General features: G+C 39.1%; 3 protein-coding genes and 1 long non-coding RNA gene across 6 annotated transcripts; all 4 read left to right on the top strand.

Annotated features, from left to right (window-relative positions):
* Positions 1-20734: 20734 nt before the first annotated feature.
* LOC139953940 (cysteine and glycine-rich protein 1-like) lies at positions 20735-28461 on the top strand. The gene is made up of 6 exons (XM_071953549.1): positions 20735-20828; positions 21544-21677; positions 22955-23102; positions 24495-24639; positions 25431-25524; positions 26556-28461. The coding sequence occupies exons 2-6, from the start codon at positions 21566-21568 to the stop codon at positions 26630-26632; spliced, it is 576 nt and encodes a 191-aa protein (XP_071809650.1). The 5' UTR covers positions 20735-20828; positions 21544-21565; the 3' UTR covers positions 26633-28461.
* Positions 28462-28499: 38 nt separating this feature from the next.
* On the top strand, positions 28500-31519 carry LOC139953972 (uncharacterized). The gene is made up of 2 exons (XR_011788031.1): positions 28500-30266; positions 30399-31519. It is a non-coding gene; the product is annotated as an uncharacterized lncRNA (long non-coding RNA).
* A 916-nt stretch (positions 31520-32435) lies between these two features.
* LOC139953498 (palmitoyltransferase ZDHHC17-like) lies at positions 32436-52204 on the top strand. The gene is made up of 13 exons (XM_071952923.1): positions 32436-32562; positions 33582-33862; positions 34792-35079; positions 36207-36369; positions 38267-38374; positions 39360-39499; positions 40996-41098; positions 42640-42762; positions 43388-43544; positions 44047-44130; positions 45024-45181; positions 46075-46193; positions 46362-52204. Exons 2-13 carry the CDS (start codon positions 33585-33587, stop codon positions 46525-46527), a joined length of 1887 nt encoding a protein of 628 aa, XP_071809024.1. The 5' UTR covers positions 32436-32562; positions 33582-33584; the 3' UTR covers positions 46528-52204.
* A 15435-nt stretch (positions 52205-67639) lies between these two features.
* On the top strand, positions 67640-115895 carry LOC139954018 (uncharacterized). 3 transcript variants are annotated; one of them, XM_071953651.1, is made up of 6 exons: positions 67640-67746; positions 76194-76542; positions 111822-111926; positions 112661-112756; positions 113441-113647; positions 114410-115895. In XM_071953651.1, exons 3-5 carry the CDS (start codon positions 111850-111852, stop codon positions 113613-113615), a joined length of 348 nt encoding a protein of 115 aa, XP_071809752.1. In that variant the 5' UTR covers positions 67640-67746; positions 76194-76542; positions 111822-111849; the 3' UTR covers positions 113616-113647; positions 114410-115895. The 3 variants fall into 3 exon arrangements, with proteins under 3 accessions (XP_071809752.1, XP_071809751.1, XP_071809753.1); XM_071953650.1 differs by having other exon boundaries at positions 67640-67771; XM_071953652.1 differs by having other exon boundaries at positions 67657-67771; positions 112664-112756.
* The last annotated feature ends 1645 nt before the right edge of the window (positions 115896-117540 follow it).

The following is a 117540-nucleotide window of genomic DNA, read 5'->3' as shown; positions in this document are numbered from 1 at the left end:
GCGCGCTAGCGGCGCCTTGGAACCAAGACTAGAAGCAAGCAGACTCTGCACGATGGTCTAACAAAGTGTTTCTTCCTCCATTACTAACGCATTACCCAATTTGAACCAGGAAAGTCGGCACAAAGACAACTCGACAGTCCGGTTAAATTATTGTTGTCACCAGACTTGAGACTTTTCACTTTTGTAATTAGTATCGTCTGTTTAATTAGACGCCATGCCATTTTTGTTCATTACAAGATTGTAGGTGACGAGTATTATTATACATTTCATTGGGCCGAGTTTACAACAGTGGTAGACTTGACTCAATCCTTAGATCGTGGTTATTCTTCTGCATCCCAGCCACGAAAAACGCCCCACAATTTGCTATCACTTTGATCGTAGGCAAAATGACGAAGGTTGATCACAAGAGGGCGCTGTTTGTAGCGGCGAGCAGCCGCGCACACCACACGCACTGCTGTCACCGCTGTTCCGCCAGCGCACCCCATACATAACACAGTCATTAATACGTGTACAGCGTATGTACACACACATCTCTTATGTATGTATGTACATTACATGTACATTACATGTACCATCTGTATGGTACACGTACGGTATCAAGAGTACTTTTTGTTGTTTGAGCAACGTGTGCGAGGTTGGTAGAAAGACACGACCGTACTCACGACTTCGCTATACTGTTCTCACTGTACAATGCACTGTACATACAATGTACTGTATACATGTACATTGTTCGTGTATATGCACAGCGTGCAGACTGCCGAATCGTGCCGCGCCGGGCCGGGGCACACTACGCCAACAGCCTTGAGTCAAGGCTAGGGGTCGACTAAAAAGCCGAGATATATAACAGAACAGAGGTATGAAGCAAAACCACGAACTACAACCATGCACGTTCTATGGTAACTGCCGCTGGTTCCCTGTGTCTCATTTGGTTTATGAACAATGTATGTGCTGTTGGAACCAGTGCTTGCTTAATCTCTTGTCAATGTCGTTTCCTCTTCATCAGTCAAGATGAGTATCATGAATATTTGTTACCTATACTAACTTATTCCGACGACCCGTGGCGTTTTCTCTTCAAGGCGGCTGCGGACGTAAAGACCAGAGGGGGGGGGGGGGAGAGAGACGATTGCTAAAAACATCACCAAGATAATGGATTGGCATCAGTTTAGTTTCACTCAGTCAATGGGAAACTACACAACCATACACAAGTCAATGGGAAACTACACAACCGTACACAAGTTAATGGGAAACTACACAACCGTACACAAGTCAATGGGAAACTACACAACCATACACAAGTCAGTAGGACACTTTACAACCATACACAAGTCAATGGGAAACTACACAACCATACACAACTCAATGGGAAACTACACAACCGTACAAAACTCAATGGGAAACTACACAACCATACACAAGTCAATGGGAAACTACATAACCATACACAACTCAATGGGAAATTACACAACCATACACAAGTCAATGGGAAACTACACAACCATACACAAGTCAATGGGAAACTACACAACCATACACAAGTCAATGAGAAACTACACAACCATACGCAAGTCAATGGGAAACTACACAACCATACACAACCATACACAACCATACACAAGTCAATGGGAAACTACACAACCATACACAAGTCAATGGGAAACTACACAATCATACACAAGTCAATGGGACACTTCACAACCATAGACAAGTCAATGGGAAACTACACAACCATACACAAGTCAATAGGAAACTACACGACCTTACACAATGCAATGGGAAACTACACAACCATACACAAGTCAATGGGAAACTACACAACCATACACAAGTCAATGGGAAACTACACAACCATACACAAGTCAAAGGGACACTTCACAACCATACACAAGTCAATGGGAAACTACACAACCATACACAAGTCAATGGGAAACTACACAACCATACACAATGCAATGGGAAACTACACAACCATACACAAGTCAATGGGAAACTACACAACAAAACACAAGTCAATGGGAAACTACACAACCATACACAAGTCAATGGGACACTTCACAACCATACACATGTCAATGGGAAACTACACAATCATACACAAGTCAATAGGAAACTACACAACCATACACAATGCAATGGGAAACTACACAACCATACGCAAGTCAATGGGAACCTACACAACCATACACAAGTCAATGGGAAACTAAACAACCATACACAAGTCAATGGGAAACTACACAACCATACACAAGTCAATGGGACACTTCACAACCATACACATGTCAATGGGAAACTACACAACCATACACAAGTCAAAAGGAAACTACACAACCATACACAATGCAATGGGAAACTACACAGCCATACACAAGTCAATGGGAAACTACACAACCATACACAAGTCAATGGGAAACTACACAACCATACACAAGTCAACGGGAAACTACACAACCATACACAAGTCGATGGGAAACTACACAACCACACAAGTCTATGGGACACTTCACAACCATACACAAGTCAATGGGAAACTACACAACCATACACAAGTCAATGGGAAACTACACAACCATACACAAGTCAATGGGACACTTCACAACCATACACATGTCAATGGGAAACTATACAACCTTACACAACTCAATGGGAAACTACACAACCATACCCAATGCAATGGGAAACTACACAACCATACACAAGTCAATGGGAAACTACACAACCATACACAAGTCAATGGGAAACTAAACAACCATACAGAAGTCAATGGGAAACTACACAACCATACACAAGTCAATGGGACACTTCACAACCATACACATGTCAATGGGAAACTACACAACCATACACAAGTCAATAGAAAACTACACAACCATACACAATGCAATGGGAAACTACACAATCATACACAAGTCAATGGGAAACTACACAACCATACACAAGTCAATGGGAAACTACACAACCATACACAAGTCAACGGGAAATTACACAACCATACCCAAGTCAATGGGAAACTACACAACCACACAACCACACAAGTCTATGTCGTTTCCTCTTCATCAGTCAAGATGAGTATCATGAATATTTGTTACTTATACTAACTTATTCCGACGACCCGTGGCATTTTCTCTTCAAGGCGGCTGCGGACGTAAAGAGCAGAGGGGGGGGGGGGGGAAAGAGAGACGATTGCTAATAACATCACCAAGATAATGGATTGGCATCAGTTTAGTTTCAATCAGTCAATGGGAAACTACACAACCATACACAAGTCAATGGGAAACTACACAACCGTACACAAGTCAATGGGAAACTACACAACCATACACAAGTCAATGGGAAACTACACAACCATACACAAGTCAATGGGACACTTCACAACCATACACATGTCAATGGGACACTACACAACCATACACAAGTCATTGGGAAACTACACAACCATACACAAGTCAATGGGAAACTACACAACCATACACAAGTCAACGGGAAACTACACAACCATACACAAGTCAACGGGAAACTACACAACCTCACAAGTCTTTGGGACACTTCACAACCATACACAAGTCAATGGGAAACTACACAACCATACACAAGTCAGTGGGAAACTACACAACCATACACAAGTCAAAGGGAAACTACACAACCATACACAAGTCAATGGGAAACTACACAACCATACACAAGTCAATGGGACACTTCACAACCATACACAAGTCAATGGGAAACTACACAACCATACACAAGTCAATAGGAAACTACACAACCATACACAATGCAATGGGAAACTACACAACCATACACTTGTCAATGGGAAACTACACAACCATACACAAGTCAATGGGAAACTACACAACCATACACAAGTCAAAGGGAAACTACACAACCATACACAAGTCAATGGGAAACTACACAACCATACACAAGTCAATGGGACACTTCACAACCATACACAAGTCATTGGGAAACTACACAACCATACACAAGTCAATGGGAAACTACACAACCATACACAAGTCAATGGGAAACTATACACAGCCATACACACGTCAACGGGAAACTACACAACCATACACAATGCAATGGGAAACTACACAACCATACACAAGTCAATGGGAAACTAAACAACCATACACAAGTCAATGGGAAACTACACAACCATACACAAGTCAGTGGGACACTTCACAACCATACACAATGCAATGGGAAACTACACAACCATACACAAGTCAATAGAAAACTACACAACCATACACAAGTCAATGGGAAACTACACAACCATACACAAGTCAACGGGAAACTACACAACCATACACAAGTCAATGGGAAACTACACAACCACACAAGTCTATGGGACACTTCACAACCATACACAAGTCAATGGGAAAATACACAACCATACACAAGTCATAAGGAAACTACACAACCATACACAATGCAATGGGAAACTACACAACCATACACAAGTCAATGGGAAACTACACAACCATACACAAGTCAACGGGAAACTACACAACCATACACAAGTCAATGGGAAACTAAACAACCATACACAAGTCAATGGGGCAACTCACAACCATACACATGTCAATGGGAAACTACACAACCATACACAAGTCAATAGGAAACTACACAACCATACACAAGTCAATGGGAAACTACACAACCATACACAAGTCAATGGGAAACTACACAACCACACAAGTCTATGGGACACTTCACAACCATACACAAGTCAATGGGAAACTACACAACCATACACAAGTCAATGGGAAACTACACAACCGTACACAAGTCAATAGGACACTTCACAACCATACACATGTCAATGGGAATCTACACAACCATACACAAGTCAATAGGAAACTACACAACCATACACAATGCAAGGGGAAGCTACACAACCATACACAAGTCAATGAGAAACTACACAACCATACACAAGTCAATGGGAAACTAAACAACCATACACAAGTCAATGGGAAACTACACAACCATACACAAGTCAATGGGAAACTAAACAACCATACAGAAGTCAATGGGAAACTACACAACCATACACAAGTCAATGGGACACTTCACAACCATACACATGTCAATGGGAAACTACACAACCATACACAAGTCAATAGAAAACTACACAACCATACAAAATGCAATGGGAAACTACACAACCATACACAAGTCAATGGGAAACTACACAACCATACACATGTCAATGGGAAACTACACAACCATACACAAGTCAACGGGAAACTACACAACCATACCCAAGTCAAAGGGAAACTACACAACCACACAACCACACAAGTCTATGTCGTTTTCTCTTCATCAGTCAAGATGAGTATCATGAATATTTGTTACTTATACTAACTTATTCCGACGACCCGTGGCGTTTTCTCTTCAAGGCGGCTGCGGACGCAAAGAGCAGAGGGGGGGGAGAGAGAGACGATTGCTAATAACATCACCAAGATAATGGATTGGCATCAGTTTAGTTTCACTCAGTCAATGGGAAACTACACAACCATACACAAGTCAATGGGAAACTACACAACCATACACAACTCAATGGGAAACTACACAACCGTACAAAACTCAATGGGAAACTACACAACCATACACAAGTCATTGGGACACTTCACAACCATACACATGTCAATGGGAAACTACACAACCATACACAAGTCAATGGGAAACTACACAACCATACACAAGTCAATGGGAAACTACACAACCATACACAAGTCAATGGGAAACTACACAACCATACACAAGTCAATGGGACACTTCACAACCATACACAAGTCAATGGGAAACTACACAACCATACACAAGTCAATGGGAAACTACACAACCATACACAAGTCAATGGGACACTTCACAATCATACACAAGTCAATGGGAAACTACACAACCATACACAAGTCAATGGGAAACTACACAACCATACACAAGTCAATTGGAAACTACACAACCATACACAAGTCAATAGGACACTTCACAACCATACACATGTCAATAGGAAACTACACAACCATACACAAGTCAATAGGAAACTACACAACCATACACAATGCAATGGGAAACTACACAACCATACACTTGTCAATGGGAAACTACACAACCATACACAAGTCAATGGGAAACTACACAACCATACACAAGTCAATGAGAAACTACACAACCATACGCAAGTCAATGGGAAACTACACAACCATACACAACCATACACAACCATACACAAGTCAATGGGAAACTACACAACCATACACAAGTCAATGGGAAACTACACAACCATACACAAGTCAATGGGAAACTACACAACCATACACAAGTCAATGGGACACTTCACAACCATACACAAGTCATTGGGAAACTACACAACCATACACAAGTCAATGGGAAACTACACAACCATACACAAGTCAATAGGAAACTATACACAGCCATACACACGTCAACGGGAAACTACACAACCATACACAATGCAATGGGAAACTACACAACCATACACAAGTCAATGGGAAACTAAACAACCATACACAAGTCAATGGGAAACTACACAACCATACACAAGTCAGTGGGACACTTCACAACCATACACAATGCAATGGGAAACTACACAACCATACACAAGTCAATAGAAAACTACACAACCATACACATTGCAATGGGAAACTACACAACCATACACAAGTCAATGGGAAACTACACAACCATACACAAGTCAATGGGAAACTACACAACCATACACAAGTCAACGGGAAACTACACAACCATACACAAGTCAATGGGAAACTACACAACCACACAAGTCTATGGGACACTTCACAACCATACACAAGTCAATGGGAAAATACACAACCATACACAAGTCAATAGGAAACTACACAACCATACACAATGCAATGGGAAACTACACAACCATACACAAGTCAATGGGAAACTACACAACCATACACAAGTCAACGGGAAACTACACAACCATACACAAGTCAATGGGAAACTAAACAACCATACACAAGTCAATGGGGCAACTCACAACCATACACATGTCAATGGGAAACTACACAACCATACACAAGTCAATAGGAAACTACACAACCATACACAAGTCAATGGGAAACTACACAACCATACACAAGTCAATGGGAAACTACACAACCACACAAGTCTATGGGACACTTCACAACCATACACAAGTCAATGGGAAACTACACAACCATACACAAGTCAATGGGAAACTACACAACCGTACACAAGTCAATAGGACACTTCACAACCATACACATGTCAATGGGAAACTACACAACCATACACAAGTCAACGGGAAACTACACAACCATACACAAGTCAATGGGAAACTACACAACCACACAAGTCTATGGGACACTTCACAACCATACACAAGTCAATGGGAAAATACACAACCATACACAAGTCAATAGGAAACTACACAACCATACACAATGCAATGGGAAACTACACAACCATACACAAGTCAATGGGAAACTACACAACCATACACAAGTCAACGGGAAGCTACACAACCATACACAAGTCAATGGGAAACTACACAACCATACACAAGTCAATGGGAAACTAAACAACCATACACAAGTCAATGGGAAACTACACAACCATACACAAGTCAATGGGAAACTAAACAACCATACAGAAGTCAATGGGAAACTACACAACCATACACAAGTCAATGGGACACTTCACAACCATACACATGTCAATGGGAAACTACACAACCATACACAAGTCAATAGAAAACTACACAACCATACACAATGCAATGGGAAACTACACAACCATACACAAGTCAATGGGAAACTACACAACCATACACAAGTCAATGGAAACTACACAACCATACACAAGTCAACGGGAAACTACACAACCATACCCAAGTCAATGGGAAACTACACAACCACACAACCACACAAGTCTATGTCGTTTTCTCTTCATCAGTCAAGATGAGTATCATGAATATTTGTTACTTATACTAACTTATTCCGACGACCCGTGGCGTTTTCTCTTCAAGGCGGCTGCGGACGCAAAGAGCAGAGGGGGGGGGGAGAGAGAGACGATTGCTAATAACATCACCAAGATAATGGATTGGCATCAGTTTAGTTTCACTCAGTCAATGGGAAACTACACAACCATACACAAGTCAATGGGAAACTACACAACCATACACAAGTCAATGGGAAACTAAACAACCATACACAAGTCAATGGGAAACTACACAACCATACACAAGTCATTGGGACACTTCACAACCATACACATGTCAATGGGAAACTACACAACCATACACAAGTCAATGGGAAACTACACAACCATACACAAGTCAATGGGAAACTACACAACCATACACAAGTCAATGGGAAACTACACAACCATACACAAGTCAATGGGAAACTACACAACCATACACAAGTCAATGGGAAACTACACAACCATACACAAGTCAATGGGAAACTACACAACCATACACAAGTCTACGGGAAACTACACAACCATACCCAAGTCAAAGGGAAACTACACAACCACACAACCACACAAGTCTATGTCGTTTTCTCTTCATCAGTCAAGATGAGTATCATGAATATTTGTTACTTATACTAACTTATTCCGACGACCCGTGGCGTTTTCTCTTCAAGGCGGCTGCGGACGCAAAGAGCAGAGGGGGGAGAGAGAGACGATTGCTAATAACATCACCAAGATAATGGATTGGCATCAGTTTAGTTTCACTCAGTCAATGGGAAACTACACAACCATACACAAGTCAATGGGAAACTACACAACCATACACAACTCAATGGGAAACTACACAACCGTACAAAACTCAATGGGAAACTACACAACCATACACAAGTCATTGGGACACTTCACAACCATACACATGTCAATGGGAAACTACACAACCATACACAAGTCAATGGGAAACTACACAACCATACACAAGTCAAGGGGGAACTACACAACCATACACAAGTCAATGGGAAACTACACAACCATACACAAGTCAATGGGAAACTACACAACCATACACAAGTCAATGGGACACTTCACAACCATACTCAAGTCAATGGGAAACTACACAACCATACACAAGTCAATGGGAAACTACACAACCATACACAAGTCAATGGGACACTTCACAACCATACACAAGTCAATGGGAAACTACACAACCATACACAAGTCAATGGGAAACTACACAACCATACACAAGTCAATTGGAAACTACACAACCATACACAAGTCAATAGGACACTTCACAACCATACACATGTCAATAGGAAACTACACAACCATACACAAGTCAATAGGAAACTACACAACCATACACAATGCAATGGGAAACTACACAACCATACACTTGTCAATGGGAAACTACACAACCATACACAAGTCAATGGGAAACTACACAACCATACACAAGTCAAAGGGAAACTACACAACCATACACAAGTCAATGGGAAACTACACAACCATACACAAGTCAATGGGACACTTCACAACCATACACAAGTCATTGGGAAACTACACAACCATACACAAGTCAATGGGAAACTACACAACCATACACAAGTCAATAGGAAACTATACACAGCCATACACACGTCAACGGGAAACTACACAACCATACACAATGCAATGGGAAACTACACAACCATACACAAGTCAATGGGAAACTAAACAACTATACACAAGTCAATGGGAAACTACACAACCATACACAAGTCAGTGGGACACTTCACAACCATACACAATGCAATGGGAAACTACACAACCATACACAAGTCAATAGAAAACTACACAACCATACACATTGCAATGGGAAACTACACAACCATACACAAGTCAATGGGAAACTACACAACCATACACAAGTCAATGGGAAACTACACAACCATACACAAGTCAACGGGAAACTACACAACCATACACAAGTCAATGGGAAACTACACAACCACACAAGTCTATGGGACACTTCACAACCATACACAAGTCAATGGGAAAATACACAACCATACACAAGTCAATAGGAAACTACACAACCATACACAATGCAATGGGAAACTACACAACCATACACAAGTCAATGGGAAACTACACAACCATACACAAGTCAACGGGAAACTACACAACCATACACAAGTCAATGGGAAACTAAACAACCATACACAAGTCAATGGGGCAACTCACAACCATACACATGTCAATGGGAAACTAAACAACCATACACAAGTCAATGGGAAACTACACAACCATACACAAGTCAGTGGGACACTTCACAACCATACACAATGCAATGGGAAACTACACAACCATACACAAGTCAATAGAAAACTACACAACCATACACATTGCAATGGGAAACTACACAACCATACACAAGTCAATGGGAAACTACACAACCATACACAAGTCAATGGGAAACTACACAACCATACACAAGTCAACGGGAAACTACACAACCATACACAAGTCAATGGGAAACTACACAACCACACAAGTCTATGGGACACTTCACAACCATACACAAGTCAATGGGAAAATACACAACCATACACAAGTCAATAGGAAACTACACAACCATACACAATGCAATGGGAAACTACACAACCATACACAAGTCAATGGGAAACTACACAACCATACACAAGTCAACGGGAAACTACACAACCATACACAAGTCAATGGGAAACTAAACAACCATACACAAGTCAATGGGGCAACTCACAACCATACACATGTCAATGGGAAACTACACAACCATACACAAGTCAATAGGAAACTACACAACCATACACAAGTCAATGGGAAACTACACAACCATACACAAGTCAATGGGAAACTACACAACCACACAAGTCTATGGGACACTTCACAACCATACACAAGTCAATGGGAAACTACACAACCATACACAAGTCAATGGGAAACTACACAACCGTACACAAGTCAATAGGACACTTCACAACCATACACATGTCAATGGGAAACTACACAACCATACACAAGTCAACGGGAAACTACACAACCATACACAAGTCAATGGGAAACTACACAACCACACAAGTCTATGGGACACTTCACAACCATACACAAGTCAATGGGAAAATACACAACCATACACAAGTCAATAGGAAACTACACAACCATACACAATGCAATGGGAAACTACACAACCATACACAAGTCAATGGGAAACTACACAACCATACACAAGTCAACGGGAAGCTACACAACCATACACAAGTCAATGGGAAACTACACAACCATACACAAGTCAATGGGAAACTAAACAACCATACACAAGTCAATGGGAAACTACACAACCATACACAAGTCAATGGGAAACTAAACAACCATACAGAAGTCAATGGGAAACTACACAACCATACACAAGTCAATGGGACACTTCACAACCATACACATGTCAATGGGAAACTACACAACCATACACAAGTCAATAGAAAACTACACAACCATACACAATGCAATGGGAAACTACACAACCATACACAAGTCAATGGGAAACTACACAACCATACACAAGTCAATGGAAACTACACAACCATACACAAGTCAACGGGAAACTACACAACCATACCCAAGTCAATGGGAAACTACACAACCACACAACCACACAAGTCTATGTCGTTTTCTCTTCATCAGTCAAGATGAGTATCATGAATATTTGTTACTTATACTAACTTATTCCGACGACCCGTGGCGTTTTCTCTTCAAGGCGGCTGCGGACGCAAAGAGCAGAGGGGGGGGGGGGGGAGAGAGAGACGATTGCTAATAACATCACCAAGATAATGGATTGGCATCAGTTTAGTTTCACTCAGTCAATGGGAAACTACACAACCATACACAAGTCAATGGGAAACTACACAACCATACACAAGTCAATGGGAAACTAAACAACCATACACAAGTCAATGGGAAACTACACAACCATACACAAGTCATTGGGACACTTCACAACCATACACATGTCAATGGGAAACTACACAACCATACACAAGTCAATGGGAAACTACACAACCATACACAAGTCAATGGGAAACTACACAACCATACACAAGTCAATGGGAAACTACACAACCATACACAAGTCAATGGGAAACTACACAACCATACACAAGTCAATGGGAAACTACACAACCATACACAAGTCAATGGGAAACTACACAACCATACACAAGTCTACGGGAAACTACACAACCATACCCAAGTCAAAGGGAAACTACACAACCACACAACCACACAAGTCTATGTCGTTTTCTCTTCATCAGTCAAGATGAGTATCATGAATATTTGTTACTTATACTAACTTATTCCGACGACCCGTGGCGTTTTCTCTTCAAGGCGGCTGCGGACGCAAAGAGCAGAGGGGGGAGAGAGAGACGATTGCTAATAACATCACCAAGATAATGGATTGGCATCAGTTTAGTTTCACTCAGTCAATGGGAAACTACACAACCATACACAAGTCAATGGGAAACTACACAACCATACACAACTCAATGGGAAACTACACAACCGTACAAAACTCAATGGGAAACTACACAACCATACACAAGTCATTGGGACACTTCACAACCATACACATGTCAATGGGAAACTACACAACCATACACAAGTCAATGGGAAACTACACAACCATACACAAGTCAAGGGGGAACTACACAACCATACACAAGTCAATGGGAAACTACACAACCATACACAAGTCAATGGGAAACTACACAACCATACACAAGTCAATGGGACACTTCACAACCATACTCAAGTCAATGGGAAACTACACAACCATACACAAGTCAATGGGAAACTACACAACCATACACAAGTCAATGGGACACTTCACAACCATACACAAGTCAATGGGAAACTACACAACCATACACAAGTCAATGGGAAACTACACAACCATACACAAGTCAATTGGAAACTACACAACCATACACAAGTCAATAGGACACTTCACAACCATACACATGTCAATAGGAAACTACACAACCATACACAAGTCAATAGGAAACTACACAACCATACACAATGCAATGGGAAACTACACAACCATACACTTGTCAATGGGAAACTACACAACCATACACAAGTCAATGGGAAACTACACAACCATACACAAGTCAAAGGGAAACTACACAACCATACACAAGTCAATGGGAAACTACACAACCATACACAAGTCAATGGGACACTTCACAACCATACACAAGTCATTGGGAAACTACACAACCATACACAAGTCAATGGGAAACTACACAACCATACACAAGTCAATAGGAAACTATACACAGCCATACACACGTCAACGGGAAACTACACAACCATACACAATGCAATGGGAAACTACACAACCATACACAAGTCAATGGGAAACTAAACAACTATACACAAGTCAATGGGAAACTACACAACCATACACAAGTCAGTGGGACACTTCACAACCATACACAATGCAATGGGAAACTACACAACCATACACAAGTCAATAGAAAACTACACAACCATACACATTGCAATGGGAAACTACACAACCATACACAAGTCAATGGGAAACTACACAACCATACACAAGTCAATGGGAAACTACACAACCATACACAAGTCAACGGGAAACTACACAACCATACACAAGTCAATGGGAAACTACACAACCACACAAGTCTATGGGACACTTCACAACCATACACAAGTCAATGGGAAAATACACAACCATACACAAGTCAATAGGAAACTACACAACCATACACAATGCAATGGGAAACTACACAACCATACACAAGTCAATGGGAAACTACACAACCATACACAAGTCAACGGGAAACTACACAACCATACACAAGTCAATGGGAAACTAAACAACCATACACAAGTCAATGGGGCAACTCACAACCATACACATGTCAATGGGAAACTACACAACCATACACAAGTCAATAGGAAACTACACAACCATACACAAGTCAATGGGAAACTACACAACCATACACAAGTCAATGGGAAACTACACAACCACACAAGTCTATGGGACACTTCACAACCATACACAAGTCAATGGGAAACTACACAACCATACACAAGTCAATGGGAAACTACACAACCGTACACAAGTCAATAGGACACTTCACAACCATACACATGTCAATGGGAAACTACACAACCATACACAAGTCAATAGGAAACTACACAACCATACACAATGCAAGGGGAAGCTACACAACCATACACAAGTCAATGGGAAACTACACAACCATACACAAGTCAATGGGAAACTAAACAACCATACACAAGTCAATGGGAAACTACACAACCATACACAAGTCAATGGGAAACTAAACAACCATACAGAAGTCAATGGGAAACTACACAACCATACACAAGTCAATGGGACACTTCACAACCATACACATGTCAATGGGAAACTACACAACCATACACAAGTCAATAGAAAACTACACAACCATACACAATGCAATGGGAAACTACACAACCATACACAAGTCAATGGGAAACTACACAACCATACACAAGTCAATGGGAAACTACACAACCATACACAAGTCAACGGGAAACTACACAACCATACCCAAGTCAATGGGAAACTACACAACCACACAACCACACAAGTCTATGTCGTTTTCTCTTCATCAGTCAAGATGAGTATCATGAATATTTGTTACTTATACTAACTTATTCCGACGACCCTAGGCGTTTTCTCTTCAAGGCGGCTGCGGACGCAAAGAGCAGAGGGGGGGGGGGGGGGAGAGAGAGACGATTGCTAATAACATCACCAAGATAATGGATTGGCATCAGTTTAGTTTCACTCAGTCAATGGGAAACTACACAACCATACACAAGTCAATGGGAAACTACACAACCATACACAAGTCAATGGGAAACTAAACAACCATACACAAGTCAATGGGAAACTACACAACCATACACAAGTCATTGGGACACTTCACAACCATACACATGTCAATGGGAAACTACACAACCATACACAAGTCAATGGGAAACTACACAACCATACACAAGTCAATGGGAAACTACACAACCATACACAAGTCAATGGGAAACTACACAACCATACACAAGTCAATGGGAAACTACACAACCATACACAAGTCAATGGGACACTTCACAACCATACACAAGTCAATGGGAAACTACACAACCATACACAAGTCAATGGAAAACTACACAACCATACACAAGTCAATGGGAAACTAAACAACCATACACAAATCAATGGGAAACTACACAACCATACACAAGTCAATGGGACACTTCACAACCATACACATGTCAATAGGAAACTACACAACCATACACAAGTCAATAGGAAACTACACAACCATACACAATGCAATGGGAAACTACACAACCATCACAAGTCAATGGGAAACTACACAACCATACACAAGTCAATGGGAAACTACACAACTATACACAAGTCAATGGGAAACTATGGTGAATGGGAAGGCCAAGTTGCAGAGCAGATGATTTCATCCTTCCAACGCATCAAAGTTCAGCTTTCATTAATGGCTCAAGACAATTTTGTGTGGTATTATCGTTTCTATTTGTGGAAAAAGGGAACAGTTATAGAAGCTTGGTTGTTTTTAAAGCAGTTTCTGTAGTATCATTTACATGAACCTTTATATATTAAAATAATGTGCAATTTCTTCTAGATTATACAAGTTGGACATGGACAATGTTTTACTGCTATGTATTGTAAAAACGAATTGTACAAATGCATACAAAAATGTCATTTTCTTCTCATGTTTAGATTAAAGTTCCATACTTTTATGATGTATGTATGTACTTTGAATTGTTGAAATAACCTTTGGTGGAAAAATGCGTCTAGGGAGATTGGTACCACTTTCACTTTTTTTAAACTTCTTTTAACAAATAAAACAACTCGTCATCAAAGATATGTCAGCAATATAGTATGGTTTTATAATCCTCGTTATAATCAAATTTCAACATTACAGAAATAATAGTTAAAATGGCTGCAACCACAACTTTGAAGAGGGATTGTTTCTTTGCATCATTTTAACCTTTTGTACAAAGTATTTCCAACTGCAAATTAACAATGTTTTTTATAAACAACAATGGAATAATACGGTATTTGCCTATCATTAAAGAAATAAAGATTGTGCGAATAGACGCACCAAATGCAATAATAGCTTCCTCTGATATATTTTCAACTTTGTGTGTGAATCTTCATTTCATTCACATTCTAGAGTTAAGTTTTTGAGGCAAAAGTTATTGTCAACGGTGGAGGGAGGGAGACAGTTTGTTACATCAAAGTTTTTAATGAAATTTTTCGATGCAAATTGTCAACCAATGGATCTCCATGTTCAGTGTACTTTTGTTTGTTTTATACAGCACTCATTAAGTTGACTGATATTTGGAAGGGCAAAGGAACTCCGCATAATGTAACATGGAGGCAGGAAATATTGTATTTTCCTTCATCCATGGTTGTGATAAAAATCTTGATCAAAATTATTGAAGAACATGTTGCTGCGTTTATGCGCATGTATATGTTTGTGTTTATTATTAGATTTTGGTTCCTTTTTCATTGGAAAATGCAACTTCTGTTATGACAAACATGAGAGGAAAGCCTGAAATCATTCGAACCGTAAAAGGCCTGTAACTTTAACGCTTTCCTGCATTTGAAGACAACTTGATATTCAAAGATTCAAAATATTTATTGTCATGGTAACAGCATGAAATTTGTTTTCCCTGTGTTGGGCCTATAAGGAGAATCTAATACAAGTAGAGGCATAAAAACAATAGACAACAAGAATATATTTATAAAATTAAAGTAATAGAAAGGGGGATAATACAGATCATAAAATACACAATAATAAAAAAAATTAAAAAATGCACCACGTTATCTCGACCAACTATTGTTACAAAGGTTAATATTGCGCTAGGTAGAAAACGAGTTCTTAAAACTGTTGGTCTTGAGACATAGTTGTCGGACCCTGCCTGAGTGGTTCTGAAAAAAATGATGGTTAAAACTTATTTAACTGAGTCATAATGTAATCTTCCATGATTTCTTGCATGCTCTTATAGTGTCTGCTCCAATAATCCTGCTGGCCTTTTCGGTGATGCGCTGGAATTTCTTACAATTTGCCTGGGAGAGTGAATTATACCAACAAATACAACAGAAACTTAAGATAGATTGAAGATATTCAACATACACGATACATTCCTTACTGTCGAGATTATTATGGATCGGTAAGAATGTCAATGTCACGGTAAATAGTTGCGTGGTTTCAATGAAATTGCTTCATTGACAACTTTTCAAAAGTTTCCACTAGTCACAAACTTTCAAACCAATATTGATATAAACTCAATTTATTTATGGATTTAAGTTAGCCAGTAAAGTAAAGTTTAATTCATGCCGTGTCATTTTTAATTTGTATACATTTACCTAAGACGACTCTTCTAACTGAAAAGCGCATCGAGTTGAAAATGCTTTTAAAACATTATCCAGTGTGGTGATTTAAAAGTTGAGTTGATTTATATTATTAAAAACAGGTAAGCCCTATCTTCCTTTCATCTATTACACCGAAGCCCTGCTTAAAGTCGCAATTGAGTTATTGCTTGACATGACAACACTTTGCTAGAGGTTAAACACTGTACAAACGGTTTTTAATTATCAGGAAAGAAAGAAACTGTAATTCAACGTAACAATAATTACTACCAAAGCCTACATCTTATAAATATTCAAGTAAAAGTCACAACAATGACTTACATTTCATTTGAACTATAGCCCCCCTAATACACCTATCATGACTTGTTATCTATCATAGCAGTTTTTCGTAAATGAGATATACCGGTTCGTAATAATTATTACGATTAATGCTTACTCGGTAGTGATATTCCTGGTAATTATGTTAACTTTGTGTTCCCGTATTCTCCTGTCTTTTCAAAGCCCCTACGTAATTAATTGTCAGTGCTAAAAAGTATTGGTATATTTTGAAATTGCTCACGCCCGAACACTAAAACAAATTATTTAGATCTAAAAAAAAACACAATTAGAAGGGCGTGGCCGGAACGGACCAAATATTAATAAATGACTTTGTGTCTCGGTTTCTGTTCACAGTATTTGGGCTTATTATTGTTGCTTTCTTCTGAAAAGAAAAAGGTTTTTAAAAAGGGGGAATTTATATAATTGTCCATGCTTGTTCATGTTCTGTTTTAGCTCAATTTTCTTTGATGTAATATATTTTTACAATAGCCAAGAGGTGACGAGAGACGAATAAGCCCCATTAGTTGTCAGGGTGCCACTTTAGGCCAAAAGTCATGCGCAAATCAGGGTTATCATTCCATGCCCTCAAATTCTGTTTAATAATAATAATTGTTTTGGGGTCATGCAATTAATTGTGTCGCTAGGGGCCTATAACAATTTATCACAACCTGGGTGCTATGTGCTTCAGCGTTTGAGGAGACGTGATAAAATGTAGGCTTTGAGGTTGGTCCTATTTGGCTTGGGAAGTGAAAAAGTGATCATACTTGCAGCGGTTTAGGAAAAAACACATTATTTGTCTGTGTTTTTTTTCCGGGGTATGGCCTAATAAGCAAAAATTCCGAAAAGCTGACTTGCCAAAAATTGAGAAGAAATCAGATGTTTTATTAGTTGTACGAAAATATATTTGATTGGTTTTCAAGAGGTTCAGATACTTAAAATAGTTTTTAAAATAACTTTTGAATATTAATTAGCACAATCATTGGTTGTGCTATGAATCTATGAGCACCTTATTAGAGCTTTTTGGCGCCCTCCCGCGTTAACAAACTGAGATGCAAAACACTGGGTTGAACTTCTGCCTAAATGCATATTCATGAATATGCAAATCACACTGTTTATTTGGGAAATAGTGCGAACACAGGGTAAGAAAACCTCCATTCATGATCCAACCATTAAAAGGTGTCAGTAGACAGTTTACCCAAAGCAGTTACGTTACAAAATATGACGGGGTTGAACTTTAGATGGTTTAATACAGAAAATAGTATTGGCTCAAAAATAAACACAACATTACGACTGCAAGAGACTAATCACAACTTGCGCATGTGTATTTTAATCACAACCATTCGCGGTTTAGCTTCATACGTCGTGTTGGTTATAATATTATGCCTCTCCCACAATATTTGCTATCACTTTGATCATAGGCAAAATGACGAAGGTTGATCACAAGAGGGCGCTGTTTGTAGCGGCGAGCAGCTGCGCACACCACACGCTGCTGTCACTGCTGTTCCGCCAGCGCACCCCCATACATAACACAGTGCATTAATACGTGTACAGCGTATGTACACACACATACCTAATGTAAGCATTATGTACATTACATGTACATTACATGTACCATCTGTATGGTACACGTACGATATCATGAGTACTTTTTGTTGTTTGAGCAACGTGTGCGAGGTTGGTAGAAAGACACGACCGTACTCACGACTTCGCTATACTATTCTCACTGTACAATGTACTGTACATACAATGTACTGTATACATGTACATTGTTCGTGTATATGCACAGCGTGCAGACTGCCGAATCGTGCCGCGCCGGGCCGGGGCACACTACGCCAACAGCCTTGAGTCAAGTCTAGGGGTCGACTAAAAAGCCACCATCAAAGTAGCCTTGCTCAAGGCAGTCGAATTATTCACTCCGAAAAAAGACCGCCGCTGTATAAAAACCCACCCGTATTCACTGTGCGTAAAACCCACCCGTATTCACTGTGCGTAACATCGCACGACACGATGCCCCCGTACACTATCCGCATGCGGAGGCCGTCAGGCCGACAGCCTTGTAGGATCTGTGTTGAAGCCACTGACCTCATTACTATAATAAGCGAAGAGTTCTCACGGTCAGCTCATTACCATAATGCCCGCGAAAGACGAGACATGTTTACCTCACACACCACCACCACGGACGCATGATAGGGTCCAAAGGTCGTGATAAGTGAAGTGCGTGATTGGACGTCAAAATGAATAATTCATTTGCCTCACATCCCGTGTTGTCTGATAGGTCTGACGAACGATGTAAATATTCATGAGCTGCATACTAGCATATCCTAGAGCCCCCCCCCCCCCCAATTTCGTCCACTATTGGAATTTTTTCAATACAACACATTAAAACGGGAAGATACAGACCCGACAAGGCTGTCGGCCTGACGGCCTCCGCATGCGGTTAGTGGTGTACGAGTGCGATGGCTTGTGTGAACAGTATTCGTGCGATGTGACAGTGTGTATACGGGTGGGTCATTCGGTGTGATCGCACACACCATGCACAGGGTATACGGCGGGTGGGTTTACAGCTGCGTCTTTTCGGAGCGAATAATGCGACTGCCTTGAGCAAGGCTACCATCAAAGACACTACACAGTATTATTCGCGACTTGTCTGACTTGTCGTGAATAAATTCACGACGTCGCACAAATATTCACGACGTCGCACAAATATTCACGACGTCGCACAAATATTCACGACGTCGCACAAATATTCACGACGTCGCACAAGTATTCGCGACTTGTCGTGACAAAAATTCACGACGTCGCCAAAATATTCGCGACTTGTCGTGAATAAATTGACGACGTCGCAAAAACAATATTCACGACGTCGCAAAAAATATTCACGACTGGCGGTGTCCCTTCAGGGCCACCATAGTATGATAATACAGCTCTGGAACTGGCGCCGTTATAACGGGAAAGGAGGCTCGATAATTGTACACAAAACCTGAACTACAACCAGTTAACTGTCTAGGTAAGTTTAACCAACCATTAGTCTTTGGTTTTAGAGGTACATGTATGAATTCCTACATAATGGTCATGAGATTAGTTCAATGGTTGACATTGAGTTGACAAAGAATGAAAGATCGGCTTTGGTTTTTCTTGTACGCCAGCCCCACCCACTATTTGGCCATGGTGGCTGGTCTTTACTCCTACTAGAACTATTTCGGTTTCGTCCGGCTATCGTATCGAGACGATACGGAACCTTTATACCCTGGACTCCGTCGCGTTGCCTGCAACGGAGGAGTCCAACCTGGGCTAAGTACTTTCCAGAGTTCTGTAAAAAAAAATAAAAAAATAAAAATAAAAAAAAACCACAGACACAGTGACAGAGACTGCCAGGAAGTAGCTAGAATCCCAGATAGAGGCAGTTTGAATCATATGCTTTAGCAGCAGAGGTACTGCAAAATGATTTAAATATAAAAAATTACCTTTTGGTTTTTACCCATACACCGATGTTCCCACTCTGGGAACAAAAATCACAGGGAAATCACTCAGTGGGATTCAAATCCCCTTTTTTTTCACAGAATTCAGGGCAAGTATGTACATGTTATGTAGGCCTATATAGCCCTATATATACAGTGTCTTCTTGGGTAATATTCTTTGATCAGCTTTGCAAATGTACCATCTGTTAAGATTTAATAAATGTTGATGATAATTGTTGTTACTTAATATTATAAACTATGCAGGAATCTCTAAAAGTTCATCATCATGTCCAAGTTCGGAGGAGCCCCAAAGTGCGGGGCCTGTGGCAAGTCCGTCTACTTCGCTGAGGAAGTTGTAGCAGCTGGAAGTAAATGGCATAAAGCCTGTTTCAAATGCTGTAAGGTTTAACTCTTTTATCTTCAATTACGCGCTAATCCACCAATCAGATTGGCAGAATGGAGTGGTGATAAAAACCTTTATAACACCCCTTGCAAGTATTCTGCCTGCTCATTGGTTTAGAGGGCGTCACATGACATGTCTTAGTTTTGCCAGACGACGGCCGTGTGATAGAGCGCCGGTTTGCCATGCGCTAGTCCGACAGACTAGCACATGGCGTGCAATACCCAGACGTCCTGTGCGTGTACGAGGATTATAAATTAATAGTCTGTAACCACTGCGAATTGCACGACACTACATGCAACACAGTAAGTAAAAGTGTATGCAATCTGTATTCGCGTCGTCCGTGGATTGTAGCATTCAGGTCTGTACCTTAATAATAACATTACAGTATTTAGAAATGTTTGGGGTGTAATAAAACAAATATTGACTGCTTTTACTCGTGCAATGGTTAAAAACTATGACTCCCTCGGTGATCCCCGTAGCATTCTATTTTCCCTCTCGCCGAGGGAAAATAGAATGCTACGGGGATCACCGAGGGAGTCATAGTTTTTAACCATAGCACTCGAAGCAGTCAATATTTGTATAATATTGCACGGCTAATATCACTACCGTGCGTCTTGTGTGTTCTATGTCACGCGCCAAGTTTGCTTGAAGATAAATACGTTATCAAACCGCACTCGTGGAAATACGGAAAATATAGCACGTCTGCGTCCCATATCCAACTCGGTCTTCGGCCTCATTGGATATGGGACGCAGAGGCGCTATATTTTTCTGTATATCACTCGCGCTTGTGTGATAACTTATACACAATCAATTGAGGCCGATGACACTAGTACCTATAATTAAGTTATCACACAAGCTCTATTCAAGTGTGATAACAAATCTATCTTCTAGTCTCACTTGCAACGCGCAAAATTTAAAATTTCAGACCGTTATTTCACGCCCTCAAAGTTTAGAATGTAATTTTTGCGCTGTCCATATACGGAGCGTGACAAAATGACATTTCACATTGATACGCACTGTGTAATAAAAACAGAGGAAGAAGGATATAACACAGAGGTCGTAGCATGTTTTTATCCCCCTAGTAGTTCGAGCTTCTGATTGGTGGATTTGCGCATACTGGAAGATAAAATATTACAATATACATGTAATAACTTTTAAAGCACCGGTATCCGTCGCAAGCAGCGCTCATAGCTACTCTACAAAAGAACAACTATTAAGCAATGTAAGAAGCAAAACAAAATACAATTGTGTATCTTCCTCTGTTTTTTCCAGCGGATTGCAGCAAACCGTTGGATTCCACGACAGTCAAGGACCATGATGGCAAACTCTACTGTGCGTCTTGCCATGGTAAGCAGTTTGGACCGAAGGGATATGGCTACGGTGGAGGAGCGGGTGTGTTGAGCACTGGAGGCGCGATCGGGTATGCAATTTTACAATTTTTTTTACAGTTTTGTATTTTTTACCAACGGATCCCGCCACTGCCCGGCCTGGAAGAGGCCAAGAGGCCGACCTCGCAGCACCTGGGTGGGCCAACTCACTGGAAGCGGACTTCAAGTCCTGGGCTGGGCAGCTGTGGCAACCAGCAGCAGAACGCATTGGTTGGGCATCTCTACGCCCCCCATGATGGACCAAGAGGATGATGATGATGATGATGACCAACGAAAAAAATAGGCCTAGAAAGATAATATAATAAATCAAAGTTTTATTTATAGCCATTAACTTATAGACGATGTGACCTCTGACGTCACACGAAAACCATAACACGATTCGCGCGCATACCGCCGGGCAAAGCCTTTGTGTTTTGGCAGCCAGCTAGAAAGTGTACACAATCTTACTATGACTACGCAACTCAGTGCCCGGCGAAACTTGACGTATACAGTGTTTTGTCAACAGAGGGCCGTTTGAATGTAAACATACGTCACACCGTCTATACTCTGCATTTTGACAGGTACACAGTGATGTATTATTCCTAAACAGTGATGTATTATTCCTAAACTATTCCTCATTAGGCCCCCAAAACACACAAGAAAAACTGTCCAACGTCCCTGACGACTTCCTTTTAAGTAGCTGTCTTCTTTTTTGCTTTAAAAAACAAACAAAAAAGATACTTTTTAAGGATCTCAGACGAAACATTTAATGAAAAAATAAAGCCCCTGGGGAGGCAGTACTCTTTAAAAATGTGTCCAGTTGTTATTTTGTATAAAAAAAAGGGAAGAAAAGGCCCTCCTCCTTCCTTTCTTAAAGGCAGTACAATAACAAATCAAATTTTTGGCCAATTGACACTTTTGGTAAGCAGTATTGTCCAAGTCCCACACTTCGTGTATCACAACTTATATATAAAATAACAATCCTGTAGAAATTTAGGCTCAATCGGAGATAGGAGTCGGTAGAAAATAATGGGAAAACCCACTCCTGTTTTTGCTGTTCGCCGTGACATGTGTTTATAACAAATCCGTATTTCTCGCTAACGAGAATTTATATTTATACAATATTCAACTCGTACACCAAGACCAACGGACTTGTCTTGTCAAAAGTTTACTGGCCCCAAACTTAAACTAGCGGCCCTAAGGCCTGGTCACAAATGCCTCGATAACGAAAACAAGAAGGAAAATGTTATCAATACACGCCCTCAATTGGTTGAATAAGCGTGGTTGTATCCTGTGCGGAGCAATTCAACCAATAGAATGCCTTCTCTTTGCGTCGTTATTGGTAGCGTTCTCGTTATCGCTGCAGCGGGACCGGGCCTTTAGGCCTGCAGTCCAGTATTTTATAAGAGTCCTGACTATTGGTCACTACACCTTGCTTATTCCAGGAGTAAGCCAGCCAGTGAGAGCTCTTACGTCCCGGCTGGTCATCGGGCGGTTGTCGCAGGGGCTTCAAAATATGGCAGTGCGGACAAGTGCCCACGATGCTCAAAAGCCGTTTACGCTGCTGAGAAAATGATTGGTGCAGGACTGGTAAGTGCAAAATACAAACAAACCAAAATTGGTGATGCACCTCGGGCCAGCCCCAAGTGACCCATTCCACAAGCAGGGGACTTGGGGCTGACTCGGGTGACCCCCTGGAGTGACGTCAAAGCTATTTGAATGTACCGGGGGCAGACCGTTGTGGCGGTTTCAGTCTTACGCCGTGTTCAGTTTTCCGGGTGACTTAGTCGGACATATCATCACATTGTTCGAACGGTTTTAGCTTTCCGGCGTGTTCAGTTTTCCGGGTGACCTGTCAGATACTGCTGGGAGTACCCTGGCGAGTACTGTAGTTCTCTCAGCAGTGACCCCAAATTGTTTATATTTCGATTCTTTTCTGTGTAGTCACATAATATCTTGCCCCACTCTTTACATGTATTCATGGGTACAACTTTAGGCAGGTCACACTCTGCATGCATATAAAACAACTCCACGCGTTTGCCGCTAGTTGTACTCGACTCGTGGACGCCGCCATGACAGCTACCGGAGGGTAACGGACGACTCAATTTGGCACTAAAAATGGACTACTTTCGTTTGCTGTGCGCAGGCATCGCATGACGTGATGCTACAATATTTGGTCATTCGGAAAACTGAACACAGCGGAAAGTTGAAACCGCCACACCGGGGTCGACCCAGTCGACGTTACACAATCATATTTATACATAGTTTTTCAGCTATTGTTTTTAAAGGTCCACTCAAAGGCCTGTGGTGCGCCATTTGCAACAGCTAACATTGTTTGATGCTGAAACTTTATTCTGTGATTGTTGATTTGTTTCCTTTAGACATGGCACAAAACTTGCTTCAACTGCAAAACTTGCAACAAGAAGCTGGACTCTACCACCGTTAGTGATAAAGATGGCGAATTGTTCTGTAAATGTGAGTAGGTTATAGCAGTTTTTTGTTTATTTATTTATTTAGTTATTTATTTATGACCAACAGTGGATAATCGCCACTAACGAGTATCATCAAGTAAGACAAAAAAAAAAAAAAAACAGAAAGCACTAAAAACATTCTATAAAATAAATATATAAGTTCTTAGCAGTTAACAGCTGAATGGCTTCTGACCTCTCAAGCCCCATCCTCCCCCCCCCCCAACTAAAATGAAAAAAAAAACAGTTGGTTGAGCCCCGTGTGGCAGGAGACTTTGCCCCATGGATAGGTCTGGCTACCAAGCAGTTAACGCTTGTATGGCTTCTGACACACACCCCCAAACAAGGATACTGCCAGAATAGGGAGACTCCGAGACTGCCAACATAATATGTAGGGCTAGACTGCTTAGTTGGTTGAGTCTTGTGGTGTGGCAGGAGATTTTGCCCCATGGAGATCCCTGGATAGCCAGCAATTCATGGCTGTATGGTTTCTGATACTGCTATACAAGGATATTGCCAAAATAGGGAGACTGCCAACACAGGGCTAGACAGCTAAGTTGGAAGAGTGCCGGCACGTTAAAGGCAGTGGACACTATTGGTAATTACTCAAAATAATTATTATTATAAAAGCTTTTTTGGTGACAAGTAATGGGGAGAAGTTGATGGTATAAAACATTGTGCGAAACGGCTCCCTCTGAAGTGCCATAGTTTTCGAGAAAGAAGTAATTTTTCACGAATTTGATTTCGAGACCTCAGATTTAGAACTTGAGGTCTCGAAATCAACCATCTAAAAGCACACAGCTTTGTGTGACAAGGGTGTTTTTTTCTTTCATTATTATCTCGCAAGTTCGATGACAGATTGAGCTAAAATTTTCTCAGGTTAGTTATTTTATGCATATGTTGAGATACACCAACTGTGAAGGCTAGTCTTTGACAATTACCAATAGTGTCCACTGCCTTTAATGTGGAGGTCGTTGGTTCAAATCCCGCTCTAGTAGTTTTGTCTTCTATAATCAAGTTTATTATTATTTGTTACAGCTTGCTACGGGAAGAACTTTGGCCCTAAGGGTTATGGATTTGGGGGCGGAGCTGGCGCCCTCGTCAACACTAAGTAATAGAGACATCAGTTGCGTCTAGTCTCACTGTGTCAGTACACCAAAGTTGTGCCTCATCAGGAGCCTACATTATGCTCAGCAGGGTTTGCCCTTAACTTTCTTAGCGACTGGGTAGCAGGACCAGCCGTCGATTTCACCAAACTTAGGATTAATCTTTGGACTAAGGACAAGTTAAGTTCCGTATCCGAAGACGTTAGGACGCATTGATCCCATCCTAAGTTAGGACGGGTTACTCGTCCTAACTCGAGATTGGAGTAATTCAAGCATTTTGTGAAATCGGCTGCTGAGCCGAACTTCATGACTCTGCTTACCATGGAATTATGCGCTTACGATCACCTTACTCTGCTTGCATGGCAAGCGCCGAGTTTCTATAGCTGTGTAAGCGCAGAGTGCCTAGTAACCTTGAGTACGCACGCGCTCAAGCCAAAATTCCCCGCTAACTCGTGAAACACACTTGATGTAAGCACAGAATTCCCTGCTTCCACAGGCGCAGATTCTATGCTTATGGTAAGCAGAGCCATGAATTGGGGCCGAGTTAGTTTGTCATATTACGAGTCCATCAGCCTTTTCACTTGTCTGAAATTCAAGAAGTAGGAATACTTTTCAATACTGAAATAACCTACCTGACCACTGGCAGAGAATTTTTACATTTCCTCGGGTTTTTTAGGTAGCATTTGACGAGAGAACATTGCTCAGCTGCCTGTAAAGGCATGAAGGGCAAAAACAATTTGGGATTCTCAGAAACTTACAAAAGTGCACTTAAAGGAACACGTTGCTTTGGATCGGTCGAGTTGGTCTTTGAAAAGTGTTTGTAATCGTTTGTTATAAAACGCATTGGTTACAAATTTGCCTCAAATATGCGTGGTTTTCTTTTACTTACACGCGAATTTACACTTATGGGAGTAAAATTTTTGACTCTCATAAATGGCCGGCCTTGTAAGTCGACGAGGTAAAAGGGAAACCGTGCAATTTGGAGGCATGTTTGTGTAGATCATTGTATTCTACTTTTAAAACATCTTTCTACCCATTTTATAACAAATGGATACAAACGCTTTTTAAAGACCAACTCGACCGATCCAAGGCAACGTGTTCCATTAAGTTGACCCCATTCATCTGTTATTATCTGTTGTTTAAAAGATTCACATTTTGGGAGCCAGTTTACGTAATTTACGTAAAGATCAATCTCTGTACTTCTTGTGAAAGTGGTTTTTGCAAAAAAACAAAATCATTTTTATATTTTATGGTGTATCAAAGGGTTCTATAGCACATTCTGAGATTCAATTTTATTTTTTTTTGGTATGATGGTTTTATAGATCAGCCTGTATAGTATGAAAAAAAGTATCCGATTGTGTTCAGTATCTGTGTCTTGCAATTTGTTAACTCTATTTTACTGATTGAAGAAATGTAGTCAACGTATGAGTACATTTACAACCTTGCATCTCCCTGATGCTGTACACGATCTACCTGATTGACAAGTTGCAAATGTTGGCAGCTCTGTTACAATATTGTCCTGATCCTTCCCTTAAAAAATGAAAAATGAATGTTACATTCACGTATGCGTACAGACCCTATTGGTTGGCATATATGCCATAGAGTTGTGCACTTAGCAGTTGGCAAATGCCATAGAGTTGTGCACTTGGTAGATGCGCAAACGCGTCTGCGTCAAGCAGCCACTAGCCATGTACAAAACAGCGAAATGTTTCCTTGTTTTTGCCAACCAAAATGTTAAAGGAACTCGTTGCCTTGGATCGGACGAGTTGGTCAAAACAAAAGCATTTGTAACCGTTTTTTATAAAATGCATATGGTTGGAAAGATGTTTTAAAAGTAGAATACAATGATCCACACAAGTTTGCCTCGAAATTGCATGGTTTTCCTTCTACTGTGCGAACTAACATGGTCGGCCATTTATGGGAGTCAAAATTTTGACCCCCATAAATGGCCGACGTGTTAGTCGACGAGGTAAAAGGAAAACCACGCAATTTCGAGGCATGTTTGTGTGGATCATTGTATTCTACTTTTACAACATCTTTCTACCCATATGCATTTTATAAAAAACGGTTACAAATGCTTTTCAAAGACCAACTCGACCGATCCAAGGCAACGTGTTCCTTTAAGTGCGCATGCACTATGTGCAATTTACATACTTCATGGGAAGGGTCTATTCCACTGGACTTCATCATTTAACTAGTCTTTCATTTATATTTTCTCATTCCACTGTTGTTCTAAACATTCCCTACAGAAACTAAACTGTTAACTGGCGGGGGTAAGTGTGGTAAGTGTTTACCCTTGCAATTCCAGAGCAGTGTGGGTACCCGCTGCATAAAAACATATGATTCGAACTGCCTAGGCTAGCTACCGGGCAATCTCGGTAGTCTAGTTGGTAGATGTCTCCCGAACATCCAATAAATCTCCTCCGCGATAGTAGATTAAAGAAAGACAGTTCTCCCAGAACGAACTCTACCTGGCAAGTAGATACACACATGATGTTACCGCAAACCAGTTTATGTTTATATGTTTCATCTATTAAAGGGCAATTACATTTCCATTCCAGAAAAGTAGTTTTTCTTCTTTCTTCCTTGGAATTTCAGGTAGTAAACAGTGTAACACCTTTTGTCAGTATTTCTGAAAGAATATTTTCATACATAGATTAATATTAGATTAAAGGCAGGGTATACTTTTGGTAATGTTCAAGGCCAGTATTTTTACTTGGTGTGTCGCAACACGGTGCAAAAAATAACAATCCAGTGAAAATTTGGGCTTATATAAATGGTCATCAAAGTTGCAATAAAATACAGGGGGAAAAACACCTCTGTGTATAGAGTTGCATGCTTTCAGATGCCTGAGACAAGCCTTTCTCATATTCAATTTTTTTGGTGGAAAAATTTCCCTTTTCTCTAAAACGACATTACCTTTAAAGAGAGTTACTTTCTCCCAATGGTTTATAATAGCACCAGCTCTCTTGTGCTCTTTACCAAGTAAGTTTTAATGGTCAGTAATTACCAAAAGTAAACCCTCCCTTTAAACATTTATTCCTATTTTCATATTTTGTACAAATAACCTCTTAGCAACTGAACTTATAGGAAAACTTTATAAACTTGTGGGTGCAACTGTGTACAGAACTTTCTCTGTGGAGGTGTTGGCTCGACGAAAAGCTGTTAAGCACAACAAAAGCTAGCAGCAAACATACAATACATTATAATGTAAATTAAAAACGGGATTACCAACCAATTTCCATTTGTTGCATAGCACTTGTCACTGGTATTCAGCTGTTGTTTGCCTGTCCTGAAAATCACATGAAAATTTGGTTGGTAGTCCTGTTTTAATCAAGAAAGAAATGTCATGCTAAGCAAATGTTTGTGCTTAACAGCTTTATGAAATTGGGCCTTGTGGTGTGACCAAAGCAAACTATATTTTTACCAATCATGCTTATTGGAATTAACTTTGTCTTCCAAATCAAAAATATATTTTGGATAACTTTATAGAAGTCAAACAGTTAGATATAAAAAAAAAAACTGTTTTATTTGTTTAGTTGTTAAAATTAGGTAGTACCAAAGACTTATATTCATGTATGAAGAGTCTAGTTTAAAGGATTTGATTGCATTATAGAAGATTAATGTAAAGGAAAAGTATAAGGCCGTGTCCGAAAGGGCGACTTTGGCTACAGCTACGGCTACATCGCGCGTGTCTGCCTATTCTTCAACACTGGTAGACGCGCTGATCTAGACGTAGCTGTAGCCGAAGTCGTCGTTTCGGACACGGCCTAAGTTTGGTGTTTGGGAACCGTTTCAACTGAACAAAGTGTCAACATCTTTTTTTCTTTTTTTTTTTTTTTTTTTTTTCTACGGTGACAGCTTATTTTCAAATTTTCAATTTACTTTTTTTGTTATAGGGTAACTGATAGTAGCCACTACGCAGTCTATTTTTACTATTTGTAATTTGTTGAGTTATATTATAAGATTCCCAAGTAGTTAAACTCCTTTTCGGGTTTTATTTACAAATTGATTGAGAATTAATTCCAGCGCAGTTTTTCATTGTTTTTCTTTTTTGTAGCCGCTTTTGCTTGTGATAACATATTTATTTAGAGGGTTAATTAAAGGAATTGTTCATGCTATATTAATATAATTATTAATGTAACGGTCCGCACGCGTGTTGCAACTGCGGAGTGAAGGCAAACGTTAAAGGGTCTATGTAACTTTTGTGGGACAAAAAACACAATGTCCACAGATTTACACTAAACTTACACAGTTTGAAGATAATGATAGTAGAAAGCTTCCCTGAAAATATTATGTGCTGAGGTGCTGTAGTTTTTGGGAAATGAGTAAAACAATGTCCTGGAAATAATTTTCGTCTCATGAGATGAAAATTATTTTGATCATTTACAAACGTATTTTCATGACATTGGTTTACTCATTTCTCAAAAGCTACAGCACCTTAGTAAGTAAAATTTGAAGGGAAGCTTTCCACTATCATTATTTTCAAACCCTGTAAGTTTAATGTAAATATATGGACATTTTGAAAAGGTAGCCAAATCCTTTAATATAATTATTATTATTATTATTATTATTATTATTATTATTATTATTATTATTATTATTATTGTTATTATTATTTTGCTTTGCCCATTATAAAAGAAATATTTTAGGATTCTTGTGAAACCATAGCTCGACAAACTCAAATCATAATATAAAGATATGCTTATTCAAGAGAGAATCAATTATACCTTCCAATGACATTACGCCTATGCATATTAATATTAATGCTATATTTTTATTTTTTGGTATCAAATTTATAACTCATATATCGATTTTTAATTTCTGTGGTATAATTTTATGAATATTAGTTTGAAGATTCTGATCTGTAGAATTAAAATTTAAGTTGCTAACTGATGATTAATTTTGTTCTAATCTTGGTTTTCTATTGAAAGAGTCAGTGTTTTCAGTATAGAGTAACACTGATATTTAAATACAATGTTGCAAAGTGCTTACTATCAAATTCGGCTATCACTATTAAAAAAAGTGCATAGCCTAAATTTTAACAGGCCGCAATGACACAAAACACCACAAAACAAGCACCAAATATCCATCCATTTCCCCTGGATTATTGTTGTTATTGTGCCAATTGTCTGTGGTGTTCTTAAAGGGTATACCTTTTGTTGTAGGAAAAAAAGAAACTATTTGTCCAAGATGGTTTAGAGACAGTGGACACTATTGGTAATTACTTAAAATAATTATCATCATAAAACCTTTCTGGATTACAAGTATGGGGAGAGGTTGGTAATATAAAACATTGTGAGAAAGCTCCCTCTTAAGTGTATAGTGACGTAGTTTTCGATACAGAAGTAATTTTCCACCTATTTGATTGCTAGACCTCAAGTTTAGAATTTGAGGTCTCGAAATCAAGCATCAGAAAGCACACAACTTCGTGTGACAAGGGTGTTTTTTCTTTCATTATTCTCGGAACTTCGACGACCAATTGAGCAAATTTTTACAAGTTTGCTATTTTTATTCGTGAAGCTTCACGAATAAAAAGACTAGTCTTTGACAATTACCAATAGTGTCCACTTCAGATAATGATTGTAGAAAACCTCCCCTATATTTATACTTCCTGGGATGCTTTAGTTTTTGAGAAATTTGTCAAACAAGTCACACAAATCATTTTCGTTTTGGTAGGACCACGGAGCAATATTGCTCCATGGTAGGACACCGTATTTTCGAAGAGCGGCGCACCCCTTTAACTTTTTATTCAAGGGGTGGGGGGGGGGGGGCACATGATGTAATCCCATCATGCATTGCGCTAGTCAATCCTAAAACAAACATGGCCGCTTCCAGTACTGAATCTAAATTCTGAACTTGCACCGAACAACTTTGCCGCTGAATTACTAGAATAACTCCAGGTGTGAAGACCTGTATACTGCTCCATAATAAAATAGGTAAGAATGGATATTATGTTTTGTGAATAAGGATTTAAAGTTCGCTGTTCCGACGCAATTTTCAGTGCTTTATTTCGTCTTTATTACTGGTGGACGTGCTCATTCATTGGGGTTGGGTTGGTCGCCGCGCGCTCCGATCGTCGGCTCGCGCAAGCAAAGGCACCGGTTTTTGTGCGGCTGGTTATAATTTTGTTGGGGAAAATTTTGGACTAATTTTACCCCCTCGCCACCAATTTTTCGAGGTATTTTTGTTATTTTATTTTACACCCGGTAAAAAAAAATGTTTTCATATTTTTTTAAGAAATGTTAATTTAAAAATTATTTATGATTTTATGAAAACAATGTTTGTAGAAAATAGGGGACCGGTTTAAAAAAGGGATACCTTTCTGTATGGCTCCACCACTTTTCACTAATTTTTACAAAAAGGTAAATTATGTACTTACTAACTTAGTTATTTCATATGTTTTGTATTATTATCAAATGAAAAAGTGTTGGCGCCATACAGAAACTTTTCCTAAATAGGCCTACATGTTTTTGTATGTAAAACAAAAAGAGTAATATTTTGTAACAAATCCGAACTAAAACCTAAAACTCACTGAAATATTTTGAAAGAAAAAGAAAGGATAACTTTCCGTATGGCGCCACCACTTTTTCACTCATTTTTACAAAAAGGGATATATCAATCAGGTAAATTAGATACTAAATTATTTTATTTCGAATGAAAAAGTGGTGGCGCCATACGGAAACTTTTCCAAAAGAAAATTGCAATTTCTCCCACTGGTCCTGACTCTCCCTTTCTCTCCTCCATCCTGTCACCTCTGAAATCCACTATCCAGTCTATCTACTTCTACCTAGAACTAGAAACTAAGGCTCCCCCACCGTGAACCTGCTGCACTTTAAATATGGGTCCACTCTAGCGAAGTAATATTTTGGGCCTCCTTTTATTATTATTATTAAACAACATTGATCTTTTTTTGATCCTGATTTAAAAAAAAATCTAATTACAAACTTTATTTCAGAGAATGGAAGACTTCAAACCCTACCCTACCCAGGCTAAGGCTGACGATTTACTCCCGGCACAGCTCATGGTGTCCGACCACTCAACGGACTCCCCTACACAGCAGCAAGTCAGGTCCAAACCAGACCAGTCAACGTTTGATGTCATTAAAGCCGTCCAGTATGGTGCCCTCGACAGAGTCAAAGAGCTGGTGGAAAACGGGTTGGATGTACAGGAACCAGACAAGGAGAATGTAACGTTACTCCACTGGGCTTCTATCAACAACAGATTGGATATTGCAAAGTGAGAAAGATCAAAAGAAAAATGTCAAATTAATTTTTTGTGATGTAATCATTTCCTAATAATAGTTAATGGCCTGACGTTCCAACCTTTGTGTAGTCATCCATTTAGCCTTAGAGAAAGACTCTGGTAGTTTTGAAACGTCAGGTCGCTAACTATTTTTCCAAAAACCAACCAGGCCTACATGTAACACTTCACAGAGGCAACTAAGGCGATTGTCTCCATACACCCTGGTCATTTGCCTTGGTGCCTTTGAAATGCCCCAGTAGAAACTTTTACAATTTTCCATAGGGTTCCCTTAACCTTGGTTTCCTTGCCCTGTTAAAAAGAAGTGTAAAGGCCAGTAGGCCGCTAACTTTTTTTAGCCAAAATATTCAATCCGAGCACAATCCCAATATCTCTTCCTAATCAACAATCTGTCAATATGTTGAAAACACTGCTCAAAACTCACCTGTTCTGTTAAAGCCATTGGACACTTTCGGTACAGAAAAAAAAAAAAGTTCACAGATTTACAAATAATTTACAGGGTTTACGGAAGGTAATGGTGAAAGACTTCTCTTGAAATATTATTCCATGAAATGCTTTACTTTTTGACCAAACGTTAAAACAATATCAATTCTCGATAGCGAGAATTACGGATTTATTTTAAACACATGTCTGCGACATGACACGGCGAAACGTGCGGAAACAAGAGTGGGTTTTCCTGTTATTTTCTCCTGACTCCAGTGGCCGATTGAGCCTAAATTTTCACAGGTTTGTTATTTGTTATATCAGTTGTGATACACGAAGTGTGGGACTTGGACAATACTGTTTACTGAAAGTATATAATGGCTTAAACGTATCTCTGTCAAGTGCATTTGAACATGGAAAATGCGCTATATAAGTACATTATTATTATTATTAATCATCCCCTTGCCCTTTTGTCTGTGCAGGTATCTGATAAATCAAGGTGCAATAATCGACCAACTCGGGGGTGACCTCAACTCGACGCCCCTTCACTGGGGGGCACGGCAAGGCCACCTACCCATGGTGGTCCTGTTGATGCAATACGGGGCTGACCCATCGCTACGGGACGGTGAGGGGGTCAGCGCCATTCACCTGGCGTGCCAGTATGGACACACGGCCATCGTTGCGTACCTCATCGCTAAGGGACAAGATCCAAACATGCTGGACGGCAACGGGATGTCTCCCCTCATGTGGGCATGCTACAGGACCTTTTCGTAAGTAGATCCAAGGTTTTTTTTTATTTGTATAAAAAACAAAAACAAATTATGAGAAGATAGATGGAAATTTGCGTCGGAGATAGATGGAAATTTGCATCGAAGATAAAGGTTGTTAATTTTGGTTTTACCCCTACATGTATTACACCAATAACTGTATACCGATACTCTGTACTTCCTGGGCTTTGTAAAAACAAAATCATAAATCAGAGTCGAACCCACGACCTTCGCAATGGACCCTTCATATGAAACATGCTAACTACATTCACGCATGCGCACAGACCCTGTTGGTTGGCAAACGCCATAGAGTCTGAGAGTTGAGCACTAAGCAGACGCGCAGTCGCGTCTGCGTCACGCACCCATTAGCTGTGTACAAAACAGCGCGATGTTCTCTCATTTTGCCAACCAAAACGTTAGTGCGCACGCGCTACGTGCAATTTACATATTTCATAGGAAGGGTCTATTCCAGAGCACTGTCGTACCAGCTAGGTCACGGAGATTGCCTGGTAGCTAGAGGCAGTTCGAATCCTATGTTTTAGCAGATGGTACCACAACGAGACACATGTAAAAATTATGAGAAATAGCCTAACAAGGCCTGATGGCCACTTCAAGTTGAGGGCTACACTTAATTGAACAAAACAAATTTATGAGTGTGGCCCCCTGAGGTTTGTTAATCATAATAGTAATAATAATAATTGTGGCTTCTTATAATTAAAAGCACACAATGTATGTTTGTCACACAGTGACGCTCCTGGCTCTGTAACATACAATATTTCCTGCAAGATGTTGGACTATGTTTGAATTATGAGACCTAGTTCTGATAGCACCATGTAATGCTTTACAAGATGCTGTGGCGCAATTTGCTGCCGATCCGAGCAGGAATACCGGGGCGAACCCCTTCTCTTTTCGATAAGTGCACTTGGTTCTTTTACATGCGTTACTTAACACATGGGACCAATGGCTTAACGTTCCATCCAAAGGACGAAGCAATGGTTAAGTGTCTTGCTTAAGGACACTAGTGTCAAGGCTGGGGATTCGAACCCACACTCTGCTGATCAGAAACACCTAACGTTGTACATACCCTGTTGCATGTAGTTTTAAGATTTTATTTAATGGTATAATTTCAGTGTGGATCCAACCCGTCTACTGCTGACCCTGGGTGCCAGTCCCAACCTACAGGACAAACACTACCAGAATACTGCCCTCCACTGGGCAACAGCTGTGGGTAATACCGCAGCAGTCACTACGCTACTCCAGCAAGGCGCAGATAGCTTCATTGAGAATAGCCGGGTAAGTGAGTTCGCTCGGCCCCAGCGGCCAGTCTATCCAGGACCGCTGGGATGGGCTAATCGCTTGAATAGATTCTTGTTCAGGAAGTACGTCATGCGTACAGTGCATAGAAATAATGGTACGGTGTGAGTGTTATGCATGATGGGACTGTGCATTATTAAAACGATGAGCGTGCATGATGCGTTTGCCCATCCCAGCGCCTTTGGTTAAAGCAAGGCGCTGGGTACCAGCGAAGGTAAGTGAGTTGATAACCCAACGTTGGAAGTGTCGTTGCCGAACGGTAAAGAGCTCCGTATTCAAACTCTTATTCTGTGGGTTCTACACAGTCGGCCATTTTATGGAGTTAAAATTTTGACTTTCCCATATGACATGTATGACCAGTGCAGTATCTTGCCTGCCAGAAAACACAAGGAATGTACATGTACCAGGTCACACTTATTGTAAACAAAGTTCACATTTGTGGCAGTGTCATGGCCGAGCGGTTAAGAGCACCGGATTCAAGCACTGGTGTTTGCTCAGCAGGGTGTGGGTTCGGATCCCGGTCGTGACACTTGCTTCATAAAATTGGGGAGGTAGTGCAAAAAGCTCTACCGGCTAGGCTTCGAATTGATGATACCCAAGCCTACATTCGTATGGACTGTGAAAGGGGTAACCCTGTTTCAGCCCTAGGAGTAGGTGGCAATGGCTTCTGGAAAAAATAATTGTAGCCCACACCTTGACGTGGCCTTCAGGCCTTGTGTGTCAGGCGACTTGCATTAAAAAAAAAATAAATAAATGTTCTATGTACATCATTAGGTGTTCGGCCACCAGCCGAACAACTATTGTTATTGTTCTGTTTTTTTTTTTTTTTTTTTTTTTTTTTTTTCTGCGTGTTCTTCTCCTCGAACGTTCTCGCGCGATTTTCGCAAAAACTAAAGCTTGTATGAACCTGAAACTTGCCATATATATTGATCTTAATGAGTAGACGAAACAGCAACATTTTTGGAATGATGACGTCATTGATGACGTCATTACGTTCAAAAAAACGCTAAAAATTGGAGAGTTCATATCTTGAGAACTACAAATGCCACACACAAGATATTTGGTGCATATAAAAGGTCTTGTAATTAGCTACAAAAGTCGTGCACATAGTGACCTCATGTGACTTTTACTTCCGGTTGAAACCGGAAGTTCAAAATTTCAAAAGTTCATATCTCAAGAACTATATATCATATTTGCAAAATTTGAATATCAGTTTGAAGATCAGTTATCCTGCTCAAACTTTTGCACAAACATAATGCCAGTTGAATTTTGCCTTCTGGTCGTAAAAGCGCGCGTTTGTGTTGACCTCCATTCATTACGCGTAGAAAATAGCTAGTATGGCCATTTATGTATGTGAATGCTACTATTGTATTGTGGGTGTGTGGGTGTGTGTGCGTGTAGTTCATGTAGGCCTACATTGTATCCATGCTCTACGACAAAACAGCACTGCGTGGCTGTGGGCATTACGGGTTGTGTATACACATGCAGACTCCGTTGAAGGCGCGCGTAATTCAAATTCCACTACGCTGGGATTCGCCTCATCTTTCTTCGTGCGATTTTGAACAAAATGTTAAACTACTATGAACTTGAAACTTATCATAAACATGAACCTTCATGAGTAGATGAACCCGCAACTTTTTTGGAATGATGACGTCATTGATGACGTCATTACGTTAAATAAACGGTAAATAATTGAAAAATTCATATCTTGAGAACCACAAACGCTACGTACAAGATTCTTTCACTACATGAAACCTCTTGTAATGTTCTACAAATGTTGTACACAACGTGACCTCATTTGACCATTCACCCGAACACCCTGAGTTTGTACACAAACTCTCAATTTCTAGTTGTTTTTATTATTGTTATCTCCCAGCATGAGACCCCATTGGATGTTGCCATGTCACGACGTAATGGCTACATAGCAATACGCATCAAAGAGAACAGAGGTGAAGCGTCAACCGGCAACAAGAAAGGCAGCAAGGTAAACAAGTGCAGTCATTTTAAAGGCAGTGTACACTATTGGTAGTTACTCAAAATAATTATTAGCATAAAACCTCACTTGGTAATGAGTAATGGGGAGCTGTTGATGGTATAACACATTGTGAGAAACGGTGAGGAAGAAGTGATTTTCCACGAATTTGATTTCAAAAATTAGATTTTTAGGTCTCAAAATCAAGCATCTGAAAGCAGACAACTTTGTGTGACAAGGTTGTTTTTTCCTCCATTATTATCTCGCAACTTCAAAACTTTAACGACCAAAATGTTTCTGTAGTTTTTGAGAAATTAGTTAAACAATGTCACCAATATTTGTTTTAACATGTACGACTTATTTAAGCAATTTTCCTGAAAACATTACTCTGCGATGTTCACCTTTTTTTCAAAAACTTGACAACTAATGAAGCTGAAACTTCCACTGGTTAATTATGATATTACATACAGATTCATTCACAGTGAGTAAGTATTAGTGTCATGGCCTTTAAACTACAACTGAACGTGCGAGCGATTAGCTTCCCGAGTCGACCCCGACCTGCCCCTGGTACATTCAAATAGCTTTGACGTCAATCCAGGGGCTCACCTGGGTCAGCCCCCAATGCCCTGCTTGTGGAGTGGGTCACTTGAGGCTGGCCCGAGGTGCATGACGTCATCACGACAGGATGAGTGATCGTTCAATTAGCTCTTTCACCCAATTGAACACCGGAGGGTCGACACAGGGTAGCCTTGATCAAGGCGCTACAGCCAGTCGCGACCTGCAAAATCCCAGGTCCCCATCACTGAATTCGGCCAGTGCACCCCATACATAACATACACACTGCGTGCAGTTTTTGATGCTGAATCGTGCCGCGCACCGAGCCGGGGCACACTACGCCAACAGCCTTGAGTCAAGGCTAGACACAGGGAAGCTAATCGAACGCACCCTGAAATTGACGTTTATATTTTCTAATCATGTACTTTGTCTTGACCCGCAGGTTTTCCGTCAGTATGTGATGTGGTGTTTCCCAGGGACCCTGATGATCTTAGCTGGTCTGATTCCAGACCTCAGCATCCCTTACTCTTACAAGTTTGGTCTGGCTCTCGTGGCCATGGGATTGGTTTATGTTTTACTAAGGTAAGAACTCGTCTGGTAACCAACTGTTTGAAGTGCCATGGCTGAGCGTTTAAGAGTGGCATATTCAAACTCTGGCGTTTCTGATCAGCAGACTGTGGGTTTGAATCCCAGTAGTGACTCTTGTGTCCTTAAAGACACTGGACACTACTGGTACTTGTCAAAGACCAGTCTTCTCACTTGGTGTATCTCAACATATGCACAAAATAACAGACCTGACATGTGAAAATCTAAGCTCAATTGGTCAAGATCACAACATTTTTTGCTGGTGGCCGGACTGGAGCATTTGCCGTAGGTACAATTTTAGGTGTTATAAGTTTATCTTAAAGACAGTGGACTGATTGGTAATTGTCAAAGACCAGTCGTCTCACTTGGTGTACAAATGTATCTCAACATATGCACAAAATAACAAATCTGTGAAAATTTGAAGTTGCGAGATAATAATGGAAGAAAAAACACACCTGTCACACAGAGTTGCGTGCTTTCAGATGCTTGATTTTGAGACCTCAAAATCTAATTTTTGTAATCAAATTCCTGGAAAATCACTTCTTTCTCAAAAAACTATGTTACTTCAGAGGGAGCCGTTTCTCACAATGTGTTATACCGGGTACGTTCGCTTAGCTTCCCTTGGTTGACCCCCAATCTTCCCCCGGTGCTTTGTGTGCTTTCAGATGACTGTCAGGGAGCATCCTATACGTGTTCATTAGATAGTTCAGTTACTAGAGTCCCTACATTTTAATATGGTGGTTGTTGGTGCAAATCCTGCTGTAGTCAATGTTTCTTTTTCCAACCCCAAATCAAAACAAATTTTCACTAGAAATTTATGAGTTGGTAGAAGGCTTACTCAGCATTGGGTACCACAAATTAAGGCTGTGTTTGAACTAAGAACTCTAAATTTTTCGCTGGATCGCACGTCCGAGGTCAGTGATTTTACGTCATTGAAAGTCATTTCTCATGTTAACCATTGCTTCGTCCTTCGGTTGGGACGTAAAGCTGTTGGTCCCATGTGTTGTGTAACGCATGTAAAAGAACCCAGTACACTTATCGAAAAGAGAAGGGGTTCGCCCCGGTGTTCCTGGCTGTTGCTGCTGTATGCGCCATAGCACCTTGTAAACCCTTATAAGGTGCTAAATAATTGGGTCTTAGAATTCATCACTGTAAAAAACCTATCTTTCTGGAAGTTTGTATGAACCCAGCGCCTTGAGTACCTTGTATGGTACATGTAGTCGCGTGCGCTATAGTTGATGTGACCTATGTTTACATTTAAACCGCCCTCTGTTGAAAAAACACTGTATACGTCATGTTTCGCCGGGCAAAAACACCCGTAGTCATGGTAAGATTGCATACACTTTCTAGCTGGCTGCCAAAACACAAAGGTTTTGCCTGGCGGTATGCGCGCGAATCATGTTATGGTTTTCGTGTGACGTCAGAGGTCACATCGTCTATAAGACTTTGATATTATTATTAATATTAATGAAATTTTTTTTCCCTGTCTGCAGGTTTTTTGTTGATAATCGTGCAACTAAAGTTTTTCCCATAGCCACTGCTGTATCTACTAAAGTCATCCTTAACTTTACTTTCTTCGCCTATTTCTGGCCTTATATCCTTTGAAAATTTTTGTTTAAAATAGTTTATAATGTATAAGAATAGCTTATTTTTTATGTTATTAGATTCTCCGATTTTGTCTGAAAAATCTTCTTTTTTCTGGCAAAAAGGAATACTTTTAACCCGTTTGAGACCATTTATTTATGTGTAAATATCCGTGTAAAAACGCAGAGACATTGTTAATATGGTTCATTTCTTTAAAGGCATTGGACACTATTGGTAATTGTCAAAGATCAGTCTTCTCACTTCAGTGTATCTCAACATATGCATAAAATAACAAATCTGTGAAAATCTGAGCTCAATCGGTTGTCGAAGTTGCGAGAAAATTATGAAAGAAAAAACACCCTTGGTTGGACGAATTTGTGCACTTTCAGATAGGAATAAAAGACTTCTAGCTAGAAGTCTTTTATTATTTTAGTGATAAATTACCTCTTTTTCAAAAATTATGTTACTTCAGAGGGAGTCATTTCCCACAATTTTTGATACTATCAACAGCTCTCCAATGCTCGTTAACCAAGTCAGTTTTTAAGTTAATATTTGTTTTGAGTAATTACCAAACGTGTACCTTCCCTTTAATCAATTCAGCTAGACCACAATGCGCCTCAATTCAAGCCTAATAATAATAATAATAACAAGTTCTTATATAGCGCATTTCACAATAAACTGTATCAATGCGCTTTACATTAGTCTCCTGGTCATTGGGCCAATAAACATCCCTTTAATCTTTCTCAGCTCCCATTAGGGAGTATACAGCCCCGAGCTACCGTGGCGCTCCGAAAGCTTTTCATTCACAATATCAACCTCTACCCTCGCAGGTACCCATTTATACCCCTGGGTGAAGAGAAGCAATTATAGTAAAGTATCTTGCTCAAGGACACAAGTGTCACGACCGGGATTCGAACCCACACTCGGGTGAATTAGCACCAGAACTTGAATTCGCTGCTCTTAACCACTCGGCCATGACACTCAAGCCTAAGGAGGGGGTACTGAGTATTTGCGCTAAGGTCTATGTAGGCTAGCCCCTACACTTGATAAAATTGTTCATATTTTTTTTTTCCAATGACTAAATCATTCTTGCTAACACACATCGGTTTATTGGTTAAAACCAAAATTAATATTCTTTTTTTTTCCCCAAAATTAATACTCTTTTTTTCCTGATGAAAATTTAACATCTCTTATGTTGTTGCGGTACCCGCTGCCAAAACATTCGAACTGCCTCTAGCTGCCGGGCTATCTCGGTATCCTAGTTGGTAAGACACTGCTCTAGAATTGCAAAGGTCGTGGGTTCGAATCCCACCTGAGTAACTTGCCTGTGATATTTGTTCACAGGACTCTGGGGGAAAGTGCTGAGTATACAGTGCTAGCCGACATCGGTGTATGGGTAAATAAACAAAAATAATATTAATAGTAATAAATAGTAAACTCATGACTGGACAAGTCCGGCGGTTTTGTGTTTGTGTGCAAACAAATTACTTGCCGCCCGGTTATTATTATTAAAAAATCATTCTTGCTTGAAGCTTCCTTGACTTTTCTCACATCTCAGTGATTTATGGTTAAAGATCGGGTTTGTACTAAGTTCGTTTTCCATGTGTTGGTCCTTCTGGAAATGTTGGCGGTTCAACCCAGGAGTGGTCAAGAACTCGCAGGAAGACCAGAAGAGGGTAAGAATTAAATTTACATTTGAATGTTTTTATTTGTTTATAATATATTTTTTCAGCTACTGATTTTTCAGGCGGATATTTTTATTTTTCAGTTATGCAAGATTATATTTGTTGGGGGTCTTGTCAAAAGTAATCCAGGACAGGGTGGAATAAAAAATTCTCTGGCGCCAATTTTCTTTTTGTGATTTCGTATTTACTCCCTGAAATGGACATAATTTGTTGATGTACTTAAAAGCACTGGACACGTTTGGAAACTGTCAAAGACCAGTATTCTCACTTGGTGTATTAAAAAAATGTATAAAATAACAAACCTCTGTAAGTTTGAGCTCAATTGGTCGACGAATTTGCGAGAGAATATTGTGATTAGCTCTTGTCATGGGCTCACCCGACGAATGAGCACTTCAGGGTCGACACAGGGAAGCTAGTCGAACGCACCCAATTTTTACACACCTAGTAAGTGAAAAGGAAGTATTCTTTCAGAGTAATGGTGACCACACTCAGAATTTCATCAGTGAAGCTAGCTGTCCTGTAATTGGGGGGAGGGGGACACCAGATATTAACAGGTACATGTAGCTGATTAAAAGTGCATTCATAGTTTTTATTGAGTCTTGGAAACTCTTTGCAGACAATAATCGAGTTGGCAGAGACTACCGGACTCAACATCAGCCAGTTCTGCACGACCTGCCTGATTAAGCGACCAATCAGGTCTAAGCATTGCTCATCATGTGACAAGTGTATCGCGCGCTTTGACCACCATTGTCCATGGGTAGACAACTGTATTGGTAAGTGATGTTTCTCATTTTTCTTTCATCTTCAGTCAACTCAAAATCTCTGCAAAAGAGGAGAGAAGATGCCTTTGAACAATGTTCTTTGAATAACTCAAGTTCCCTATACCTGTTTGGTAACTTAAAGACACTTAAGTGGACACTATCGGTAATTGTCAAAGACCAGTCTTCTCACTTGCTGTATCTCGACATATGCATAAAATAACAAACCTGTGAAAATTTGAGCTAAAATCAGTCGTCGAAGTTGCGAGATAATAATGAAAGAAAAAACACCCTGGTAACGCGAAGTTGTGTGAGATCAGATGCTTGATTTCGAGACCTCAAATTCTAAACTTGAGATCTCGAAATCAAATTGGTGGAAAATTACTTCTTTCTCGACATTGGACAGTATTTTCTTCGCAATGATTTTAAGAGGGTTACGAGTGTAATCGCCTGAAGTCGCCTACGGTAAGGAAAGGATTCATTTAATTAGTTCTTTATATATCTTTGTTATGGTTAGGTTCTCTGAATCATCGCTACTTCATCATGTACCTGGGATTTCTGCCCCTGGCCGCGGTGTTCTACCTTGTCGGCAACGCAATGTGTAAGTGAAATCAACTTGAGTTGGGGTGAACCAAAGACAAATATTGACTAGAGCAGGATTTGAACCGGTGACCTCCACAGTTAACCAGCCACTGCTCTACCAACTGGGTTATTTAGCCATTTGATGGCGGTCTCCCAATTTGTTGAAAACTTTGTTCGGGGTGCCAGTCAGAGGACCTTTTGACTGTTAACTGTGGCCAGAGATCACACCCAAGCTTACATAACTGATCTTAAACTTAATGACCCCTGTTTTTGGCCCTCCTTTTTGCATGAAGATGAACATCTAAATGTACACCTAAAAACATTGATTCATAAATATCTCGGACAGTTTTTTTTATTCATATTGGTGGAGAGTGCGTCACGTGAGGGTGTTTAAACAGTTGATAATGACCAGCTGGAGCTCTGTTTATAACAGGTTGTTTTCGGATACTACGTGCTAGTCTTGGGGCAAGACGTTTCTTGTTGCGGGCGATGCGGGCGCTGTCGGTGAGTTGGCCGCGCTGTGTGTGAAAGTAAAACGAGAACGTCTTGCACCAAGACTATACGCACACCAATGGATCCGGAAACTGTCAACTCATTCATAACAATGCAACACATGGACCTACAGAGCTCAAGCACATCGGAAACAAATAAGTTTTACATAGTTTTTTACTGTATTACGCCTTTTAACCGAAAAGGCATTTATGAATGGGAATAAAAGAGTAGTGACTCGTTTTCAAACTCGCAGGGTCGTTGCCGTGGGATAAAGGCCCTTTCCTCGGCTCGGGCCTTTATTACACGGCAACGACCCTGCCGGTTTTAAAAAGCTGTTTAAGAACTCGTCAATACCCTTTTATTCCCTTATTTAAAAAATGATGTACACTACAGGATGACACTTTTTTTTTTTTTCACTAGATTGGCTCGAGTCCTGCAACACCTCCTTTGAAGAGAATGGGGTCTGGATATTCATCGGTGAGGTCATGTCTTGTTCCCCATGGACATTCATCATGAGTCTACAGGTTGCTGTCTACATGGTTTGGGTCGCCATGCTGTTTGTTTGTCAGTTTTACCAGGTACAGTAATACAATAATAAAACACAAACTACTTTAAAGGAACGTTACAGAATTGGTAAGAAAACAAAATCCTGAAGATCACAGATTTGCATCAAACTTACACGATCTAATGATGGTGAAAGTGGAAAACATCCCTTGAATTATTTCTGCCTGAAACATGTGAAATGTCATATTTGATGAGAAATAAATAATTCAACAGGTTTGTCAGTTTATGTATATGGTGGGGTTACATAAAGTGCTTACACTGCCAGTAACGTGTTTCAATAGCAAAACCAATTCTGTAATGTTCCTTTAATGACCCTTGCAGAGTCTTTCTCGAAGGCCTTCAAGAAAGACTCTGCTAGGGTTGAAACTTCTGGCCATTAACAAGACTTTGCATTCATTTATACCAAAGTTCTTTTGGTTGCTTGATTTGTTTGCAACAGCTTGTTATATTCCCTCATTAATAATGAGACTGAGTATAGCGCTTTATAACACCCATCGGTCATATCTTAAGGCAGAGTCACACTGCAGCGATAAGTAAAACGATAAAGATCACAAACGATAAAGATTACACATTATATTGGTTGAATTGCTCCACGCAGAATATACCCACGCTCGTTCTTAACTATACTTGCTTCTCTCCACCCAGGGGTATATGGGTACCTGTGAGGGCAGAGATGGTTCTTGTGATTGGTTTAGCCGAGTTGCGCATATATTGCACCCAGGCTGTACGTATACTCCAAAGGGAGCTGAGGTGGTTTAAGGAATGATTTAAGGCCTAGTGACCAGGGGTAATAATGTCAGAAGGGCTTTGAGACACCCCTCGGGCGTGAAAAGCGCTATATAAAAAACGGTTATTATTATTATTATGATTTTGCTCTAAGACAACATTTTCTTGTTCTGTGATTCAGGTGATTTACCTTGGTGTTACGACCAATGAGCGAATGAACCATGCAAAGTACCAGCATTTCAGAGATCCTAAGAGACCTAAAGGTCCATTTAGGGATGAAAACCTTTTTAATCCCTTTCAGTAAGTATCAATCCTTAATCCATAATTCCTAAAGTCATATCCAACTTGTCAATGCTCCAGTCTGTTTATCAAAAATGTTGTGATTTTGGCAATAAGCAATTGTATGCAGAAATTTTGTTCTCAAAACAAACTTTTAGATTTGTTTACCTTCATTTGCTTTGTTTACAGTCGGGGTGTTTTGCGCAACTTCGTTGATTTCTTTGAGTGTACCTGCATGGGTCTTTGTCGACCAATGAAAGTAGACTGGGGCGTCCAGTTCTCAACCGATCTCAGCCAATCGGGTGCCACCAACTTTGTCAGCACCAACAACAGAGAGAATTACCAGTTTGTCTGATAGGTCAAAGGTCAGGGTTTACTTCCTTATTAAGAAATGACTTGGGTCCATTACGGGAAAAGCTCCATTAAAGAATTTCCGAGTTTGCCCACAAAACTCGGAAAGTGAGTGAGTGTTTTTAAACGTAATAGATGAGCAGTTAATTATCCTGGGGCAGTCAGCAGCCCTCTTAGCTTGTTCATTATCCAGTTAAGTCCAAATGTTCGGAAAAGGAATTACTTGGAGATAACAGGTGTGAGTTGTCAGATGGAGAGGATGTTTCAGTAATGGTCAAGAAGGATCTCAGTCACCCAAAGAGAGAGAGTGTTACATTGAAGTTCTTGGGTCATGACTCAATGTAATTAAGTCCACTGTTTGAAAAAAGAATTACATAAAGATAACAGGTGTGAGTTGCTGGATGAAAAGGATGTGTCTTATTAGCCTCTTTCTTTAATGGAGCTTTCCCGTATGCAAAGGAATGTACATTATTTTCTTTCTCTTTTTTTATTGATGCGATCTTTCATGTAAATCCAAAAGTCTTCGTAAAAATTGTAAGCAAGCAACTATATTAGATGAATCAAGTGAGTAATTTTACTTTGTATTCAAATTTATTGTTCACTTGGCATCTGCACAATGTACAAAATTTTTTTTAATTTTTTTTAATGGACTACATTTTGTGCACGTTGACCTTTGACACAGGACGCTGAAAATATGTGATGTCATGACTCATGAATATTTTTGGAGGGATGTTACCTCGCACTGTAAGGCTGGACAGCCACGTGAGGGCTACATTTAATGAACCAATCCATTAAGCGCGTCCCCATTGCGTATTGACCAATCACAACCCATTGCACAACCAAAAGTCAGACACTATAAAGTCTGTTGCGTGTGCGTATGCTCGGCGTGCGCGGCAGAGTTGTGCAGAACTACATAGTAGAGGCTCCTGTGTTCTTGCCCACACAGGCCCCGTGGGCGGAGCCTAATGGATCGGTCTATTGATTTGGGCTTCATCAATCGTCACCAGGGGACAATTGCAGAAAATATTTAACCCTTGGAGCGGCCGAGGGGCGCAAGCGGAATGACCAGCTTCACTACAAAACGGATCAATTCCACTGATTGTTGTTTTGAATTACCCTTGAAGGTAATGGACACCTTTGGTAATTGTCAAAGACCAGTCTTCTCACTTGGTGCATCAGAACTTATGCACAAAAAATGCAAACCTGTGAAAATATGAACTTTCAATTGGTCGTCGAAGTTACGAGATAATAATGGAAGAAAAAACACTATTGTCACACACAGTTGTGAGCTTTCACATGCTTAATTCGGGACCTCAAAATCTAATTCTGAGGTCTCTAAATCGAACTCAAATATTTTAGTGGGGAATATTTCATTCTCGAAAACTACGTTACTTCAGAAGGGAGCCGTTTCTCTTGATGTTTTATACCATCGACAGCTCTCCATTGCTCACTACCAAGTAAGTTTGTATGCTAATAATTATTTTGAGTAATTACCAATAGTGTCCACTACCTTTTAACCAGCTCTACGAAATTGGGCCCTAGTTATAAAATAAGATGTTGATTGTTGACCTTTTTTCGCCCACCCCCTTAACGGCTGTCCGAAAGTCGATGTGTCTAAAGTATATTTTGGATGAGATATTTATGACGGTGTAAATAGTAGCAGCTGCATTATAGAGATATGTTTATTACTATTATTGCTTCTCAATAGTCAATGTTATGTTTTTGTGGTATATTTGTGCCGTTCATCATTCATTGTTCTACCATCTGTCGACTCTCCATGTAGAGCAAAGGTCTGATTGGAAATTGGAACCCAAGTAGCTCGGCTTTTGAAGTGTAGCAGACTCTATCTGATCATCTTGCTTGTTCTTCTACAGATTTGTACAAGTCTTGGGATTATATTCGAACTTTGGGCCCTTTGAAGTGTGCCAGTTCCACACTGGACACTATTGGTAATTGTCAAAGACCAGTCTTCTCTCTTGGTGTATCTCAACATATGCATAACATAACAAGCCTGTGACTATTTGAGCTCAATTGGTCGTCGAAATTGAGAAATAATGAAAAAAAAAAAAAAAAAAAACTTGTCACATGAAGTTGTGTGCTTTAAAGACAGTTGACACTATTGGTAATTGTCGAAGACTAGTCGTCACAGGTGGTGTATCTCAACATATGCATAACGTAACAAACCTGTGAACATTTTAGCTCAATTGGTCGTCGAAGTTGAGAAATAATAATTAAAAAAAATGAAAAAAAACTTGTCACATGAAGTTGTGTGCTTTAAGACGCTTGATTTCGAGACTTCAAATTCTAATTCTGAGGTCTCAAAATCTAATTCGTGGAAAATTACTTCTTTCTCGAAATGAACTACGTTACTTCAGAGGGAGCGGTTTCTTGCAATGTTTGATACTATATATGGCCTAGACTACCAGTCAAACTACCATGTCACATGTACCATTTGTGGATGGTATCCTGCTAATATTTGCTTGGAAGAGAATAGTTATCCAATAAGTTTTGCTTTTAAAACGCAGCTCTATGAAATTTAGCCCTGGTGTTAAATGCCGTGGTATTCGTTTCATGTACATGTCCAGTGCAAAATTTGTCAACATCCAAAACAGCCGATGACAGTATTCTGAGAAAATGGGTCTGCTGTTTGAAATTGCTGTTATACTAAAACTTAACAGCAATTATTTTTTATTTTTTTGTTGTTGATTTATAACTATCAAAACCGAATACGTATTTCTGGTGATACATTTATTATGTAATGTTGATTGATATAACACAGACATATTTAATTAACTTTTAATTTAACTTTGATAATCAATGTGTATTTAATTTTCAAGCGATAAATTATAGTTGAAATACAAATCAAGCATTAGAATCAAGCTTAATATTTAAATGTTGCTGACTGCTATAGCATTGCATAGCAGTTGAAATATACAATCCATTATTTGTCGCTATTTTTGATTAGAAATAATCATGAGAAAAATTTATCTTCTTTGTTAATCTGGAGTAGCAGATTTTTGTTGATGTACAGTTTGACACTCAGAATTATGATTTTGGTTTGATTTAGTAAATTAGATTGGTTGATTCGGCAGATTGGGGTTTGAATGATTGTTGGTGATGTTGTTTAAGACACTGGACACCTTTGGTAGTTGTCAAAGACCAGTCTGCTCACTTGATGTATCTCAACATATGCAATAAAATAACAAACCTGTGAAAATTTGAGCTCAATTGGTCGTCGAAGTTGAGAGATAGTAATGGAAGAAAAGACACCCTTGGCGAACAAGTTGTGTGCTTTCAGATCCTTGATTTCGAGACCTCAAGCGTGAGGTAATATTTAACTGAGGAGTTACTTCTTTCTCAAAAACTACTTCAGAGAGAGCCGTTTCTCACAATGTTTTATACTGTCAATAGCTCTCCATTGCTCGTTACCAAATAAGGTTTTATGCGAACAATTATTTTGAGTTATTACCAAAAGTGGACAGTGCCTTTAAACAGTAATTGTGTATTAGTCATCATACGAAATGGACGGGTACGAATGTAAAAACAACACTTTTTCTCATTTATGAAATATTAAAGGCAGTGGACACTATTGGTAATTGTCAAAGACTAGCCTTCACAGTTGGTGTATCTCAACATTAGCAAAAAATAACAAACCTGTGAAAATTTGAGCTCAATCGGTCATCGAACTTGCGAGATAATAATGAAAGAAAAAACACCCTTGTCCCACGAAGTTGTGTGCGTTTAGATGGTTGATTTCGAGACCTCAAGTTCTAAATCTGAGGTCTCGAAATCAAATTCGTGGAATATTACGTCTTTCTCTAAAACTATGGCACTTCAGAGGGAGCCGTTTCTCACAATGTTTTATACCATCAACCTCTCCCCGTTACTTGTCACCAAGTAAGGTTTATGCCAATAATTATTTTGAGTGATTACCAATAGTGTCCACTGCCTTTAATGATTATCATGAGAGAAAATTGATTTCTTTGTTAATAATAGCTTAGCTGATTTGTGTTGATGTATAGTCGAATACTCAGAATTATGAATTTAGTTAATAAGATTAGTTGATTCAGCAAGTTGAGGTTTGAATGATTGTGAAAGTTGTGTGATCTTTGAAGCATTGCATGGTTTAGAGTGAAAATATCACTCTCTAGTCCGAGTGGTGTCAGTTTCGCTCTTATGAGAGTGAAAGTTAATGTGTGTCACTCTTTTTGAGTGAAGATGGAACGAACTTCACTGTAAATCGAGTTGAAAGTACCCGTCTTCCACTAAAAAGAGTTGTCCGCCATATGACTCTTTGCAAGAGTGGTATGGCGGACAAAACGAGTGTTTTTTACTCTTATTAAAGGCAATGGACAGTATTGGTAATTGTCACAGACCAGTCTTCTCACTCGGTGTATCTCAACATATACATACAAAAAGAGATGCTTGATTTCGAGACCTCAAATTCTAAATCTTAGGTCTCGAAATCGAATTCGTGGGAAATTACTTCTTTCTCGTAAACTACGTTACTTCAGAGGGAGCCGTTTCTCACAATGTTTTATACCATCAACCTCTCCCCGTTACTTGTCACCAAGTAAGGTTTATGCCAATAATTATTTTGAGTAATTACCAATAGTGTCCACTGCCTTTAATGATTATCATGAGAGAAAATTGATTTCTTTGTTAATAATAGCTTAGCTGATTTGTGTTGATGTATAGTCGAATACTCAGAATTATGAATTTAGTTAATAAGATTAGTTGATTCAGCAAGTTGAGGTTTGAATGATTGTGAAAGTTGTGTGATCTTTGAAGCATTGCATGGTTTAGAGTGAAAATATCACTCTCTAGTCCGAGTGGTGTCAGTTTCGCTCTTATGAGAGTGAAAGTTAATGTGTGTCACTCTTTTTGAGTGAAGATGGAACGAACTTCACTGTAAATCGAGTTGAAAGTACCCGTCTTCCACTAAAAAGAGTTGTCCGCCATATGACTCTTTGCAAGAGTGGTATGGCGGACAAAACGAGTGTTTTTTACTCTTATTAAAGGCAATGGACAGTATTGGTAATTGTCACAGACCAGTCTTCTCACTCGGTGTATCTCAACATATACATACAAAAAGAGATGCTTGATTTCGAGACCTCAAATTCTAAATCTTAGGTCTCGAAATCGAATTCGTGGGAAATTACTTCTTTCTCGTAAACTACGTTACTTCAGAGGGAGCCGTTTCTCACAATGTTTTATACTATCAACCTCTCCCCATTACTTGTTACCAAGTAAGGTTTTATGCTAACAATTATTTTGAGTAATTACCACTAGTGTCCACTGCCTCTATGGTCAGGGATAATATTGTAGGGGCGTCGGAATATAGGGGTGTTGAAATAATATGTCAGGACTTCTTACGGAGCAGAACTTACACTCACTTCAAGGAGTAATTCGTGTGTACAAATCAACTCAATTGTATTGTGTTATGTTTTCGAAATAATATTATAAAATGATGAATCACGAATAATTAAAACCATGGAATATATCTTATAATTTTCATTTTGATTTTTCAATTTTTACATTACAATGTCAGTTGCTTTTTACGATTATATTTGTATAACAGCATTTCTTTCTTATATCTTTTTGTGTTGAATATTATTGTTTACCTGTGTTTACTTTGTTTATAAGCCTTTATATAAAGCACATTGATGTTGTAAACAGTCGTCAGCATGTATAAATAAAAGAAGTGTGTTAAATTAAGTTTGTCATTGAAATGTATTTTCGTTTATTAATGTCACTGAACAGCATTATAACAACGATTTGTTGATCAATATTTTTTGTCCGGAACTTAAATGAACGTTACAGAATTGGTAAGAAACAAAAATCGTGAAGATCACAGATTTACATAAAACTGACACGGTCTAATGATGATGATAGTTGAAAACATTCCTTGAAATATTTCTGTCTGAAATGTCATATTTGATGAGAAATAAATAATCTAACCTCGCGTTTGGAGTTTATCGCTCAGTGACCGTTTTATTCATTTTTATTTTTGGATCGATGCAATGCAAAATTTTTTATCACTATTCTCTCGTCACCCAGATGGCCGATCGATCTCAAACTACTACAGGTTTGTCAGTTTATGTATATGGTGGATTACATAAAGTGCTTACACTGCCAGCAACTGTTTTGTTCAGCAAAAACCAATTCTGTTATGTACCTTGTATTTTTGTTAACATCGTCCACATACAACCTGTGCAAGGGGGTAAGCTTATTCGTCAAATCAATATAATATACATCTGAGGTGGTTTACTATTTTTTTCTTTCTAAGGCAGCCTCTAAAAAGGACAAGAACAGAAACGCTAAACATTTGTTTTTTATTCGGCCTTAGCGAAAGTTCCTCAGCATGGTACCATAATAGAGAAACAAAAATCAATTAACTTTAAGGCAGTGGACATTTTTGGTAATAACTCAAAATAATTATTACCATAAAACCTTTCTTGGTGACGTAACGGGGAGAGGTTGATGGTATAAACCATTGTGAGAAACGGCTCCCTCTGAAGTGACATAGTTTTCGAGAAAGAAGTAATTTTCCACGAATTTGATTTCGAGACCTCGCATTTAGAATTTGAGGTCTCGAAATCAACTATCTATAAACGCTTACAACTTCGTGTAACGAGGGTGTTTTTTCTTTCATTATTATCTCGCATCTTCGACGACCAATTGAGCTCAAATTTTCACAGGTTTGTTATTTTATGCATATGTTGAGATACACCAACCGTAAAGGCTAGTCTTTGACAATACCCAATAGTGTCCACTGCCTTTAACCTTGTATGTTTGTCAACATCGTCCACATACAACCTGTGCAAGGGGGTAAGCTTATTCGTCAACTTAATATAATATATATCTGAGGTGGTTTACTATTTTTTTCTAAGGCAGCCTCTGAAAAGGACAAGAACAGAAACGCTAAACATTTTAGCGAAAGTTCCTCAGCATGGTGGCATAACAGAACAAAACAATCAATTAACTTATATCAAACGGCGTAGTTGAATACACTCCCATCCTGTCAGCAAGTTCCTGTCAGCGAAGGGTGTTGAAGCCTATAGCCTTTTAGAGCATGTTTAGATAAAGCAGTTTTTTTCTTGTTTAGCCAATACTGTTTGAAAGTTTGACTGTTGAGTGGGTTCGCCATCATTACTTGTGACAACTGTTTATATCATCGATCCGGTCGCGTCATTATTCAGTCATACATTCCCGCTAAAAACGTTTTTGAAGAGGGTTTCTTTTTGGTGGATCGATGAAACGGCGTGGTCGAGCAGAAAGGGAACTACCGGGTACTGGGTAAAGCGAGAGAGACGGAACAAAATTAGGGTGTTCAGAAGAAGACAAATCAAGAATAATTGATTTCGATAACGTGCAAGCGAACACACGTAGCCTGTCCCGTTTCCAGCAGGGGCCAGTTTCATAGAGCTGCTTTAAGCAAAGAAATTGCTTAAGCACGGAAATAGCTCGCTTGTTTTACACATGTTACTGGCAAAAATGTCATGCCATATACATTGCTTGTGGCTGGTATTTAGCTGTTGTTTACTTAGCATAACACTTGAGTGGAGTCTTGGCCGGTAATCTGATTTTACTAAGCAAGGTTTTTTTTTTGCTGAAGCGAACTTTTTTGCTAAAGCAGCTCTATGAAATCGGGCCCAAGTTATGAACAGGAAATTTCACAATTTTCTTCGTTGACTCTGAATTTGAGTGCACTTTTGCGAGAAAGTGGATTTTTAACATAAGACTGGCGATTTTGCAGTCTTGAATGCCTAATATTAAACGTAATTGAATGCGATATATTACATCGAAAGAGAAACTCTAGTTTGATTAATTCTAAAAAAATTACGTGAATTTGGAAGCGTGTTGTGAAATTTGATGTTTTTTTTTTGTGTGTTTTTTTTTTCTTTTTTTTTTTTTTTTTTTTTTTTGGGGGGGGGGGGGGGCGGGAAAACCTATTGTAAGCTTGCGGTACAACCGTGTAATAAATGTCTTTTGATGGAGTGTTGGCTCTGGAAAGAGCCAGATTGGTATCGACGTTTCGAACAGTCCACTCTGCTCATTTTCAGGAGAAAGCTTTCTGCTGAAGACGAGCTTTAAACATCAATTTATCAATTTATAACTAGTAAGTGTCTCAAGCCAAAGGGTCCACCATGATTGTTCACGCACGCGCATGCTCTCATCGCAACCCGTAAAACATGGCCATCGTGGTGTTAGCACGTTGCTGAGATAGAAATAAAGTTATCACTCCGTCTAGCGACCCTCAAACCAACCCCCTTATGCCTCCCCCCTTATCCTTCAGCCGTGGAAAAAGGAGCATTTCCTGGCCTCTTAGTCTCAACTTACTGCCCCTGTAATTAGAGCTTTTTGTCTGTGTAAGAGACACTGTGCTAATTACGGAGGAGGCATTATGTGCATGCGCACGTAGAGCTCTCATGTTTCTCTCCAGCACTAGCGCAGTCGACGGCAGACGATCCAAGAATTTTGGGCGGGAATAAATGCGACTGTAGTGGTCGGCTGATAGCAGAAGAAAAAAAAAATGAGCATTTATTAAACCTCTTGTCCGGAAGTCTGCAGTTTTTACTGAACCTTTTCAACCATATGTTTATTCTCTGTGATCCTTTCTGTAATTTGTGTTTAATTAGTAAGGGATATTTTGTGGCATTGGTTTTGTTTTTCTTATTCGTCATTTTTAAAATGAGCAAAACCCCTTGTCTGGGAGTCCGCAGTTTTTACTCAACTTTTTTAACCATATTATGTTAATTTTTTTTTGTGACCCATACAGTCTATTGGTTTAATTAGTAGGGATATTATAATAGTTGTATTGGTTTTGTTTTTTAGTCATCATTATTAAAATAACAATAATATGTTTTTATAATATTTCTCGTTGTATACTATTTCAGAAAAAAAAATCCAAAATCTACATGGCAGTTAGATATACACATTGTGTTGCAAGCCAAAGTGTGCATGGTAATTAAACTAATTGTGACACAAAACACTCTTTGAATCAACCAACAACGCGCATACTATTTTCTGCAACACCTTCTCGACGTCATCAATGACGTCACATCATCCATTTTAGATTTGTGTTTACATATAAAAGTGCAGTTAACCATTGTTCGTCTCCACGCAGTCGAAACAAAAATTGTAATTAAGCATAAATTGCCTCCGCATTGAGTCATATATTTTGTAGTAAAATTATTGCCGCTGTTGAACGATTGATGTTACAGACTCCGAGCTGTTGAACAGTTGTACAAATCTAGCCCATTGGAACGTAATGAAAACGTGTTGAACTATTGTGAAGACTGTGTACACAAAAAGCTGTGCTACTGTGCAAGGGTTTTTCTGAAAAATAATGTTCTTGTGATTTCCTTTTGAAAAGGTCAGTGCTCCTCCTAAATCGAAATGTGTCGGTCTCGAAACAGCAACCTTTGAAATTATCAATATTATTTCCCTGTACCCGTTTGGCAATTTTTGTTGCTTGGCAGCTCTATGAAATTGGGCCCATAGGTTGATTTCACAGTGTTAGGACGGGTCCTAACTTAGGACTAGCTAGGATTAGTCCTATATATAGGAGATATACAACACGTGTGGCTAGTTCAAGTAAGGACTAGTAACTCGTCCTAACTCGAGACAAGACTATACTCTTAACTCTTTGTGAAATCCACCCCTGGACAGGGCTGGGATGCTTGGAGGGAGTTTCGTTTCTCGAACTTACACGGGATGGCAGACACCCTAATGGACTTAAGAGAGACTGACACCAATATAGGCCTTCCTACCATAAGACCATGTTAACCATGTTTACAATAAGTGTTAACTTGTACATTTTTGGGGTATTCTGGCAGGCAAGATGATACACTGGGAACTTTCCTATGGGAAAGTTGACATATTTTTGTGTCGTAATTTCCACATAAATACATAAGTTGTATACTAGGTTGGACAAGTTTGGAGAAGTACGCCCTTGCATCATATCAAAAGTTGATACGAATTAGACAGTGCAATCTCCATACAATAATGTTTTCTTCCATTGGGCTGTGTACAAATCGTGCCTGCAGGAAGTCCAGGCCCTGTGGTTCTTTTGCAAACATGTGATGTCACAGGTCACATCGTCTATACCAATAAATTGAAATAAACTTCGTCCTAATTTATCCCCAGGTTTTCCATATAATAATAGTAATTTTGGGTTTACTAACAGCCCTGACTGCAGTCACATTACGTAGAGACACACACACAACGCGTAACTTTATCCAACATTGAAGTAAAGTAGCTATACAAGTGTGCTATTAACGATGTTCAACTGAACCATTTTGCCGGCAGTCCACCTGCGGCCTTTTGTTGCGACATCAGTTTTCAAGTAGTTAAAGAATATCTTGTGACAAGTCGGGTAAAGTTCTTCCTGTAATATTATTCATTGCAATAATATAGACCGATGGAGATGCATATAATAAGGTACCGGACACTATTGGTAGTTACTCAAAATGTTAGCAAACAAACTTACTCGATAACGAGATGGGGAGCTGTTAATATTTAACCACAATGTGAGAAACGGCTCCCTCTATTTACTTTTCTTACTGGTTTTAAACATAATTGGTGATAATACAAAAAATAAAAAATAAACTTTCCTACCAATATTAAAGGAACACGTTGCCTTGGATCGGACGAGCATGGTCTATAAAAAGCGTTTGTAACCCCTTTTTATAAAACGCTTATTGTTGGTAAGATGTTTTAAAAGTAGAATACAATGATCCACACAAGTTTGCCTCGAAATTGCGTGGTTTTCCTTTTACTGTGCGAACTAACACGGTCGGCCATTTATGGATGGCCGACCGTGTTAGTCGACGAGGTAAAAGGAAAACCACGAAATTTCGAGGCATGTTTGTGTGGATCATTGTATTCTACTTTTATAACATCTTTCTATATACCCATATGCGTTTTATGACAAATGGTTTCAAACGCTTTTCATAGACCAACTCGTCCGATCCAAGGCAACGTGTTGCTTCAACAATCTTGATTATTATTGCTATTTAAATGTGTATTTTTTTGTTACGTTTCCGCATTTTCGCTTGGAAATTTGACCGCAAACAAGCTACTTTTTTCCGAGTTTAGTATTCATTTAATTTATTCTGGTAAAGCGAAAACAATCGTTGTTCTAGCCACACACCCAAATGGAGAGAAGACAAGGAAGGAAGTTTCAGTTTTAGATGTGGGAGAAAAACACCAAAAGATTATTCCATTGAAAACCCACGCAGTGATTAATATATATGGATTGAAAACTCAATCCACATAATGCCCCAGGCGTATAGTTTCAACTGGCGGTACGGTCCTAAAGATGGAAGGCGAGGAAAGATACCACACCACGCAAACACAACCACTCACCGCCGACTCTAGAACATTCTTAAAGGCAGTGGACACTATTGGTAATTACTCAAAATAATTATTGGCATAAAACCTTACTTGGTGACGAGTAATGGGGAGAGGTTGATGGTATAAAACATTGTGAGAAACGGCTCCCTCTGAAGTAATGTATAGTTTTCGAGAAAGACGTAATTTTCCACGAATTTGATTTCGAGACCTTAGGTTTAGAACTTGAGGTCTCGAAATCAACCACCTAAACGCACACAACTGCGTGTGACAAACGTGTTTTTTCTTTCATTATTATCTCGCAAGTTCGATGACCGATTGAGCTCAAATTTTCACAGGTTTGTTATTTTATGCATATGTTGAGATCAGCCAAATGTGAAGACTAGTTTTTGACAATTACCAATAGTGTCCACTGCCTGTAAGTTTGCATACATTAAAGGCAGTGGACACTTTGGTAATTACACAAAATAAGTATAGGTTTTCTCGGCCATTTTCGGAAAATGAGCGGCCAATTTAACCAGCAGAATATTCTATTTCGCGCGAAATCGAACGCTACTCAAAAGGGTAATTCGATTTCGTTTCATGATTATAGTCAAATGAAATGTTGCGTCATTTGATTTAACAAAATAATCATTAAATTTAAAGTCACCTGGAAGTGGTATTTTTTCAAAACAAAGCTTTTGTCACTAATATATGTGTTTTGATGGGTGGAATGTAAATAAACAGTTAACTAAGGTTTTAAAAAATCAGTTCTTATGTTATTTACAAATTTAAGAGTAGACCCCGACCCGAGAGGGCGCTGTTCGTGACGTCAATCGAGGCAGACTTTGCCTGTAATGCGTAGAGTAAACACAATTGCAAAGTACATGTACGGACCAAGTCGTGAGTTTGTAAGTTTTTTTTCCCGGCAATGCCGACCAGGTGTATTGCTGCTGAATGCATGCAGAAAAACACTTTTTGAAATGTACCAACTCACGACTTGGACGTACATGTACTTTGCACGTGTGTTTACTATACGCATTGCAGGCAAAGTCTGCCTCGATTGACGTCACAAAAGGAGTAGGCGGAGTCAGCCCCCAAACAACTTTACATATTTTTTAAACATATAAATCGTGACAAACAATTACTTAAAAAATTGTTTTATTGTTCGTAAGCATATACTCTTATGTTTGAAAATAAAAAAATATATATTTCCAGGTGACTTTAACAATTCATCAAAGCAGCATTCAAATTCGCAGACGCTTCTTGAGGCGTATCTTTTTTGTGACACACACGCGTGTGTGTCACGAAAAAAAGAATTACGCTAAGTTGAACAGAGTGCTAAAGGAATTTGACTCGACTCAAAACGAAATTGAATGGCCGAATTCTGAATTTGAAACGCAGTAACAACTGGAGAGGCAAAACAACTTTAATTCGAACGCATGAAAATGAAAGTGACTGCTCATTCTGCCGAATTTGACCGAGAAAACCTATATTAGCAAAAAACTTTTTGGTAACTATAGCACTGGTCTTTGACCGTTACCAAACATGTCCGGGGGTGGATTTCACAAAGAGTTGGGACTAGTCTTATCTCGAGTTAGGACCAGTTACTGGTCCTAACTTAGGACTACCCATGCAATTTGTATAATCTCCTAGGACTAGTCTCTAAGTTAGGACTAGTACTAACTCTTTGTGAATTCGACCCCTGGTCCTTTAACGAACAGGAAAATACATAAATAAAAATAAATAAAAAACCTCTACCTCTGCAAGCACTCTTGAATTGGTCTTCTGGAAATTAATATCAGCCTGGTTGGCAAAATAGTGTTTTGATGAGAACTAATGCCCCATTGACCGACCAAACCACGGCAGGGCAAAGACCGGAGCAGTCAAGTCGGATGAATGATGCGACCACGACACTGTATAATCATGATGTTATCTCTACTATAGATGGGGTTGTTTTTGAGGGGTACGTTCGTCTGCGATCGGTCGTAGAGTCGAGATGGGCGCGATAGCACTTGGTCCGGGAGTTTGAGTCACTAAAAAAATACTCAATCAAGTTGGATTTCGTGACTTTGTTCTTGATTCTTGTTCTGAATCACTCATTCGTGGCTAAGGAATATCCATTATGCGATAAAAAAGGGTGACCATATTATTTAATCATTTCTATGTTTAATAAAAATGTATTTTCTTCTTGATAATCGATTTTTGTTGTTGGTGCGTACATTCCAAAAAATCCCGGTCATAACTAACCCTTAGTCCGGGTCACAGATTATAGATCATCTGACCAATTTCTGGGTCAAACCTACCAGAAAAAAAATAAAAAAAAATATTTAAAGGCAGTGGACACTATAAGTAATTTTTATCATAAAACCTTTCTTGATTACGAGTAATGGGGAGAGGTTGATACTATAAAACATTGTGAGAAACAGCTCTCTCTGAAGTGACGTAGTTTTCGAACAAGAAGTAATTTTCCACGAAATTGTTTTCGAGACCTTTAGTTTAGAACTTGAGGTCTCAAAATCAAGCATCTGAAAGCACACAACTTCGTGTGACAAGGGTATTTTTTTCTTTCAACTCCGACAACCAATCGAGCTCAATCTTTCACAGGTTTGTTATTTTATGCATATGTTGATATACACAAAGTGAGAAGACTGGATTTCGACAATTACCAATAGTGTCCACTGTCTTTAACTCTGATTATGTGTAAGTTTGATCAATTTCTTGGTCATTTGGGTACATATTCCGCGTCAAATTGTAGTTGAAATAGGTCCGGTCCAAATTTGACCCAGTGCTTTGCTTATAGGACATGATATGCCAAGACCGGAATGCGAACCCACGCTCCTTTGACAGCTTGAGTCTGGTGCTCTTTAAATGCAGTGGACACTCAGGTATTTACTCAAAATAAATGTTAGGATAAAAACTTACTTGGTAACAAGCAATGGGGAGCTATTGATAGTATAAAACATTGTGAGAAACGGCTCCCTCTGAAGCATGCAGTTTTCGAGAAGGAAGTAATTTTGATTAAATTTGAATTCGAGACCTCGGAATTTGATTTTGAGGTCCCAAAAATCAAGGATCTGAAAGCACACAACTTCGTGTGACAAGGGTGTCTTTTCTTTCATTATTATCTCGCAACTTCGACCACCGATTGAGCTCAAATTTTCACAGTTTTTTTTATTATATGCATATGTTGAGATTAACCCAGTGAGATGACTGGTCGTTGACAATTACTAACAGTGTTCAGTGTCTCAACTGCATGCCTACCCATGACACGTCATTTAAACATAACACGCAATAAGCAGGCAAGCGATAAGTGTACTGATTGAACCTGGGACCAGGGAAACGGGTCGACCTAACCAACCATTTTAGTTTGAGCACAACCCCGCCCAAAGTACCATGATACGCCATGCCATACTTTGTTTTCACTAATTTGTCTGCGATCCGAGGTGAGCCATCAAGTGAAGTTTTTCATCATGGAAGGTGGATCACTCAAACTTATTAACAGTCGCTCTCAAAAGGTGAAACCCTGCTTCCAACGTCTCTCGCAAAGCGTTTATCGCAAGCAATGATTGAATGAGTCGCTTCAGTGTGTATTTTTGTTCACCAGCATTTTATGAGATGGACATGCCCTTTCAAAAACCTATACTCTTCAAATCAAAAAAAAAAATTCTGAAACAGAAATAATATGATAATTTGGGTAAGTGGCCTTGTATTTCAGCCATATGGAAAACATACACATATATTGTGACTATCGGTTACATACAGCTCCACCGAATTCATATGTATTTTTATCAGTTACATACATTTCTCACAATCGTACCGCCCCAGTTTCCGATTTTGTCGATCTTGTTTTTCTCCGGTTACATATCTCATTTTTGTCATTCTGATTGCTCGTGGTTTTATGAGAATTGATGACGTCATTGTTTTTATTTGGAACGGCTCTATCATCAGCGCATGGAAAAGGTGACGCAATCGGCTGAAGATCTCGCGTGGTTATCGGAGACAACGTGGGTTTTTGGGTGAAAATCTCGTGCGGAAAAACACAAAAATCATTACCTTCTACCGGGGTGCTTTGCACGGTTTACGAGACAATCAATGTTTGAGCGGGATTTGGACCGTGTCGCAGGCGGGCAGAGAGGCCGCTTCTCTCGGTACAGTTGACCAGGAGTGGGTCGGTGGATGAGCGGCAGTAACGTGGAACCCATCACTTCACAGCTTCTCTATATTTTCTATTGTAGTGTGGGATATGCTCCTTGCCCTTCTTGCGCTCGATAAATAAATCTGCCGATTCTTTGGCTATTGATTGGTCGGATAGTTTATCACGCGTTGCATGTTAATTAGCCGCAGAGGTCAGGTGGTTGCATGTGGATGTCCATGTAAAATGATATAATGTTTTAAAGGGACCGCATTTGTATATAATTATTTGGTTTGCGGTATTACACCATGTGTGTCTACTTGCCATGTAGATTTGTTCTTTAGAGAACTGTCTTGCTACTATCGCGGAGTAGATTGTTGAAGTCTCAGTTCTGAATAGAACTGTCCTACTTTTAACTACCTGATGGGCAGAGGGTAGAAAATCGGCCGGAATTACTACTTTAGCTTAAAGACACTGGACACTATTGGTAATTGTCAAATACCAGTCTTCTCACTTGGTGTACCTCAACATTATGCATAAAATAACAAACCTGTGAAAATTTGAGCTCAATTGCTCGCCGAAGTTGCGAGATATTCATGAAATAAAAAACACCCTTGTCACATGAAGTTGTGTGCTTTCAAATGCTTGATTTCGAGACCTCAAAATCTAATTCTGAGGTTTCGAAATCAAATTCCTGGAAACCTCTTTCTTGAAAACCAGTTACTTCAGAGGGAGTCGTTTCTCACAATGTTTTATTACAACCAACAGCTCCCCATCACTCGTTACCGAGTAAGGTTTATGCTAAAATTATTTTGAGTAATTACCAATAGACGGTGGCCACTGCCTTTAAGTACGAACGAAAATACCGTGACAGAGTTGACTAAATTAAATGTTGTAACCTTATCTTGATAAAGTAAATGTAAGCACACCCTGGGATGCACAACATAACCGACTTAGAGTATCCTACGATATGCTGGTTTGATGAATTATTCTGAGGTAATTGCAAATATCGCTCACTCTATAAATATTATATTTTCATACTTTAAAGGAAAGGTACACGTTTGGTGATTACTCATAACAAAGTATTAACTTAAAAACTGACTTGGTAACGAGCATTGGAGAGTTGTTGGTGGTATAAAACATTGTGGGCAACAACTCCCTCTGAAATAACGTAGTTTTTGAGAAAGAGGTAATTTCTCACTAAAATAATAAAAGACTTCTAGCTAGAAGTCTTTTATTCCTATCTGAAAGCATACAAATTCGTCCAACAAGTGTGTTTTTTCTTTGTCATCATTTTCTCGCAACTTCGATGACCGATTGAGCCCAATTTTTCACAGGCTTGTTTTTTTATTCTTATGATGGGATACACCAAGTGAGAAGACTGGTCTTTGACAATTACCAAACGTGTACCTTCCTTTTAAAGGCACTGAACACGCTTGGTAATAATTAGTATTCAAAGACCAGTATTTTCACTTGGTTAAAAATAAACAAAAACTGTGAAAATGTGGTTGCAATTTAACAGTGAAATAAAAAAATAAAAAAACCTGTTGCGCAACTTCGTGTGCTTTCCGGTGCATTATAAAAGTCTTCAGCTGAAGTCTTTTAGTATCAACCCCCCTCCCCACCACCACCACCGAAACACACTTCTTTATATCGGGATGAATTTTTCAAGCTTTCAAAGCCTAATATCTTTTAAGGCAGTGGACACTGTTGATAATTACTCAAAATAATTATTAGCATAAAACCTTACTTGGTAATGAGTAAAATGGAGGGGTTGATAGTATAAAACACTGTGAGAAACGGCTCCCTCTGAAGGGATGTAGCTTTCGAGAAAACGAGAAAATTTCCACGAATTTGATTTCGAGACCTCAGATTTAGAATGTTGAGGTCTCGAAATCAAGCATCTGAAAGCACACGACTTCGTATGACAAGGGTGTTTTTCTTTCATAGTTATCTCGCAACTTCGACGACCAATTGAGCCCAAATTTTCACAGGTTTGTTATTTTATGCGTATGTTGAGATACACCAAGTGAGAAGACTGGTCTTTGACAGTTACCAATAGTGTCCAGTGTCTTTAAGATTGTTTACGCCGGGATGTATTCTTACTTAACGAGGGAAAGAATGATTAGAGAAGCCCACTCTGTATGAACACAAATAGCTCCTGTAATGAGTTCTTAGAATGTTAGTAACCAATCCAGATTGTCCCTTTGGATTTAACTAAGATACCCGGCGTGACTGGTGCCCCACAGTGAACGTCACCAGTGTAAATGATGCATCAGTACAATCCAAGTAGGCCCTGCTTGACGTCAGCAATTGTAATTGTAGTTTGCCTGTGGAACTTTTTCATTAGTGCCCACCACATGTAATAGATGTAAAACATTATTAACTGAATTGGTGTGACGTCATTGGGCAGTGCTGTCACATAAATAATGACGTCACATGCTTTAATGGATTAGTTTTAATTCATATGATTTCATAATCGGGGTTTCTTGGTAAAACCAATACCAATATTTTTCATCCCCGACGGAAATCTCCATCCATGAAAAGAAAATTAAACAAGAGCATAATATTATTAAAGACAGAACAAAACAGACAGGTTAAATATCTGTATTACATATTTTTTTCCCAGTTCAATTAGAACAAAACTAATGTAAGTTTTCTCTAATTCACTTAACTTTTTTCTCATTTGTACAATCTAATTTATTTAAAACTACATTTAATTAGATTCCATTTTCGTGGACGTATAGTTTCGTTCTTCCCAGTCACGGGTTCGTTTCAGTCATTCTACATTACACGACAAGCCTTGACTTATTAGAATTGTGCCTTCACATATAGTTAGAACGACTAACCCGTCCTAACTTAGGGTGGATTCAATGCGTTCTAACGTCTTCGGGTGCGGAACTGAACTCGTCCTAAGTTCTAAGATTTATCTTATAAGTTAGGAAGAGTTGGGTGAAATCGACGGCATGACAATTAAACCACGTTGCTCTATCCTTTGGATGGGACGTAAAGCCGTTGGCCTCATGTGTATAGACCATGTGACCTCTGACGTCACTCGAAAACCATAACATGGTTCGCACGCATACCGCCGGGCAAAACCTTTGTGTTTTGGCAGCCAGCTAGAAAGTGTATGCAATCTTACCATGACTACGCGTCGTTTTGTCCGGCGGAACATAATTTATACAGTGTTTTGTCAACAGAGGGCGGTTTGAATGTGAACATAGGTCACATCGTCTATAAAACCCACGTAAAAGCACCCAGTGAACTTATCATAAAGGGATGGGCATGGGTTTGATTGGCAGCATATTGCGCCATATTACGTTTTGCGCCACAGCACCATGACAAACACTGCGTAGTAAAAACAGTAGGTCTCATAATTCGAACGTAGCCCCCATACATTGCAGGATAAATGGGAGACTTTGAGACGCTAGGTGCAGCAGACCTACACGGTAAATTTCCATTGTTTACGTAGGTCTGAGCGCGCGCATGACCGAGAACAATGGATTTTACCTGGTAAGTCTGCTGCCACCAAGCGTCTAAAAAGTATCCCATTCTAGGATAATGTTTGAGCGTCACTGGTCGACAGATATGCGCGCTTTGTAAGCAGCCACTATGTAATGATATACAGCTCAATTTTTTGTGAAAACGGAAAAAGGTTAAAACTAGATCATAAAAAGTAACTATGGTGGATCTTGCATACATTCCCTTTAAAACAAAACTTAAACCCAACACAGAAATCTGACCGGATCACCTAACATACGTCACGTATATTCCAGCGCAGGGAGCACGGCGCCGCAAGGCGGGTGTAGCGGTCGTGAACTTCGGTATGGATTGCCGGCAATTATCGATCGGCGACCCTCTCTTGCCGGAGTAATGTATGCCGTCGAATTGCTCTCTTTGCCCCATCATCATTCAGCCAAGAAGTCATAGAGGTCAACCATCTATCACATGATGGATTTTCGTAGGAAGGTCGAGTTATCCTTGCACTGGGTGGATTCTATGTGAAACACTCTTTGTCCTTTATTTTTCATTTGTTATATTTCTTAAATAACCATTACTTGCACCATTTATTTTAGTGAAGAATATTGTTTAATAACAAAATTATTTTATTGTTTTTCCTTTTTTTTTAAAATGCCCTCCCCCCCCCCCCAAAAAAAAGGGGGGAAGAAACAAATAAAATTGTCACGATAGCACCCTTATTATCTCATTCTGAAAACTGAGGGACCGTGTGATCTGTACTTTTTGTTTTAAGTTAACTATTTTTTTCCGAGTGGGGATTTTGACTACACGAGCTGGTGATCACCACAGAAAACACACTGTTGTAAAGGGGAACATTGTAGTTAAATAATGAATGAGGCGGACCAAAAAGTACAAACTATTAAAAAATAAAAAACAATAAAAAAAAAACACGATGTTGAACGCACAAGATGGCCGCCTGTTTTTCTTTCTATTTACCCTTTAAAATGTATGCTACCTGAAGCAGCGCTATGAAATTGGGCCTAGACCTCATTTTGATTGATCCACCGTTTTTTTTTAAGCCATGGTGATTTCCCTGACGTTGACATCCACGTCTAGCCGAACCCAGACAACCTTCGTCTATTATTGTTGCTCCTGCATTGTATACGTTGCCTTTTGTTTAGTTTTCCACCCACCTGTGGCTCGCTATTTTCATAGATTTCATAAAATACTGAAACACGTAATCATTTTGGTTTGTGTGTGGCGGCATAGATGGAGTGGGTTGTTGAAGCCTTGCTACCAAACTGGCATCTTTGCTTTAAAAGGTCAGCGCTTTAAAGATCAGTGGACCGTGGAACAGTTCATTATGCCTTACGCGGCTTCCGGTTCAAACAATAGGTTATGCACTGGAGCATTATGGACGCTCCTCAAATTTAATAACTGTTTTCTTTGTCTATACAATTTTTTTTAAAGACTCAATCACGCCCACCACGTCAACCGGCATAATAGGATGAAGGTATCATGGCCAGACGTAGGTCGTCACATTTACAACAAAACGTCATTGTCATTTTCCCAGAAACACCACCGTATAGTTGAACCGTGGAGGAAGGAAGAACCCACATGGTGCTTCCTCCATGGTTGAACTGATGACCATACTCTCCTTTAGAGTAAAAAGGCACTCTTTGAAGAGCCATATGAAGGAAAACTCTTTTTCGAGTGGTCTTCCACTATTTTAGATTGAAGTTTGCATCTTTTTGAGTGATTTTTCACTCTGTCCTGGAGTGAAACCCCTCTAAAATAGTGAAATAACCAACACTCTTTTCGAAGAGCCATAAGCTCGAAAAGAAAAGAGTGGTGTTTCACTCTTTTACGTTCAGAGAGTACTGACGGTGCGAGTTGAACACAACATATCAAAGGCTCATGAACATAAACAACAACAGCAACAGCAACAACAACAAACAAACGGATCAACACTCCCCAAAACAAACCATCACACAAACAGACAGACTAAACAAATAGCAAAAATGCACGGTTCGATGCACATGATGCCCTCTTTTTCCCCAATACAAATTTCGTGTGCGCCTTTGGTTTGGTTGCCTATTTCTTGTGATGAGCTTGGGTTATGTAATAAACCACCAATGCATGACCATGGCTCGGTCGCCTCTCGGTGACCAAGCAAGCCACGAGTGAGTTCTGAATCCATCCTGTGTGTAAGCCTCTAATTATTGAGTGTGTTCTACCCCCGCTTGGTACAACTGCTGTGCGATTCACCCCTCCAGCCGAGGACTTCTATAGGTAAATATGCCCAGATACAACAATGGTAAGCCTGAGCAGTTCAAGATTGCTTCCATTGCGGTCATTCAGCATGCTTTAAATAAAAATGCTCTCTTACTTCATTACTCTACTAACATGCATGAGAAACTGTAGTTGTGTAACTGGAGGAAAGTGTGGCTTTTACATATATTGTATTTGGGTTTATGTATTGTTTTTTTTTTTATATGTGATTAGGGGTGGTAGGGGCCATTAATATGGAAAAAGGGTTCCATTATAGAATTGTTGAAAACCTACAACACCAACGAGATCGACGCGTTCTTTCCCTTGCTATTTAGTGGGGTGCAACTTTCTCAAAATTAGCTCCCCCTCCCCCCCGCCCCCCCCCCCCGAGCACTGGCATGGCAAACGGTGTGTGTGTGTGTGGGGGGGGGGGTTACAACCTTGTCAATCCTTCGTGACATCATGTCCATTACCATGACAACTGTTGAAGTACAAACACCCACGTAAGTCAGCATTACCATTGTACTCATTCCATGAATTCCCTCAAAATAATCAATCAGCTTTGTAGTCATTACTGGTGAATTTCAATCATAATGCTGGATCAATCATCCCAGTCCCAATGGCTTTAGCAAAGACCGAACCCCACACGAACAGTCCTGTGGTCCTGCATTGCCTTCTATAAATAAACCTAATTAAAGTGGACTTGGTTGATAAAAAAAAACTATTTGGGGTTAATCTTATTATGCGAAGTTTAATCAAAACAGAGCTGAGGGCCAAATTTACTGGCTCTGGGGTGGATTTCACAAAGAGTTAAGACTAGTCTTTATCTCGAGTTAGGACGAGTAAATCGTCCTAACTTAGGACTAGCCATACGTTTTTCATATCTCCTAGGATTGCCTAACTCTTTGTGAAATCGACCCCGTAGTTGTTTTTAATTTCTGCAGGGTTGACAATGGGTGTTGTGTTATATATAAAAAAAACTAAAAAACTAAAATTATATAATTTTTTTCTCAATAATTTCTCATTACTTTCTGCCAGCAATATTTAATATCATCTGTAGTGTCTTTCATCACAGAATGTTGAAACTTGTTACCGGGCGGCCTTTTGACCGAGGTCACAAGTCTTTGCATCATGGCGTCCTACGTTTAGTAATCTGCGCATGGTGTGTCTGATTGCTTTAATTACTGTAATGGTTGGGTCAACATTGACGTTCCTTTTTCTTTGGTCAAAGGCGAACAAGTATCTAGGTCAGTAAGACGTTTGACTTGGCCTCTGGGTCTTGAGGAGAACAACAATTGATCGAAGACATGGATATGAAAAAGATCACGTCATAAAACAAATGGGTAAAACGATCCTGTGTAAAATGCAGTCATTTTCAGAAACATACATATTTTTCAGGGAATATACCAACCTTTAACTGATATTACTGGAACCCCCTATGCGTGGTTTGTCCTGATCATGTTGAGGTTATAATAAGAATACTAAAGTAACTGGAAATAAATAAATAAATACACGGATTAGTGTTTAAAGGCAGTGGACACTATTGGTAATTACTCAAAATAATTATTAGCATAAAACCTTTCTTGATGACGAGTATTGGGGAGAGGTTGGTGGTATAAAACATTGTGAGAAACAGCTCCCTCTGAAGTGACGTAGTTTTCGAGAAAGAAGTAATTTTCCACGAACTTTATTTCGAGACCTCAAGTTTAGAATTTGAGGTCTCGAATTTTTTTTCTTTTTTTCTTTCATTAATATCTCGCAACTTCGACGACCGATTGAGCTCAAATTTTCACAGGTTTGTTATTGTATGCATATGTTGAGATACACCAACTGTGAAGACTAGTCTTTGACATTTACCAATAGTGTCCAGTGTCTTTAAAGGTACTGGACACTATTGGTAGTTACTCAAAATAATTGTTAGCATACAAACTGACTTGGTAATGAGATGGGGAGCTGTTCATAGTATGAAACATTGTGAGAACGGCTCCCTCTGAAGTAAACGTAGTTTTTCAGAAAGAAGTAATTTCTTACTAAAATAGTTGAATTGAATTCGAGACCTCAACGCCTAAGTTGCATGTAAAAGTTGCCTCGTGTGACAAGGCCTAAGAGTAGTTATCAAACGCCACATTCCCTTTAAGTTTCATTTATAAGACTGTCCACGCCTGACTATAGCATTTTCAGTTACAGGATGCAATACAGGCTTATTACTTAAGCATGCATGCGTCTGCTAATATACGTCATTTAAATAAACCTCTCTCTAGACGCGTGTGTATACACAATATTATTACCCTCGTAGCTTAGATATTCCGGGCGAGAATTATTTCTGGTGAGTTGTCACAGTTGCCATTCTGACGTAAAGTAAACATTAGATAGGAAACAATGAGAGGCTAGTTCACGAAGAATAACGAGGAATTTCTCGTGTCAGCCTTCCAGAGCGGCCGGCAAATATAAATAATATAGTCTTTAGGGAATAATAAACATTCTTATAAAGCGTATTTCACAATAAACCGTATCAATGCGCTTAATACATTTGTCCCCTGGAGTATAATATCTAGATACAGTAGACATTTCCACTAGGTCATTGGTCAGGTCATAAAACTCTGATGCGATGCGGGTATCCGTTTTTTTATCGGAACAAATATCCAGATCCCTGGTCATTTTGCCAATAGCATCCCTTTAATGTTTCTCAGCTCCCTACAGTACAGTCCCGACCTGCCGTGGCGCTCCGGAGACTTTTTCATTCATAATGCCAACCTCTACCCGCGCAGGTACCCATTTGTACCCCTGGGTGAAGAGAAGCAATTATAGTAAAGTATCTTGCTCAAGGACACAAGTGTCACGACCGGGATTCGAACCCACACTCCGCTGACTTAGCCATCAAAACTTGAATTCGATGTTCCTAACCACTCGGCCACGACACTCTACTTCATGAAACTTTGAATGAAGACAGTTCGAGTTGGCCACAAAAACTCAGAAAGTTTACATCTTGTTCACTGAGTGGGTTTACTGTCAACGGTTGAAAAGGAATTACATGGAGATAACAGGTGTGAGTTGTCAGACGAAAATGATGTTTTATTTTAGCTTTTTTCTTGAGTGGAGATTTCTCGTATTGTCCCTTAAATGATATATGTTTAAAGTTGCCATGGACAAAGTTTGTTATCGGCACCCCAGCAGCCGTTCTCACTAGTATCCAAATTTGGTAACACCCGGAAGTACTGGTACGGTCGTTTCACTTGCGATCAAACCATAGGTAATGTGGTTAACAAGTTCAGCCCATGCGGACGTCTCAACACATCCAGTGGATGCAAGAGTGGGGGTTAGTTAACTTTCACTTGTGTTCTCACTATCTGCCTTTTCCCGGGGAAAAACGTTTTACCCCGGGGTTAACTCCCTTAACCCTACACCCCTGAACAAGTATTTCCTGTGAATAAGTTATTTCCCGGGAAATTCCCGGGAGTGTTTTTGTAGTGAGAAATGATCGACCAAAAGTTCCTGTGAACTTCCCGGGTAATAATTAAATAGTGTGAATAACTCCAAAAGCACTCAGCAGGCTGTGTCTCACATCTTTAAATATTGATAATCTAAGAGATGCAATAAATGCATAAAATGTCTACTGCTTAAGTCATGTTGGAGTTCAATCCAAGACACCTGGGCATTTTTACCCGTGCATGATATCAATAAAAACCTTGATATAAAGTGCAGTCTTCCTTGAAAAGAACATAACTTCGGGGTGTTTGGGTAGAGAGCATATGAGCATAAAAGCATCGAATTCAAATTCAGGTGGTTAAGTCACCGAAGTGTGGGTTCGAATCCCGGTCATGGCACTTGTGTCCTTGAGCAAGATACTTCACTATAAATGCTACTTTTTCACCCAGTGGTATAATGGCTTCCCTGCGCGGGTTGATTTTGTGACATGTAAAAAGCATTTTGAGCGCTAGGTTTGCCCAAACTGTATCATTATTCTAACCTTTTCATTGTTATTTGAAGTTGCTTTTTTTTCAGCAAATTTGACTTTTAATTGAATAATGATTATAAAATAACATGTGAAGTCCGTCATGAAAATGATACTTACTAAAATTCGCTGGTGGAATAAAAAATTCCAGCTAGAAATAAAATCTGAACCTCGTGAAAAAAAAAAACATATTCTCGAAACAAATCATTGTTGCAAAATAATTTGTTGGCTAAATTTAATATTGTGTCTGCTTATACATGTCAATACTTCTAAACAATTTTACGGTGAATTTTGAGGAACAAATTTAGTCAGTGGAGCAAGTAGAAACCAATAAGGAAAATCTGATATCCAGTGAAGCACCTACAGCTAGAATGTTTCACCAGTCCGCATCATTTAATAAACTGTAATTAACACAGAAATGACGATGTAATGAGACGAACTTCACCTTTGGTGATTTCTTCAGCAGGGATCTCATGGTTCGTTTTAGCAGGCACCGTTGTTAGGCGTGCTTGTGAAACGCGGACCTACTGTCACGGCTTTGCTTACCTCCAGTTCTCCGCTTACGATGCAAGCGACAAATTATTGCGCTAGCTGTGTAATTGTAGAATACCTATAGTAACCCGGGCCCAACTTCATAAAGCCCGTAAGCTCAAAAGTTTGCTTAGCATGAAATTTCTTCCTTGATAAAAACAGGATTACCGTCCAAATTTCCACGTGATTTTCAGAATAAGCAAGCAACAGCTGAATACCAGTAACAAGCAATGTGCAACAAATGGCAATATGGTTGGTAATCCTGTTTTCATCAAGGAAGAAATTTCATGTTAAGCAAATTTGTGTGGTTACGGGCTTTATGAAATTGGGCCCTGGATGACTCACGCACACACGCCATCATTACATGCCAAGCCAGTGAAATAGTTTTAAAGGAACGTTACATAATTGGTAAGGCGAAAAATCGTGGAGATTATCAGGTTTACATAAAACTTACACCATCTTATGATGATGATGATGATAGAAGAATACATCCCTAGAAATATTACATTCTGAAATGTCATATTTTTGATGAGAAATAAATATATGGAGTTTATCGCTCACTGAGCGTTTTATTAGTATTTCTTTTTGTTGCATCAATGTCATGCAAAAAGTGTAATCGGTTTTGCACTAATTTCACGTGACCCAGAAGGCCAATCGATCTCGAACTTCTACAGGTTTGTCAGTTTATGTAGATGGTGGATTACATAAAGTGCTTACACTGCCAGCAACTGTTTTTGCTAGCAAAACCTATTCTGCAATGTTCCTTTAAAGTAGAAAAACCATCAGAATTAAAACGTATCATTTTACGTTTTGATTGTTTCTCGGCATGATCGGTTTATGACTTTTGATGCTTGTGCAAGTGGGGTTATATAGTTCTAGTTCATCATTGCTTTGTTTTAATATAAGTAAGCTGCAGCTGCTCTAGAAGTCACTGGATACTTTATTGTCAAAGACCAGTTTCCCAACATCCATGCAATAATAAATCTTGTGAACGCCTGGACTCAGTTGGTCATCGGAGAAGATTAAAAAAAAAAGTTTGCAAATATTTCTTTGCTTTGAATTTCCTGAGAAAGGCTTCAGGCCTGATGTCTTTAAATTGAAATGAAGTGAATTGCTTTATCCATCAGGTATAACAAACTAATACATGAACTTTAAATTCCAATTGTACATACAGCAACCGACTCATCACTGCCAAAAATCCATTTAGGGCCGTGATATCTCCCTATTAAATCACACAACACGAGCTATTTATAACATTTAAGTCGCATGTAAACAACACGAGGTAACAGACACCCCTTTGTTACTCCAGTGTTGGTATTTTTTTCAAATGTTGTAAGTTATACAAAATAAACTTTGGTCTAATGGTGTTAAAGGCAGAGGGAAAGTCAATAGATAAATGTGAGAATTTTTTTCAATTGAGTTCAATCGTGAGAACTGTCTTTCTCAGGTTCAAATTAGTGAGAAGCCACCTCTTTCTCAAAAGCAACGTTACTTCAGAGAGGGACTTTTTTCACAATATTTTATACGATCAACAGCTCTCCATTGCTCGTTACCAAATAAGTTGTTATGATAGTAAATAATTTTGAATGAAAACGTGTCAGCCTTTAAAGGCACTGGACACTATTGGTAATTACTCAAAATAATTGTTGGCTTAAAACAATTATTAGGTAACGAGCAATGAAAAGCTGTATATACTATAAAACATTGCAAGAAACGGCTCCCTCTGAGTAACGTAGTTTTTGAGAAAGAAGTAATTTCTCAATGAAAATACTTGAATTGAATTCGAGACCTCAGCTGAGGTCTCAAGGCATCTGGAAGCACACAACTTGTGCGACAGTGGTGTTTCTTCTTTCATTCTTTCATTACTTTCTCGCGACCAATTGAGTTCAACATGTTCACAGGTTTGTTATTTTGTGCATGTGTTGAAAAACACCAGGGTCATTGACAATTACCAATAGTATCCAGTGTCTTTAAGAGAACACAAAATTCATGCATGTTACATCGTCTAAGCTGTCAATGTAAATTTTAATTTTAGCGTGACTCGCTATTTCATATTATAACAAACATCATAGTTTATAATTTCTTTTTGGGCTTGAATTTGAGCATAACTTGATATCAAGTTTCATAGCGAGTAGATCTCAGCTGGGAATAAATCTTTCGGGTTATAAAAGTCAAGGTGGTTGAATCTTGAGGGAAACTGCATGGATCGTAGAGAAATAGGTTTACATTGTGTGAGTAAAAGAGTGGATTTTGTGACGTAGTTTTCGAGAAAGAAGTAATTTTTCAAGAATTTGATTTCGAGACCTCAGATTTAGAACTTGAGGTCTCGAAATCAACCATCTAAACGCACACAACTTCGTGTGACAAGGGTGTTTTTTTTCTTTCATCTCGCAAGTTCGATGACCGATTGAGCTCAAATTTTCACAGGTTTGTTATTGCATATGTTGAGATACACCATTTTCGAAGGCTTGTCTTTGACAATTACCAATAGTGTCCACTGCCTGTAAAAGAAAGAAAACATAAAATAAATGGACGGCAACTAAAAAAAAGAAGCGGGCAGGGACGCTTAAAATTTTTAATTTCCTCCTTTATCTTACCTTAAATGTGATTGCTGATATTATTCATGTTTTCTTATCGTATTGTTTCGCATAAATGAATTTAAGATTATTTTCGTTTAGATGTGTCGATTGCATTCTGAGTTCGAGGGGAATTCACAATCACCATAAAGGCAATGAACACCTCTCCTTAACTAAAGCTATTGAATTACTGTTGTTAAAGCTATTGTCAAATCCATTGACTGTGGTTTCAAAAGTTTGATTCTCAATATGTGTCCATTTCTAAGACTACTCATCAAGCGGTCATGCGGAGAGTAGTGTGAGCGTGTCAGTTGTGCGTTGGCTTACTTTCGGAATACAGTTGTCATGTCGGATAGAGAAAGTTCTGATGATGTTGCCTTGACGCTCTAGTTCATCAAGTGATGAAAATGCCTCCAAAACTGCGGAGTTTCTTTTAGAACTGCAGGACGACAACAATCTACACTTAGAACAATAGAGTGACGCCACAGAAATAGTTTAATTGACATGAAAGATTCAGTAAGTCAACAAAATAGGCTGAGGAGGATTTGAAACTTTGCATGGTGTTTGCGGTAACACCATGTAATGACTATCTCTAATGAGTTGGGGTGGTTCTGAAAAGAACCGTTGGTTTCAACTCGACGTTTCGATCAGTATGCTCTGATCGTCTTCTGAAGAAAGCTGAATAATTATCTACAGTACAATTTCGGTATACATGAAGTATTTTGTCTAAACTCTGTAAGGTAGCGATCGGGAAACTCATTATATTTCCTTGTTCGATCTAAACACTTGAAGTCAATCCTCAACTAATGGGTACTTAATAGTCAAACTGACCTGCATACAGACGCCATGTCATCTCAGTAGAATCACAACAAGTGTCTATGTTCTTTTTTTTGGGCAAAAGTGTGTTTGCGGTAACTCCATGTGTGCATTTTTTGCTGTGTAGATTTGTTTTATTTGAATGTGCCACAGCACCATTTAAACCTATATTCTTACAAATACACAAAATACACGAAACAAACCGCAGACTGGGAGTCAACGATCACAAACCATGGTAAATACAACAACTAAAAAACAAAGCAAAACTTACAGCAAAAGAAATAACGAACACAACAATTATTGTTAAACTGGCTACTTAAAAGGAAATGAGCCGCCCACTCCTTGGTTTTTAAACACCCTTAAAGCACAATGATTGTTTCGCATAAAGCCATCTCGCTTTATCGATTGTATGGCTAAGCACTTCTCACAATGAAGACACCGAACATAGCCAATGGCGCTCACCCCTCTTTTACGAATGGTAGACGTTTCCTTTAATATTCAACCACTGTTTTCAGTGAGCAAAATGTTTCCCCCTTTTCGCAGATGTATGCATTATTAATAACAGCATGGTTGTCATTCAATCTGTATTACAGGAACGTTAAAGAGCATCATCCACGTTGTCACTGAAGGATCCTTCCAGCCAATCAAATCAACCGTCTCTTAGGAACGGTGCGTAGGCGCACTATGATCCATCCTGATTGGTTGACACTGCGTATGTTCTCCCCCCGCGTTGGCTCTCCTGGGAGCCAATCAAGTTGTCGGATTCAGAACAGACGAGAATGGCCGAACGGCAAGATATAAAACTGAAGCGCCAGTTGGGAGAACTTTCATTTCAAGTCGGGTAAAAATAGCGCGGGGAAAGTACGAAACAGCGATTGCCTTTTTACAGCCCGGAGAAAAGGGGATCAAGACCGCAGACAAAAACAGGAGTTTCAAGCAAAGGTAAGGACTCTTTTTTATTTCATCGTTACCGTCAAAATTGCAAATGTGTTTTCCTTTACTGGCCACGAGTTTTAAACTCACCAAACGGGTAGCTATGTTGTTGTTTATATGATAGCATTGTTATTTATGTTGCACGTCTACGGGCGAACTTTCCTGATGCACTCTCAGACAAAAATTATTAGACGGTGGAAGATGGTCACGATGTTCAGATTTATAGTCAAACTTCTCAATATATCATGTTTTGCTTTGATACACGAGGAAGCACTATATTAACATCGGTAACTGTCAAAAGACAGTATCGGTAAATTATTGGATCCAACATTTTTCATCTCAAGATCAACACTAATTGTTTCATTCAGTCTCTTAAGATTTATCAAATTTTAAGAAAGAGTATTTTCATGGAAAATTTTCCTTTTGGATAATTGTTATATCAAGTAAAATTTTGTTGAAATTTATCTGTCTTTTCACTCTTGTGGAGTTACTCTCCATTGCCCGTCCGCTAATTTCAGAATTCCTACCTCAAGAAAACATTGTGACATCCTTATTTTCTTAAGAGAAAACTTGAAGACCTTTTGTTTAAACTCATTTTAGAAATAAACATCTAAGCACCAATCGGTTACGACACGTCATGGTTTTAAACTGCTGCCAATTTAAAAGTTCTAAGAATTTTGTTCCTCGGAGGGAAACAACCTAATAGTCATCGCAAATTCATTTTAACTTCTTCGTTTAAACAGGAAAGAAAACCCACTAAAATCATTCATAATCACTCATGAAGACAACGTAGAAGAAAAAGAAACAAATCGTTTTGCCGGATTCGCTGCGGAAGTTCAGTTTGCGCTCCAAAAATGGTATATCGAAACAAGACATGGGTACTGAATTCAATACTACTGACTCAACCTAGAAGAAACAAACAAAATCGTATTGCCGGATTTGCTGCGAAAGTTCAGTTTGCGCTCCAAAATGATAAATTGAACCGAGACTTCGGTACTGTTTGAGACTACTTACTGTTTTCAGTTTAAAGAAGATACCTTTCAGGACAACAGGTTGAATGTTTTGGAGCTCTAGATCTTCGGAAAATTGCTGTTGTCTTCGAAGATGAAAATAAATATACTATTTTTAGTTTTCTTGTAACGTATTTAACTCCGTGGGGAGACTTGTAGAAATCTCATCTCGTGGGAAACACATAAGAAAAAGCTGTTACAATTTCTCGATAATTTCAATCGTCAGAGCGTTGTTCATATTTATACTGTTGCATTTAACATCCTGTGGGCTCCCTGTATAATTTTCTGAATCTCATAGGAGGATTATGGGCTGTTTAGAGGCTGCTCTACATCCAACAAAATGAGCTTTAAATCTTCAATAGTCGGTCTTTTTTTTTTAAATACTATACAAGTTCAACACGGGGATTCACATCAAAACGAAACATTTAGGGAGGCTTTAGAAGTATGTGTCAATTGGCAAGAAGTGTTTTACTTCATACAATTCTCAATTCTATAGAGGCTTTATGCTTGGCTCTTCAAATTCAGTTCGCCAATCGTCAGAATTAGTTTGAAATCTTCAACATATTTTTCTGTATTTACGTAGATTAATCAAATATACAACATTTCTATCCGTCAAAATCCGTAGGGGTGTTTTACAGCTACTCACAAATTATCTTTGGAAATGTCGGATTGGTTTTTCAAGTTCAAAACCTTGCTTTTGGTTAAACGGCTTGTTAAAAAATTGAGTAATACATGTATTTCCATAAGTTTTGTTATTGTTTTGTATTGTTGTGCCGTCTTTGCTTTCGACTGAGATACGACAAAATATATCAGAAATATGTTTTTTAAATTTCCAAATATTGTTGTTGATTAGCGGCTTATTAACATTGAGTAAAACATGCAATCTCATAAAAAAGGAAATAGTTGAGCCGTTTTGGCTTTCGACTGATGAGATAAGACAAAACAAATAATTATAAATATGTGTTTTGTTTTTTAAGTTCAAAATCTTGCTTTCGATTAACGGCTTAATAGCATTGAGTTATAAAATGCGTTCTCAAAAAAAAAAAAAAAAAAAAATTGTCAGATAAGAAAAAAACATATTAATTTTTCGATTATTCAATTTCATGGAAATGAAAGTCTCGCTTGAAACGTAAATCCGTGATCAAGACACAAACTGGTAAGGATTGTTTTGATAGCGTGAGAAATGCTGCTTCGTTTTCCCCCCACTGGGCACTCGGTACATAAATATACGTGGTGTTGAATTGCAAGAGTGTTATCAAATAATAATTGGGGAGAAAAATTTATGAGGAGCTTTAAATCAGACATGGGTGATGCGGGGGGATTTAGGTGAAAAGACCTGTACGGCACGACAACGAGCAAATCCATAAAATCGCAAGCACTGTGTTCAACTTTGGCAGTGGACACTATTGATATTTACTCAAAATAACTAATAGCATGAAACCTTACTTGGTAACGATTAATGGGGAGAGGTTGATAGTATAACACATTGTGAGAAACTGCTCCCTCTGAAGTAACGTCGTTTTCGAGAAAGAAGTAATTTTCCACGAATTTGATTTCGAGACCTCAGATTCAGAATTTGAGGTCTCGAAATCGAGCATCTGAAAGCACCCAACTTCGTGTGACAAGAGTGTGTTTTTCTTTCATAGTTATCTCGCAACTTCGACGATCAATTGAGCTGCAATTTTCACAGGTTTGTTATTTTATGCATATGTTGAGATACACTAAGTGAGAAGACTGGTCTTTGACAATTACCAATAGTGTTCAGTGTCTTTAAATCAGACTTGGTGATGCGGGAGGATTTGAGTAAAAAGCTCTGCACGCACGCAGCATGTAAATCCAGCAAATCGCACGAATTGTGTTCAACCTTAAAGGGTTTGAGTACTTTTTTGTTCGACACAAAACACAATGTTTACGGATTTTCACTTGACTTACACGTTTGAAAACAAATTAATGGCATAGAAAGCCTTCCGTAAAACACCCTTTGCTGAGGTGCTGCCGCCGATTTCACAAAACTCTTCATAACTTAAGACTAATCTTAGGACTTAGGACGAGTCCCAACCCTGCACTGTAGCACGCAGACCTTAAGATTAATCCTAAGTTAGGACAAGTTACTCGTCCTAACTCGAGATAAGATGAGTCCTTACTCTTTGTGAAATCGACCCCTGTAGATTTGGAGAAATAAGGAAACAATTTTACGAAAATAATTTCCGTCTGTGGAGACGGACATTTTTTTAGCATGTATAAGCCCACGACGTTGTCTGGTACTGGTATTTATGCGACTCTCCTGAAAACATGGCTCTGTGATGTTCTCTTTTCTTTTTCTTCTCAAAATCTTGACGACTAATGTGGCTAAAACTTCTACAGGTATATTACATACACCTTCATTCACAGTAGGTGAAAAAACTTGATCTACAAATGGTATCAAAACCCTTTAAAGTAAGGCTTCGAAATAAATTTTGTTTAGCCGGATTACTGATCACATTTTAAAACCGATCACGTTTTTTTGTATTTTTAAATTGCAGGAAAAAAAAGATAGTAAACGTTTGGGACTTATTTTGATATTGCAAAAAATAGTTTGGGGAAATTATTCTCAATTTGTCCCCACACATTTAAGGGAGAGCTAACTTTTCGCAGTAAGATACCACCCTATAAGTATTTCCGTTTATCGACAAAAAAAAGTAGGTAAACAAAGCAGACGCCCTTACAAACCCTACTTGATTCATCTTACCGACACTAGACACTATTAGTAATTGTCAAAGACCAGACTATTCACTTGGTGTGTCTCAACACATGCATAAAATAACAAACCTGTGAAAACTTGAGCTTAGTTGGTCGAACCCACGACCCTTGCAATTCTAGAGCAGTGTCTTACCAACTAGACTACCGGGATTGCCCGGTAGCTATAGAGGCAGTTCGAATCCTATGTTTTTTGCAGCGGGTACCGCAACGATATAATAGATGTTGAATTTGCACCGGGTATAAAGAATATTAAGAAATAAAATAAAAGAAGCTTTCTAAGATGGAGAGGTAGACGTAATTATTAAATAAATCTCGAGTTAGTACTAATTTACTTACTTATCAAGTCCAAATCACTGAAAGTCTCGTCTTCGTTTCATCCACAAATGACCAAAATCATATCACGAATACTAGAAATTGAGTCATTTATCTTTGGGAGTCGTGCGTGGCTAATCTCGCTGTGTCTATACACGATAAGAGAGTACAAGTGTTGCCTTGCGGACCGTAAGGGCAACCTGCTCAGTAGTGTATGCCATGCAGATCATAGATTGTAACCGGGTAGCAATTTTCTTTTCTGCATTAGTACCTAATTGCAACTGATGTAATGCTCTTTCAAAGGGGAATTATTTTGTTCTTCTATAAAATCACTTCTATTTTTAACAGAGTTCGGGAGAGTTCTGGCCGGGTATAGAAGTGCGGGACGGGGGTGTTGGAATTTAAATATTAAACCAGAATATGGGCCTTCCGCCCGCGCCCCTTTGTTGCTGACAACAGCAAAAGCTTGGGTCGGTTTAGACCGTTCTTCCGGGAGTCGAACCCACACTCTGCTGCTGACCAGAGCTTTGGGGCCGGTGTAGACCACTCTTCCGGGAATCGAACCCACACTCTGCTGCTTACATAAACCAGAGCTTGGGTCGGTTTAGACCGCTCTTCCGAGATTCGAACCACAATCTGTTGCTGACATTAGAGCTTGGGTCGGTTTAGACCGCTCTTCCGAGATTCGAACACACACTCTGCTGCTGACAACACCAGAGCTTGGGTCCGGTGTAGACCGCGCTTCCGGGATTCGAACCCACACTCTGCTGCTATAATTAAACCAGAGCTTGGGTCCGTTTAAGATCGCTCTTCCGGGATTCGAACCCACACTCTGCTGCTGACAACACCGGAGCTATGGGTCCTTTTTAGACCGCTCTTCCACACACCCCGTACAATAAATAAAAGCTCGCATAACTGGACTTTATTGTATTATTTTAATACATTCTCTGCACATCGAATCAACAAAACAGCTATTATTTATTTCCCATTCGCTGTTCTGTCTCTCTATTTGCTCAAGTTATCGAAGGGGCAATGATTTTTGACAGTCTCTCAAGACCATAATCCAAAAATTCATGCAAAATCTGCACAGCACACGCAATGTGACACAATCCATTGTCAGTATAGCACTGATGACAGCGTGCTCTCCAAATGTAAACATAGGCATAATAATGATCTTATAGTCTCGAGTTGAGAAGGTTGTTACTTCAGCGACGTCGAGCCCTGTATAAATATTTGATGGAGTCAGATGTGGTGAGGTGATTAGTGGCTGCATATGAAGACTAGCTTGCTCTAATCAAGGCATGGATTGATACACTCAGCACTGATGAAGTTAGATATGCAAGCTATCGCTCTATAAGTCGTAAAGATGGATGATGTTTGATTTTACGAGTAATTTTAAAGGGCGGGCTACAATTTTTGCTTAGTTTTGATCGGCTTCTGTTCCTGGTGGTTGCTTAGTTTTGATCGGCTTCTGTTCATGGTGGTATATAGAGCGCTGTTGTTGCTTTTGCGGGGTTTGTTTCACTCTGGTTCTGTGTTTTGCTTTTCTACAGGGTCCCCAGGGAGAACAGTGTTTTACACTGATGGGGCTACCCTGTATAAATAATACTTAATACTAAAAATAATAATAATAAATAATAGTATTGGATTTAACTTCAACATTTAGTTTAGTTTTATAACGCTTTGCACTGTTTTATTTGCACAGTTGCGAAATCATGGAATAAAAAAACATACATATATATATATATAATGAATAAGGTAGATGGCCTTAGCTTTCGATCCAATTCGGACCTTCTTCTCTCTCTCTCTCTATATATATATATCAAATAATAAACCACAAGGGAAACTGACTGGGTACATTTTTAAATGCTTTTGGATTGAACAAAGAAAAATTGACTATAGAGCGGGATTTGAACCAACGACCTCCGGTTTATATATATTATAGTTGTCATTTCACAATAACCGTATCAATGCGCTGTACATTGGTGCTCTGTCATTTGGGTCATTACATCGGCTCTTTAATCTTTCTCAGCTCCCTGAGGCTCCCTGAGGCTCCCTGAGGAGTATAAAACACGGGTAACCGTAGCGCCTCAAAGGGCTTTTCATGTACAATATCCACCTCTACCCTCGCTGGTATACCCATATATACCCCAGGGTGGAGAGAAGCAATTATAGTCAAAGCATCTTGCTCAATGACACAATTGCCATGACCGGGATTCAAACCCAACACTCCGATGACTTAAAGGCAGTGGACACTGTTGGTAAATGTCAAAGACCAGTCTTCTCACTTGGTGTATCTCAACGTATGCATAAAATAACAAACCTGTGAAAATTTGAGCTCAATCGGTCGTAGAAGTTGCGAGATAATAATGAAAGAAAAAAAACACCCTTGTCACACGACGTTGTGTGCTTTCTGATGCTTGATTTCGAGACCTCAGGTTCTAAACTCGAGGTCTCGAAATCAAATTCGTGGAAAATTACTTTTTTCTCGAAAACTACGTCACTTCAGAGGGAGCTGTTTCTCACAATGTTTTATACTACCAACCTCTCCCCATTACTCGTAATCAAAAAAGGTTTGATGATGATAATTATTTTGAGTTATTACCAATAGAGTCCACTGCCTTTAACCACCGGACATTGAATTAGATGCTCTTAACAACTAGGCCATGATTTGGGGAGGTTTTGAGATGGTTGTGTACAATGGAACATATTGTTCACCTTTAAAATTACAGGCGTCGTTGATTTCGCAATAATTAACGCATTCATTTTTTATGATGTTATATAGGTATGCATAGAAAATGATCCATTGACAGAGTAGTGTGTTAAAAGGGCGTATTTGTATTAGTAATTCGCCAAAGGAAATATATAAATCATCGAACCAAAAAAAAAACACCGTAACAAAATGAACAGATTTTTCTCGAAATCAAGCATCTGAAAGCACCACGTACTTCGTGTGACGAGGGCGTTTTTTCTTCCATTATTATCTCGCAACTTCGACGATCAATTGAGTTCAAATTTTCACAGGTTTGTTATTTTATGCATATGTTGAGATACACCGAGTGAGAAGACTGGTCTTTGACAATTACTAATAGTGTCCACTGTATTTAAGACCCATGCCTAGTAAATACCCCGTGGTTCTTTTTAACAGTTCATATATTAGATTATAAATGTTGTTTCTTTGTTAATGTTGCTCACCGCTCCGTAGAATATTTTCATAATTGAATTCAAGGCACGTTAACGAATAGTGTTAAGAACAAGCAGTTCATGGGGGGGGGGGGGGGTGGGGGGGGGGGGGCAGCAGCCCCTCGTCTCTGGAACTGTTTACCACCACCCATTAGGTCATGCCACCAGCATATCACCATTTTAAGAAACAGTTATAAACTCGTCTGGTCGGAGTTGAATTAGTTTGTTCGTTTTTGTTTTTTCATTACTATGACTTTCTTGTTGACCCCGTGAGCATTTTTAAAGGGAAGGTACACCTGTGGTCATTGTCAAAAACCAGTGTTCTCACTTGGTGTATCCCATCATAACCATAACAAGCCTGTGAAGATTTGAGCTCAATTGGTCATCGAAGTTGCGAGAAAATGATGAAAGAAAAAACACCCTTAATGGACGAATTTGTGTGCTTCAGAGAGAAATAAAATACTTCTAGCTAGAAGTATTTTATTATTTTAGTGAGAAATTACCTCTTTCTCAAAAACAACGTTACTTCAGAGGGAGTCGTTTCACACAATGTGTTATTCTTTCAACAGCTCTCCAATGCTCGTTACGAAGTCAGTTTTTAAGTTAATGTTTGTTTTGAGTAATTATCAAACGTGTACCTTCGCTTTAAATGGATATGTGGGCCCAATACATGTACATAATTCTTATGTTCATTACAATGGATGCTAGCGTGTGTACACTAGGGCTTTCAGAACCATTATTGCGCGCCGGAAGTTGGAGGGCTTAGGGAATTTTTGATTCCCATCTAGGCCAACAAATAATCCTTCAAGAGAAGTTGTTATAAAATGCACTGGATACTATGGCAATTCTTCAAAATAATTGTTAGCATAAAAATATACTTTTCATTTATTTTTTTAACAGTAAAAGTACAAAAAAATACAAGACAAGGCAATAATGTAAGGGCAAAAAAACACGATACAGAAGCGGCAAAATTTCCCAATTTTATGGGAAAAAAACACAAACAAATAATTACTAAATTAACGAATCAATCATTCAATAAATCAATCAATGAAAAAGTAAATAAGTAAAGAAATAAAGAAATATTAGAACAATAAAATAAAATAAATAAATAAATAAATAAACAAAATTGGAGGTTGCGCTCGCTTTTAACAACAGAAAAGATCAAAACAAAAGGAGATCCAAATTATTGCAAAAAAAATAGAGAAAAAACAAACAAACAAAAAAACCATAAAACACCATAGAAAACATAGCCAAACTCGAATGATCTTTAAAGCCATTGGACCCTTTCGGTAAACAGTATTGTCCAAGGCCCACACTTTGTGTACCACAACTTCTATATCAAATAACAAACCTGTGAAAATTTAGGCTCAATCGGTCTTCGGAGTCGGGAGAAAACAACGGAAAACCCCACCCTTGTTTCCGCGCGTTTCGCCGTGTCATGACATGTGTTTAAAATAAATCCGTAATTCTCGTTAACGAGAATTTATATTGTTTTGCTGTTTTCTCAAGAAGTAAAGCATTTCATGGGATAATATTTCAAGAGAAGTCTTTCACCATTGCCTTCTGTAAACCCTGTAAGTTATTTGTAAATCTGTGAACTTTAATTTTTTTTTCTGAACCGAAAGGGTCCAATGGCTTTAAAACAACCCCCCTAAGACCAACATAAAAGCTGTACCAAATAAAACAAAAAACTCTTTTAAAGCCATGAAGCAGGAACTAAGAAATAAAGTTGAAATAGTATGACGTCATACGGATGAAGGTCTTAATTCTGAGAAAGAATTTCCTAATTGATGGCGTGTCTTTTCGAGACTAAGGAGAATTAATTCCGGCTGTCACTTCTCCTTTTAATTACTGATCTAATTCAGGCCCACTCTTCGCCTTTTTTAATCACTGATCAAACTTGCCCGTAGGACATCACATTAGTATACCTTATTGAATACTTACCAGTGGCTCTGAGATCACGTAAGCGTGATGAGAAACCAATAACTCCTTTGTTGAATTATTATTACATAATCCGGATGCACGTCTTAAATCTGAGAAGGAATTTCCTAATTTAAATGTCCAAAGGATGGCATGCCGTGAATGGGTAAAACTCATTACGTGTTAAAAGAAGACGTCACGAGTTTGCCTATGACAAACTAGCCTTCTTCAAGGCGCTCCAGCCGGCCACGACCGGCATAATCCGGGTCCCCACCAAAATTCGTCAGCGCCACACCCAACATATCACAAAACGTGCATAATAGTACCCACCAGTTTGGGAAAGATTTGGGGTGTCGTGGCCGAGCGGATAAGAGCATCGGACTCAAGTTTTGGTGGTTAAGTCATTGGGATGCGGGATGTGGGTTCGAATCCCAGTCGTGACACTTGAGTCATTGACCAAGACACTTAAAGGTACACGTTTGGTAATTGTCAAAGACCAGTCTTCTCACTTGGTGTATCCCATCATAACCATAAAATAACAAGCCTGTGAAAATTGGGGCTCAATTGGTCATCGAAGTTGCGAGGAAATGATGAAAGAAAAAACACACTTATTGGACGAATTTGTGTGCTTTCAGATATGAATAAAAGACTTCTAGCTAGAAGTATTTTATTATTTTAGTGAGAAGTTACCTATTTCTAAAAAACTAAGTTACTTCAGAGGGAGCCATTTCCCACAATGTTTTATACTATCAACAGCTCTCATCTCCAATGCTCGTTACCAAGTCAGTTTTTAAGTTAATATTTTGTTTTGAGTATTCTCCCAAACGTGTACCTTCCCTTTAACCAAAAGCTTCTCTCCACCCAGGCTGTATACTCCACAGGGAGCTGAGATGATTAATTTAATGTCCCTTTCTATATGGTTTAAGGGATGATAAATATGACCCAGTGACCAGGGAAATAATGTTTGAAGCGCTTTTCGGGCTGTGATAAACCCCGATATAAACACCGACTATTATTATTAAAGAGCAGTTTTCTTATCTAAACAAAAGTTTATGTGGATAGTAAACATGTAGCCTAGGGCGTACTGCCTGTGAGTTTACTGACACATCGACAACACTTTACAGGTTCTTGTTTGTAATATGAAGCTAATCTAAGTGTTTTTACCAAACAGTTAACATTATTCAAAATAACCCCTCACCATTATTCGAATCAAACAATAATAATCGATTTTCTGCCATGTGTTGCCACTCAGTACTTGGACTCGAACCCTGGGGTAAGGGGTAGCACCGTGAGTAAACTTCAAATCCAACTCAGGAGTCGATACTGAAAATGGCGTGACTATAGTAATCGATTGCATCTTAACCCATTATTGCTGCGTGTGTGACAGTTCCAACCTCTCAGTGTTCCTGTCTAAATCGTCCAGTCTGAAAAAGTGTCTTGCCAGAAATGAAGAAGATAAGGGAGGAAGAGGGGAAAAACGTATACTTTGTTGAGCAGCCTCGTACGGATCCAACGATGGCCGAGGGAGATGCTAGGAGACTTAACGGGAGTTGAGATGGTTTAGCGTTTCTAACCACTGTATGTCGTGCCCTCGGACTTTGGCACGTTTGACGTCCGTGTAAGGACATAGAAGTATTTACTCTTAAGTACTCAGAACAGTCCCCTTAACACGGACAAACGGGTCCATGAGGAACGCCAGGATTTCCCATGAAATTAGAGGATGACGATGTTTGAGCGATTCTAATTATCATTATCACCTTATGTAAGTTTTTGATAGTTAAAAACATTGTGAGAAACGGCTCCCTCTGAAGTGACGTAGTTTTCGAGAAAGAAGTAATTTTCTACGAATTTTGATTTCGAGACCTCATCAGAATTAGATGAGGTCTCGAAATCAACTTGCATCTGAAAGCACACAACTTCGTGTGACAAGGGTGTTTTTTCTGTCATTATTATCTCGCAACTTGGACGACCAATTGAGCTCAAATGCTCACTGGTTTGTTATTTTGTGCATATGTTGAGATACACCAAGTGAGAAGACAGGTCTTTGACAATTACCAATAGTGTCCAGTGTCTTTAATATTTGAAGGTTGCAGCCTTATATCTGAACTTCAGTCAGCATAATTTGCCGATTTACCAATATTCTCGTCTCAGTTGTCACTATCGTCTAAGCTTCCCGAAACAAAATACAGTCAAAGCTTCTAATGTTCAAAATGAAAAAACTTCTCTACTTCCTTGTAAAATGAAACGCCAAAGAAGCTAATTTGTCCCTGACATAGATATTCGTGTAATATTACTTGACATTCAAAACTCTAATCCTCTACACTTGGCATATTTGCTTTTGATTACGTTAAAGGGGCAGTACTCTATTGGTGTAAGGAGAGAAACACTTGTTCCAGTTGCCTTGTGTCAACAAACGTGAACACGTGAACTACATGCTTTTACGGAGTGTTACTTTAAAGGGAAGGTACACGTTTGGTAATTACTCAAAACAAATATTAAATTAAAAACTGACTTGGTAACGAGCATTGGAGAGCTGTTGATAGTCTTTTATTCCTGTATGAAAGCACACAAATTCGTCCAACAAGGGTGTTTTTTCTTTCATCATTTTCTCGCAACTTCGATGACCGATTGAGCCCAAGTGTTCACACAAGGCGTGTTATTTTATGCTTATGATGGGATACACCAAGTGAGAACACTGGTCTTTGACAATTACCAAACGTGTACAGTGCCTTTAAAGGCAAAGAACGCCTTGGATTTTTTTGAACCACTTGATTTTTTTTAAATTCTATATAAAAATAAATAGTTTTTGTTTATACAATAAAACAAATACGTGAAAATGTTATTTCACAAGATAGTCGCGTTTTTTTTATAGTTTTTTTTTTTTAGATACCGCCGAAATTTCGGGGCGAATAATTGTCCACGCAGGAAGAAAAATCTTTTTAGGAAAACACAGCAAAGCTTCTCAGATCTAAACTAGGGACATAAAAAATTAGATCTTTTTACAATTATAGCAAGTTTATTGCACCTTGAAATCAAGACTATGCTGCCCCTTTAATCGGACTTAGAAAAAGAATAGGCTGGCCTACATTCCCAAGTAGACGTCAGCAAGAAGGTGAACAAGGAAAGGGGAGAAAGGAAGATTGTAAAATGCCTTGCAAATCCCCTTCTCGACAATACTCTAAGACGGAACCCAACGGAGGTAAACCTTGCGGATTAAACGCAAAAGTACTCCGTCGGTCAAAGTGCCTTTTAAAAAAAGTGCCTTTTAAAGATAAACTATTTTCAACGTGTGCTGTTTTAATTTTGCAAAAATTTCGTGTATGCGTTTATTTATTGACCTCTTGAAACAATAATTGTATACAAGTTGTCAATTCAACGCTTACTAAGAGAACAGTTGCTGACGCATTATACGTTGCACCAAAAATTTCGTTACAATCAGCATCAATCTATAGTATGGTTCACCAAACATAACTTTTACTGAATATGAATCGAATTTAACCGCAACCGTATAATATTAACCATAATTCGAATGCTTAGATGAGGTCTCTTAATAAGTTCAAATAATTATTTTAATGAGAAATTACTTTTTCTCAAAAACTACGTTACTTCAGAGGGAGCCGTTTCTCACAAGCTGTATACTATCAACGGCTCTCCATTGCTCGTTAATACCAAGTATAAGGTTTTACTGTTTTGAGTAATTATTACCAAGAGCGTACAGAGGCTTTATATCTTTGTGTGAACTGGTTAACTCGCATCACAGATGTGATGGTATAAGCTAACACTCCGTAAAACCACACCGAGGGAAACATTGAACATAAAACAACTGATTGGAAAGCGGCTGCCGTCATCAGGCGAAACTCAACTCTGTCGCCGGATCTCTCTTTCTCTCTCTTTTTTTTTTCTCTTTTTTTCTCAAATCAGAAACATACACATTTCATTCCGAAATGGAAGTGCCCCTATAAATTAGTTGTACTTGAGGGAAAAAAACGTCGCGTCTAGTTTTTACAGGACTTTTAGGAAGGCGAGCAGTAAATTTGAACAGAAATGGAAAGCGTATGGTGTACACAAATTTATTATCTTACACGTGGAAAGGGGAACGGGGAAATTCGCGTAATTTGAAGGCTATACGTAAGTTATTTTTTGGTAACATTTATGCTTGTAACAACATCAGGAAATTATAAAAGGTTAAAAGCGGTACATGTGGAAGTGTCGTGGCCGAGCGGTTAAGAGCACCCAATTCAAACATTGGTGTTTCTGATCAGCAGAGTGTGGGTTCGAATCCCCAGCCGTGACACTTGTATCTCTAAGCAAGACACTTAACCATCGCTTTGTCCTTCGGATGGGACGCAAAGCCGTTGGTCCCATGTTTTGTGTAACGCTATAAAAGAACCCAGTGCACATATCAACTTAAAGAGAAGGGGTTCGCGCCGGTGTTCCTGGCTGGATTGGCAGTATATTGAGCCATAACACTTTTACATGGTGCTAAGGATTAGGTCTTATAGCTCAAACTCCGTCCCACTCCTTGCAGTAATAATACATAGCACTTTGTATCCTTTGGCAAAAGGCGCGTTTTAAATACGGTTATTATTATTATCATTATACAGTTGCAGATATAAGTAAAGTAAACTTATCATAATTTGAAAGGATTGCTCTAGAAACAATAACAGAACGGGGTCAAGTAATATATTATAAACAAATATGTAGCGACACCACTTTCACCGTTTCCGTCCGCTACCACCGTTTCCGTTCTAGTGCCTATTTACTTTCAATTCTACGAGAATACAAACATCAATTGCTACGCAAATACGCATCATGTTTGAACTGCGAAATTGAAATCTGTACAGTTCAGTTCACATCACACATTTTCAAATTAACCCACCAAAAAAATGAAGCGGTTGATGCTCAGTTGACCAATCAATTACTGCGTGGATTTACCCGGCTATTTGTTTAGCCAATACAACCCGTAAAATACCAGAAAACACATCAGTGAGCGGCAATTCGGTGTTTACTACTACCCCGAGTTGAGCTGTAGTCTTTGTTTTTATAAGCCTCCTTTGAAGGTGGGACTTTTTGTCTTGCAAGTAGGATGTTTGTCCTAAGATGGAGACTCTGGTCATTGATGACGGTTGCTTGGGGATAACTAATCCTTAAGGGGAAAAGCATACCTTTGTTTTTTTTTGTGCAGTAGTTCTTATTTTGGAGAAATGTCTATAGTTTTTCAGTAAACACATCGCACTTTGGATAGATTTCACATGACGTCACTGACAATCTTTGATGAAAAATAATGGAAACGTGTAAAGTTATACCTTTGTTTTGTGTGTTGTGCCATGGATTTTTCTTTGAATAGCACATCATTCTTTTTTTACAAGTAGGATTTGAAACGTTGCATAGTTGGGAGTTATTTATGGTGAAGTTTGCGGGAGCACGATGTGTCAGCCTCTTTGGTTGATCGAAACATTGAGTTTTCAACCACTGGTTCCTTTCAGAACCGTCACTAATGCCGGCAAATTTACACGGGGTGTTTCCTCAACTGGTAAAGCACGTTTCTGTGCAGTTCTTGTTTTGGGGAAAAGAAAATCTATTCACTGTCTTGTTTTTCACAGTAAACAAATCGCACTTTCAATAGCTGGATTCCACATGACGTCATTGACCGTCATCTTTGATATCACTAGACAATACCTTTTCATTTTTATTTTGTTGTTATTTTCTATCAAATCCCTACGATACAGTATGTCAAAACCACGCAAATTCCCTCCTAAAACGCAAGGGAATTGTCAACAACTAATGGGTTTGAACTCTCCAAGGAGGAATTTTGGTTGGAAATGTCGAATTCAATTTTCCGGGGAGTTGTTGGTTAATTCTTGAATTTCAAATTTAATCAATCAAAACAGCCTTGATTTTGATACTGACGAAATAATATTCCTTCTTGAACGGATAATATGATTTGAGGCATTGCATGGTGAGGTATCATGATATTAGTTAGCGGTTTGCGGTGTGTATCTACTTGCAAGGTAGAGTTGGTTCTTTCAATTGGATAACTGTCTTGATATTCTACAACCGCGGAGTAGATTTATCGGTGTTTTTTTTCTGGAGACTTTTCAGTTCTGAAAAGAAATGTCCTGCCTATTAATTACTACATAACAATAACCGGGGTGTTAAGCTGGTTCTCGTGGTATATAATATGTGACACGGTGTTAATTTCACCAGCGATATAGTAATGACAACACCATGCAGCTTTCTCGAGAAGACAATCAGAGCATACTGATCGAAACGTCGAGTTAAAACCAACGGTTCTTTTCAGAACCACCGCAACTAATTAGAGATAGTCAATACATGGTGTTACCGCAAACCCTTCCATAACACCATGTTGGTGTTGTCACATAGATACCAGGAGGAATCGATTTAACACACCAGTTGTTGCAGCGTGTACCTGGGCGGAAGGTAGCGAAAATCGGCTGTCCGGTGGCTGGGACTACTACTTGAGCTTATAAATTATGATCGTTTTTAACTGGACTACAACTATTGAGTGAGTTCATAATTGGTCCCAACGTTTCGAATAGCTTTCTCTAACCATCGTCATGAGACTGAACGGAGCAAAACATACCTAACATATATCTTGTTCCGGACAACGCACAGCTACATTACATACTAACATTTAACCCATGGGTATAGTTTATCCATCAGCTAGTAAAAATTGTCGCTGATGGTTGAAATACCTGAGCACATCACTCTACTCATGAAGGGTGGACCCAAAGGTACCGTAAAAAAAGATAACCCAAGAAAAGCTACGAGTTTTATTGACTAGGACACTGCGTAGGAAAACCGTGTACTCCCCAAGACGTGTTCTCTAATTGGGATAAATTGCGTCGGCTTGTTCTACACTGTGAAGTGGAAGCAACCCTATGGGGGCATGTCAAACTGTGTTAATGAATCGTGAACAAACGAAAGAGGAGTAGTGGCTGAAATTTCAAAGGAATTGGGTTTCGGGAGATTGCATTTGGAAGCTTTCAAAACCGTCGTCCTATACAAAACCAACATATATTCGGTTGGGATCCTGTTTGCAAGGAAATTGCAGGAAAGTTTGTTTAAGGTTTGACTTTGTAGTGCAAGGAAACTGTTTTTGTACGCAGTATTCTTCAAAACTTGCGTCATTTCTGACCTTAAACTTTTCTCAGATGCAATTGGAACTCTCCACGGATATATCAAAAAGCTTTTAGAAAATCATCCATTGATTAATTTGTAGTTAGTTATAATGCTCATATAATCCGAGCTACGTCATTGACAAATCTCACAGGATTAGCATAAGCAACCTTCTTAGAAAAGATGTACATTTTAATTTGAACCGCCAACTGGTAGTCAGGCGAAGGTTCCTCATGTTTCCTTTGTTTAGTATTGAAACTGGCCGGGTGCCGCAATGAAGATAACATCTTACCAGATAAATTGTGTATTATTGTGCCAGGTCCTCGGCAGTTTTATCTTAGCAAATTATTTAAACTAACAGCGCATTATCGCTTAGAGTTTTTACGAAAGTGCCCGTTGCTTTTATTTTAAACACGGAGTCCATAAGGCACACGTAAAGCAATCGAAAAGAGAAACACAAATATCAAAATAATTTCGTTCCCTCGAAATATGTTTTTAATCCCTCTTTGCTATCGATCTCGCGTAACTTCATTCGTTTGAACAATTCGCACTGCTATTATTTTTGAGGGGGGAAGTTTTAGCATTCCTTTTTTTCACGGCAATCCTTCGATACTTTAATGTGGCTTCAAGAATGACAAATCCTTCTTCGTAGGGAAACAAATAGTTTGTCGCGTTGATCGAATCGACGTGTGTATAATGCGTGGGCCTTAAGTGCAGTGTACTCCCCTCAACGTAGCTATACAAGACGTCTGCAAGGAATTTGTTTTCCTTTTGAGGGGCTTCGTATGAAGCGCCTACTCCTGAGGACATGAATGTGGGCCACGCTTAAAAGTCTCAGGTGATGAGACGGAAACCATACATATTTAATGGTACATCGAGGCAAAGATTTAACATGATAGCTTGGTTTACGAGTAGAAAAGTGGAAAAGCGAAAGGCGGACACGCCAACCTTGGGGCGCAAACAAAGCGGTTTTTAAAAGACTTAAAAGCTCGTTACATTAGTGCTTAAGCTCTTCAAGTGAACATAAACAGTGCACCTGTTCTCGCTTTCTGCAAGGCGGTACAAAGTTAAGACACTTATAACGAAGGGGTGTTCGTTGTGTAGGTTTATCAGTGAACATCGCAGGCTAGTGGCAAATTCCAAGCAGGTGGAAAGGGGGTTGTAAAATAAATACTCAAGCCAAGGTTGACTATGAAATTTAAAACACTCGCACTTTGGACGTAAAGCCGTTGGTCCCATGTGTTGTGTGATGCATGTAAAATAACCCAGTGCACTTATTAAAAAGAGAAGGGGTCCGCCCCCGTGTTCCTGGTTGTGGCTGTTACATGCGCCGTAGCACCTTGTAAACCCTAATAAGGTGCTACATAATTGGGTCTCAGAATTCATCACTGCAATAACCTACCTTTGGTAGATACGTGCGCTATATAAGACTTCGATATAATTATTATTACATGTATTATCTAAGTTTAACGCAAGCAGTGAAGTGGAAATTAAAGAATGGGGTTAGAAAGCATACAGACAAAAATCAAGGGGCTGACAGTGACAAAATACAAAAAGGGGAGGGGGGTTGAAAGGAAGGGACTGCTATGACCACAAGGAAATCGAAACACAAAGAACAATATCAAGGGTGGGCAGAGGGGAAATAGGTTAATTAATTTGTGATTGAGGCAGAGGCTAAACAGAGGATATCCGTGGGGACAAAGGAGACGGCAAAACAAAATGTTTATAATACGAACTTGTAACTATTGATCTTGAGGTTGGGTTTTTTATGCCACCCGAAAAAAAAGAATCATAGAAGACGAGAATCACCATCAAGCATGAACAAACACGGTAGCCTCTGGCCGGATATTTGGTATTTTGATGACCCTAGTGAAGTATGCGGTCAGCATACACACCCCATTCAGAGGTTGAGACCTAATTTCCTTGGGCAACTCTTTCCAGTTTTTCCCCCAATGGGACAAAAAGGTCTGTATTAGGAGAGGAGCAAGATCCACAGGTTGTGTTTTCGTTCATGATTGCACGCAGGCCCGCCAATTCAATGCGCATAATGACCTTTTCAAAAGAAAAAAAGTGTAGTCGAGATTTAGTGCAATGGATGTTTATCTACGGTTCACGTCGGGCATTGTGGTGAACATTTTTATTAGACCCGGGGACCGGGAACCGTCCATTGCAAACACGATCCCTCTTCTTAGAATAACAGCTCAGCGACTCGTAAACGCAAACGGGGACAAGATGAGACTATAGCGGAATGCGCAATCCGTGCAATCGTGACGTCATAGGTGGAGCGTGTTGGCGCCAAATCGGTGTAAAATTTCAATTTCCGGGCTGGAACGTCCCTCACTCGGATATGATGTTCTGATAAGTTGCTTTTTTTTTGTAAAAACCGGTTATTAATGGAACATTAAAGAATTGGCTATGCCTTACACAGTAGTTGCAGACAGTGTAAATGCTCCATGTAGTCCACTACATATTATATAAACTGACAAACCTGTAGGAGTTTAAGATCGATCGGCCATAATTATGTGTCACGAAACAAAAATAGTGAAACACCAATGACACATTTGGCGTGACATTGATTTAAAGAAATGAATACGCTAACTGAGCCTAGACAAGCCGTGCACTTCGCATAAGGGTTTGAAAACAAAATACACATTAATTAATCACGGATATTTGTCTTGCACGTTCGTTCGAGTTATTTCGATTGTTACCATCGAAATAATTCATGATCAGCTCTCTTTGAACTCCCAGTAAGATATTATTCGTAGCTACTTAAATATTTATCTGGAGAATTAAAACAGACATTATTTTTTTCTTTCCTGTAAGCTTTACCCGAGGAAAAGCATTTCATGCTAAGCATATTTGTGTGCTTAGCAGCGCTATGAAATTTGGCCCAGGCCTGTACGATCGGTGCCTGTATTAGCCTGAACATCTGACGTCACACTTTGAGGCTCGTGAATAACGCCAGAGAGTGGCCTCCAGCGTAGGTAAATCCCCGCCCCCAAAACATACATTCATTTTACATGGGGGAAAGTGCAGCTGCCAAACATCACCTAGGACCAATCAAAACACAGATTTGGAAGGCTTTCGTAACAGCATATTAATATCCACTAATTCTGAAAACCAAGTATTAATTTATCCTTGCGGTTAATGACAGTGCTCCAGGCGATGCCTTGCTTTATCCTTGCCGATAGAGACAGGGTACCAACCAAGGTCTTCAGTGACCCCTCGGAGGGCGCTCTTTTGCAATTATGACGTCATATGCAGGGGTCTGATGGGTAGTTTCTATGACTAACAGATTCTTAAAAATCCGCAAGTATCACCCATGTTCAAATTGCCACTATATTGGTAATACTCAAAATAGTTGTTAGCATAAAAACTTAAACGGGCAATGGAGAACTGTTGATAGAATAACACAATATGAGAACTGTTACTTTTATTTTTAGTAAGAGGTAAATTCTTACCCAGTAAATGAAAAACTTCAGGCATGTAGCATTTATTAGACATATGAAAGCACACAAAACAGTGTGTGCAACAAGGATGTGTTTTTTTCTGTTAATATTCTTGTGTAACTTCGATGACCAATAATTGAGTTCACATTTTCATAGAATTGTTATTGTACGCATTTGCACCAAGTGAGAATACTGGTCTTTGACAACTACCGAAGGTGTTCAGTGCCCTTATGAGTATTTTCATAATGAGCAATTCTCATAGAATATTATAAATAACAAAAAAGCTTCTCCTATATATTGCAACGTCAGCAGCTTCCCTGAATATTAACACTCGATTACATTTTAGACACCGTGCTTGGTTGAGCAAATGCTCGGCATTATTGGACAGAATATTACAATACTGACTCGCAGCTATTGAACGTAACAGCGCACTAAATACAATGTACGGTTCATTATTTGCAGATGGCGCACGTGAATTGGGGTGATAGTTACGACTTGTACTACCAAAAGTTCACTGGGTACACAATTACTTATTTCATTTTCAATAATCGAAATAGCTTGGTTGAATGTGCACAAATATTATATTGTGTGACTACCATTTATATGTTGGTTCAAATAACCTTCAAGAAACAGAATTGCTCTATTTGGATTGTGGTGTGTCGTATACCGAGCTGGCCAGTTCACCGGACGCAAGCTCAGGAGATGTCAGCTGTTTTGATACCGGTCAAGTCACCCTTGTGCCCGTGAGCAGAGCAAGTCAGTGTCGTGGCCGAGCGGTTAAGAGCACCGAATTCAAACCGAATTCGAGTCCCTATAGCCGTGACACTTGTGTCCTTAAAACCATTGCTTCGTCCTTCGGATGGGACGTAAAGCTGTTGGTCACATGTGTTGTGTAACGCATGTAGAATAACCCAGTGCACTTATCGAAAAGAGTAGGGGTTCGCCCCGGTGTTCCTGGCTGTGGCTGCTGTATGCGCCGTATTACCTAAGTAAACCATTATAAGGTGGTAACTAATTGGGCCTCAGAATTCATCACTGCAATAACCTATTTTTCTGAAAGTTTGTATACTCAGCGCCTAAAATCCATTGTTCTCAGTAATGTGCGCATGCTCAGAACGACGTTATCAATGGAAATTTACCCCGTTAGTCTGCTGCCACCTAGCGTTCCAAAGTCTCCCATTATTTCCAATCAAGTAATACACAGTATCCTACGTTTCCGTTTCAATCAACGTAAAACAATCTTTCGATACAAAATAATCCCCATTTTGCGAGTGATTATCCCTTCAAGGTATAATAAATCATAGTTTTTGGACATATTTTTAATCTAATTTTGTCTCTTGATTAAACAAAAAACACCAATGGGTATCTCAATATATAACACAACACTGCCACCGGATTTCCTTCCGTATAAGAAGACTGAATACCTCTGTATACTGTAACATCACCTGAAAGCAAAACTGGAGCAATTTAAAAATATATCGTGTACGCAAAAATGCCTTCGGTTTAACATCCATAAAGAAAAAAATACTTACACTTTGGTGATGGTAATGTAAGGTGGAGAGGCATTGTTTTGTAATTGCAGGCGAAAATTGTTCCAAACTCAAGTACCTTACGGGCGTAGTGCATATACTCTTTCAGTGAATTAATACGATCGCGTAACGCGAACTTTCCCTAAAGACCAACCGTCCACGTCCAAAGCAATATTGATCTTTCGAGCAGAGAATTTAATTCCATTTACTTGCGTTCGGAGAATTGTAAAAACAAACCATTATATGTAGAAGATGACAGGTCTGTTTGAAGTTGAGCAGTTTGTGTTTAATTATGACAGACTACTACCTATAAGACAGAGTCAAACCGACTTGGAAATGTCACATCACCAGCTCTTCTTTCTAATTATCGAGGCGAGCTTTTTTTTTTGATTCCGGAAATCTTCGGTTTCACATCGAGATCATTGAAGGAGCGAAAAGAGAATTGTCTCATGGGATGGTCGTTATACGTCCTTCGTTTCTTGTGCAAACAGAGTGTGTTCTGTACGTAATGAAATTAACAATGATTCCAAAGTTGAACTAAAGGTAAAATAATATATTCAGAAAACATTATGTAGGAGTTCGTATACTTGGAACCGTCTATAAAAGACACTGGACACTATTGGTAATTGTCAAAGACCAGTGTTCTCACTTGGTGTCTCTCAACATATACATAAAAGAACAAACCTGTGAAAATTTGAGCTCAATCGGTCGCCGAAGTTGTGAGATAATAATGAAAGAAAAAACCCTTGTCACACTAAGTTGTGTGCTTTCAGATGCTCGATTTCGAGACCTCAAATCTAAGGTCTCGAAATCAAATTCGTGGAAATTTACTACTTTCTCGAAAACTACATTACTTCAGAGGGAGCCGTTTCTCATAGTGTTATATACTATCAACATCTCTCCTTTGGTCAGTACCAAGTAAGGTTTCATGCTAATACTTGTTTTGAGTAATTACCAATAGTGTCCACTGCCTTTAAGATAACAATATATAGGAGTTCGTACACTTGGAACCGTCTAAGGAGAAAGTGATTGAGCTTTTGGAAGGGACTCTTGGCAAAGGTGGAGTACCTATTGAAATCACACCACAATGCTCTTCTTTGGATACCAGACCTTTGTGATGAGACAGCTGCACTCTAAAACACTCAAAGATCAAAACTTATTCTAAATATGGGTCTTACGGGTCAAGGGGTCGATTTCACAAAGAGTTAGGACTAGCCCTAACTTGCACATGTCTAAAGAGATGTTAACATCTTAAGACCATTAAGTTAGGACGAGTAACTCGTCCTAACTCAATATAATAGTCTTAACTCCGTTGAGGACGCTGTCTAAGCTGCTGCCGCTTTTAAAGATTGCTCCGGAAAAGTCGAGAAAAGTCAATAGTTTAAATTATAAACACATCTATTCTCATAATCGTCTTTTCCGTAGCACTCTTCCAGCGCATTGAATTTTGTAAAATGCGCTTTATAAGTCTCATTTATTATTATTATTATTATTATAACTCTTTGTGAAATCCACCCCTGGGGTCGATTTCACAAAGAGTTAGTCCTAACTGGAACAAGTCCTAGGAGATGTTAAAAACCTAAGGCCACTCCTAACTCGAGATTAGACTAGTCTTAACTCTTTGTTAAATCCACCCTGCAGCCGATTTCACGAAACGCTCTGTATCCCTTTCCGGTTTAGTAACTGTTCAGGCCCAGAGTGTGTGGCTCCAATCGGGAACGTTGACATAGAGTTTATCAGCAGTAATTTGTGAATAATTCGAAGGAAAGTGAACCGTTAGGGACATAGGAAAGAAACCTTTACACAAAGAAGAAACGAGCCAATAACAAAATAATAATGAATGGGTGTGCACAAAATGTAACCAAATCACCCCAAAATGCGATAGTGATTCATTGACGCGTTTGAAACGGTACTAATGAAACCCTATTTCGGAAATTAATTTTACTGAGTAAGATTTTTGTGGAAGATAAGATTGTTGGAAATTTCTTTACACAACGTGCCCGACCTCTCAAACGTATCTTGAGGGTTAAGTTGGCTACAATCAATATGAATCAGGGGGCAAGTCGTTGTCCATGATTGACAAATGAATGACTTTAAAGGGAAGGTACACGTTTGGTAATTGTCAAAGACCAGTCTTCTCACTTGGTGTATCCCATCATAAGCATAAAATAACAAGCCTGTGAAAATTTGAGCTAAATTGGTCATCGAAGGTGTGAGAAAATTATGAAAGAAAAAAAACACCCTTGTTGGACGAATTTGTGTGCTTTCAGATAGGAATAAAAGACTTCTAGCTAGAAGTCTTTTATTATTTTAGTGAGAAATTACCTATTTCTCAAAAACTACGTTACTTCAGAGGGAGTTGTTTCCCACAATGTTTTATACTATCAACAGCTCTCCAATGCTCGTTACCAAGTCAGTTTTTAAGTTAATATTTGTTTTGAGTAATTACCAAACGTGTACCTTCCCTTTAAAGGTGTTTCGACAGTGATATCCTTTTCTGACAAGAAGCTCAACCTATATGACCAGACTTTATTCATTGTATTCATGGTTATGTACAAGTGTAACTTTAACCTAAATAATTTGATCATTAAAACGGGCACCGCAAACAGGCGACATGTTTACATTTAGTTATACTCTCCATGGAGCTTCTCAAAACATAATCACAACACCGAATTTTGTTTTCCAATGTCACTTAGTTTCGTGATATACTGAGAGAATGACAACAACTTTTTTTTTCACCAATCAGACATACATAAAACCCTCAATAAGCCTCAAGGAGCTTTTTTCTCAGCACCAAAGTGTAGTCCAAAATGTCAGTTTCTTTGTATTTAAAAAGTGCATTTTATGTTTTGTAAGATAAAATTATGAAAGTATGTCTTTCAATTAGCTAAATAGGAATAATAACCGACTGAAAGAAAGTATTAAGATTATGAAATTACTCTCCACAGATAAAAATAGGATCCCTTATGATTCATTTGTGATTAAGATAATAACATAATAATATTACAGCACTTACAGGGCGCGTTTTATCTGTGAAAGATAAGCGTCTGCATGTGTAACAGCGCCTGAAGATGGTCGTTCAAAATTTGCCCGTAGTGATCTTTTCTTCACATGCCATTTTCTTCCATTTCCCCCGTCTGGTCTGTTCCCATCTCTTGATATCAATTTAATTATGGAACAAATCGCCTTCGGCAACTGTCAGATTTCATGATGTGTCTTTTTATGAAAGTATTTGCCGCAGAATCGTAACCAAGTATTATGTATTACTTTGACTGGGTAATAAATATAAGTGTAATGAATAAAAGGAACGTATATATAATGATTATTGTTTGGGGATTGTCAAAACTGAATGTTTAAAAGTGACTTAATGACCTGAAAGGATTTTAGTACCATTGAACACAAAAACACAATGTCCATATATTTACATTAAACTTACATGGTTTGATGATAGTGATAGTAGAAAGCTTTCATTCAAATATATACTTGCTGGGTGCTGTATTCTTTTTAGATAATGAGTAAAACAATATCACAAAAAAAAAAAAAACGTTTTTCATGCTAAAATAATGTTCATCTCCAAAGGCGAAAATTATTCTGTGTGACATTGTTTTACCTAGTAGTCAAACTTAGCAGCCAAAGGCTGAATTGAGATTAAAATACAGAGTTTAACAAAAAATATATATAACTGTTAAAGATAGTGGACACTATTGGTAATTGTCAAAGACTAGCCTTCACAGTTGGTGTATCTCAACATATGCATAAAATAACAAACCGGTGAAAGTTTGAGCTCAATCGGTCATCGAAGTTGCGAGATAATAATGAAAGAAAAGTAACCTTTGTCACACGAAGTTGTGTGCGTTTAGATGGTTGATTTCGAGCCATCAAGTTCTAAATCTGAGGTCTCAAAATCAAATTCGTGGAAAATTACTTCTTTCTCGAAAACTATGGCACTTCAGAGGGAGCCGTTTCTCACAATGTTTTATACCACCAACCTCTCCCCATTAATCGTCACCAAGAAAGGTTTTATGGCAATAATTGTTTTGAGTAATTACCAAAAGTGTCCACTGCCTTTAAATATTTATGGGGGGGGGGGGACAGTTCAATCCTAACCCATGTTTCCCGACTCCGTTTTAAGGTACATGGGGGTAATGCTGGTACATCGTTTAGATAAGGTCTACATTAACCTTTAAGGAACTACGTAACAACCAATTTCACTCCAATATCTCCGGGTTATTTTGAATGTTCTTAAAAATAACGGTTCAATGGGTTCAATAAAAAAATGTAGTCTACCGAAAACCATGATGCGTCACAAATTTAATAAAGGCATTTAAGTTATGGCCTAGAGTAACACGTTAGATCTTGTTATATTTGACCGCCAAGAAGCCAGTCTGTGTATGTATTTTTTTCTTGTTCTTTTTCTTTTCTTTTGGCAATATTTCTATTGTGCTTATGGCATAAATATTACCATCATCGTCATCATTTAGGATGTGGTCATCCAGTTGTAAAAGGTAACCCTCCTCATGTCAACGCCAATCATTTCTATTTCTTGCAGTTCTTGTCCATGTCGTTCTGACTTCATCTCTCCATCTTCTTTTCTGTCTGCCTCTTTTTCTTGTCCCGGTCCTTGGTTGTCCACCTTTTGTTATTTCTTCGGGCAGTGTGTCAAGCCCTTCTCAATATTTGGCTTGTTTGTTTTGTGTCCTTATAATGTCTCTTACTCCAGTTTTCTTTCGCATTTAATCCTGTCTCCAATTGAAGTATGTAGCATTTAAGGTGTGAAAAGTAAAAACCCAAATTATACATTATTCGCGAACAATTATCACATAGCAAATGAATGCGCTACCCAATGCTGTATTTTATTGTTATTATTATTATTTTTATTAAACACAAACTATTTAAATATTTCAGGAGTTCAAAATGAGATTTTAACTAAACCTAACACCAAAACTGACCGTTTGCCAACTTCAAGGCTCGTTGGTTCGAATCCCACCGAGTAGCAAACACTATCAAGTCGGGGTAGGAAAGCATCGGCTATACAATTTTTTTATAGGTTGTAAGGTACACCCTCAAAACGACAAGCTTTAATGGGTTTAAAAATGACACTCGAACAATATCTCCCAAGCTAACTAAAACGATCGTTGGTTCGAATCCCACCAATTGGTTTCAGAGTTATTCCAGTCATACTCTGTAAGCACTGACTATGTTGAAGGTTTTAGGGTAAAACCTCAAATACTTTAAGATTTAATAAGCTTCAAATACAGTGCCAAAAAAGTCGATTCAACTCAAATGGCAGGGAATTTTACGAAACCAGACCCTTGATATGTCGACGCGCTGAGCATGCAACAATTAATATTCATTTTAAAAACATGGCAACAAAATCAATACATTCATATCGAAACCTCCAAGACTGTGTTTCTTTGAAAATAATATATGCCGTTTCCGTCTTCCAGTTTGTAATACTTTTGCCGAATTTATAAAAACTACTTTTTGTTCTCTGTGAGTCACCCTCGTTTCCTCTGTTCATGGCGATTCAGTGATGTAATTTGTTTGGGGTGATACGTTTAGTCTATGAGGGGACGAGGTAGCCCCGTTTCGCTGAACCGACAGCTTGTTTAAATCTAAGATAGATTAGGGGTGAGTCTCGGACATTGTCCGCTCGTTCATCTCAAACGTAACCAAAGAAGACAAGGAGCAATCTCCAAACGACTAACCATAAAAATCCATTTCTCTTAAATACTCCATTTCTGCTAGTAATGATTACAGCTGGCTGCCTAGAGGCAGTCGTTAATCTTCTACAAGATTTAGAATATATCTCTAATGGGTGGCACCGTTAGAAACAGTATCCTCTCCTCATTTACAGAATGGATTTTGTTTTTCTTCTTCTGCAAAAAGACGGATATACGATCGGAAATAAATAAACGGAGCAAAGTAAAGATTATGTTTTCTACCTTTTAAAAAATCTTCAACGGCATCGGAAATTAAATTCGCGACACGATGGAGGGCCTCTGAATGACTGATTGCAAGTGGGTACTTTGTACAAACAATACCTGTAGCAACGATTTGTTTTAACAATAGAGGGCGTGTTGCTGTTTTAGCAACATTCTTCGTTTTCAAGACATGTCAAGAGGAACAATTTAGTTGGTCGTTTCTGAAATAATTGTTTCTTATGTATTATTTCAACCTTGTGAAATACTGCCGCAACAATAATGGTCTAAATCACGTAGGTCAACCTTCAGCCACTGGATTAAAATGAGAACGATTTTGGTACCGAACTGAATCACGAAAATAAATCAGGCTACTTTTATTAATTTTATGGCCGATTCTAGTTTCACTTTGTGTTTGCTAAGCGCACAGGTGCGAAATAATGGCTTCATTGACGTCAGTTCTAGAATATGTTTGGGTTGCAGATGCCCACAGGATAAAGTGGCTGCATTGAAGTCCATACTACATGTATGTACACGCTAAATTTAGGCTCAGGCTGCACTTATGTATACGCTATATTATGGTCCAGGCTACATTTTTAGTGTACACGCTACACGTATGTCGAGGCTATACTTAGCTACATTGTGGGTACAGGCTACATGTATGTACACGCTACACTTACGTCCGGGCTTTGCTTAGCCCCGGGCTACATTTACGTCCATGCTACATTTATGCGCACAATACTTTTAGGTCAACGTTATACTTAGCTCCACAGGCTACATTGGGGGCCATGCTACATTTATGCGCACACTACATATTGTTTCTTAGCTCCAGGCTACATCTGGGTCCAGGCTAGCTCCAGCATACTTTTATGTCCAGGCTACTTTTAGGTCCAGACTACATTTAATGTCAGGCTACATTTAGACAAGGTTTTGGGATACCGAAATTCAATCTAACAAAATTATTCTGATTGAAAATTAAGGATACCACCAGTCACAGCACTGTTCAATCTGAGACTATGGTAACCTGTACCTGCTGATGTTTATAAGCAGCTTTATTGAAAGTGTGCCCTCGATGTCAAAAAGAGGAAACATTGCGTGAACCAACCAACAGTGTTGGTGCGCATGCGTGAATACATTTAGCACAACACAATTTCATGGCCTAAGTTAATTGCTGCATCAACTCAAAAGCGACGTTGCTAATCTAATTTTTAACATGAAAAGGAACAGCTAGTCCGATACAATAACCAACATTTCACGCTAACCCCTCGTAGTTAGGAAATAAGACGCAAGATTGCTACTTCGTAACTAAGTCGACTAAAATAGACGATTGGCAGCACTTTTAAAAACAAGGTTCTTGAATTCACGATCGAAATGGGATGGGGGTAATTTTCCTCTAAAAATTGCACATGTTATCACAAAATAGTGAGGTAGAAAGAAGATAAACGACTTAGCTCTAAGTACAACTTCAGTAAGCATTAGCAACGTTTTCCATCAACGGTTTACGATCATTCAACAAGTTTCTGATTTCGCGTGTTAAAGGAACAAAAAGTGAATTTTAGTGAAATTGGAAGGATTTGGGACGTGAGGTCGAAGCTGAGCCGGGGCTCTATGCGCCTGTGAACGGCGAGAGGTCTCGCCCTGTCATCCACGATCGATACGATCGTGACGAAGATGGTAATTTCTCATCAATGAATAAAATATGAGGAAATTCGAATAATTCATATCGAACTAGACTTGGGCATCACCCTACTAGCGAGGGAAAGTTGTGAAAATCTACACTGGTTGGTGTCTAGTTTAGCAGCGGAGGGCATGACTCGCCATGCATGTTAATAACTGTGTATAATATGATCTCTAGTCGTGTTAATTGTTATGTTCGGTGCGGGTAATCTAGCCCTGTTCTATGCTCGAAGGTGGAATTAGTTTGTAAACACTGTGCAGCGTTTTCCATTAATAGGTAACTGCTTCGGACACTTTTGGTAATTACTCAAAATAAATGTTAACATAAAAACTTACTGGGTAAACAAGGCTAGGCAGAACGCAAACTTTATACACACCCGATCCAAGCATTGAGTTCTACAAAATCACAGTATGTCGCGTATAAAACGAGGGTTTAAACACAAATTAATACTCCATTAATACTCAATAGATTCTGGAGCAAAATAAAACGAAAAATACAGGGAGAAATACGTTGCTCTCTCATGCCTATATAGACCTTTATTACAGTGCAGCCATCTTGAAGTTCTCCCATTGATATCAATGTTACCAAACCTGGAAGAACACACTATAGTCTGGTTCCTAATTGCAGAATAATTATTAGCATTCATTATTGTTATTCGATACGAGGAACATGACCAAGATGGAGGCGGCATGATAAAGGTCTATAGCTATCAAAAGACAATTGATACATCTTTACAAAGTTTACCTTTTACAAGTTCAACAAAGAGGACACACATGGGACTCTTTCGTTATTATTATTCTCTTAGAATTATTATTAGTATTAGTATTAAAGGAAATAACGAAATTATACCGTTAAGCAGATTGTGACGTGGAATGATTGACTGTGATTGTCGTTGTGCTGTGATAATTATGTTAGAGTGTTGTGTTGTATAACTTTAATGTCTCACGCATCGGGATGTATACTCTTTGAGGAAAATCAAGTTACATCTGAATATTGAAAGATTGGCCTACATCGAGGTTGTGTTAATGTCACCTGGTTGTCTTACAAGAGCACCTGACAAGTCGATTCTTAGTCAAGATCATGTGGTCTTGAGTGGACACTTCGTGACGGTATAGATGACGTTAGAACCAGATGTTGGACATCGTATACCTGCGATTTGTGACGAGTCTCAAGGCTACTACGGAAATTTGAATCCAACTTCTCCACAATGAGATGTCGCACTGCTATATAGACCTTTGTTGTGCTGCCTCCATATTGGTCATGTCCTTTGTATCGAATAACAATAATGAGTGTTAATAATCACAAGGCAAATAGGAACCAGACTATTTTGTTCTTCCAGCCTTGGTGTGGTAACATTTATATCAATGGGAGAAGATGGCTGCACCAAGTTATTTACGCCTCTCTTAATATTTATGCTTGAGGTACGTCACAATTCCAACCCAAAACGAGACTATGGGTGCATTATTCCTGCATCCGTGGACAAAACTATTTTCTCCGGATTTATGGCGACATTAAAAAAAACGAAAAACAAAAACAAAAAAACATAGTAAACGTTGCCTTTAACAAAGCCATTATGAACACGCATACGTCAGTTATGTCAGCGCACATTTAGTACGAAATAACTATGCACTGTCACGTATGAAATGTATTAGGGTTTTGACAGAGAATGGCCAGCGAGTTTACACACGTCGCAATATGTCAACGCAGACATTTAGTTTTTTATTTTTTAAGAATTTTTGACAAGGCTTAGAGTGGTTTGCACAAACCAAGCAATGTCCTCGACTTTGGGGGAAACCTTTTAAGAAATAATGTTCGTATACTCTTTCCCCATGATTCACTTTTTACATTATGGTTTGGTTGATCACGAGTTGGCTATAAAGCTGAAAAAAAAAAACGTTTTGTGCAGTCATTGACAGAAATTAATGTACTTTTTGTACGACACAAAAGAAAACAGACCAAAACTCACGCGGTTTGAAGATATTCATGATGATATAAAGATTCCCTTAAAATATTACTTGTCAGTTAAACAGTGTCACATGAAGATCATTTTTACCCTCCTCGACTCAGCCCCAAATCAGGTTTCCTTTCCCTGTGGACCAAATTAACGTATCCCATTTTCCATGAGAAACTTGCCTATCATCCAATCTTGTCAGGGGGAATTGGCGTGGTGGGGTCGTACACCACAGGGAACGAGGTTGCCCTCACCATGTAGCCCTCACCATGTTGAGCCCGTTTGGTTAATCGGCGTTCCAGGCATATTTTAGTTCGCCGTAGAGCAAGCAAGTGATGGACTTTCGCTTGACTTCTTGTCTTTATATGGCCGAGTAAAAAGAGAAACATGTTTAGCGTCCGGGTTTCTCAAAAAAGGGAAGGGGCAGGGGCTTTTTAATTTTTATTTCAAGATGGCCGCCATTTTTTATAAATATCAAAATATCCATTGTTTTTTCTACTGCTCAAACACACAATATATTAATGAAATATTTTGGTCAAGACATTCAGATTGTTTTAGCTGAGATCGTTTAAAATAACCCTTTTTCATAAAATAAAATAATAACAAAAATCATAAAAAAACGAGGCGGCCTCTAAAAAGGAAGCGGGCGGGGACGCTAAAAACGTGTTTCTTTTTTTTACTCGGCCTATTCTAGATTAGAGACCAAACAAACCGCATTTCGCAAAAAGCCTTTGTCAAAATTCAAAAGAACTTTGACTTATGGCGTTTGGTTTAACCTACCGACACTTTAATCTATAAGCCTCTGGGCATATAACGCGTTATTATTTCATAACATTCATAAAACATGTCGGCAATTAAAGAACTGGTTTTAGAGGTGTTTTAATAACTGTATTTCTGGCTCACGGCGCACACACGGGAAATTTTGCGTTTATACGCGACGTCCTTTTGCGGTAATTTTCTTAGAGGCAAGGCTCTTGAATGAGTATTACACGGGACCCGTTAGGGTCTGTGAAAACAAGCCAAGGGACGGCGGGGGATGTTTGGTTTGATCTTGAGGGAGGCTTAAGGGTTAGATGAGGAGAGTAGACATCAGTGACTGTTGGAGTAGGGGTTAGCCAACATTTGCCGATGGAGACAGGGATTATAAGAGACGTCTTGTATTCACGTCTTAGAGGTGCCGTCAAGACGTATAACTAAGCTGCTAGGGATTGTATGTCAAAGTATGAAATATATTCAATCATGTCTGTTAAAGGCACCGGACACTATTGGTTATTACTTCAGATTATATTTCGCATATAAAACTTACTTGGTGACGAGCAATAGAGAGCTGTAGTATACTATAAAACATTGTCTTAGACAATTATACTGTGTTGCCCTTTTTGAAAAGTCGAAAATTTGTTACGTTTGTGTTGAGGGTGGAAGTAGTATTCTTTCGACGTCAAACAATTGTGGAAACGGGGTCTGGCCACAAGTATTTTAAATGACTACAACAACTGTTCATGTAAAAATGATACTTCAAAAGATAAAGTCCACGAAATTTTACATACGTAGGGAAAGTAATTTGTATAAGTTTAATAAATTTATTGTTTTTCTATAAAACAAAGTACGAATTAAACAAATTAATGCCGCATGCTTAACTTTACTTTTGAGGCGAACGGGTCCCGACGCGCAAACCATTAGGTAAATTGGAGAACGTTATAGATTTTCTGGCTCGACTAACTGTGCCAAAAAAAGGGGTGTTCTTTTTCCTTCTTCTTCTTTTTCTTTTCTGTTTCGCAATTATTTCAATTGTTGTTAAAGTTGGCCGTAATCATCATAGTTTACTGACTTCACTGGAAACAAAAACGCACGTAGCTTTTCGCAGCTGTGCCGCCCGCCGTGAAACGCTACACCGTCCCCCGTACCAAAAGGCCTCTCCACGGCCCACTTGAAAACCATGAACGCTCATTACCCGGACATGAAGTATAGGGGGGTAGAGGATCGCCCTTAGTGGGGGCATCGCTGTCATTTCACCCCGCAATTGGCACGTACAATACTCCCCGATCATACCTCAATACACGTCTTGAAATTCCAAGAGCATCTATCTAAAGAAATAGGAGCCGGGCGTGGGTTTAATACACTCCAAAACAAACTTTCAAATTAAAACGGTTTAGTTATGGCTCTAGACAATTTTCTGTAATGACGCATGTGCAGTTTGGTTTAATATCAAAATCTAATCTCATTTTGCTTCTCGCTGTACGGAAATTTTGCTAGGCAATAAGAAAAGTCACAGTGGGCGTCTTTAGGGCTAGTCTATGCTATCCAGACGTTATTTGAAACTACGAGGCAGCACGTCTTACAGGGATTATCCTTCTTGAATAGTTTTAACGTCTAATGAGGTAAAATAATTGAAGTTACATGGACGGGGCTTAGAATTTTGCTGCTACGAACACTGTATTGCAGTGAGGACAATTCTTAATTACTCCTTTCATGTGGGACCTTCAATCCGTGTACCTTGAAGGCACTGGACACTATAGGTAATTACTCGAAACATTTTGTTAGGTAAGCATACAAATGTACTCTGTCTTCGAGCATAAAACATTGTGAGAAATGTCTCTCTTTGAAGTTAGCGTAGTTTTTGAGAAAGAGGTAATTTCTCACTCATATTAAGTATAAAATACTTCAGCTGAACCCTTGTAGGCATCTGAAAGCACACATTGTGCAATTTAGATGTTTTTTTCTTTCATTAGTCTCTTGCATTGGGTTAAATTTGTCACAGGTTTGTGATGTTATGCATTTTGTTGGATTACACCAAGTCAGAAACCGGATTATTTACAATATTATTACCAAATGTGTCCACCGTTCCTTTTGAGGGACGGTTTACTTGTGGTATTTACTCTAAGAATGATATAAATTCACTTGTATGGTCAAAAACACCGGGAGGTTTGTTTATAAGACATTATAAGCGACCCCTGAGACGTTGTGTAATTATTTTAAGAAACAGACAACCCCTCTTCAATCACTTAATTTGAATATAGGAAAGGCTTCACACAGGCATGTCTTTTTTACAATATAATTTTTTTTGCAACTTCGATGACCAATTTAACCTAAATTTTCACAGGTTTGATATCTTTATGCATGTATGGATATAGCAAGTTATGACACTGGTCTATGACAATCACTAAAGTATACCTTTAATTTTCATTAAGATTTATTGATTTAGATTCATTCAACCAACAAGCTTGAAGGAAAAGCCTGGACTCTGTTTAGCCGAATGAAGAGCAAAAGAAAATCAAGCGACCTTTTAAACTTGATACTAGTAGATTACAATCTCATTCTCGTGATGTGTAATCTCGACAGAGGGCGCTCTTTCTGTTATTGAATTCATCTCAACAGAGAGCTCGCTTTTCGTTCTTGCAGTCATCTTGTGATCTGTAGTAACCGCACAAAATCGAACCAAGATTATTGACGAAATCTTTTGTTGGAATTGATCTTTATTTTGGGATGCGAACCGGCACCAGTGAATGGTAACCCCCCCCCCCCCCCCCCCCTCAGTTCACACCTGTGACTTTCATCCAATTCATACACTCGAACAACTACTGTTTCTGTTTCTGGTTCTGTTTAGCTTCTGCTGTTCTATACAGGCAAACATTTGCTTCAGAGATTAGGGCATATGGGACATCGCGCAGTCAGAAAAGCCGTCACCAAAAAGAACGACCCCTGCACTTCTCTTGCGTTATTTGAATGGTCTCGTCTGGTTTTAAACCTCGTGACGTCATAGCCCACTTCACCCTCATCCGGTGTATTGACCACGTGACCGATAGGTTAATTATTACCCCCGGGCAAGGCCTTGCGATCTTTTTAAGATGTCGGGGCACGATCTAGCGGCCCGCGGGGTGGAGGCTGGCCCTTCTCTGCTTACTTGGCAATGCGTAACCTTGTATAAAGGCTATCAGGCACTTCACTAGCGGGCAGAGCGAGCGATCGATCCCCGGCTCTACACTTCCTTCAAGCCCCCGGTGCCTGCTGGCAGTTAAATCCGTTCAACCCGGTGTTCTGCTACGGCACGGTGGACTTCATACCTATCATTGGTAACGTGAAGCTAGTGAAAGCAATTGACCAGCTAATTCGCTCACCGGCTGGCATTCTTAAAGCTTTGGGTTTGTTTTCTCAATTTGCGTAGGTAGTTTTCTGTAAAATGAGAAGTTTTTGAGGAAGTGGAGTTCAAAAACAAGACTTTTTGAATGATTGCGCCGTGCGTTTGTGATTGTCGGGTGACTTATTTCGGTAGGCTTGCGGTACTTGAGCCCGATTCAATTACATATTTTGATTTAGCTCAGCCACAATTAGCCCATCAGTCTGTCTAAAACAAAATAATGAGCTCTACATCACATCCGAGGAATGAAGCACAGGACTTATGCTCTTCATAACGTACAAGCTAATGACCTATTTGTATTGTGTGTTTGTTTGATTGCAGGCAAGGGAAGAGATCTATATAATACATCATGAAGCCTACAACAGTTTTGACGCTAGCCGTCTTCTGCACCCTTTACACCATCATTACAGCCGCCTCGATATCAAGGTTCGTATTCCAATCCCACAGTTTTGTTAAAGACACTGCCGTCGATTTCACAAAACTCTTCCTAACTTAAGACTAATCTTAGGACTTAGGACGAGTCCCAACCCTGCACTTTAGCATGCAGACCTTAAGATTAATCCAAAGTTAGGACGAGTTACTCGTCCAAACTTGAGATAAGATGAGTGTTAACTCTTTGTGAAATCTATTGTGGACACTATTATTGTCAAAGACCAGTCTTCTCACTTGGTGTATCTCAACATAATTATGCACAAAATAACAAACTTATGAAAATTTGAGCTCAATTTGGTCTTCGAAGTTGCGAGATAATAATTGAAGAAGAAAAAAACCTAATCACACGAGCGAAGTTGTGTTCTTCTGATGCTTGATTTCGAGACCTCAAATTTTAAATCTGAGGTATCGAAATCAAATTCGTGGAAAAGTACTTCTTTCTCGAAAACTACGTTACTTCAGAGGGAGCCGTTTCTCACAATGTTTTATACTATCAACAGCTCCCCATTAGGAGAAAGCTTTCTCGTGAAGACGAGCCAAGTATAATGTTCAAAAGGACGAGACTCATCGGCTCTCCAGAGCCAACACTCATCCACAGGAGAGTCATATATAACATGATTGCATACCCACAAGTTTACTTTCGAAAGTTAATTATTATCTTTGGGTGGAATTCCATGTTTGTACAAATCCAATAATTATGTGTGTGTGTTTTTTCTCTTGTCGTTCAGCAGGGATGATGACATGTTTGACGTGACGGGAGACGATCTGAGGCAATTAGCAAAGAAAGTAGACACATACGCAAGAAACAACGAAATACAGTCACTGTAAGTACAAACTTAGACTGGTCCTCTGTCTTTATATCTGCAAGGATAAAGACAGGTACTTGCTTTTCAGAACCAGCGATTTCATTCGATATAATTTCATTACATAAACGTGCAGTGACGTAAGCACTCTGAATCTGCGTTTTGATTGGTCCGAGGTGACGCTTGGCAGCTGCATTTGCAGTCGTCGGCATAGTATGAATCTAGTATGAATCTAGGTGAAAGGTGAAAGGTGAAGATGGACGGGATTGACCTTAGACTCGGTCACTCTCTGGCGTTGTTCACGAGCCTCAAAGTGTGGAGTCATGTTCAGGCTATCTCCCCAACAATAATGATACAGAGGCGCTGTTCCCTGTAGAGAGGGTGTTGGTGCTCAGCAGAGTGCACCACAGTAAATCAATACCAATATCAACCAACGGTAAATGCCGTGGTAAAAACAACAAAAAAACATTTAGCCTCTCGAAAACCAATCTCAAAAACCAAGCAAACACGTTAGTGGAAAACTAAAACATATTCAGACTCCTTTAAATTGATTTGTGATTAATATTGCTATTAATACCCCAGAAAAAAATATCGAATAATATAACATTATTGCCAATAAAGATGGCGGCCAATTAAACTCATGTGGTGAATTGTATTTAATACATTCCCTTGATTCTCAGTCGTGTCCTCTGACTTCTTTTCCAGACTTAAAAGAAATGGAGAGTCTCGAGGCTGTTCAGGATTCGGCGGATGTGGGGTTCTGACTATTGGTCACAACGCCGCCATGCGCATGCTCGCTGAATCCAACTCGCCCTTCGGTGCCAGTGGTCCAGGCAAGAGAAGGAGATCGGTTGACGCTGTAGCAAACCAAGAGGCGTAGAAAGGATTGAACAACGGGAGTAGTGAAACAAGGTAAATATACGGCTTGAGTGTATGAATTAGACGTATTTAGATAGAATGGTTCCAATGAACAATACTGTTGACTGTTTCAATGACTGATTGAATCCACGAGCAAGTTCGGATGAGCGACTATTTACACTTGACCAGAAACTGTTACGTACCTCTCGAATTGAACATAGTCGACCATTAATTTGCATATGGCGTGGTACAATCATTATTGTCAGTCTCTCTGTGCTGTAAAGTTTCTGGTTAGTCGTGTTGGTCTAGTCAAGTCTAGTCGCCACCCAAACTTGCTCCATGACTTATAAGGAACTGGGCTCATTTTCAAACCATGAGGCTCGCTCAAAAGGAATTTGACAACGGGAGTAGTGAAACAAGGTATTTGTACGGAGTGTCCGAATCTTACTTGAGAAAGTCGGTGCCCAGGAAAAAAAAGAAAACCAAATTTCTAGGGAAGTCAACGTTTTACTTTCACGATGTCGACATCCCGAGGTAAAACTATATTTGGAGAACGCCAACATCGGGGTCGACACAAGGATGCTAGTCAAACGCACCCACAGATGTGCAGTTTTGGGTGTCTCACAATGGCGTCCGTGGTGGCTTCAATTTACGCACTCAACCCGCTAGCAGTGGTTAGCTCAGTTGTTTTAGAGGGCCGCTCAATTAATCTGGAGGTCTTCGGTTCAAATTCCCCTCCTGCAGTCTATTGTTGTTTGTTCACGCCCAAACTTAAATCGGTCAATCGGTTTTTTTTTTCCTCGTTTTTTCTTTCAGAAAACATCAAAGCGTACTTTAAGCAACTGCTTTGCTTCTCAACGTTACAACGCCAAAGATTCTACACAGACGACGTATTTTTTTGTTGTCAGCTGATTATGAGTGTTCCGGATTTTCAAACGTCATTCTTGATTTGTTTTTTTATTTTAAGTCAACGAATTAAAAAAACAAAACGAAGGTCAGCAAATTAAGTAACCAGAGTGAACTTTCTGGATGATATATTTGTATATAGTATTTATAAAAGTTTATTTTCATGAAATTTATTGACTGTGGACGTATCTGAATTGTAAAATGAATCCGTCTTGTTGACGGCTTTTAAGTCTTATTTAGCTATCGTCCGTTTACTATAATTGTCACTTGTGCTCGAAAGGTGGTTTTATGTGGTGGTAATATTCACACGGTTTGATGTTGTATATTAATGAGGTAACGTCATCTTGACGAAAACGAACCCACCCATTGTATACACGTCAGATGAAAATAAACCTGATCAATGTTAACCTACACATTAAATAGTCTGGCCCCGTATGAACTTCTGTGCTAATTAATTGGCTTAAAAAAAAGGTCCACAACCAAACACCCGACGATCTCTATTAATTTGGTTAAATGAAAATGGATGTGTGTGGTACAAACTCGTCACCGTGTGGGTTCGAATCCCGGTCATGACACTTTTGACCTTAGCAAATCACTTAAACTGTACTTGGTAACTTGAAAACGCTAGGTGGCAGCAGACTTATAAATTAAATTTCCATTGTGTACACAATACTTAGCATGTGCACATTTTCGAAAAACAGTGGATTTACCAGCTAAGACTACTGCCACCTACTGCCATCATAGTTTTCTCATTTAGTTTTGCGGTTGTAGAGGTGGTTCTGTCTAGCAGCGAAGACTAACTGCGAGCTCAAATGATTTAGCCCGATACTTTAGACCCGGCTTATAATTATACAAACCCGTCAGCACTACAACTGTATACAATTATTATGTTTATCATTTGTAAGTTTGTAAATACTGTGTTACTCATCATTGACTAATGGTAACACAAAATCAGTGATAATTTGTTTTTCAAATCGTATGAGACAAGTTTGAGCAGAATTGACCTTTAATATCTGCGCTTCATAGTTACAACGACTTATGTCTTTCAACTACGTCATACAACAGCAAACTCAACCTCGTCCCCAAATCAACTTGTGCATACAACTGTGCATTGCATAAGTACGAACCCGCATAAGTTTGATGTTTGAAAAGAGCTCGCCCCAGACATCAGATTATTTGAGGAAGAGGTTAATAATTACAAAGTCATGCGATTGATAAATGAATGCGAAAAAGTATAATTTTGCTTAACAAAAGTTAGTGATTAATATTAGTAAAACGTACTTTGTAATGTAGATGAAATTGTTACATTCCACGAGTTTCTTTATAATCATTGTCATGAATGAACTAGTGATTATTTATCTAATTAAACTTCAGTAGTAACTGCTTCCAACAAGAATCTTCTTTGTCTTTGTTTTCATTTAACTGTCTATTATGATAGTTCAAGTTAAGACGTTGCTGCTGCTGCTGCTGCTGCTGTTTACAAGTCTATAGCCTTTGTGTACTTAGACATTTTGCTTGAAAGTGTATACAAAGCTATAGCCTTGTGTACAATTTTTGCTTAAAAAAGTTTACAAGGCTACATGCCTTGTTCACTTTTCATTTTTTGACTGCAAAATTGTACAAAGCAACAGCCTTGTTTACTTAGTAATTTTTTATTTGTTTTTTTTTTGCTTGAAAAGGTTTCCAGAGTTTGCCTTGTGAACAAGGCAATTAGTTCTGCAATTTTTTGGAAAAAATATGGACTACAATGTCGATTAAAATTCTGTGAACTTGGAGCTGCCCCATGTGATTTTTGTTTCGTAAATTGTGCTAAATTTTGATAAAATTTTGTGGACGCCGACCGGTGGAAATTTTCTCCATTTTGTTGCCCCAAATTGGATAGAAATGCTAGAGTTCCCTTTGGAGATTTGTTTTACATTTTTTGCAAAAAAAAACAAAAACATAATACAAATAGTCAGAAGGTGAAAGCCTTTGTGGTATTTTAATTTTGGCCAAAAGTTGCTTTAAAATGACGGACTTACCCCTTGTATTTTGTTCGTCTTATCTACACTTCACTGCATAATACACAATAATAACTCTTCCCCATACACAGTTGTGGCGTTAGCGAAGCACAAGGAGCGACGCCTACTCTTTTATTATATAAGAAAACATAAGAAAACATAAGTATTATTATATTATATTAACTTTACGTCATACCATTAAGCTGACATTGTACCTTCTTTGCACTTTGCACTTTGCACTTTTTGCACATTTTGCACATTTTGCACATTTTGCACATTTTGCACATTTTGCACATTTTGCACATTTTGCACTCTGCACATTTTGCACTCTGCACATTTTGCACTCTGCACTGTGCACTAAAAAAAACACATCATTGGGGGAACACGACTTCCAGGAAAAACCAGAGAAGTTACTCTGGAAACCTGTGCCCAAAGACATTCGGAGTCCCCCTCCGTGAAGGTGTTGGACCTCACCTTGGCTGCCAAAATTAAATTTAAATAAATTACCTTACTTATTCCGTAGTAATTAAACTTAACGAGAAGTACGCTGTGAAAGTGCTTGCTAGACTGACTACAATACTCTTTGTAACTCCTTTAAAACCTCCCTCTTCACCCCTATTACATAATGCCCACCTGATATGCACAATGCATTACTCGAATTCCTATAAGACAATTATTTCCCGCTATACTACGAACCGCGGGAAATGTGTATTCTTCAATATTCATCCCGTTAGGTTGACCCGGGTAGAATTCGGAATAACCTATTAGGACAATTTATTAAAATGCTGAACTCCCCTCGTGATTGTCCCCCAAAATTTGATGAACGCTGCACTTGCCTCATGTGACTTTTTCAATTTTGCACAAGACATTCCCATTAACTTAAATTTTTGAATTATACTCACTTTTATCAGCTGTAGGCCTCAATATAGAGAAGTTGTAATGTGTGCGTTCGTTTAGCTTCCCAGGGTCGACCCCGGTGTGTGGCGTTTTTTTTTTACCAGGACGAACGTGGGTTATTATCTGCCCACGTTCGTCCTGGAA

This window comes from Asterias amurensis, chromosome 22 (genome assembly GCF_032118995.1).
Source record: "Asterias amurensis chromosome 22, ASM3211899v1".
Taxonomy (NCBI): Eukaryota; Metazoa; Echinodermata; class Asteroidea; order Forcipulatida; family Asteriidae; genus Asterias; species Asterias amurensis.
This window is presented reverse-complemented; position numbering and strand designations above follow the sequence as displayed.

What these genes read in the sequence shown, in the direction of transcription:
- LOC139953940 (XM_071953549.1), top strand. Translation starts at nt 21,566, where the DNA reads ATGTCCAAGTTCGGAGGAGCCCCAAAGTGCGGGGCCTGTGGCAAGTCC. An exon ending in TAAAGCCTGTTTCAAATGCT is followed by an intron (nt 21,678 to 22,954) that starts GTAAGGTTTAAC and finishes TGTTTTTTCCAG; the next exon opens with CGGATTGCAGCAAACCGTTG. An exon ending in AAATGATTGGTGCAGGACTG is followed by an intron (nt 24,640 to 25,430) that starts GTAAGTGCAAAA and finishes TGTTTCCTTTAG; the next exon opens with ACATGGCACAAAACTTGCTT.
- LOC139953498 (XM_071952923.1), top strand. Translation starts at nt 33,585, where the DNA reads ATGGAAGACTTCAAACCCTACCCTACCCAGGCTAAGGCTGACGATTTA. An exon ending in TTGTTTGTCAGTTTTACCAG is followed by an intron (nt 45,182 to 46,074) that starts GTACAGTAATAC and finishes TCTGTGATTCAG; the next exon opens with GTGATTTACCTTGGTGTTAC. An exon ending in AACCTTTTTAATCCCTTTCA is followed by an intron (nt 46,194 to 46,361) that starts GTAAGTATCAAT and finishes CTTTGTTTACAG; the next exon opens with TCGGGGTGTTTTGCGCAACT.
- LOC139954018 (XM_071953651.1), top strand. Translation starts at nt 111,850, where the DNA reads ATGAAGCCTACAACAGTTTTGACGCTAGCCGTCTTCTGCACCCTTTAC. An exon ending in ACAGCCGCCTCGATATCAAG is followed by an intron (nt 111,927 to 112,660) that starts GTTCGTATTCCA and finishes CTTGTCGTTCAG; the next exon opens with CAGGGATGATGACATGTTTG. An exon ending in AACAACGAAATACAGTCACT is followed by an intron (nt 112,757 to 113,440) that starts GTAAGTACAAAC and finishes CTTCTTTTCCAG; the next exon opens with ACTTAAAAGAAATGGAGAGT.